This window comes from Scyliorhinus torazame, chromosome 1, assembly GCF_047496885.1.
Source record: "Scyliorhinus torazame isolate Kashiwa2021f chromosome 1, sScyTor2.1, whole genome shotgun sequence".
NCBI lineage: Eukaryota > Metazoa > Chordata > Chondrichthyes > Carcharhiniformes > Scyliorhinidae > Scyliorhinus > Scyliorhinus torazame.
Genome location: NC_092707.1, coordinates 409,568,571 through 409,712,749, shown reverse-complemented (window position 1 = coordinate 409,712,749; position 144,179 = coordinate 409,568,571). Strand labels below are relative to the sequence as shown.

At 48.6% G+C, this 144,179-nt stretch overlaps 1 protein-coding gene and 1 long non-coding RNA gene across 2 annotated transcripts; both read right to left on the bottom strand.

Moving 5' to 3' along the window:
• Window positions 1-16,409: 16,409 nt before the first annotated feature.
• On the bottom strand, window positions 16,410-18,978 carry LOC140411036 (uncharacterized). Its single transcript, XR_011940795.1, has 2 exons — window positions 18,685-18,978; window positions 16,410-16,541 (listed from the first exon to the last, which is right to left on the bottom strand). It is a non-coding gene; the product is annotated as an uncharacterized lncRNA (long non-coding RNA).
• Window positions 18,979-74,825: 55,847 nt separating this feature from the next.
• Window positions 74,826-140,544, bottom strand: LOC140428340 (immunoglobulin gamma-1 heavy chain-like). Its single transcript, XM_072514704.1, has 6 exons — window positions 140,202-140,544; window positions 131,800-132,147; window positions 124,203-124,344; window positions 121,684-121,736; window positions 118,113-118,156; window positions 74,826-76,337 (listed from the first exon to the last, which is right to left on the bottom strand). The coding sequence occupies exons 1-6, from the start codon at window positions 140,464-140,466 to the stop codon at window positions 76,221-76,223; spliced, it is 969 nt and encodes a 322-aa protein (XP_072370805.1). The 5' UTR covers window positions 140,467-140,544; the 3' UTR covers window positions 74,826-76,220.
• Window positions 140,545-144,179: the final 3,635 nt, after the last annotated feature.

The window sequence follows — 144,179 nt, the reverse complement described above, 5'->3', positions numbered from 1 at the left end:
GGGAAGGGCAGGATTGGCAGCTAAACGTTCCAGGATTTAGATGTTTCAGGCGGGATAGAGGGGGATGTAAAAGGGGAGGCGGAGTTGCGCTACTTGTTCTGGTATTGGGGAATGAGCCCGGCCAGGTGGTAGATGTTTCAGTAGGGGAGCATTTCGGTAACAGTGACCACAATTCAGTAAGTTTTAAAGTACTGGTGGACAAGGATAAGAGTGGTCCGAGGATGAATGTGCTAAATTGGGGGAAGGCTAATTATAACAATATTAGGCGGGAACTGAAGAACATAGATTGGGGGCGGATGTTTGAGGGCAAATCAACATCTGACATGTGGGAGGCTTTCAAGTGTCAGTTGAAAGGAATACAGGACAGGCATGTTCCTGTGAGGAAGAAAGATAAATACGGCAATTTTCGGGAACCTTGGATGACGAGTGATATTGTAGGCCTCGTCAAAAAGAAAAAGGAGGCATTTGTCAGGGCAAAAAGGCTGGGAACAGACAAAGCCTGTGTGGCATATAAGGAAAGTAGGAAGGAACTTAAGCAAGGAGTCAGGAGGGCTAGAAGGGGTCATGAAAAGTCATTGGCAAATAGGGTTAAGGAAAATCCCAAGGCTTTTTACACTTACATAAAAAGCAAGAGGGTAGCCAGGGAAAGGGTTGGCCCACTGAAGGATAGGCAAGGGAATCTATGTGTGGAGCCAGAGGAAATGGGCAAGGTACTAAATGAATACTTTGCATCAGTATTCACCAAAGAGAAGGAATTGGTAGATGTTGAGTCTGGAGAAGGGGGTGTAGATAGCCTGGGTCACATTGTGATCCAAAAAGACGAGGTGTTGGGTGTCTTAAAAAATATTAAGGTAGATAAGTCCCCAGGGCCGGATGGGATCTACCCCAGAATACTGAAGGAGGCTGGAGAGGAAATTGCTGAGGCCTTGACAGAAATCTTTGGATCCTCGCTGTCTTCAGGGGATGTCCCGGAGGACTGGAGAATAGCCAATGTTGTTCCTCTGTTTAAGAAGGGTGGCAGGGATAATCCCGGGAACTACAGGCCGGTGAGCCTTACTTCAGTGGTAGGGAAATTACTGGAGAGAATTCTTCGAGACAGGATCTACTCCCATTTGGAAGCAAATGGACGTATTAGTGAGAGGCAGCACGGTTTTGTGAAGGGGAGGTCGTGTCTCACTAACTTGATAGAGTTTTTCGAGGAGGTCACGAAGATGATTGATGCAGGTAGGGCAGTAGATGTTGTCTATATGGACTTCAGTAAGGCCTTTGACAAGGTCCCTCATGGTAGACTAGTACAAAAGGTGAAGTCACACGGGATCAGGGGTGAACTGGCAAGGTGGATACAGAACTGGCTAGGCCATAGAAGGCAGAGGGTAGCAATGGAGGGATGCTTTTCTAATTGGAGGGCTGTGACCAGTGGTGTTCCACAGGGATCAGTGCTGGGACCTTTGCTCTTTGTAGTATATATAAATGATTTGGAGGAAAATGTAACTGGTCTGATTAGTAAGTTTGCAGACGACACAAAGGTTGGTGGAATTGCGGATAGCGATGAGGACTGTCTGAGGATACAGCAGGATTTAGATTGTCTGGAGTCTTGGGCGGAGAGATGGCAGATGGAGTTTAACCTGGACAAATGTGAGGTAATGCATTTTGGAAGGGCTAATGCAGGTAGGGAATATACAGTGAATGGTAGAACCCTCAAGAGTATTGAAAGTCAAAGAGATCTAGGAGTACAGGTCCACAGATCACTGAAAGGGGCTACACAGGTGGAGAAGGTAGTCAAGAAGGCATACGGCATGCTTGCCTTCATTGGCCGGGGCATTGAGTATAAGAATTGGCAAGTCATGTTGCAGCTGTATAGAACCTTAGTTAGGCCACACTTGGAGTATAGTGTTCAATTCTGGTCGCCACACTACCAGAAGGATGTGGAGGCTTTAGAGAGGGTGCAGAAGAGATTTACCAGAATGTTGCCTGGTATGGAGGGCATAAGCTATGAGGAGCGATTGAAAAAACTCGGTTTGTTCTCACTGGAACGAAGGAGGTTGAGGGGCGACCTGATAGAGGTATACAAAATTATGAGGGGCATAGACAGAGTGGATAGTCAGAGGCTTTTCCCCAGGGTAGAGGGGTAAATTACTAGGGGGCATAGGTTTAAGGTGAGAGGGGCAAAGTTTAGAGTAGATGTACGAGGCACGTTTTTTACGCAGAGGGTAGTGGGTGCCTGGAACTCACTACCGGAGGAGGTAGTGGAGGCAGGGACGATAGGGACATTTAAGGGGCATCTTGACAAATATATGAATAGGATGGGAATAGAAGGATACGGACCCAGGAAGTGTAGAAGATTGTAGTTTAGTCGGGCAGTATGGTCGGCACGGGCTTGGAGGGCCGAAGGGCCTGTTCCTGTGCTGTACATTTCTTTGTTCTTTGTTCTTTGTTCACTCATACCAGACTCCTAAACGACTCTCTTATGGACTGATCTGACCGCTTCACACATCTTCACTACTGAGTAGTACTGCCCTCCTGTATGCTTCACCCGATGCCTGAGTCTATGTATTTACATTGCGTATTTATACATAGAACAAGAAAATTACAGTAGAGGAGCAGGCCCTTCAGCCCTCCAAGCCTGCACCGACCATGCTGCCCATCTGAACTAAATCCCCCCACTACTCCGGGGACCAAATCCCTCTCTTCCAATCCAATTCATGTATTTGTCAAGACGCCTCTTAAAAGTCGCTATCGTATCTGCTTCCACTACCTCCCCAAACAGCGAGTTCCAGGCTCCCACCACCCTCTGTGTAAAAAAACCTGCCTCATACATCTCCTTTAAACCTTGCCCCTCGCACCTTAAACCTATGCCCCCTAGTAATTGACTCTTCCACCCTGGGAAAAAGCTTCTGACTATCCACTCTGTCCATGCCCCTCATAATCTTGTAGTCTTCTATCAGGTCACCCCTCAATCTATGTCGTTCCAATGAGATAAAACAAAGTTTCTCCAACCTCTCCTCATAACTAATGCCCTCCATACCAGGCAACATCCTGGTAAACCACTTCTGTACCAGCTCCAAACCTCCACATCCTTATGGTAGTGTGGCGACCAGAATTGAACACCAGATTCTCAGTTCAGCCTACCTAAGGTTCTGTAAAGCTGCAACACGGCTTGCCAATTTTTAAACTCAATTCCACGGCCAATGAAGGCAAGCATGCCGTATGCCTTCTTGACTACCTTCTGCACCTGCGTTGCCCCTTTCAGTGACCTATCTACCTGAACACCCAGATCTCTCAGCCTGTCAACACTCTTAAGGATTCTGCCATTTACTGTATATTTCCCATCTGTATTCGTTCTTCCAAACTGCATTACCTCACATTTGTCTGGATTAAACACCATCTGCCATCTCTCCGCCCAAGTCTCCAACCAATCTATATCCTGCTGTATCCTCTGACGGTCCGGTCCTCATCGCTGTCCGCAATTCCACCAACATTGTGTCATCTGCAAACTTACTAATCAGACCAGTTACATTTTCCTCCAAATCATTTATATACATTCCAAATACATGTATGGCCTTTGTATTTTTCATTTACGGAATGATATGTCTGGACTGTAAGCAGAACAATACGTTTCACTGTACCTCGGCACACGTGACAATAAACAAATCCAATCCAGTCCAAGATTGGGTCCAGTTTTGCAAAGGAATATAATAGTGGGGTGATCCATAATGGAGTCAACAGGAAATGAATGGCCTCATGTTGTTCAGTGTTTTTATTTCTCTGCTTATCAAAGGTCATTTTTTTCAAAATCACCATTGCACGGTTACACTGCACCATGCAGAACGCCGCAGTGACACACACCGATGTTCACTGGAACCGGGAGCTGCCAGGGAAAGATATGGAGAGGGTTTTAACACATGATATAAAGAACAACACACAACGGAGTCCAGGTTTCACTGAGCGTTTCCATCCTTCCCGAGACACGTCCAATAAAACCTTCATCCTGACAATCAGCAACGTGCAGCCCAGTGACACTGCCGTCTATTACTGCTCCGTGTGGGGAGATATCAGTGGGAATGGATCACAGCTGAATGTAACCAGTAAGTGCAGTTTTCATGATTCTAATTGATCCCCATTGGTGTGAGAGGTGGACAGGTTGGGATTCAGGAAACAGGTTTGTGTGTTTATATTTTGTATTGATGACTTAATCAACAGGCCCCTGACTCTGAACACCAGCCCCCCACCCCCACTGGCCCTGGCAGAGGTTAATAAACCCTCGACTCTGTCAGCCCTGCTACCCACACAGTCAACCCCTCACCGTTCGTAAACCACCTTTCTTAACGTGCACTTGATTTACCTTTATTCTGCGAAAGACAGGTTCTGCAAAATGAAACTCATTAATCTCTAAATATATTACAGCAGTACCATACAATATTCCCCTACCAGCCTCCCCGAACAGGCGCCGGAATGTGGTGACTAGGAGCTTTTCACAGTAACGTCATTTGAAGCCTACTTGTGACAATAAGCGATTTTCATTTCATTTTCATTTCATTTTCATATCCGTGTGGATTTGTTTTTTTGTGTGTGTTCAAACCTCGGCCAATTTCTGTTTCCTGGTATCACGTTAATGATTGTGGTTCAATCAGATCATCAGACTTTTCAGGAACAGCTGTTGTGGTCAACAAGCTTCCCATTGGGAGAGAGTCACTAAGACTGGAAACGTTCGCTCCCTTCTCTCTCCACAGATGCTGCCAGACCTGCTGAGATTGTCCAGTATTTCCTGTTTTTGTCTCAGATTCCAGCATCCGCAGTAATTTGCTTTCATTTTCACTTTCCCATTGGATCCATTCACTTCCCGAGTAACCACTTGTCTCTGCTTAAATACATCTCCTGTTCCACAGAATCTATTCCATGGGCGGAATTCTCCGGAATTTCCCGACGCTGAAATCGAGAATGGCGATTGGGCGGAGAATGACTCCCGTCGGCAGAATCGGGGCAGGCGCCGGTTTGACTCCGGCTCGCTATGCTCCTCCCCCTCCGAATCGGCTTCATCGGGACGCATGCCGCGCGCAGTCAGAACGCCGTTGCCATGTCATCAGCCGGCCCACCCGCGATGCTCCGCCTCCGATGGGCCGAGTTCCTGACGGAGCGGGCCGCGTGTGGTCCCAGCGATCAGGAAGCTGGCGTGCTGGCTGCGGACAGCCTCTCACCATTGTCCTTGTCAAGCCCATTCAGAATAAGATTCACTGAGATCACCTTTCATTCTTCCAACTTCCAACAAGTAGCGTCCCAACAATCAGATTAACCTTTGCTGCAAAGACAATCCCTCCAACCCGTGTCAACCTTCCCTGAACCGCCTCCAATGGAATAATATCTTATCTTAAATAAGGGAGCAAAACTGTTCACAGCTCTCCAGATGTGGTCTCACCAGTACCTTTGGAATGACCTCCAATTGGCAAAAACGAGGTAAACAAAGAACCTTGCGGAGACCAGCTGCCGCACTCGGAGGGTAAGCTTGCTCTTTCAAAAAAGCCTCTTTTTGGGAAGTTGGATGCATTTGACCCGACTATTGAGGACTGGTCCCAGGATGTGGAGAGAATGTGTTACTTTTTCCAGGCCAATGAGATAACGGAGGATGGAAGGAAACAGGTTCTACTGCTGTCGGCGTGCGGACCCTCAGCCTTCGCCATTATACGTCGTCTAACTTATCCCGATACGCCGGACACGATACCTTTCCAAGAATTAACAAAATTGGTGGAAGAGCACTATGACCCAAAACCACCCCTCATTTTGGGTAGGTACAGATTCTACACAACGAAGCGGGAAGACAGAGAGTCAGTCACAAATTTCTTGACCCGCCTGAGAAGGCTGGCGGAAAAATGTGAGTTTAGCTCGACGCTAAATGAAATGCTTCGGGACCGGTTAGTGTGTGGCATAAATTACCTCCAAATACAGAATCGCCTGTTGGCAGAAACGCAGCTAGACTGCAGGCGGGCGTTACAGCTCGCACTGTCCCTAGAAAAGGCAGCAAGTGGGGCACAGGAACTACAGGGCATGCCAATGGAGGTAGATACCTGGGAGAGGGACTACCACAATGGGTCCAGCTACCAGATAGCCGCCCTCAGGAAAAGCCTGAGGAACAGAGGGCCAAAGGAAAACCCCAGAACTGCCCCCAAGTCTGCTAGGACTAACTGTAGACAGAGGGCACAACCGGCTGAGGCTCCCCCAACAGAGAAGGACCGTTTCTGGCACCAGACAGAGTGGGGTAACAGCGACAGAAACCCTAGAAGGAGGTGGCAAAAGAGGAATAGCAGGTGGGGACGCAGGGAAGTACACAACCTAGATGCCCCATCCTCCTCCGAAGGGGAACAGTTCTGTAATATTGCGACAAAGAAAGCAGAACCTATTAAGATTACCCCCCGGGTGGACGGTCGGACGACAATAATGGAAATAGACACGGGTGCGGCCGTATCAGTAATGGGAGTGGCAGCATTTTAAAAAATCAAAGATGGACTCCAGCCACTAACCCGAACAAAAACATCGACAAAACTTAAAACCTGCATGGGGGATCCCCTGGAAGTTCTAGTCACGACTCATGGACCCGTGGAATATGACAAACAATTGCCCAGATTACCATTGACGATAGTAGAGGGCTCCGGACTGAACTTAATAGGACAGAACTGGCTGAAAGACCTAAACTTAGATTGGATGAAAATTTTCCAGAGTGGAAGCGGGCAGTTGAGTGGAGTACTCCAAAAATACCCAGAGGTCTTCCAAGAAGGTTTGGGGGAAATTATAGGCGCCAAAGCAACTTTGCACATGGACCCAGAAGCCCTTCCGAAATTTTGTGAGGCCAGGCCGGTACCTTTTGCATTAAGGAAGAAAGTAGATGTGGAAATAGAAAGGTTACGGCGCGACGGCATTATCAGACCAGTACAGTTCTCGGAATGGGCAGCGCCGGTGGTACCAATTTTGAAGCCAGACGGCTCGATACGTCTCTGTGGAGATTTCAAACAGACAGTAAACAAATACGCACTGCTGGACAAATACCCGATCCCGAAAATAGACGACCTATATGCCAAATTGGCAGGTGGGCTTTTGTTCACGAAACTGGACATGAGCCACGCCTCCCTGTAGTTAAAACTGGACAAGGACTCCCAGAAGTTCGCTACGATCAACACCCTGAAGGGACTTTTTCGTTATACTAGGCTACCCTTCGGAGTGTCATCAGCCTGCGCTATATTCCAGCGTACGATGGAAAATATTCTGCAGGGACTACCGCAGGTGGCGATTTATTTGGACGATGTCTTAATCACGGGTAGGACAAACAGGGAACACTTAAGGAACCTGGAGGAAGTGCTCAGGCGTTTCGCAAAGGCAGGCGTACGGCTGAAAAGAGAAACATGTGTTTTTCTGTCCCCACAAGTGACGTACCTGGGATATAAAGTAGACGAGTCGGGCTTACACCCATTGGCAATAAAAGAAGCCCCAGCTCCCACCACAGTCCAGGAGCTACGATCATTTCTAGGATTGGTAACATATTATGGCAAATTTATTGAAAATAGGGCGTACATCCTAGAACGCCTCCACCAGCTACTAAAAAAGGGACAAGAATGGAAATGGTCCGCCCGCCAAAACCGAGCATTTAGGGACATTAAGGAACAGCTGCCATCCGAAAATGTCCTCGAGCATTATGACCCAAGGAAGGAGTTGGTGGTCACGTGTGACGCATCACCTTACGGGGTAGGAGCCGTCTTAGCCCAGCAAGGAAGGAATGGGGAAAAACGGCCAATAGCCTATGCTTCGAGGACCTTGGCGATGGCTGAGAGAAAGTACGCCCAAATCGAGAAGGAAGGACTGGCGGTGATATTTGCAGTAAAAAATTGTCACCAGTATCTGTACGGGCAGAAATTCACCAGAGTGACGGACCATAAGCCGTTATTAGGGTTATTAAAAGAAGACAAGTCAATACCCCCGATTGCATCAGCTAGAATCCAATATACTGGCACCGTATAGATACGTTCTGGAGCACAGACCGGGAACGCGAGGAGCAAATGCAGATGCTTTGAGCAGACTTCCCCTCCCCGACACCCCGCCGCTAATACCGAAAGTAGAGGAGACAGTCATTACTCTAAATTTTTTGGACACCCTACCAGTGGACGCACAACACATTCGTTTGTGGACACAAAAAAACCCAGTTTTAGCCAAAATGAAGCATTTACTGCTAACAGGGGAACTGGAGAGACCAGTGGAGCCCCAGATGCACCCATACTGGAGCAGAAGGGACCAAATAACCGTAGAAGACGGTATCCTATTATGGGGAGCCCGGGTAATAGTCCCAGCTCAGGGCCGTCGGGCAATCTTAACCGAGTTACACCATGGACACCCAGGGGTGTCTAAAATGAAGATGCTCGCTCAAAGCTACGTTTGGTGGCCAGGATTGGACACAGACATAGCAGCCTTGGTACGTCGGTGCCAGGAGTGCCAACAGGGGCAAAGAGTGCCACCAGCTGCACCATTGCACCCGTGGGAATGGCCAGGCAGACCGTGGACCCGCCTGCATATTGACTACACAGGCCCATTAATGGGCTCAATGTTTTGGGTGATAGTGGACGCCCACTCCAAATGGTTGGACGTCCACCGGGTAACGCGGCAAGCACAGCATCGACAATTGAAAAACTCAGGGCCTCGTTTGCAACACATGGACTTCCGGAGGTAGTGGTGTCGGACAACGGAACGGCATTCACAAGTGGGGAATTTGGAAAATTTCTAAAGGGAAATGGAGTCCGCCACATCAAAACGGCCCCTTACCATCCAGCGTCCAACGGCATGGCAGAGAGAGCGGTCCAGGCACTAAAAGCGGGACTCAAGAAGCAGCCAGCAGCGTCAATGGACACAAAGCTCTCCCGCTGGCTGTTTGATTACAGGACCACACCGCATTCCACAACGGGCATACTGCCAGCTGAACTCTTAATGGGGAGGTGGCTGCGAACGAGGCTGAGTCTCCTTTTCCCAAATTCAACGGGGAAAGTGGAGAAACAACAGGAGGTCCAACGCAGGGGGCATGATAATAGTCGGCAGCAGAGACATTTCCAGGTGGGGGCACCGGTTTGGGTCAAGAATTATGGGAATGGACCAACGTGGGTCAAAGGCACGGTTGAGTCCCAAACAGGGCCCATGTCATATGAAGTTTCAATAGAAGGTAAGGTGCTGAAGAAACACCGAGACCAAATAAGGGCAGCGGAACCACACCTGGAGGCCGTCGAAGCAGGACCGCCTCAAGCTGGGATAGCTCAGACGGGAAAGATACCCACACCCCAGCCCCGAGCAATTTCTCCAGACCCCGTCATCCAGGCGTCAGAGTCGGAGATGGACACGTTTGACAAGGCCGCCGCGACACCTCTCCCCGAGGAGGAGGAAGTACAACTTCCAAGGAGGTCGTCAAGGAAAAGGCGGGCACCTATAAGGTACACCCCACCCACGTCGGAGAACGCCCCGGCGGACGACATAGAGGTGACAGACCCGGACAGGAGGAGCAGGAAGAAGCTCAGAGGAATGCCAGCTGGCAGGAATTCCTCGGACCTTTGCGGGGGGGGGGGGGGGGGTGGGGTGTAATGACCTCCAATTGGCGTTATTGGTTGGCCAATTGGAGTATGAGCTCCCTCAATGATAGCTCATTGAGGGGGCCCATATAAGCACCTGTGTCGGCTTTATGACGCAGTCTTAGGTTGACTGGAATGCTAGTAGCCCTGTTTGGAGCTGCTCTTGTATATAAGTTATTGCAAATCAATACTGGTGTAGTGACGGAACCCCTGCCTCCTGTGGATTATTACAACCTTGTACAGTTGCAGCAAGACTTCCCGACACTTATACTCCAACCCCAGTGAAATCAGGGCCAACATTCCATTACCCTTCCTGATTACCTGCTGCCCCTGTGTGCTAGCTTTTTGTGTTTCCTGCACAAGTCCCCCAATGTCCCTTCGTGTTGCAGCTTTATGCAGTATTTTACATTTAAATAATACTCTTTATGCCTTCCAAAATGAGCACATTGTCCCACTTTATACTCCTGTGGTATTATAGGTATTACGGTACCTGATAGGCTAAAGCACCATTGGTGGAAATTGTCTGCTTTCTATTGGTTAGAATGTAAGATAGCTCCACCCTACTCGGCGGGGTATAAGAACCAGTGCCGCCCCAGCAGCCTTCATACTGTACCTGAGCTGCTGGGGGAAACATCTAGCTTATTAAAGCCTTCAGTTGGACTACAACCTCGCTTTAGTGGTCATTGATCGTGCATCAATTTAATTAGCTATTTTTTTTAAGTAGAAAGGATGAAAGGTGTGTATGTTTTTGTGAGTGTGTTTGTATGTCATTTGTGTGTGTGTGTATGTGTTTCTGTGAGTGTGTGTTTGTTTTTATAAGTGAGTGTGCGTGTATCTATTTCTGCGTGTCAATTTATGTGTTTCTGTGAGAGTGTGTTTGTCTGTATATGTGTGTTTCCGTGAGTGAGTGTGTTTCTGAGTGTGTGAGGATTTCTGAGTGTGTGTCTGTTTCTGTGAATGAGTGGATGCATTTCTGAGTCCATGTTCCTGTGAATGTCTGTTTTTGTGTTTCTGAGTGTGTGTGGGTTTCTGTGAGTGAGTGTGTGTGTGTGTCTGAGTGTGTCTGTGTTTCTGAATTTGTGTGTGTTTGTGGGAATGAGTGTGTGTGTTTCTGAGTGTTTATGGGTGTTTCTGTGAGTGAGTGTGTTTGTCTGTGTTTGTCTGAGTGTGTGTACATGTGCTTCTGTGTGTGTGTGTGTATGAGTGTGTGTGTGTTTGTGAATGTTTGTGTGTGTCGAATGATCACCATGAAACCATTGTTGATCATTTTGAAAATCCATCTGGTTCACTTATTCGTGAAGGAAATCTGCCACCTTTTCCCGGTCTGGCCTGCATGTGACTCCAGGCCCACAGCAATGTGGTTGACTCTGAAACACCCTCTGAAATGGCCGAGCGAGGCACTAAGTCCCAGGGTAACTATAGACGGGGAATAAATGCTGGACCCAGCCAGTGACACCTACATCCCAGGGAAGAATATGTTTAAAAACATTCTATGCAGCGTTGCTGTTTTGGGTCCATTTTGAGTGAATGTTTCACCGTTTATACAGAAAGTGACAGAAATCAGCTGCCTTTCCCGAATCCATGATATGTGGCAGTGAGTTCTCCCAGTGAGACAGAGAAGACAGCCAGAGTGAGACAGCAAAGAGTGAGTTTGGGAATTTGAATCGAGGTGGGAATTGAATTGAATTAAATTGAATCAGTAAGGCAGCTCCTTTTAAATTTCAGGAGTTTAAATTAATTTAAATTAAGCGAATATTGTGCAGTGTAGGTTAACAAGGGCTGCCCCACCCACTCACATAACTGGTTGGCAGTTAAGTGTCAGTCACTTTAATCTACTTTGATCTAAAAGCAGGTGGGGGAGGGGAGTCAATTCAGGACAGTTTAAAAAGAGCCACTTGTAAACTCACTCCCAGTGAGTTCTCCCAGTGAGACAGAGAAGACAGCCAGAGTGAGACAGCAAAGAGTGAGTTTGGGAATTTGAATCGAGGTGGGAATTCAAAGCTGGGTGGGGAGGAAGTGCTTTTTGTGACTGGTAAGTAGTGTTTCTGTTTTTCTGTTTATTTTCATTGGTATATTTATTTACTTTTTTCTTCATTGTTTATTTATTTATTTAATTTTTTTGGGGGGGGAAATTGAAATTGTTGAAGTTAACCGAAGGTTTAAGACATGGCAGGAGATCTCAGACCCGTGTCATGCTCCTCGTGTGCGATGTGGGAGCTCAGGGACACGTCCACTGTCCCTGGCTCCTTCACATGCATGAAGTATGTCCAGTTGCAGCTCCTGTTAGACCGCCTGACGGCTCTGGAGCTGTGGATGGACTCATTTTGGAGCATCCGCGATGCTGAGGACGTCGTGGATAGCACGTTTAGCGAGTTGGTCACACCGCAGGTGAAAGGTACTGAGGGAGATAGTAAATGGGTAACCAAAAGACAGAGCAAGAGTAGGAAGGCAGTGCAGGTGTCCTCTGCGGTCATCTCCCTGCAAAACAGATATACCGCTTTGGATACTGTTGAGGGAGATGGCTCACCAGGGGAAGGCAGCAGCAGCCAGGTTCATGGCACCGTGGCTGGCTCTGCTGCGTAGCTGGGCAGGAAGAAGAATGGCAGGGCTATAGTGATAGGGGACTCAATTGTAAGGGGAATAGACAGGCGGTTCTGCGGACGCAATCGAGACTCCAGGATGGTATGATGCCTCCCTGGTGCAAGGGTCAAGGATGTCTCTGAGCGGCTGCAGGACATTCTGGGGGGGGGGGGGGGGGGTGAACAGCCAGCTGTCGTGGTGCACATAGGCACCAACGATATAGGTAAAAAACGGGACGAGGTCCTACAAGCTGAATTTAGGGAGCTAGGAGTTAAACTAAAAAGTAGGACCTCAAAGGTAGTAATCTCAGGATTGCTACCAGTGCCACGAGCTAGTCAGAGTAGGAATGTCAGGATAGAGAGGATGAATACGTGGCTCGAGTGATGGTGCAAGAGGGAGGGATTCAAATTCCTGGGACGTTGGAACCGATTCTGGGGGAGGTGGGACCAGTACAAACCGGACGGTCTGCACCTGGGCAGGACTGGAACCGATGTCCTAGGGGGGTGTTTGCTAGAGCTGTTGGGGAAAGTTTAAACTAATGTGGCAGGGGGATGGGAACCAATGCAGGAAGTTGGAAGGTAGTAAAACAGGGACAGAAATAAAAGGCAGTAAGGGGGAAAGTGTAAGGCAGAGAAGCCATAGTCAAAAATCAAAAAGGGCGACAGTACAAGGTACAGTGACTGAGGGGAGCTCAGTGAATAGGACCAGGAATACTAAAAGGAATAAAACGGGAAGTGAAAACATTAATGGTAAGCGGCGCAGCAGGTTGTTACAGGAAGATATGGGTTCGATGACCAGGAAAATTAGGAGAAAGGTTAAGAGGAAATATAACTTAGGAGAGGTTACTGATCGAGGTGTTAAGATTAAGAACAGAGGTAAAAAAAGCCAACATAAGTGTAATTTACCTGAATGCTCGTAGTATTCGGAATAAGGTAAATGAGTTGATGGCGCAAATCATCGTGAATGACTATGATTTAGTGTCCATTACTGAAACATGGTTAAAGGATGGTCACGACTGGGAGTTAAATATCCGAGGGTATCAAACTTTTCGGAGGGACAGAGTGGATGGTAAGGGAGGTGGTGTAGCTCTGTTATTTAAGGATGACATCCGGGCAACAGTAAGGGATGACATCGGTGCTATGGAGGATAAGGTTGAATCCATTTGGGTGGAAATCAGGAATAGTAAGACGAAAAAGTCACTGATAGGAGTAATCTATAGGCCACCAAATAGTAACATTATGGTGGGGCAGGCAATAAACAAAGAAATAACAGATGCATGTAGAAATGGTACAGCAGTTATCATGGGGGATTTTAATCTACATGTTGATTGGTTTAACCAGGTCGGTCAAGGCAGCCTTGAGGAGGAGTTTATAGAATGTATCCGCGATAGTTTCCTCGAACAGTATGCAATGGAACCTACGAGGGAACAAGCGGTCCTAGATCTGGTCCTGTGTAATGAGACAGGATTGATTCAGGATCTCATCGTTAGGGAGCCTCTCGGGAGGAGCGATCACAATATGGTGGAATTTAAAATACAGATGGAGGGTGAGAAGGTAAAATCAAGCACTAGTGTTTTGTGCTTAAACAAAGGAGATTACAATGGGATGAGAGAAGAACTAGCTAAGGTAGACTGGGAGCAAAGACTTTATGGTGAAACAGTTGAGGAACAGTGGAGAACCTTCCAAGTGATTTTTCACAGTGCCCAGCAAAGGTTTATACCAACAAAATGGAAGGACGGTAAAAAGAGGGAAAATCGACCGTGGATATCTAAGGAAATAAGGGAGAGTATCAAATTGAAGGAAAAAACATACAAAGTAGCAAAGATCAGTGGGAGACTAGAGGACTGGGAAATCTTTAGGGGGCAACAGAAAGCTACTAAAAAAGCTATAAAGAAGAGTAAGATAGATTATGAGAGTAAACTTGCTCAGAATATAAAAACAGATAGTAAAAGTTTCTACAAATACATAAAACAAAAAAGAGTGTCTAAGGTAAATATTGGTCCTTTAGAGGATGAGAAGGGAGATTTAATAATGGGAGATGAGGAAATGGCTGAGGAACTGAACAGGTTTTTTGGGTCGGTCTTCACAGTGGAAGACATAAATAAAATGCCAGTGACTGATGGAAATGAGGCTATGACAGGTGAGGACCTTGAGAGGATTGATATCACCAAGGAGGTAGTGATGGGCAAGCTAATGGGGCTAAAGTTAGACAAGTCTCCTGGCCCTGATGCAATGCATCCCAGAGTGCTAAAAGAGATGGCTAGAGAAATTGCAAATGCACTAGTGATAATTTACCAAAATTCACTAGACTCTGGGGTGGTCCCGGCGGATTGGAAATTAGCAAACGTGACACCACTGTTTAAAAAAGGAGGTAGGCAGAAAGTGGGTAATTATAGGCCAGTGAGCTTAACTTAGGTAGTAGGGAAGATGCTGGAATCTATCATCAAGGAAGAAATAGCGAGGCATCTGGATGGAAATTGTCTCATTGGACAGACGCAGCATGGGTTCATAAAGGGGCAGGTCGTGCCTAACTAATTTAGTGGAATCTTTTGAGGACATTAACAGTGCGGTAGATAACGGGGAGCCAGTGGATGTGGTATATCTGGATTTCCAGAAAGCCTTTGACAAGGTGCCACACAAAAGGTTGTTGCATAAGTTAAAGATGCATGGCATTAAGGGGAAAGTAGTAGCATGGATAGAGGATTGGTTAATTAATAGAAAGCAAAGAGTGGGGATTAATGGGTGTTTCTCTGGTTGGCAATCAGTAGCTAGTGGTGTCCCTCAGGGATCAGTGTTGGGCCCACAACTGTTCACAATTTACATAGATGATTTGGAGTTGGGGACCAAGGGCAATGTGTCCAAGTTTGCAGACGACACTAAGATAAGTGGTAAAGCAAAAAGTGCAGAGGATACCGGAAGTCTGCAGAGGGATTTGGATAGGCTAAGTGAATGGGCTAGGGTCTGGCAGATGGAATACAATGTTGACAAATGTGAGGTTATCCATTTTGGTAGGAATGACAGCAAAAGGGATTATTCTTTATATGATAAAGTATTAAAACATGCTGCTGTGCAGAGAGACCTGGGTGTGCTAGTGCATGAGTCGCAGAAAGTTGGTTTTCAGGTGCAACAGGTGATTAAGGAGGCAAATGGAATTTTGTCCTTCATTGCTAGAGGGATGGAGTTTAAGACTAGGGAGGTTATGCTGCAATTGTATAAGGTGTTAGTGAGGTCACACCTGGAAGTATTGTGTTCAGTTTTGGTCTCCTTACTTGAGAAAGGACATACTGGCACTGGAGGGTGTGCAGAGGAGATTCACGAGGTAAATCCCAGAGCTGAAGGGGTTGGATTACGAGGAGAGGTTGAGTAGACTGGGACTGTACTCGTTGGAATTTAGAAGGATGAGGGGGGATCTTATAGAAACAGATAAGATTATGAAGGGAATAGATAGAATAGATGCGGGCAGGTTGTTTCCACTGGCGGGTGGAAGCAGAACTAGGGGGCATAGCCTCAAAATAAGGGGAAGTAGATTCAGGACTGAGTTTAGGAGGAACTTCTTCACCCAAAGTGTTGTGAATCTATGGAATTCCTTGCCCAGTGAAGCAGTAGAGGCTCCTTCATTAAATGTTTTTAAGATAAAGATAGATAGTTTTTTGAAGAATAAAGGGATTAAGGGTTATGGTGTTCGGGCCGGAAAGTGGAGCTGAGTTCACAAAAGATCAGCCATGATCTCATTGAATGGTGAAGCAGGCTCGAGGGGCCAAATGGCCTACTCCTGCTCCTAGTTCTTATGCTCTTATGAGAGTTGAGATGGGATTTTTAATTGTTTGAGTGGGAACAAAGATAGCAGTTAAGGGTTACTGTATTCACTGTATTGATTTGCATTGTTTACGTGGCGATTGTCAGCTATTTCCTGGTGTGATGTAAAATATAATTTAGTACTCTAAGTAGTCAAGTTTGTTTAATACACCATATCCCTATTTTTCCCCAAATCACTCCTGGTGTGAGGTGTCATTTCATCACAGTTTTACCAAATTAAGATCAAATATTGGGGTTCCTGTCCCGTATCTCATCCACTGTTTTCGTCTGGTCTGGGATTGTAACATCAGATCCTCAGCAATGGGGTTGACTGTTAATTGCTCGCAAGGGAAATTAGAGATTGGCAATAAATGCTGATCTTGCCAACAATGCCCACATCCCATAAACAAACAAAACAAACTATACACAATAACCGAGAGAAACTGAATTATTCTGTCAAAATTACGGGATTGTTATTTCCGAAGCACTATGAATCCGATGAGCAAACTAAGTCCTGCAAATCCCGTAAGAGTTCCCACAATAATCCAGACAAGCTTCGTCTTCTCAGCGTCAGCCGGGTCTGTGAAAGGAAATCACATGTTTACGGTTAAAGGACGGGGAATGGATTTGATTCTCGTCAGTCGGTGACATTTGAAATGGTAAAGTAGAGACATGAAAGCAGGTGGAATTCAGACTGAGCAGATATTTCTATCTGCTGGACACCTGGAATAACAATGTCAGTTTAAACTCAGATCAATTTGATTTATTGATAATGCGGCAGGCCAATCTTATATCACACACTGACCACTTGCTGGCCATTCTGGCTGACTTGGTAACAGTGCAGCAAAGTTCCACAGATGGAAAGAAAACCACCAACAGATCCCCAGTGAGTTCCGTTCTGTATCCTCCTCCGTCCACACCAACATTACACTGTAGGGGAGTGACTTTTGGATAGGTGGTGTGTATTGTGTGACCGACACCACTAATGTGACCAGGCGATCCGTATAAACAAGATGAAGTTTGTTTTTAAACATGGAGGAGTTGAGTTGAGGAAAGGCAGAGCAATGGGGACTGAGATGAAGGTAAAGTTCTCTATATTGGAAGAGGAAATGTCAATGACACATCAGTTAGCAAGATGGAGTTTGTCTAAAAGATTGTGATTGCAAAATTAACAAGGAAGAATGTAGAGAGTTTTAGATTAATGGAACACCCTCCAAAGAGAATTAACCTATTCAAAAAAGTGACTTAAATGTGTGAGTGGGATTGGGACTAAAGTTAAGAGTAATTGTGTTGATTCAGGTCATTGCCAATGTTGGCTGTGATGGGCAGCGTGCCAGGCTGAAAGGGAGCTAATGGGATGGGTTTTGTTTAGTTTATTCCCTCGAATTACTGACTGGGGTGAACTCTCCTGCTCTTCTTAAGCTACTGTCATGTGGCCTCCTGCATCTCCCAGAGAGAGCGGACAAGGGCTTGGTTTAAAGTCTCGTCTGATCATCCTCTGATAGAATTGTTCCGAATTCTCAATCATTTTGCTGAAGCAAATTGAGACAAACTATTCCGACTTGTGATATTCATTCTTCAACACGACAAAGATGATATTATCAGGCCATTATCACATTGTTATTTAGGGAGCTTGCTGTGCACAAATTGGCCGATACATTTCCTACATTTAAATAGGGCCCAAGCTTTACAAAGGGTTTAATTGGTTGTAAAGCACTTTGGGACAACTGGAGATGTCAGTAAAGGTCCGTATGGCTTGGATTTTATGGATGGTGAGAGTTCCTTGCTCATCATTCGGAGAGTCGGCGGGGACGACTCGACAACATTGCTGCCATTTCCTGCTCAAATGAACTCCGGTCCGCATTTGGAAAGAAGTCCCAGTCCCTCCATGCACAGCGCTACAGTGGCTGTAAGAGGTACTGCAGCACTGTGCCTGAGACAATGTTCCAGGAACTGCATTGATGGTAAGTAGCAGTGTTCCCAGAAAGGGGCAGTCCAGTGGCGATTTTGGAGTTTTTAAATGTAAACCTCCAAGATTTATTGAGAAGAAAAGAAAATTTAACCACACACAATTACAATTGCACAGTTAAAATTGATTTCACAATATGTTCCCCCAAAAGACTCCCTAATTGATCAGACTCATAAATAAAATTCTTCCAGGCAATACTCCCTAAAATATGTTGAAATATCAAAATCCAGTTAATATTAACCGAGGCACAACTGCTGTAACTTGACTAAAAGTATCCCACATGACCTCTCAAACCACGTTGCACTCAAATGTGAAAATCAAAGACCTTCAGAAACTGCTTTTCACAGTCCAATACATTTCCAGACTGCCTGGATGGTTGATTCAAACATCACCTACTCCCAGCCCAGAGCTGTTTCCAAGGGATCTTTCCCCAACAGCCAATCCCCAACCAGTTCAACAGCTCTCCTCACATATCCTTTTCCCTTTCATCTTCAATTCCAGTGTGTTCACTCTGTATGGACATTGTGGGCAATTCCCTTTGTCAGAGCAGAGCAGCAGGAGTAGGCCATTCAGCCCCTCGAGCCCTCTGTGTTATTCAACTGGGCTATGGCTGAGTGTTGACCTCAGCACCATTTTCCCTCACTATCCCCATAACCCTCAATATCATTGGCACCTAGAAATCCATCAATCAGTATGTCCTGCACTAGATTATGTGCTCGAGTCTGTGAAGTTGGAAAATGTAACTTGTCCTTACTTATTACAGTGAGCTGGGTTCCATTCCAATCGATATCTCCCCTCACTTCACAATAGTAGATGGCAGCGTCACTGGGCTGAATGTTGCTGATTGTCAGAATGAAGCTGTTACTGGACATGTTTCGAGAAGACTGGAAACGCTCGGAGAAGCCAGGACCCCATCGTGTGTTGTTCAGTATCTCATCTGTTAAAATCCACTCGATGTAAGCTGGTTGTTGTCGGTACCAATGAACATCAGAATGTGTCACAGCGGCGTTATACAGGACGCACTGTAACCGTGCACTCTGACCCTGTCTGATAGATTCTGGGGCAGGAGACTGGATAACCACTGGGGCATCTGCACCTTTGGAGAAACAATATTCATAATTTAAAAGAGTATTTTGAATTTACAAAGTACCTATGGTAGTTAACCATAGAATCGTTGGTGCCTCACGGCGCCGAGGTCCCAGGTGCGATCCCAGCTTTGGGTCACTGTCCGTGTGGAGTTTGTACATTCTCCCCGTGTCTGCGTGGGTTTCACCCCCACAACCCAAAGATGTGCAGGGTAGGTGGATTGGCCACGCCAAATTGGCCCTTAATTGGAAAAAATGAATTGGGTACTTGAAATTGTAAAAAAAAACACAGAATCACTGCAGTGGAGAAAGAGGCCATTCAGCCCATCCAGTCTGCACAAACCCTCTGGAAGAGCACCCTTCCTCGGACACTCCCCCACCATCCAAACAAAATCCTTAAATTGGCACCAATACCCATTTGAAGACCGCATTCCACCACCAGCATCAGGAGGGGGTCTCCCCATTTGGATAAAAACGAACCCACTTTGTGTTTCTAATGGTGACCTGGGGGAGTTCCTCATTGTCAAGTACTGGTTGCCATGACATCAGGAAGGGGGCCGGGGGCCTGTGAAGAGCTACCACCCTGTCCAGGTTGCTAACCCCTCTTCCCACAATCTTAACCTATGACCCCAAACCCTCCCACAATCACCTTTCTCCGACTCCCTCAGCCTGAGCTTGTTGTGGGCCACTGGTTTGACTGGTGTTTGCAATGTGCAGCTCCCTGTCACAGGCACCATGGCCATGTGGAAGGCCCACCGATGTCTATGTATGTGCCTGATCCTTCACAAAGGAAGCAACATGAGCCTTTCCCTGGATCTCAGGCCAGTGAGTGAGAGACCCCATCACCTGTATCAAGAAGCGGGCTTTGTGTCCAAAATATTGTGAACATTTGAGACTTCTGAGAACCACAAGACAGAATATGTGGTGAAGATTAATGAGACTCATGGAAACTGTACTTACTGGTTACATTCAGCTGCGTTCCATTCCCACTGATATCTCCCCACACTGAGCAGTAATAGACGGCAGTGTCACTGGGCTGCACGTTGCTGATTGTCAGGATGAAGCTGTTGGAGTCCATGTGTCTGGAAGGCAGGAAACGCTCAGAGAAACCTGAATCCCGGTCTACATAATTCTTTGCATCAAGTGCTAAAATCTTCTCCCTCTCTTCCCCTGGCAGCTCCCGGTACCAAGAAACTTTTGTGTATCTCACTGCGGCGTTCTGCATGGAGCAGTGGAACCGTGCAGTCTGACCCTCTGGGACACGTTCCACACTCGGAGACTGGATAAGGACTGGAGGTATCTTACCTTTAAGAGAAAAATATCAACAATTTATAAACAGGTGCTGAGGTTGCAGTCTGGGCTGATTCTCCGCTTCCCCAGCCGCGTGTTTCTCGGTGGCGCGCTGTTCCCAGGCAGCGCGATTCTGCCTTCCCGCTTGTCAATGGGATTTCCATTGAAGCCACGCCACAGGGAAAGCCCCGGGCGAGGGGGCACTGCCGGCAGCAATCGCAACGGCCAGAGAATTGCAGCCTTTCTTTCTGCTTTTAGTAGAAGTGCCACCCTCCGATCAGAGACTCGGGGGTCCTCGATCACAGGGTCAGACCCATTATTGACCTGTCAATCCCTCCATGCTCACATAATCCAATGGAGCTTCCCAAAAAGAAATGTGGCGGGATTCTCCACTCCCGCGCCGAAGTGCCCACGCCGACGTGAACACCGTCGAGGTTCACGACGGCGGGAAACTGCACCGATCAGGACCGATTCAGGGCCCGATAATGGGCTAGGAGCGGGGCCGCGTCATCTACACGCGCCAGGCCTTGTCACCGCGTAAAGGCGTCGCCGCATACATGACGCGGCCGGCGCCGCATAACTGGCGTCCCCCGCGCATGCGTGGTTGCCGTCCTCTCCGAGTCCGCCCCGCAACAGGATGGCGGACGGATCTTGCGGGGCCGCGGAAGGAGGGAGGTCCTCCTTCAGAGAGGATGGCCCGACGATCGGTGGGCACCGATCGCGGTCCATCCTACATTTGAGGTACCCCCCGGTGCAGGATCTCCCCTCCCTCACCCCACAGGCCGCACCCCCCAGGGTTCCCGTGCTGTCCCCGATGGCAGCGACCAGGTGTGGACGGGGAACCCGCCGTTTCGGCCTGGCCGCTCGCCCCATCCGGGCCTGAGAATAGCGGGGGTGCCGGAGAATCGCCATTTTGGGTGTCTCTGGCGATTCTCCGGCCTGCGGCCCGCGGATCTCGACGGGGCCAATCCCACCGCTTGGAAGAATCGGGGGAGGGCGTCGGACCGGCGTCGCGGGAAATTTTGGTGGCCCAGACAATTCTCCCAACCGTTGCGGGAGTGGAGAATCTCGCCCATGATGTGGGGGTGTGGCTGCCTCTACAGCCACCCGCTGAGTTCCCATCACCTCCACAAGATTCCACCCATTGTCCCGGCCGCACTGAAGCCGCCAGTTAATGTGTTCCTCACTCACATTCAAAGTCTGGGGCAACTATTTTGTGGCCCTTGTCCTATTAGCTGAAGGAGTTGCTCAATTCAAGAACAAACCTTTGTTTCTTTAGTCCACATTCCAGCAATTCTCATTGATGATTGGAAAGTGAGCATTGAGCTGCTCAATAGTTTAATAAATCATTGTCGATGCCACCAATCTGTGTGGCCAGGACTGCAGGGAACAAAGCTCAGGAAGAGTTCCCACCTCCGGGAGGGGAGGGCAAAGACAGCAAGCTGGAAAATCTCACACACTTGATGGCCCACACCCTGTGATTCTAAAAGAGATCGATGCAGATTTAGAGAATGCACTCGTTACAAATTTCCCAAATTCCTTCATTTTAGGAACAATCCACGGGGACATCGGCCGGGATTCTCGCTCCGGGCCGCTGAGATCGGGAAACTCGCTGGGATCGGCGCGGGCGACAGACCCGTTCCCATTCTCTACCCTCCCCCCACCCCCGTGCTGTGCTACCCCCCCCCTCACCCACCCCCTGCAACCTGAAACCTTCTTCCTCACTATTAACCACCAGCTCAATATTTGTGTCTTTCACAAACTTGCTGGGCGCGATTCTCCACTCCCACGCCGGTTGGGAGAATCGCCTGGGCCACCAAAGTTTCCGGGGACGCCGGTCCGACTCCCTCCTGCAATTCTCCCAAGCGGTGGGATCGGCCCCGTCGAGGTCCGCAGGCCGGAGAATCGCCGGAGACACCGAAAATGGCGATTCTCCGGCACCCCTGCTATTCTGAGGCCCGGATGGGCCGAGCGGCCAGGCTAAAACAGCGGGTTCCCCCCGGCGCCGTTCACACCTGGTCGCTCCCGTCGTGAGCGGTGCGTGAACACTGGGGGGGGGCGGCCTGTGGGGGGGGGGGGGGGGGCGAGGGGGGGATCCTGCACCGGGCTTTACCTGAAATGTGGTGTGGCCCGTGATCGGTGCCCACCGATCATCGAGCCGTCGTCTCGGAAGGAGGACCTCCTTCCTTCCGCGGCCCCACAAGAGCCGTCGCCCATCTTCTTGCGTGCGGACCTAGAGTGGACGGCAACCACGCATGCGTGGATGACGCCCGTTATGCGGCGCTGGCCGCGTCATCTATGCGGCGCCGCTTTTACGCGGGCGACAAGACCTGGCGCGTCTACATGACGCGGCCCCGATCCTGGCTCATTGTCAGGGCCCAAATCGGTCGGGACCGGGGTCGTTCTGCGCCGTCGTGAACCTCAACGGCGTTCACGGCGGCACGGCCACTTCGGCGTGGGAGTGGAGAATCGCGCCCAGTACTGATCCTCCCTCCACATTCTCATCTGTATCAAACTTCAGCAACATCTCTCTCTTTTCATCAAGATTCAAGTTCTGGGCGGTCAAGTCACTGTTTTTAAACTCAGTCTTTGTGCAATAACACTATTTGGAATAAAAGTAATAAAGCATCGACATTACTCACTGGTTACATTCAGCCGGGTTCCATTCCCAAAGACTATTCCCCAAATCGAACAGACGTAGACAGTGGAGTCACCGTGCTTCACATCTCTGACTGTCAGAATGTAGCTGTTACCGGGAACATCTCTGGAAGGCTGAAACCGATCAGACAGACCTCCCACCCGGGAAACTTCGCCATTTGCATCATGGCTCAATATCAATTCCTTACTTTGTGAGCGGTACCAATTTACAGTGTATTTATCCACAGTGTAATCTACATTCTTGCTCTGTAAGTCACACAGAAACGTCACTGTTTCACCCTCAGGCACTTTCACAACGTGAGGAGATTGGATAAGAACCAACCCTGTCACATGACCTGTGAACAGAAAATAACTGAAGATCAGAACAAATAAGAAAATACAGAATAGAAGCTGAAACACAAGTTATTATAACATCCCGTGTAGATCAGGAATTAATATTGTGCATTGTCATCAGTAACTTGTAGCCCAGTTGCTTTATCCACACCCTGAACTTCACTGTCTCACATCGCACTGTACTGACCAATAATGTCAGCCCAGCATTTTGTGCTCAAAGCCTCGCGTCTCAAGTGGGATTTGAACTGAGCCAAGATGGACACAGTGGGGAGGATTTGAGGGATAGAACGATGTCCTGGAGGTGGGTCAGATTGACCAAATGTGTGCTGGAGTTATGAATGGCTGCTTGCAGGCCTTAGAGCCAGGAACAGAATGTATTCAGCCAGGAGCAGTGCAGTTTCCTCTGTTAAGCGTGGTCCAAGTTTAAATTATTGATATAAATGGTAAACAAGAGTCATCCCAGCACAGAACATTGTCGAGCTCCAATTCCCGTCTTCTCTCATTCATTTGTTTATTACCTTATCAAAGGAAATCTAAATATATTACATCTACAAGTTTACCTATGTCTACTCTCTTAGCTCTTCAAAGAATTCTGTTCAGTGGCATGGTAACACAGAGGTTAGCACTACTGCCTCACAGCACCAGGGACCCAGGTTCAATTTTGGCCTCGGGTGACTGTCTGTATGGAGTTTGCATCATCTCCCCGTGTCTGTGTGGGTTTCCTCCGGGTGCTCCGGTTTCCTCCCACAGTATAATGATATACAGGTTAAATAGATTGGCCATGGAAAATTGTCCCTTAGTGTTCGGTTACGGGGATAGGGTGGGGGCCTGACCCTGTGTCATGTGCTCTTTCAGAGGGTCGGTGCAGGCTGGATGGGCTGAATGGCCTCCTTCTGCACTGTGGGGATTCTCTGAGTCTATGAATTGATTTGGTCAAGAATGACACGTCCATTTCAAGTCCATGTTGACTATTCATTCTTCTGTTTGTTTTTTAGAGTCTAGATTTTTTTAGTGGTAATTTCATTATGTTTCATACAACTTATGTGATACCAAATTGTCTATAATTCCCAGGACATGTTATATTTCCTTTCTTAAGTGCAACATTTCTCTTAATTTTATTTTAATTGAGATTTCTAATCACATTGTTGGATGTCATTTCCTGTCTGACTTCACTCTCTTTCCTGGCTTCTTGTGGTTTCACATCAAGGATCCTATCAGAAGCTGAGAAAGATAAAATCCAAAAGTCTATGAAAATTGATAAAATAATCATCTCCCATTGGGCACGATGGGTAAACTGATCTCCTGACCCAACGATCGTCCAACAATCAAACTGGATCTCGAGAATTTCTGACCCCTTTGAGTTCCCAACGCCCCCTGCAGCCTGCGGCAATGTGACTGGAGTTAGGAGCCTCAACGCAAGAGGCAGGGTTCTGACCCTCTGGTGGGCAGAACATTCCAAGGTGGCTTTCTGAGATTGTCAACTCTGCTGAGGCACCGAGTGGGACCTCTTCACATCCCCCTCAACATCACCACAGGATTCCCATTGGGAAGCTCGGATCACTCACACTAATTAGATCAGGAAACATGCTCACAAAATTCCTGACTGAAGCATTGAGGCAGAAAAATGCCTGGAGTTGTGTCAGAGTCACTTCAGCCTTCAGCATCTGTACATTAAACATCCTCCTCAGTGTGCTGACCCCCTCAGCTATCCCTACACCTCCCATTCCCAGTCACACAGCCAGCAGTAAATAGGGGCACACAAGTTTGGGGGAAAGGCTTCAATAGGGTGACAGTTCCTATGAGACGGATCAGGCTCCTCACGGACATGAAAGTGGTCTGGAGGATTCTGGGATGATAATTCAGGAGCAGTTTATGAATGGTGGATTTGAGGAAGAAATCCGCTGGCAAATTAATTCCCTCCATTTAACATTCCAGGACGGAAAATAATCCAATGAAAATCATCCCGCAAATCAGGAGAAATGGGAATTAAAGAATTAACGAGGTTTTGTTAATTTTTAAATCAAATTTAGAGTACCCAAGGAGCAATTTGGAATGGACAATCCACCTACCCTGCACATCTTTGAGTTGTGGGGGTGAAACCCACGCAGACACGGGGAGAATGAGCAAACTCCACACAGACAGTGACCCGGGGCCGGGTTTTAACCCAGGTCCTCGGCTCCCTAGGCAGCAGTGCTACGCACTGTGCCACCGTGCCGCCCAACGATGTTTTAAACATGAAGAGTGAGACAATTGTGTCTGTGGATTGCCGGCCGCTCGAGTTTCAGAGTGGGATCACTGAGCTGGGGGCTCAGTGTTGTCTCTGACGCTGTATTTTCCCATTGAACCATGAGAACCCCAAACTATCCCAACTCTTAAACAGGAAAATCTGACGAAAACACACAACACCCCCAATAACCAGAAAATCAACTCAAAAACATAACGATGTGCAAGCAGCCCCAGGTTACTTACCCACCGCCATACAGAGGGTGAGAGTCAGAGCAGAGAGAGCTGGGCAAAACATTCCAAACAATGTCCTTTTGCAAACACACAATTCTTGTTTCTTTCACACACTCTTCTATTCGATGTTGCTGTGAAAGATTCCGGGATGTCTCAATATTACTTCCTATGTTTACTTCTAGAGGTGTGACAGCACGGTGACATTGAGGTTATGACTGCTGCCACACAGCGCCAGTCACCCGGGTGAGCAATGCTGCCTCACAGTGCCAGGGACCCGGGTCAGCTGCTATCTCACAGTGCCATGGGCCCGGGTCAGCACGGCTGTCTCAGTGCCATGGACCCGGGTCTGCACAGCTGTCTCATAGTGCCAGGGACCCGGGTCAGCACAGCTGTCCCACAGCGCCAGGGACACAAGTTCAATTCCAGTCTTGGGTGACTGTGTGGAATTTGTACATTCTCCCCGTGTCTGCATGGGTTTCCTCCGGGTGCTCCGGTTTCATTCCACAGAGAAAAGATGCACAGGTTAGGTGGATTGGTCATGCTGAATTGTCCCTCAGTGTCCAAGGCTATGCAGGTTAGGTGTATTGGCCATGCTAAATTGTCCCTCAGTGTCTAAAGATGTGCAGGGTAGGTGGATTGGTCATGCTAAATTGCCCGTACTATTCAAAAGCTTACATGGTGACATGGGGATAGAAGTTGGGCGGCACGGTAGCATAGTGGGTAGCACTGTTGCTTCATAGCTCCAGGGTCCCAGGTTTGGGTCACTGTCTGTGCGGAGTCTGCACGTTTTCCCCCGTGTCTGCGTGGGTTTCCTCCGGGTGCTCCGGTTTCCTCCCACAAGCCGCGAAAGACGTGTTGTTGGTGAATTGGTCATTCTGAATTCTCCCTCTGTGTACCTGGACAGGCTCCGGAATGTGGTGACTAGTGTTAACGTAAGCCTACCTGGGACAATAAAGATTATTAAAAAACAAAATTAAGTGTGGAGGAGTGGGCCTTGGCGGGGGGCCCGTTCACAGGGTCAGTATAGACTCAATGGGCCCAATGGCCTCCTCCTGCACTGTCGGGAATGTTTCTGTGATTCTCTGATTCATTCCCATGGAACAGATTGGGTTAGTGAGGGACATTAAAGTAGTTTTGGGGATGATAATTTAGGGGCCCCTGCAGCAGACTTCAGCAAGGTTCACCCTGCGTCTCCACAGATACTCGGAGAGCTCGTCAGTACTGAGCAGTGGAAATGGTTCCATTTTATTCTATAGAAAATGGTCTCGATCCCCTCACTCTGATGGTGTTTTTAAAAAATAAATTTTGAGAACCCAATTCATTTTTTCCAATAAAGGGGCAATTTTGTGTGGCCAATCCACCTACCCTGCACATCATTGGGTTGTGGGGGCGAAACCCACGCAAACACAGGGAGAATGTGCAAACTCCACACGGACAGTGACCCAGAGCCGGGATTGAACCTGGGACCTCGGCAACGTGCTAACTACTGCGCCACCGTGCTGCCCTCCTGATTCCAGGGATGGCAGGACTGACCTATGAGGAGAGATTGATTAGGTTAGGATTGTTTTCGCTGGAGTTCAGACGAATGAGGGAGGATTTCATAGAGACTCATAAAATTCTATTTATCTAATTCTAGTCGCCGTAAATGCCACCTTATTGATCGAGATCGTAACTCCTCTGAACCTTGAATGAAAATTTGAATGGAACCTCTGCCCCTCCCACCCTTTCCTCAGTCTCGTCTGATCCCTAATTGGCAAATATGTCTCCTGCAAGAAGACTACTTCTGCGCGGAGATTCCGCAAATGAGTAAACACCCGAGACCTTTTAACCCGACCATTACCCCCTCACCTTCCCTTTCTGTGGTCCACCTTGAACTTGAACACAAGGAAGTGCGTGACAATGAGCTACCTGTGAACCACTGACCCGAGAATACAGGAAGAATGAATAGAATTGTACATTTGCAAAAGGACTTTGTTTGGAATGTTTTGCCCAGCTCTCTCTGCTCTGACTCTCACCCTCTGTATGGCGGTGGGTAAGTAACCTGGGGCTGCTTGCACATCGTTATGTTTTTGAGTTGATTTTCTGGATATTGGGGGTGATGTGTATTTTTAGTCAGATTTTCCTGTTTAAGAGTTGGGATAGTTTGGGGTTCTCATGGTTCAATGGGAAAATACAGCGTCAGAGACAACACTGAGCCTCCAGCTCAGTGATCCCACTCTGAAACTCCAGCGGGCGGCAATCTACAGACACAATTGTCTCTGTCTTCATGTTCAAAACATCACATTGTCCCGGTTCAGTGACGAGGAACAGTTATTGAAAAGAGTTATTGGAAGACTAATGCCACCTGTGGGATTACTCCCCACAGTGAGGTCAACACCATCAGGGTGAGGGACAGCACGGTATCACAGTGGGTTAGCACTGTTGCCTGACGGCGCCAAGGACCCGGGTTCGATCCCGACTCTGGGTCACTGTCCGTGTGGAGTTTGTACATTCTCCCTGTGTTTGTGTGGGTTTTAAAAGTTTATTTGAAAAAAACTCCCTGGAATCAGTCTGGTAAACCTTTACTGCTCACCCTCGAGAGCAAGAACATCCTTCCTCAGAAAAGGAGGCCAAAACTACACAACATTTAATAAATGTTTCATTAAAGTTTTCCAATGAACGTTTTACATAACAAAAATAGGAATACAGATAGTAATAAACAATAACAAGAAACATATCCCAAAGTTTACAGTGAAACTACTCACACAACAGAATTTTTTTTAAAAAACAGAACAAGGTGGGTTTTGTCTCCATGCCCAACTCACATTGTATCAACAGTACCCCCACCTGAACCCCCCGCCCCTCCCCCCCAGGATGCTGCTGCTGCTGACACTTACGGCTCCCCTCGAAAGTCAAGGAAAGGTTGCCACCGCCGGGAGAACCCCATCAAGGACCCTCTCAAGGTGAACTTTATTCGCTCCACGCTGAGGAACCCCGCCATATCGCTAACCCAGGTCTCCACACCCGGGGGATTCGAGTCCCTCCACATGAGCAAGATCCGTCACCGGGCTACCAGGGAGGCAAAGGCCAGTACCTCGGCCTCTTTCGCTTCCTGCACTCCCGGATCCTCCGACACCCCAAATATCGCTACTGTTGGACTCGCCTTCACCCGAGTGTTCAAAATCCTGGGCATCACCCTCGCAAACCCCTGCCAGAGTTCTTTAAGTGCCGGGCATGCCCAAAACATATGGGCACGGTTCACCGGACTCCCTGCACATCTCGAGCAACTGTCCTCCATTCCAAAAAACTTACTCATTCTTCCCGCCTTTATATGCGCCCGATGCACCACCTTAAACTGGATTAATCCGAGCCTGGTACATGATGAGGAGGAGTTCACCCTGCTCAGCGCGCCGGCCCATAGACCCTCCTCCAGCTCCTCACACAGCTCCTCCTCCCACTTGCCCTTCAAATCCTCCTCTGAGGCTTCATCCACCTCCTGCAGCTCCTGATATATGTCCGACACCTTCCCCTCCCCTACCCAGATGCCAGACACCGCCCTGTCCTGGATCCTACGAGCGGGTAGCAGCGGAAATGTCCCCACCTGTTTTCTAAGAAAGTCTTGAACCTGTAGGTACCTGAACGCATTCCCCGGGGGCAGGCCGAACTTCTCCTCCAGCACCTGCATGCTAGGGAAAGTCCCATCTATAAACAGGTCCCCCATCCTCCTAATACCTGCCCTATACCAGCCTTGGTATCCCCCATCCAACCCACCCAGAGCAAATCTGTGGTTATTCCATATCGGGGTCCACACCGAGGCCCCCTCCTCTCCCCTGTGTCTCCTCCACTGCTCCCAGATCCTTATTGCTGCTGTCACCGCCGGACTAGTGGTGTATCGCGCCGGCGAGAACGGCAGCGGAGCCGTAACAAGTGCCCCTAGACTGGTGCCTCTACACGACACCACCTCCAACCGCCCCCACGCCGCCCCCTCCTCCATCATCCATTTCCTGATCATGGCCACATTGGCCGCCCAGTAATAACTGCAGAAGTTCGGCAGAGCCAGTCCACCCAACCCCCCCCCCCCCCCCCCCACTCCGCCCCGGCTACGCTCCAAGAATACCCTTGTGACTCGCGGGGTTTTATTCACCCACACAAATCCCGTCACAATCCTATTCATCCGCTTAAAGAAGGACTTGGGGATGAAAATGGGGAAGCACTGAAATACGAAGAGGAACCTGGGGAGAACCGTCATCTTCACAGTCTGCAGCCATCTCGCCAAGGAAAGTGGGAGCATATCCCACCTTTTAAACTCTCCCTCCATCTGCTCCACTAGCCGGGTTAAGTTGAGACTGTGCAGGGCATCCCAGATCCTGGCCACTTGTATCCCCAAGGACCGAAAGCTCCTCTCCACTAACCTGAGCGGGAGCTCCCTCAGTCTCTCCTCCTGGCCCCTACCATGGACCACGAACAGCTCACTCTTCCCCACGTTCACCGTATACCCCGAGAACCTCCTGAAGTCCCCCAGGATCCGCATGACATCCCCCATCCCCTCTAACGGGTCCGAAATATACAACAGCAGGTCATCCACGTAGAGGGAGACCCGGTGCTCCTCCCCTCCACGCACCAGCACCCTCTAAACCCCCGAAGTCGTGAGCGCGATGGCCAATGGCTCAATTGCCGGGGCAAACAGCAATGGGGACAGGGGACACCCCTGTCTCGTCCCCCGGTGCAGACTGAAATATTCCGACCTGAGCCGGTTTGTGGACACACTCGCTGCAAGGGCCTGATACAGCAGCTTGACACACCCTATAAATCCCTCCCCAAATCCAAACCTGCCTAGCGCCTCCCACAGATACTCCCACTCCACCCTGTCAAAGGCCTTCACCGCGTCCATCGCAGCCACCACCTCCACCCCCCCCACCCCCCCAAGCCATCATGATAATATTCAGGAACCTCCTCACATTCGCGTTCAGCTGCCTGCCCTTAACAAACCCTGTCTGGTCCTCCCCAATCACTCCCGGGACACAGTCCTCTATTCTGGTGGCCAGAATTTTTGCCAACAGCTTGGCATCCACGTTCAGGAGCGATCTCGGCCTGTAGGACCCACACTGAAGCGGATCCTTCTGCTTCTTCAGGATAAGCGAGATCAATGCCTGTGACATTGTCGGAGGGAGGATCCCTTTCTCTTTTGCCTCATTGAAGGTTCTCACCAAGAGCGGGCTCAACAGCTCCGAGAACTTCTTATAAAATTCTACGGGGAAGCTGTCCGGGCCCGGGGCCTTGCCCGTCTGCCTGCCTGCCGGCCCCCTGACTACCTCCTCCTACCCAATCTGGGCCCCCAGTCCCTGCACTCGCTCTGCTTCCACCCTTGGGAACCTCAACCGGTCCATGAACCGCCTCATCCCTTCCCCCTCCCCCGGGGGGGGGGGGGGGGGGGGGGGGCGTTCCGACTTGTATAACCTTCCATAGAACTCCCTGAAGACTTCATTGACCCTCTCTGGGCTCAGCACCATGTTGCCTTCCCTATCCTGCACTCCTCCAATCTCTCTGGCCGCCTCCCTCCTGCGCAGCTGGTGCGCCAGTATCCTACTCGCCTTCTCCCCATACTCATAAACTGCCCCCTTCGCTTTCCTCAGCTCCGCCTCCGCCTTCCCCGTGGACAGCAAGTCAAACTCCGCCTGTAATTTCCAGCGCTCATTCAACAGCCCCCCTCTGGGGCCTCCGCGTACCTCCTATCTACCCTGAGTATCTCTCCCACCAGTCTCTCCCTCTCCGCCCTCTCCTTCTTCTCTCTGTGGGACCTAATGGAGATTAACTCTCCCCTACTGACCGCCTTCGGAGCCTCCCAAACCACTGCCACCGTCACCTCTCCAGTGTCATTCGTTCCCACATAATTCTCAATACTCCTCCTTATCCACCCGCACACCTCTTCGTCCAGCAGCAGCCCCACATCCAGTCGCCAGAGAGGGCGCTGACCCCGTTCCACCCCAGTCGCAGGTCCACCCAGTGCGGGGCATGGTCCGAGACCGCAATGGCCGATCTTTCTACCCCCTCCACCCTCGGGATTAACGCCCTACTCAACACAAAGAAGTCTATTCGTGAATAGACTTTATGGACATGGGAGAAAAAGGAAAACTACTTCATCCTTGGCCGTGTAAACCTCCAGGGGTCCACTCCCCCCATCTGGTCCATGAACTCCCACAAGGCCCTGGCCGCCGCCGGCCTCTTTCCCGTTCTGGGTTTGGAACGATCCAAGCCCAGATCCAAGACCGTATTAAAGTCCCCTCCCATAATCAGTTGACTTATCTCCAAGTCCGGGATCCTACCCAGTACACGCGTCATAAAGTGCGCATTGACCCAGTTCGGGGCATACATATTCACTAACACCACCCGAGCCCCCTGCAGCTTGCCACTCACCAATATATACCTGCCCCCCTTGTCCGCCACGATACTCCCCGTCTCAACCGCCACTCATTTACTGATCAAAATAGCCACTCCACTGGTCTTTGAGTCTAACCCCGAGTGAAACACCTGTCCAACCCATCCTTTCCTTAGCCTCGTCTGGTCAGCGAGCTTTAAGTGCGTCTCTTGCAACATGGCCACGTCTACCTTCAACCCCTTCAAATACGAGAACACGCGGGACCGCATGACCGGACCATTCAGGCCCCTCACATTCCATGTGATCAGCCTGCTTGGGGGGGGTGGGGGGGTAACCATCCCCCCATCCCGCCGACTAGCCATCTCCCTTTTTCGGCCAACCGCGTGCCCCGGCCTCCCTCCTCCAACTCTCCCCCCGGCCGACTCTCCATCCATACCCCTCACCTGGCTCCCCTTCAGTCTGCAAAGCAGCACCCCTCCCCTCCTCCCCCCCAGGTCCTGGGAAATTCGGATCTCGCCACTCTCCCACTTCCTGCTCCGCTCTTTCTTCGCCCACCGCAGGACTCGCTCCCGGTCTGCCAAGCGCTGAAACCGTATCACCATCGCCCTCGGTGGCTCGTTTACCCTCGGCTTTCCAGCGAGAACCCCGTGCGCCCCATCCAGCTCCAAGGGCCGTGGGAAGGCCCCCGCGCCCATCAGCGTCCCCAATATTGTGGCCACGTACGTGCTCGCGTCCTCCCCCTCCGCTCCTTCAGGAAGGCCCAGGATCCGCAGATTGTGGCACCGAGATCTGCACTCAAGGCCATCCAGCCTCTCCTGCCATCTCTTATGGAGCGCCTCGTGCGCCTCCACTTTCACCGCCAGGCCCAGGATCTCGTCCTCGTTCTCCGCCACCTTCCTCCTCACCTCCTTGATCTCCTTTTCCTGCGCCTTCTGGGTCACCACAATTCTCTCCATGGAGGCCAGCATCTCCCTTTTCAGCTCCATGAAGCAGTTTTTCAGGAGCTCCTGCTGTTGTCTGGCCCACTGGGCCCACACCTCCCGATATTCTCCGGCCGCCATTTTGTCCTGCCGGACCTTCTCGACCTTCTTCCCCGGGTTCGCGGATCTGCTGGCTCCGCACCTGGTCCTCTCCATGCACCAGCGGGGGGGGGGGGGGGGGGGGGGGGCTCTCCCACGTCTGTTCCCATGCCGGTCCCTCCTGTTAATTGCTGCCGCCGCTCCTTTTAGCGGCCCGAAACACCGATCCTGGCGGGAGCTGCCGTTCACGTGACCTAGCAGGTCATGGCCGCTACTGGAAGTCTACACACAATATTTAGGTGTGGCCGCACCAAGGCCCTGTATAATTGCAAAAACACATTCCTGCTCCTGTACTCGACCTCTCGCAATGTAGGTCAACATGCCATTCACCTCCTTTACCACCTGCTGTACCTGCATGCTTACCTTCAGCGAATGGTGCACAAGGACACCCAGGTCGCGCTGCACACTCCCCTCTCCCAATTTACAACCATTCAGGTAGTAATCTGCCTTCCTGTTTTTGCTTCCTCACACTTATCCAAATTATACTGCATCTGCCATTGATTTGCCCACTCGCCCAACCTGTCCGGATCATGCTGTAGGATCGCTGCATCCTCATCACAGTTCACCCTCCCACCCAACTTGGTGTCACCTACAAACATTGAGATGTTACATTTTGTTCCCTCATCCAAATCATCAATATCTCTTGTGAATAGCTGGGGTCCCAGTATCGATCCGTGTGGTACCCCACTAGTTACTGCCTGCCAATTTGAAAAGGACCCAATAATCCGTGCTCTTTGTTTCTGCTCTCCCAACCAGTTTTCTATCCACCTCAATACACTTCCCCAATTCCATGCACTTTAATATTGCACGATAATTTCTGATGCGGGACTTTGTCAAATGTCTTCTGAAAGTCCAAATATATCACATCGACAGGACCCTTGTCAACTCTACTACATACATTTTCAAAGAATTCCATTTGATTTGTCAAGCATGATTTCCCCTTCATAAATCCCTGCTGACTCTGACTGATCCTGCCACTGCTTTCTAAATGTCCCGCTACAAAGTCCTTGATAATGGATTTGAGAATTTTCCCCACTGCCAATGTTAGACTTACTGGTCTATAATTACCTGCTTTATCTCTGTCTCCCTTTTTGAATATTGGAGTGACATTAGCCACCCTCCAATCAGCAGGGACTGCTCCAGAGTTTATAGAATCCTGGAAGATGACCACCAATGCATCCACTATTTCCAGAGCCACTTCCTTCAGTATTCTAGGATGTAGATTATCAGACCCTGGGGATTTATCCGCCTTCAGTCCTATCAATTTCCCCAACACCATTTCTCTCCTAATATTGATCTCCCTCAGTTCTTCCCTCTCACTCAGCCTTTCAATCTCCAACATTTCTGGTATCTAATTTGTCCTCTTTTGTGAAGATAGAACCAAAGTATGTATTCCATTGCTCAGCCATTTCTTTGTCACCAATTATACAATCCCCCATTTCTGTCTGTAGGGGGCCGACATTTGTCTTTACCAATCTCTTTCTCTTTATGTATTATAGAAACTGTTATAGTCTGTCTTTATGTTCCCTGCAAGCTTACTTTCGGACTGTATTTTCCCCTTGTTAATCAATCACTTGATCCTTTTTTGTTGAATTCTTTACTGCTCCCAATCCTCAGACTTATTATTTTTCTTGGCCAATCTGTGTGCTTCTTCCTTGGATCGGATACTATCCCTCATTTCCTTTGTAAGACAGAGATTGGTCCTCTTACCCAAGCGAGACAAGCGAGGCCAGCAGCGCGGGTTCAATTTCTGTACCAGTGACAAATCCCAAATTTCTTTACCCGTCGTTCTGGCCTCAATAAAAGTCGAGATGGATTTGCAGGTACAGCATTAGTTATTTTATTTAGCTTGCAAGCTTGTTTCATTTCACAGAAGCATAGGACACATCTAGTCTCCTACATCCCGGAAAGCGAATGAACAAAGAGACAAAGGGATCTCTGCAAATCAATTCAAATGGTATCAAGTTTCACATACACGATTCCCATAGGTCAGCCTATACCCCTCCTGGCCTAGTCAGACATTCTGATTGGCTCACTTCCAATCCCTTCCTCTGGCCCCTATTACCCAGCATCCTTTTCTCCTCCATTGGTGGACACACCTCTTCCTGCTTTGCCATGCGGTCTGAAATCCTTTGTCTGTGAACTCACCAGAATGAGACTGGCCTATCTCTACATTACAGTAACTAATATCTCTAAAGTAACTATTTTATATCACATTCGTCATTTCCTCCTTTTATCATTCCATGATAACCAAACTATCCAATCCATAGCTACTGTCCCTCATCTAAAAAGATCTGTCACTGCATTTCCAATTCCTGGCGTAGCCCCCCTTCATCTGCTGCACCCTCATAGATTTTGACAGCTAAGATTTTAGGGGCGTTGATCTGTTCCAGTGTACCCCGCATTCTACCCATCACACATTTAAGGATGGCTGGGCCCACAAACATGCAGCCGATAGCCACCACTAAATACATGACCATATTTATCAACCAGCCCTTTCAACCTCCAAATCCCCAGTTACCCCAAGTGCCAGGATCCTGCATTCCGTCCAGGTGATCCCGTATGTGATCCATTAATTTAGTGATGTTAGCGGTCAAGTCCTGAACTCCCATGATACACTTGCCCTGCACTATGGCGCATACCCCACCCTCACGGGCCAGAAGATAGTCAAGAGCATACCGGTTCTGCATTGCAAACAACCGTAGCTGAGACAATTCCTTGGTTATTGCCCGAGGGCTCCCAAGGTTTCATTTCCCAAGATGGTAAGGCCACAAATAAAATAATTCCTATTGCTGACAGCCAAGGAACCCCCCACACCTCCCAGTGTCAAGACGCTCAGAGTCCCCCACCCGGCTGAGTGGCCCCGGTTGGGTGCGAGAACCTGAGGTTTTTTCCAGTTCTCGCAAAATTCAGCCGAGACTGCCCGGCGTGCTAACTGATTATGCAGCTTCCACGCCGTAGGGCAGGGGACTGTGGTAGGGACTAGAGTCCCTATAGCAATTTGGCGGGGAAATGGGGGTGACAAAACATTGGTCGCTGTGCCATTAAATAAAAAGTAGTATCCTTGTTCCGTGTGCAGGCTAGCATCACAATCAGTATATCGGTTGTGTAAGGATCCCCCAGTAGCCCAGTTTATCCAGCTTCGAAACGCCCATTCGGGCCGCCAAGCAATGCGGAAAGCCCTAGTCCCAACAGTGATATGAGAGACATTCGCCCAGCCACAAAGGAGCTGGAGGCCGGCGTTCAGTGGAACGCAAGTGGTGTTGTAACAAGCGCATTGGCCAGATGCCTGGGTGATATGGCACCTCCTGTCCGTACAGGTGGGGAACAGACATGTTATATTTGTGTCCACCTCTACCAGCAAACAGCCGTATCCTTCACTGCTGAAACAATTCTCGTACGACCGGGAATCCCTATTGGGAGTGAAGTGGCTAGGTATATACGCCCTCCACCGTTGCAACCTATCATACTGTGAATGGGAATTATCCCGAGGAAGGGGAAGGCAAATAGCCGGTGGTGCTGAACCCGGATCGTAAGGAAGACTTGCTCGGGCAGTGGCTCGGAATGCTGACAATGAACCACTGTTTGGGGAGTGCCCCAAAGCGGTGAAACAGAAAATAACCTAGACACTGCTGCGGGGTTCGGATAGCAGACAACCCGTCCCTGGCCATTCAAGCGATGGTAAATCTGGTAGAAGAGATTCATACTACCCAGGTTTTCCTCAGTTTGGCCTTTAACTAACTTAAGTGTATCTCCCGGTAACCTACGTTCTAGCTGTACTTCCCTTCTCACACGCCCCGTCCTCTCTCTAGTCCCTCTCTCTTTCTCATAGCCTCTTCCTACGCTCTCCTGACGGCCTGATGTTACCTTTATTGCACCAATCTTAACACATCCAAAATCAAATTTACATGTACTCCAAAAACAAGGCAATGTTTCCATAAAATATTCCCTTCCCATCGCCGGGACCGGTGCAATTGCTTCATGAGTCCTGCATTCTCCTTAACTTTGACGACCTTCCATGAGTCGATACCATGTCCTCGTATATGGGGGCAGCGAAGAACGTCACCTTTGCATAGGTGATGTATCCTTGTAGGTTGGTTGGGGTTACAAATATAGATAATATTCCCCTTTTCCATGTCCATCGCCAATAACACTCCAAGCGAAGTGAGGCCAAATATCACACAGACGGTGCGTAGCCACCCCATCATGCTCCACACCTGGAAAATAGCACGGGGAATGATTTTCCGCATCAAGACTTTAACCACAGTAGCAGCTTTATTATCGATAGTCGGATACGTCTTGACCCATCTGCTGAACACATCCACAATGACCAAAACATATTTATAACATTGACACCTTTCCAACTCAATGTAATCCATTTGGAGCGTCTCAAAGGGACCACTGGGCAACGGGGTTTGCCCCATCCCACAAGGGATACCTTTTCCGGTGTTATATTGCTGACAAATCAAACACCGATTACTGATACTCTGGGCCAACCCCTGCATTTTAGCACATTCAATGACCCATTAAGCCAGTACATCAGACATACAAGTCTGATGTGCTGGCGTGGTCCATAAAGAGGAAACAGAATCATATGTACAACCTAACCGTTTCCACATTTGTTTATCACTCTCAGGAGCGTCCTCCTGTAACCTTATGACGTCTTGGATGGTTGGCATTGACTTGTCAGAAGCAGACATATTTATAGTAGATCATTTAGTCTGACTTAACATTTTAGGCACCATCACTTGCTGAATTTGCACGGCTGTCCGCGCTGCACAATCTGCTTGTTCATTACCAACGTCAACTGGGGTCTTACCATTTGTGTGGGCAGCGCATTTAATAACGGAAATCTGTGCGGGCATAAGAAGGGCCTGCAGTAAGTCATTAACTAAACCCCGGTGGGATATTTGACCACACATAATCATGTCAGGTTGTTCTGACGAAATGTCACTCAAATCGCCCCTTATTGTGGTAGTTTCCTGAATCAAGGCTAAACAGTCGTGGCCAGGTGTGTCTTCATGGACAGGGGGACCACTAAGAAAACAGGCTGGATTGATAGTGGTACAGTATTTAAATGTCAGACGTGGATTGTTCAAAAGGTATACCTCATACCTATTCTGACGAGCTGCGGTAAGATGCTGAGTCTGCAGTTGCCTCAGTAGTGTGATGATTGAGTGGGAGCTATACACCGTAATATCCTGTTGGAGGGCGAGAGCATGTAACGGCTATGCGGTGGCATTGATTGAACGTAAATCCTGTACTAATCGGTACTGGTCTGGTTTGGCTGGTTTAGGCACAGCAAGTATGGGGGTGTTACATTCTGATTGGCAAGGGACCAAAATACCCTGTTGCAACAGCTCTAGAATTAATTTGTCTATAGACGGAGCAGCTTGGGATTTCAGGGGGTATTGCCGAATGGAAGGTAGCTTTACATGATCCTTAATCGTTACCTTTATAGGTGTAACATTTGTCTTTCCCACTTGTGATGGGTATTTCGCCCAGACCTGTGGATTGACATATTCCAAAACATCATGTCCCCAGTGATGCTGCAGTCGAGTGTTAATTGTTTCAGGGACCTCAAAATATGTTATGGCAGTGCCGTCTGGCATGACTTCAAGTGCGTACTCTGTTGGATCTGAATGATCCACTGCCCTTCTTGCCATTTGCCCCAGATCCCTGGCATGGTACTGGTCGTGGACCTGACGTGTAATATGAGGGCTTACCGAAGCTGACTGTGGCCATAAATGTGGTGGTATTGTAACAAAATCGGCTGTACCTTCTTTTCCCGTGACTGTGGCTGTAACCTTGACTGGCCATTCGGTCCCAATTAATGGCCGGTATTTGTCCTCCAACTCCCTGTTTTGTCCAGTTCTGTCATAGGCCAGGGTAACGTGATGCAGTGAATGTTCAATGTCTAACGTCCACCACTGGGGGGTGATAGAAATACAGCACTGTTGTCTCATCCTCCATGATTTAACCGTTACCCCCTCGTTTCCGCACTCTAGCTGTAGCTGGAAGATACACAGTAAATCTCGGGCCAACAAGTTACAGTCCAATCCAGTAGTCACTACAAACTGATGATCTGCAGACTTATTCTCGTAAGTGACTGTCACAGGTTCAGAAATAGGATACTCACACACCTGTCCTTGGAACCCCGACAATTGCTGCGTGTGGTCGGATAGTGGTAGTCGAAGTTCTGATTGCACAGAAGACATGGCTGCTCCAGTGTCGATTACAAATGAGTGATGTTGATCTCCTATCTGCAGAGAGATAATAGGTTCCCTGTCCGATTGGAGAGTCCTTATGACTAAATTAACTAGTCCATCCTATGTTGGGAAAGGGTTTTCCTGGGAGAAGTCAGTGTATCTCGTCTGTCTTCCCCTTGGTGGGTATCCCCTCCTTTGGGTCGGATAATCTCCTTCTACTGCCTGTCTTTTAAAGGGGCATTCCTGTTGCCAGTGATCTGCATGGCCGCAATTAAAACATGCATTGCTCCCTCTATATCTGCCCCGTCCTCTTCTCCCAGTAGACCAATGGCCCCTCAGAGGGGGCGGCGGTTGTAAAGCTGTTGATGCATACGGTGGGCCATAAAAAGGAGCTGAGGGTCCCTTTGGGTGGGTTTGGTTTCCTCCCTAATCGGCAACTGTCTCCAAATCTCACCAGGGGGCACTCTAGCTATTTCCTCTGGTTCTTCCAAGACTTCGACGTCCCTCGCCTGTCACTAGAGGGAGTTCTTTCTCTTCAAAATCATCTGTTGCAGCTCCCTTTGTTCTCGAACCTTCCGGTTTCCCGTTGGTTTGGAGGGATTTAGGCTGTATGCTTAATTGTTTTTGGTTAGGATCAAGCCCTTCTCTCGCTGTCCAAGATCTGGTCCTAGAGCTAACTGGGCTTGCGGAACAGAGCTCCTCTTTCTCTACTGATCGTGAAGATGGTAAATCAGGACCCACACTATCACCCAAAAGGGCTTGAGTTACTGGCATAATTGGAATCTGGGGAGCAGTGACTGGATATCAATTATTATACTCTGGTGGTTCTGGAATTAGTGCAGACAATGCTACAGGTGCAGTCGGAACTTTTAGTGACTTTTCTAAATTATTGAATTTATCATTTTCTGTCAATTCAAGGCCAGCCATTGAACTACGTAGCTCATCTTTTGTTTGACCCGCGCCTTTCCTGTCTCTACTTGCGCGGTTTTTTTTTGTTTTTTCTTGGCAAAACGATTGAAAAGGTTCTAACAGTGTTTTTTTTTTTAAACATAAAAATGTTTGAAAATTCAAATTGAATTACTGCAACTTGCAAGCTTAGCTCTGATCTCAACTCAGAACTAAATCTACGATTTGCTTAACACAAACTTGTATAACATTTACAACTTAATTAATTCTTTATCTTAACAATTTTTCTTTTTACAAGTTTTTCTTACATTCACAAAAATGTTGGCAAAGTCAACTATCATCTCCAGATTTACACTTTTAAAAATGGTGTCAGTGATCTTCTTTAACTTTCTATTAATTCACAAATAAAATGAGATAAACATTATTTCAAGTAAGTAAAACTTAAGATTCTGGCAATTTCAATCAATTGCTTTCGAAAATAATAACTTTTATCAAAGAGGTGGAGAAACCCACTGGTTTCCTTTAATTAATTCAAAACGTAACTTTGCTGGAGTTCACTGACTCAAAGGAAAGGTATCCGATTACACGACAGGCTGCTGCTGTTATCTCAAGGCCTGAGTGAGAAGCACAGTCTGTCGTCTATAACTTTGGCTGCTGCTGTTAACCCTTTGAGAGACTTCTGCTTCAACCAATATGCAGCATTCCCCACAATCTCAACTAGTCCTCAGAACTGCGCCCTTCGCCACCACAGTCCAAGGGTACAATTTTAGCTTAATCAACTATATATTTAAAACACTCACACATGGAATTGAATCATCTTCAGATTTAAAAACAGTTATACTGGACTGAACCTTCACGACTGAAGTCCCATCAACCGTTAAACACATATACTCGACTGAACCTCCACTACTGAAGTCTCATCAGCCCTTAAACACATATACTGGACAGAACCTCCACTACTGAAGTCCCATCAGCCATAAAAACACTTATACTTGGAATTGAATCATCATTTTAGATGTCCCATTAACCCAAAAACATAACCCAAGCCGAATCAACAATATGAAATCCCATCAATTAAATTTCTAATCCCTAGACTGACCTTTGATTTCGTCGAGATGATCTTTCCGTACCAACCGCGAGTGACCAGACTAATCAGACGATAAGAAGAGGGGAAAAAGCAATGCGCGGTGATTTTCCAGCTATACATTGTGGGCCCCTTCTTCCCACTCTTCCTGTTCATAATCAGTCTAATTCTGATTTCGCAGTTGGTCAGAACCGTCTTGAGAAATCCCGGGTTTTCGGCACCAATTGACAAATCCTAAATTTCTTTACCCGTCAGTCTGGCCTCAATAAAAGTCGAGATGGATTTGAAGGTACAGCATTAGTTATTTTATTTAGCTTGCAAGATTGTTCCATTTCACAGAAGCATAGGACACATCTAGTCTCCTACATCCCGGAAAGCGAATGAACAAAGAGACAAAGGGATCTCTGCAAATCAATTCAAATGGTATCAAGTTTCACATACACGATTCCCATAGGTCAGCCTATACCCCTCCGGGCCTAGTCAGACATTCTTATTGGCTCACTTCCAATCCCTTCCTCTGGCCCCTATTACCCAGCATCCTTTTCTCCTCCTATGGTGGACACACCTTTTCCTGCTTTGCCATGCGGTCTGAAATCCTTTGTCTGTGAACTCACCAGAATGAGACTGGCATATCTCTACATTACAGTAACTAATATCTCTAAAGTAACTATTTTATATCACATTCGTCACCAGCTGAGGTTATACATTCAGGCCACGCCTTCTCAACCTTGCCCCTCGCCTGAGGTGTGGTGATCCTCAGGTTAAATGGGCTGACAATTGGCAAATAACATTTGCGCTACACAAGTGCCAGGCAATGACCGTCTCCTACAAGAGAGGATCTAACCATCGGTCCTGGACATTCAATGGCATTACTATCGCTGAATCCCCCACAGTCAACATCCTGGGGGTTACCATTCATCAGAATCTGAACTGGACTAGCCATATTGATATTGTGGCTACCAGGACAGGTCAATGGCTAGGAATCCTATGGTGAGTAACTCACCTCCTGACCCCCAAAGCCTGACCACAACCTACAAGGCATAAGTTAGGAGTGTAATGGAATACTCTCCACTTGCCTGGATGAGTGCAGCTCCAACAGCACTCAGGACAAAGCAGCCCGCTTGATTGCTCCTCCTTCCACAGATATTCAAACCCTCCACCACTGACAAACAGTGGCAGCCGTGTGTACCATCAACAAAATGCACTGCAGTACCTCACCAAGGTTCCTTAGACAACACTTTCCAAACCCACAAGCACTACCATCTAGAAGGACAAGAGCAGCATATACCTGGGAACACCACCAGCTGGAGGTTCCCCTCCAAGTCACTCACCACCCCGACTGGGAAATATATCGCCGTTCCTTCACTGTCACTGTGGCAACATCCTGGAATTCCCTCCCTAGCAGCACAGTGGGTGCACCTACACGCCAGGGACTGCAGCGATTCAAGATGGCAACTCACCCCCACCTTCTGAAGGGTAACTAGGGATGGGCAATAAATGCCGGCCTAACCAGCGATGCCCCGTAAATGAATATAAAAACATCTAAATCCCCAACCCCAAAGTTGTGAGTGAAGTGCAGCTCGCCAGGTGAGGCCCTCCCTCTGGTGTCCAGTGTTGAATGGGACCGGTTGAATTATCTGTTGGTGGAGCACCGTGAACATGATTTCAGAGAGCTGGGTGTTTGATCAGCATATCTGAGACGCAAAGGGGTAAACGTGGTGCCAAACATTCACCCGGCACCGACCCCGGCACCCGGCATCCACCCCGGCACCTGGCATCGACCCCGGCACCTGGCATCGACCCCGGCACCCGGCACCGACCCCGGCAGCCGGCACCGACCCCGGCAGCCGGCACCGACCCCGGCAGCCGGCACCGACCCCGGCAGCCGGCACCGACCCCGGCAGCCGGCACCGACCCCGGCAGCCGGCATCGACCCCGGCACCCGGCATCGACCCCGGCACCCGGCACCGACCCCGGCACCCGGCATCGACCCCGGCACCCGGCACCGACCCCGGCATCGACCCCGGCACCCGGCATCGACCCCGGCACCACAAAATCCCCTTCCTAACATTCAGGAGCCAAAATTGGGAGAGGGAATTGACAGACTAGTCAAACAGCAGCCTGACACGGTGATACTGACAGACCCCAGACACTGTCACCATCCTTCAATATGACCTGTCTCACCGACAGGTCACACCCAGCAGAGGTGGTGGTGCCGTGGTATACAGTCGGGATTTAGGTGTCCGGGAATCCTCAGTGTTTGTCCCAGAGGAACTGTATGAACATTCTCTGGATTTCTGTGACAGAGTCAGGGGGAGGGCCCAATGTGACCAGCCGGTACCACAACATGGAGGCATCAGCTGGTTTATGACCAGAACTCGGCCCCTGTAAGACAGCACTCGGAGCAGTCCTGTCCACTCTCTCAGGCGAGCGGTGGCCTTGGCCTCCAGCTCCTGCCCGTTAGCCGGCCAGGATTCCTCAGCCGGACAAAGATGGACGCCCAAGTAGAGGAGGCTGGTCCTGCTCCAGGTGAAAGGCCTGATCTCCTCTGGGAGGGATGTCCATCCGCCACGGACTGACCCGGAGTCGCGAGCACTCGGCCCAGTGGATCCAGGGAGGAGACGCAGCTTCCGCTGCAGGTCAGCAGGGTTCATGAACATGAGGACATGTCATCAGCGGAGGCCAGAAGGACCACTCCAATGCCCAGCTGGCACAGAACCAATCCCGACCACCTCCTCCGCAGGAGGCGCTGAACATGGGTTCAACAACAGGAAGACTCCTTCAATCACCACCAGAGACAATGATTGGGTTCAACAATCATTGACAAATTACTTGCTGCTTATTTTCTCCTGACTCCGAGTTTCCGGAAGTGCTGTGTGCTTTGAGACAGAAAGTCTCGTAGCAGGTAGCCTTATCCATGCTGGTTGTTCAGGGAGCATTTTCCATATCTCCTGTAGTATCCAGAGTTATGCGTGTGCTGTCTGTGGTTCCTGGAGGAGGCCCTCACAGAGATGTACTCCTCTGGAATCAGATCCACATTCCAGTTCTATTAAAAGGTCATTTAGATCCGAAATGTGTTTCCCTCTCCAAATACACTGCCAGACTTGCTGAAGTTATCCAGCATCCTTCACATCCTTTATAAAGTGTGGTGCCCAGAGCTAGACGCAAACCTCCATTGAGACTGGACCCGTCATTTATAAAGGTTCACTAGACCATCCTTGCTTTTAGTCGACATCACAATATACATGAACGATCTGGAAGAAGGAACTGAAGGCACTGTTGCCAAGTCTGCAGATGATACAAAGATATGTCGAGGGACAGGTCGTATTGAGGAAGCAGGGGGGCTGCTGATGGACTTGGACAGGCTGGGAGAGTGGGCAAAGAAGTGGCAGCTGGAAAACAATCTGGAAAAGAGGTTATGCATTTTGGTAGGAAGAATGGAGGCATAGACTATTTTGAAATAGGGAGATGCTTCGGAAATCAGAGGCACAAAGGGACTTGGGAGTCCTTGTTCACGATTCTCTTAAGGTCAATGTGCATCTTCAGTTGGCAGTTAAGAAGGCAAATGAAATGTTAGCATTCATGTCAAGAGTGCTAGAATACAAGCCCAGGGGTGTTCTTCTGAGGCTATCTCAGGCTCTGGTCAGACCCCATTTGGAGTATTGTGAGCAGTTTTGGGCCCCGTATCTAAGGAAGGATGTGCTGGCCTTGGAAAGGGACCAGCGGAGGTTCACAAGAATGTTCCCGGGAATGAAGAGCTTGTCATATGAAGAATGGTTGAGGACTCTCGGTCTACACTCAGAGTTTAGAAGGATGAGGGAGGATCTCATTGAAACGTACAAGATACTGCGGGGCCTGGATAGAGTGGACTTGGAGAGGAAGGTTCCACTCGAGGAGTTTCCACGTGGAGAGGAGTTTCAAAATAGCGACAGCGATTGCTTATTCAGTCAAAGAGAGATAATGGCTTCCCAGCCAGGGATTTTCCTGCCCGGCTTGGGCATGCTCCAAAGCATACTTCCCAATCTCATTTCATTTTCATTTCATTTCATTTTCATTTCAAGCATACTTCCCCATGGTGAGAAGTAGAATATCGGGACTGAGTTTCGGATGAGTTCAGGTTGATGAAGGGTGGAAGATGTGAGGCTGGCCTGGAGGGCATTAGGGGCGTTCTATTTGAAAGTGAGCAATGACGAGGGTTTCAGATGGATGGGGGTTGTTGGGGGATTCGGGGGAGGCAGCCAAAGTATGTCCTCAGTTTACAACATCACATTTTCCTTTGCACCACAATTGGGACAATCTGTAAATAAAAAGAGGATCTCTATCAAGCCTATTTGTCCTTGTATTTCTCTTCAGGAGGCAGTTGTGTAGTGGTATTGTCACTGGACTAGTAAACCAGACACCCAGAGTAATACTGTGGAGACACAGGTTCAAATCCCACCAGATGGAGAAATTTGAATTGAAGGAAATAAATCTGGAATTAAAAATCGAAAGATGTCCATGAAACCATTGTCTTCCTTAAATGTTTCAACGCAGACTTCAGTGGAGAAGTGACAAGGCCAGCAGCATTGTGCACCCTGCTATTGGACAGTCAAATGTGCAGAGGCCACAACTCCACAAATAAAAGCGCGCATTGAGACATGTTCAATCCGAGGAGGTCACAAGGATGATTGATGCAGGTAGGGCAGTGGATGTTGTCTATATGGACTTCAGTAAGGCCTTTGACAAGGTCCCTCATGGCAGACTAGTACAAAAGGTGAAGTCACACGAGTCAGAGGTGAGCTGGTAAGATGGGTACAGAACTGGTTGGGTCATGGAAGGCAGAGAGTAGCAATGGAAGGCTGCTTTTCTGATTGGAGGGCTGTGACGAGTGGTGTTTCGCAGGGATCAGTGCTGGGAACTTTGCTGTTCATAGCATATATAAATGATTTAGAGGAAAATGTAACTGGTCTGAGTAGTAAGTTTGCAGACGACACAAAGTTTGGTGGAATTGCGGATAGCGATGAGGACTTTCAGAGGATACAGCAGGATTTAAATTGTTTGGAGACTTGGGCGGAGAGATGACAGGTGGAGTTTAATCAGGGCAAATGTGAGGCCTGTTCCTGTGCTGTACTTTTCTTTGTTCTTTGTTCTTTGTTCAAAAATAAACTCCTGTGGTATTGTTTCAAGTTCAACTTCCCCTTTTACAGCTTCCTCAGTGACATTTCCATCAAGAAGGGGTTTGTGTCCTTTCCATATACGGCCAGCACTGAAAACTGAGTCAGCAACAAACTCGGATGTATTTCTTATCAAAGTTGCTATTCTGGAAGGAAGGTACCTGAATAAAGAGCCAAAAAAAGAACAGTTACATTTCTGTAGCACCTTTCACATCAGCTGGACTTGTCCCAGTACATCACAGCCGCTGTCTGCCGAGTAAAGTAGGAAATTCAGCAGCTCATTTTCACCCAACGGTATCACAATGGCAGGTTTTAAATTGACATAGAATTGCTACAGTGCACAAGGAGACCATTCGGCCCATCGAGTCTGTACCTAGCCTCTGACTGATCACCCTACCTAGGCCCACTCCCTGCCCTATCCCATTTTGGGTGAATTGGTTCCACAGCCTGAAGTTTACACAGTGCCTGTGGACCTGGACTTGAGTGGGAGTCACTGGATTCAATAAAAGAGACATTGAAGGGTGATTGGTGCCAATCTGTTTGCCCTCTTGTTCCTGATTTGTGAATTGTATACCAGAGCGCAGTCCCTCTTTCTCTTGTTATTCCTTCCTCTTTCTGTGACTGGTATTCGAGTTACGTGAACCGTAGTGAGAGTCAGTTACATCTGAAACTTCAGCAGTATCAGATTATACTCGGTGTGAAAGATCAGGAATTTCACCTTTGAAAAACCAGCTTGTTTGAAATGTTTGACTGGATTCTCTCAGCGCTGACTCTGGCCCTCGGTCTCACAATCAGGAAGTAAACACCCAGGGTTGACTTTGTTTGGTGTGGTTATGTTTTGGAATTCGATTTGCTGGTTATTGCTGGGTGACGTGTATTTTGGGTCAGATATTCCTGTTTTGGAAGGTAATAGTTTGGGATTCCTCGCGGTTCGATGGAAAAGTCGGAGATAAGACTGAGTCCCCAGCCCAGTTATCGGTGTGTGTCAGACTGCTGGACTTTGTCACGATATGCAGACATGCACAGAATGAGATACAGACAGGCAGCTAATGAACACAGAAAACAGGACATAACCAATCAGCAGGCAGAATTCTTGGGGATGGTTTCCCACTATAAAAGGCACGAGGCACTCACACTCCACCTCTTTCAACTGGGGACACCTGCAGAGTGAGTCAGGTGTATATATCCCATAACACCTGCAGCATGTGGCTAAGAGCTAGTCTGGTTCAGTCAGACAGGGTAATCACACATAGGTTAGCAGAGAGTCGAACTCACAGAGAACTGAACTGTTAGAGAGACTCAATAAATCAAATTGAACTAACTTCAAGGTCTGGAGTATATTTCAGTGCATCCAGTTGCAGCCCGTGTTATCTCAGTATGCTTCACACGACAGACTTGGAGGCCAATCAGCTGCTCTTCGAGCTCGAGAAGCCACCCAAACATTTTCCTGCAGCCTCCCAGAGAACAATCATTTCCACACCAGGGCTGACATCACCTGTCAGCTCAAGCTGATATTAAACTAAAAGGCAGAGACAATAAAAAATGTGAAAAGGAAAGAGATACAGAGAGAGTGAGAGAGAATAGTGAGGAAAGGAATGCAGGAAAAGACTGTGAAGAATGAGCGATGAGAAGGAAATGGCAGGTTTGTTCACTGAGAATGTTGCAGTCCTTCAGGAAAACAAATTGGATTTGATACGGGTAAAGGCAGTGACAGTGGAGTAAATGTTGGGATTTAAGATCGATAAATCTCAAGGACCTGATGGTTTCCATGTCAAGTTATCAAAAGAACAGGTGAGAAAATTGCAAACGTGTTCATCAGAAGTTTCCAAAGCTCGGGAGACCCAGGGGTAGTATTTGCACTGGAGAGTAACAAATGTCACTCGGGGTGGCACAGTGGTTAGCACTGCTGCCTCACAGCACCAGTGACACGGGTTTGATTCCGACCTCGTGTGACTGTGTGGAGTTCTCCCCGTGTGTGCGTGGGTTTCCTCCGGGTGCTCCAGTTTCCTCCCACAGTCCAAAGATGTGCAGGTTAGGTGGATTGGCCATGATCACTGCACGGGCTTGCGGGGGAGTGGGCCAAAGGAAACAATTGGAAGTTGTTCAAACTCTCCTCATTTCCTCTGTTCAGGAGGTTCTTCTTTCACAATCCGTATTCCCCGGATCTGCTCCAAAGCTCAGCTTCTCAGCGATTGCCGGGAAATGTAACTGTGAAGCAATTCTTTAGCAAGAGGAAGTTGTGAAACTGAAGCAAGGAGGACATTGTGAATTCCGGCATAACCACAATATACAACCTGGCCAGCACTCAATTTCCTCTCCCGAGCTCAGGTAGCAGTTGGTCGGGTCGATACCAGAGGGTGTTGGGTGTGGGGCTGGGGGTGCCAGAGAGCAGAGTTGACCATTTCACACTACGATATGTGTTAGTTACTAACCCTGCCCTCCCCACCTCTCCCAGGGGTTAAATACACTTTACATTGGTACCGCTCACAAAGTAAGGAATGGATATTGAGTCATGATATACATGGCCAAGTTACCCGGGCGACAGGTCTGTCTGATCGGTTTCAGCCTTCCAGAGATGTTCCCGGTAACAGCTACATTCTGACAGTCAGAGATGTGAAGCTCGGTGACTCCGCTGTCTATATCTGTGGGATTTGGGGGAAAATCTTTGGAAATGGAATCTGCCTGATTGTAACCAATAAGTACTGTCTATCTTATATTGCTTTTATTCCATATTGACCATATATTAGAGGAATATGATGGAACCTTGGCAGCCTCGGAGGTTGTGACCCAGAGGGAGGAACAATCTGGGAAGAAGCCTGAAGTCTGTGAAGTAAAAATGTACAATTTAAACACACACACAGACGTAAAGCGACAGCGTGAGTGTAAAGGTGTGACATCAAAGTTTCACCCCTAAAATCTCTCAGAGCTCCAGGGGGTGTTGTCCGGGATTTTCCCGTTCAGATTCCCAGTGGGGATTCGGGGTGGATTTTGACAGAACTGAAAGTGTGAATTTCTGTCCTCTCTCTCTCTCTCTCTGCCTTTCCCCAGCTGATTGGAATTAAACTTTACAGTGCGGGCAGGGTGTGCACTCTGCTGGTCTATGTGCAAGGAAACTGCTGATGTGGCACCGATAGGTGGGCTACAGAACCTCTGGTCAAACAGGGAAGCTCTTCCATAATGTCCTCCCTGGATGGTTACATCCTGGCCAGCCTCTCTGCCGCTGCCATTGCAAACCCTCTTGTTGACCAGCGTCACCCCCCCCCCCCGCCTCCTGCTCCTGAGGTTACGGGAATATTGGGTGTCTGAGATCCAGAGGTGTTCCAGTGGCCAAACTGTGTCTAGAGGGAAGGCCGTGATTGTCACTGTCTACAGAGGCTGCTGGGTCTCCTGAGCATTCATTCCCAGCATTTTCTGAAATCCTCATTGTCAAAATCTGCAGCACTTTGCTTGCGGTTTATTGTAACAAGTTAGTGCGGATAATACACAATATCCAGGCATCAATACACAGGAACTGGACACAATATTCCAAGTGTGGTCTAACCAAGGTTTTATAAAGTTGCAGCAAAACCTCGCGGCTCTTAAACTCAATCCCCCTGTTAATGAAAGCCAACACACCAGACGCCTTCTTCACAACCCTATTAACCTGGGTGGCAACTTTGAGGGAGCTCTGTACGTGGACCCCAAGATCCCTCTCTTCCTCCACGCTTCCAAGATTCCTGCCTTTAACCCTGTATTCAGCATTCAAATTTGACCTTCCAAAATGAATCACTCCACATGTATCTAGGTTGAACTCCATCTCAGCCCAGCTCTGCATCCTGTCAATGCCCTGTTGTAACCTGCAACCACCCTCAACACTATCTACAACTCCCCCAACCTTCGTGTCGTCGGCAAACTTACTAACCCACCCTTCCACTTCCTCATCCAAGTCATTTATAGAAACCACAAAGAGGTGAGGTCCCAGTACATATCCCAACACTTAGCCTCAGGATCAGAGATTCCCGCCCCCTATCTCTCAGAATCCTGAAGCAAAAATACTGAAGCAAAATATTTATTCAGGGCCTCCGCTATTTCCTCTGACTCCAGGCACAAGTAATAATAATAATAATCGCTTATTGTCACAAGTAGGCTTCAGTGAAGTTACTGTGAAAAGCCACTAGTCGCCATATTCCGGTGCCTGTTCAGGGAGGCCGGTATGGGAATTGAACCCGCGTTGCTGACATTGTTCTGCATTACAAGCCAGCAGTTTAGCCACGCTGCTAAACAGCCTCTGTTTCCTCCACTAACCCTGTTCGGCCCTAATCTCACTTTGATCATCCTCTTATTTCTCCGAGTCATGTCCTTGCTTGCTCAACCTCACGTAAGTTTCCTTCTTCCTCTTGACTAGAAGCTCCACTTCTCTTGTCATCCAAGGCTCCTTCACCTTTCCATTCCTTCCTCGTCTCAGTGGGACAAAACTATTCAGCACTCGCAGCAAGTGCTCCTTAAACAACTCCCACATTACTATTGTGCATTTCCCAAGAACAACTGTTCCCACTTTATGCTCCTCAGTTCCTGCCTAATAGCAGTATAATTTCCCCTCCCCCAATTAAATACTTTCCCATACTGTCTGTCCCTACCCCTCTCCATGTCTGGGGTAAAGGTCAAGGAGTTGTGGTCACTGTCACCGAAATGCTCTCCCACCGAGACATCTGACACCTGGCCTGGTTGTCAAATGTTGGGGTTTGCTCCGGGATCCTAACAAATGTTGGGGTCTAGTCCGGGATCCTAACAAATGTTGGGGTCTGCTCCGGGATCCTAACAAATGTTGGGGTCTAGTCCGGGATCCTAACAAATGTTGGGGTCGGGTCCGGGATCCTAACAAATGTTGGGGTCTGCTCCGGGATCCTAACAAATGTTGGGGTTTGCTCCGGGATCCTGATGCCGGATGGATTTGAACAGGTGGATTTGAGATGGTTTATGGATTGAGATTAGATGAAGAGTCAGCAGTCGGGGGGCAGATATGTCTGGATGGTTTCTATGAAGAGAGGATTGATGACAATGGTTTTGAATATTTGAGGAAAGCCCCCAGTGTGTGACCCGAGATTAAACAATGACAAAGTTTCACGGGAGGTAAGAAATAGAAATTAACGGGGGAGGGGGGCATTTAGGAAATATGGAGAGAGGGATTGGGAGGGAGAATGGGACGATTCTGCAGTGATAGGGATCAGGGAGGAGGAATAGGGAAGTTGGGAATGGTGGGGGGAGTGGCAGAGACAGCTGAACATGTGACCTTAAACAAATAAATCTTTAGCTTTTTCAGATCAGAGCGTTTGATAATTTCTTCACTTTGTCCCCAAGGTAACATCAGCGGATACATTTCTCCTTGAAACATTTGCAGATATTTGCAACCTTCAGACTGGTTATAACTTGTTGATATTTTTGTCTTAAAGAGGTGAATGCTCCAGTCCTTATCCAGTCTCCGAGTCTGGAACGTGTCACAGAGGGTCAGACTGCACGGTTACAGTGCACCATGCGGAACGCCGCAGTGACACACACCGATGTTCACTGGAACCGGGAGCTGCCAGGGAAAGATATGGAGAGGTTTCTAACACATGGGGCGAAATTGTCCCCCAACGGCGGGATGTCCGCCGACTGGCGCCAAAGATGGCGCCAATCAGACGGGCATCGCGCCGGCCCAAAGGTGCGGAATGCTCCGCATCATTGGGGGCCGAGCCCCAACATTGAGGGGCTAGGCCGGCGCCGGAGGGATTTCCGCCCCGCCAGCTGGCGGAAATGGCGTTTGTTGCCCCGCCAGCTGGCGCGGAACTGCGGCGCATGCGCGGGAGTGTCAGCGGCCGCGGTCAGTTTCTTGGCGCATGCGCAATGGGGAGAGTCTCTTCCACCTCCGCCATGGTGGAGGCCGTGGCGGAGGCAGAAGGGAAAGAGTGCCCCCACGGCACAGGCCCGCCCGCGGTGGGCCCCGATCGCGGGCCAGCCCACCGTGGGGGCACCCCCCCGGGGTCAGATCGCCCCGCGCCCACCCTAGGACCCCGGAGCCCGCCCACGCCGCCTGGTCCCGCCGGTAATTACCAGTTTTGATTTACGCTAGCTGGACACGCAATTTCTGGGCGGGACTTCGGCCCATCCGGACCGGAGAATTGAACGGGTGGTCCCGCCAACCGGCGCGACCTGATTCCCGCCACCGCCCAATCTCCGGTACCGGAGACTTCGGTGGGGGCGGGATTCACGGCGGCCAACGGCCATTCTCCGACCCGGCGGGGAGTCGGAGAATGTCGCCCATGATATAAAGAACACACAACGGAGTCCAGGTTTCACTGAACGTTTCCATCCTTCCCGAGACACGTCCAATAAAACCTTCATCCTGACAATCAGCAACGTGCAGCCCAGTGACACTGCCGTCTATTATTGCTCCGTGTGGGGAGATATCAGTGGGAATGGATCACAGCTGAGTGTACCCAGTAAGTGCATTCACAATGACATCACTACATAGAGGGGAATCCTGTAACCAAACATTCCCAGTGAAGAGGAGAATGGGCTGGGGAATTGCCATTGTGATGTTATAACCCAATATTCCATGGGACTGTGACTCCTCCCTGGGAGCATGGCATTGTCAAATCTTTCTCCTGCACACTTATCAGCTCTGAATAGAGGTGGTAACCCCAAAACGTTATTTCTGTTACTCAGCAAAGTTGTGAAGACTGGTTTTATGAAGTGAAATGATTGGAAATAAACACCCACATAGCAGCCAATTAAATGTGGAGTTAGAAACACAGGATTGGGAAATGGGACTGCTGTTTGCCTGCCTGAAATATCCATTATTCCCAGAACTCCAGAGGTACGCCCACTCCTCTGCTTCTGTCCTCTGAAGCGGCCCAATTTTAATAACTCCACCACTGGGGACTTTGCCTCAATGGATGAGGCTGAAGTCTACAATTCCCTCCCTACACCCCTCTACATCTTGACCTATCTCTCCGTTTTAAGATGCTGTGTATTACCTACGCTTGTTGACCAAGGTTATGGTCACCGGGAGAATATCTCCTTGTGTGGTGCAGTGTCAGACATTTTTTGATCAAGCTCTCACTGAAGCTCTTTGTGTTGTTTACCATGTCAAAGGCGCTACGTAAATGAAAGTCATTGTTTTAATTGTTAGGCTGTTCGATATCACAGAGGCCTTCTGTCGTGCTTCTCCAAAGTACATCTCCCTCCCTCCTCTCAACCCATTTAACTGCAAACATTCCAATTCTACACAGAATCACAATAAAATCATTGTGAAAATAACTGGGAAAAGTGGGGCCAGAGAGATGTCTCTTTGTGGATACAGAAATGGCAGAAAATGGATTTTATGCTGCAAGATTGAATTTTCTGTGCCTGCGTGACCTCACAATATTGTTCGTGGACCATTTTGCAGGTTAAGAGTGTCTTGGGTCCTGAACCCACCCATACACATCCATTGATGATGGGGTCACCAAAACAAGGCCCATCGGAAAAAAACATTTCCTGTCTCCCAGTGTTTTTGAAATCGGTTTGGTCGGTGTTTGATAAATTCTAAAACCCAGGAAGTAAGACCGCTTGAGAACCTGGAGGGAAACCTGACGAGGTGCCAGGGACATTCTGACAGGTAAGTATCAAATGGTTTGATGGCTTCAAGTGTTCTTGCTCGGTGCTGAATTACAGGGTAGATGTGTTTTTACTGAAGTGATTGAAAATGGGAGTCTGATTTGCAAAGGGAAGCTTACAACATTGAACAACATTTTATAAGTATTGAGATGCTTTAGAGTACTTTGACCATTTGGAAAAATGCTAGACTGCAATCAAAACTGAAGAAAATGCTGTTTTTGATCCCAGGCGCCATGATATGAAGTTATTTAAATGTCCAGAGCCCTTTTGAATTGAAAAGAAAAACCTTCAGGTTTCCTTTGGATTGTCCTGATTTTTGTTAATGTCCATTTTAAAGACGTGGTTCCTGAGGAAGCCCCTTATGGATACTGGAGTGTGTGGCTACATATGAGAATATAGGTAGAGATATAGGGATATAAATTATATAAATGACATGGAGGGGGCAGGTAGGGTGTGGAAGGTGACCAGGGGGTTGATGGGGTCAGGATGAGATGGTATAAAATCATTCTTGGAGAGCTGGCCTGATATCCCAGAGAACTGACACTGGCTTTCTAACCAGCCGGCATCACCAGCTGCCCTGGGCCTCAGGAAACCTGGGCCTTACCACCAGCATCTCCACAAGGTGAAATTCTGTATCTCTGGGCAGAGGTGAGGGGCTCAGGTTTCCAAAGGCAGGAATTGGCCTGGATCACGTTGTCCATCCCAACATGAAAACCCAGTCGGTGGTGTCAGGAAACTCAAACCCACCCTCAGATCCTTCACATGAGAGAAAGTAACATCCTCAAAAACCAACTGAACTCAGCCGAGTGAGTCCAACTTTCACATAATCTGCAGCCGTGTTCTGACCATCAGCTGCTCCCGGGGCTGCTGGGAAATGAATTATAAAATCGCACCAACATCAGCCACAATATTCATCACATTTATCAGCTGACAACAACATTTCTGTCCTCACCAATTACTTTCCTTTTATAATGGGGTGGGGGACGCACTGACACAGCGATGAGTCATTGCTGAGGCCCAGGCTCATTCTCTAGTGATAAGGTTTCAAATTCCACCATGGCTTCCGGTGAGATTTAAATTCAAGTTTTTAATTAATACAGACTCTGGAATATAAAGCTATTCTCCTCAATGGCGACCTTGAAACCATCTGTGACTGTTGTAAAATCCATTTGATTCTCTGATGTCCTTTAGGGAAGGAAGTCTGCCGTCCTTACCTGGTCTGGCCGACATGTGACTGCAGTGTGGTGAATTTAGGAATTTCAGACATGTTGTACTGTGGGTATTTGGTGCAATAAGGGTTAAAATCCGGAGTTAGTGTGTGTGACTGCTGCAGTCATGTTTTTATAAATCCTGGTTTTGGAGCCATGAGTGCAATTAAAGCATCGTAAAAAGCTTGGGCTAATGGAGTTTTGTTTGGATTAAGGGGATTCCCTGTGGAGTTCATTAGATTTTAGCTTGGTAAAATAATGTCATTTCTGGGAGGAGCCAAGATATCAGGCATTTTGCGGAGCAGCCGAGTTCAGTTGAGTTTCAGATGGAGATGTGAGCAGGCAGCAAGCATCTCAGTTCAGTTCAAAGATTTGTGTCTGTGACGAGATGAGCACTTTCTTTCGAAGCAGTTCAGAAGGGTGTAATCAGAAGGTGAGCTAAAACAAGCTGAAGTTACTTCTGAAGAAATACAGCCAGACTTTCTGCACGGTTCTGACAGGGTTCTGATCTTGTCTTCAAAGGATCTCACTTCTTCAAAGAACATCTCTGTGAAGCAGGTATTCCTGAGGGCTAACTGTATTTAATAGTGGATTGCCAGTGCCAGTGCCAGTGAGACAGAGGAGACAGCCAGAGTGAGACAGCAAAGAGTGAGTTTGGGAATTTGAATCGAGGTGGGAATTGAATTGAATTAAATTGAATCAGTAAGGCAGCTCCTTTTAAATTTCAGGAGTTTAAATTAATTTAAATTAAGCGAATATTGTGCAGTGTAGGTTAACAAGGGCTGCCCCACCCACTCACATAACTGGTTGGCAGTTAAGTGTCAGTCACTTTAATCTACTTTGATCTAAAAGCAGGTGGGGGAGGGGAGTCAATTCAGGACAGTTTAAAAAGAGCCACTTGTAAACTCACTCCCAGTGAGTTCTCCCAGTGAGACAGAGAAGACAGCCAGGAGTGAGACAGCCAAGAGTGAGTTTGGGAATTTGAATCGAGGTGGGAATTCAAAGCTGGGTGGGGAGGAAGTGCTTTTTGTGACTGGTAAGTAGTGTTTCTGTTTTTCTGTTTCTTTTCATTGGTATATTTATTTATTTTTTTCTTCACTTCCTCCCCACCCAGCTTTGAATTCCCACCTCGATTCAAATTCCCAAACTCACTCTTGGCTGTCTCACTCCTGGTTGTCTTCTCAGTCGATTTCGGCGGCGTGAGATCAGCTGGTGAGTCAGTTTCAGCGGGAGCATTGCGGAAGGAGGTTGCTGGGAGGTAAGTCAACCTTTAAAAGCACTTGTCTTTGCAGGGGCAGGCCAGTCGATTTCGGCGGCGTGAGAACAGCTGGCTGGTTAGTCAATTTCAGCAGGAGCAGAGAATTTTTCTTTTTTTTTTATTTTAAATTAGTTTTTTAGGCGGGAACAGGAAGTCGACCCGCGGACGGCTGGGAAGACCCTCCCCAATAAATTCTGGTGGAGAGGAAACCCGAGACACTACACGTGTAGTGTCTCCCACCCGCCCTCCTCCTCTAACCTAATAATAAAACCCATTGGTCTGAGGTAAGTATCATATTTTATTATATTGTTATTATTTTTTAGCCAGATCTTGGTAGAAAGTTGGAGGAATGGCAGGGAAGGGAGTGCAATGTTCCTCCTGCAGGATGTTTGAGGTGAGGGATGCAGTTAGTGTCCCTGCTGATTTTACCTGCAGGAAGTGCTGCCATCTCCAGCTCCTCCAAGACCGAGTTAGGGAACTGGAGCTGGAGTTGGAAGAACTTCGGATCATTCGGGAGGCAGAAGGGGTCATAGATAGCAGCTTCAGGGAATTAGTTACACCAAAGATTGGAGATAGGTGGGTAACTGTAAGAGGGACTGGGAAAAAACAGTCAGTGCAGGGATCCCCTGCGGTCGTACCCCTGAGAAACAAGTATACCGCTTTGGATACTTGTGGGGGGGACGACTTACCAGGGGTAAGCCATGGGGTACGGGCCTCTGGCACGGAGTCTGTCCCTGTTGCTCAGAAGGGAAGGGGGGAGAGGAGCAGAGCATTAGTAATTGGGGACTCTATAGTCAGAGGCACAGATAGGAGATTTTGTGGGAGCGTGAGAGACTCACGTTTGGTATGCAAGGGTGCAAGGGTACGTGATGTCTCGGATCGTGTTTTCCGGGTCCTTAGGGGGGAGGGGGAGCAGCCCCAAGTCGTGGTCCACATTGGCACCAACGACATAGGTAGGAAAGGGGACAAGGATGTCAGGCAGGCTTTCAGGGAGCGAGGATGGAAGCTCAGAACTAGAACAAACAGAGTTGTTATCTCTGGGTTGTTGCCCGTGCCACGTGATAGTGAGATGAGGAATAAGGAGAGCATTTAAACACGTGGCTACAGGGATGGTGCAGGCGGGAGGGATTCAGATTTCTGGATAACTAGGGCTCTTTCTGGGGAAGGTGGGACCTCTACAGACAGGATGGTCTACATCTGAACCTGAGGGGCACAAATATCCTGGGGGGGAGATTTGTTAGTGCTCTTTGGGGGGGTTTAAACTAATGCAGCAGGGGCATGGGAACCTGGATTGTAGTTTTAGGGTAAGGGAGAATGAGAATATAGAGGTCAGGAGCACAGATTTGACATCGCAGGAGGGGGCCAGTGTTCTGGTAGGTGGTTTGAAGTGTGTCTACTTCAATGCCAGGAGTATACGAAACAAGGTAGGGGAACTGGCAGCATGGGTTGGTACCTGGGACTTCGATGTTGTGGCCATATCGGAGACATGGATAGAGCAGGGACAGGAATGGATGTTGCAGGTTCCGGGGTTTAGGTGTTTTAGTAAGCTCAGAGAAGGAGGCAAAAGAGGGGAGGTGTGGCGCTGCTAGTCAAGAGCAGTATTACGGTGGCGGAGAGGATGCTAGATGGGGACTCTTCTTCCGAGGTAGTATGGGCTGAAGTTAGAAACAGGAAAGGAGAGGTCACCCTGTTGGGAGTTTTTTTATAGGCCTCCTAATAGTTCTAGGGATGTAGAGGAAAGGATGGCGAAGATGATTCTGGATATGAGCGATTAAGTACCAGGGTAGTTATTATGGGAGACTTTAACTTTCCAAATATTGACTGGAAAAGATATAGTTCGAGTACAATAGATGGGTCGTTTTTTGTACAGTGTGTGCAGGAGGGTTTCCTGAAACAATATGTTGACAGGCCAACAAGAGGCGAGGCCACGTTGGATTTGGTTTTGGGTAATGAACCAGGCCAGGTGTTGGATTTGGAGGTAGGAGAGCACTTTGGGGACAGTGACCACAATTCGGTGACGTTTACGTTAATGATGGAAAGGGATAAGTATACACCGCAGGGCAAGAGTTATAGCTGGGGGAAGGGCAATTATGATGCCATTAGACGTGACTTGGGGGGGATAAGGTGGAGAAGTAGGCTGCAAGTGTTGCGCACACTGGATAAGTGGGGCTTGTTCAAGGATCAGCTACTGCGTGTTCTTGATAAGTATGTACCGGTCAGACAGGGAGGAAGGCGTCGAGCAAGGGAACCGTGGTTTACCAAGGAAGTGGAATCTCTTGTTAAGAGGAAGAAGGAGGCCTATGTGAAGATGAAGTGTGAAGTTTCGGTTGGGGCGATGGATAGTTACAAGGTAGCGAGGAAGGATCTAAAGAGAGAGCTAAGACGAGCAAGGAGGGGACATGAGAAGTATTTGGCAGGAAGGATCAAGGAAAACCCAAAAGCTTTCTATAGGTATGTCAGGAATAAGCGAATGACTAGGGAAAGAGTAGGACCAGTCAAGGACAGGGATGGGAAATTGTGTGTGGAGTCTGAAGAGATTGGCGAGATACTAAATGAATATTTTTCGTCAGTATTCACTCAGGAAAAAGATAATGTTGTGGAGGAGAATGCTGAGCCCCAGGCTAATAGAATAGATGGCATTGAGGTACGTAGGGAAGAGGTGTTGGCAATTCTGGACAGGCTGAAAATAGATAAGTCCCCGGGACCTGATGGGATTTATCCTAGGATTCTATGGGAGGCCAGGGATGAGATTGCTGGACCTTTGGCTTTGATTTTTATGTCATCATTGGCTACAGGAATAGTGCCAGAGGACTGGAGGACAGCAAATGTGGTCCCTTTGTTCAAAAAGGGGAGCAGAGACAACCCCAGCAACTATAGGCCGGTGAGCCTCACGTCTGTAGTGGGTAAAGTCTTGGAGGGGATTATAAGAGACAAGATTTATAATCATCTAGATAGGAATAATATGATCAGGGATAGTCAGCATGGCTTTGTGAAGGGTAGGTCATGCCTCACAAACCTTATTGAGTTCTTTGAGAAGGTGACTGAACAGGTAGATGAGGGTAGAGCAGTTGATGTGGTGTATATGGATTTCAGCAAAGCGTTTGATAAGGTTCCCCACGGTAGGCTATTGAAAAAAATACGGAGGCTGGGGATTGAGGGTGATTTAGAGATGTGGATCAGAAATTGGCTAGCTGAAAGAAGACAGAGGGTGGTGGTTGATGGGAAATGTTCAGAATGGAGTACAGTCACAAGTGGAGTACCACAAGGATCTGTTCTGGGGCCGTTGCTGTTTGTCATTTTTATCAATGACCTAGAGGAAGGCGCAGAAGGGTGGGTGAGTAAATTTGCAGACGATACTAAAGTCGGTGGTGTTGTCGATAGTGTGGAAGGATGTAGCAGGTTACAGAGGGATATAGATAAGCTGCAGAGCTGGGCCGAGAGGTGGCAAATGGAGTTTAATGTAGAGAAGTGTGAGGTGATTCACTTTGGAAGGAATAACAGGAATGCGGAATATTTGGCTAATGGTAAAGTTCTTGAAAGTGTGGATGAGCAGAGGGATCTAGGTGTCCATGTACATAGATCCCTGAAAGTTGCCACCCAGGTTGATAGGGTTGTGAAGAAGGTCTATGGAGTGTTGGCCTTTATTGGTAGAGGGATTGAGTTCCGGAGTCGGGAGGTCATGTTGCAGCTGTACAGAACTCTGGTACGGCCGCATTTGGAGTATTGCGTACAGTTCTGGTCACCGCATTATAGGAAGGACGTGGAGGCTTTGGAGCGGGTGCAGAGGAGATTTACCAGGATGTTGCCTGGTATGGAGGGAAAATCTTATGAGGAAAGGCTGATGGACTTGAGGTTGTTTTCGTTGGAGAGAAGAAAGTTAAGAGGAGACTTAATAGAGGCATACAAAATGATCAGGGGGTTGGATAGGGTGGACAGTGAGAGCCTTCTCCAGCGGATGGATATGGCTGGCACGAGGGGACATAACTTTAAACTGAGGGGTAATAGATATAGGACAGAGGTCAGAGGTAGGTTCTTTACGCAAAGAGTAGTGAGGCCGTGGAATGCCCCACCTGCTACAGTAGTGAACTCGCCAACATTGAGGGCATTTAAAAGTTTATTGGATAAACATATGGATGATAATGGCATAGTGTAGGTTAGATGGCTTTTGTTTCGGTGCAACATCGTGGGCCGAAGGGCCTGTACTGCGCTGTATTGTTCTATGTTCTATGTTCTATGTTCTATTGTTTATTTATTTATTTAAATTTTTTTGGGGGGAAATTGAAATTGTTGAAGTTAACCAAAGGTTTAAGACATGGCAGGAGATCTCAGACTCGTGTCATGCTCCTCGTGTGCGATGTGGGAGCTTAGGGACACGTCCACTGTCCCTGGCTCCTTCACATGCATGAAGTGTGTCCAGTTGCAGCTCCTGTTAGACCGTTTGACGGCTCTGGAGCTGCGGATGGACTCACTTTGGAGCATCCGCGATGCTGAGGACGTCGTGGATAGCATGTTTAGCGAGTTGGTCACACCGCAGGTGAAAGGTACTGAGGGAGATAGTAAATGGGTGACCAAAAGACAGAGCAAGAGTAGGAAGGCAGTGCAGGTGTCCTCTGCGGTCATCTCCCTGCAAAACAGATATATCGCTTTGGATACTGTTGAGGGAGATGGCTCACCAGGGGAAGGCAGCAGCAGCCAGGTTCATGGCACCGTGGCTGGCTCTGCTGCGCAGCTGGGCAGGAAGAAGAATGGCAGGGCTATAGTGATAGGGGACTCAATTGTAAGGGGAATAGACAGGCGGTTCTGCGGACGCAATCGAGACTCCAGGATGGTATGTTGCCTCCCTGGTGCAAGGGTGTCTCGGAGCGGCTGCAGGACATTCTGGGGGGGGGGGGGGGTGAACAGCCAGCTGTCGTGGTGCACATAGGCACCAACGATATAGGTAAAAAACGGGACGAGGTCCTACAAGCTGAATTTAGGGAACTAGGAGTTAAACTAAAAAGTAGGACCTCAAAGGTAGTAATCTCAGGATTGCTACCAGTGCCACGAGCTAGTCAGAGTAGGAATGTCAGGATAGAGAGGATGAATACGTGGCTCGAGAGATGGTGCAAGAGGGAGGGATTCAAATTCCTGGGACATTGGAACCGATTCTGGGGGAGGTGGGACCAGTACAAACCGGACGGTCTGCACCTGGGCAGGACTGGAACCGATGTCCTGGGGGGGGGGGGGGGGGGGGGTGTTTGCTAGAGCTGTTGGGGAGAGTTTAAACTAATGTGGCAGGGGGATGGGAACCAATGCAGGAAGTTGGAAGGTAGTAAAACAGGGACAGAAATAAAAGGCAGTAAGGGGGAAAGTGGAAGGCAGAGAAGCCATAGTCAAAAATCAAAAAGGGCGACAGTACAAGGTACAGTGACTGAGGGGAGCTCAGTGAATAGGACCTGGAATACAAAAAGGAATAAAACGGGAAGTGAAAACATTAATGGTAAGCGACGCGGCAGGTTGTTACAGGAAGATATGGGTTCAACGACAAGGAAAATTAGGAGAAAGGTTAAGAGCAAATATAACTTGGGAGAGGTTACTGATCGAGGTGTTAAGATTAAGAACAGAGGTAAAAAAGTCAACATAAGTGTACTTTACCTGAATGCTCGTAGTATTCGGAATAAGGTAAATGAGTTGATGGCGCAAATCATCGTGAATGACTATGATTTAGTGGCCATTACTTAAACATGGTTAAAGGATGGTCACGACTGGGAGTTAAATATCCGAGGGTATCAAACTTTTCAGAGGGACAGAGTGGATGGTAAGGGAGGTGGTGTAGCTCTGTTATTTAAGGATGACATCCGGGCAACAGTAAGGGATGACATCGGTGCTATGGAGGATAAGGTTGAATCCATTTGGGTGGAAATCAGGAATAGTAAGGCGAAAAAGTCACTGATAGGAGTAATCTATAGGCCACCAAATAGTAACATTATGGTGGGGCAGGCAATAAACAAAGAAATAACAGATGCATGTAGAAATGGTACAGCAGTTATCATGGGGGATTTTAATCTACATGTTGATTGGTTTAACCAGGTCGGTCAAGGCAGCCTTGAGGAGGAGTTTATAGAATGTATCCGCGATAGTTTCTTCGAACAGTATGTAATGGAACCTACGAGGGAACAAGCGGTCCTAGATCTGGTCCTCTGTAATGAGACAGGATTGATTCAGGATCTCATCGTTACGGATCCTCTCGGAAGGAGCGATCACAATATGGTGGAATTTAAAATACAGATGGAGGGTGAGAAGGTAAAATCAAGCACTAGTGTTTTGTGCTTAAACAAAGGAGATTACAATGGGATGAGAGAAGAACTAGCTAAGGTAGACTGGGAGCAAAGACTTTATGGTGAAACAGTTGAGGAACAGTGGAGAACCTTCCAAGTGATTTTTCACAGTGCCCAGCAAAGGTTTATACCAACAAAAAGGAAGGACGGTAAAAAGAGGGAAAATTGACCGTGGATATCTAAGGAAATAAGGGAGAGTATCAAATTGAAGGTAAAAACATACAAAGTAGCAAAGATCAGTGGGAGACTAGAGGACTGGGAAATCTTTAGGGGGCAACAGAAAGCTACTAAAAAAGCTATAAAGAAGAGTAAGATAGATTATGAGAGTAAACTTGCTCAGAATATAAAAACAGATAGTAAAGGTTTCTACAAATACATAAAACAAAAAAGAGTGGCTAAGGTAAATATTGGTCCTTTAGAGGATGAGAAGGGAGATTTAATAATGGGAGATGAGGAAATGGCTGAGGAACTGAACAGGTTTTTTGGGTCGGTCTTCACAGTGGAAGACACAAATAACATGCCAGTGACTGGTGGAAATGAGGCTATGACAGGTGAGGACCTGGAGAGGATTGATATCACTAAGGAGGTAGTGATGGGCAAGCTAATGGGGCTAAAGGTAGACAAGTCTCCTGGCCCTGATGCAATGCATCCCAGAGTGCTAAAAGAGATGGCTAGGGAAATTGCAAATGCACTAGTGATAATTTACCAAAATTCACTAGACTCTGGGGTGGTCCCGGCGGATTGGAAATTAGCAAACGTGACACCACTGTTTAAAAAAGGAGGTCGGCAGAAAGTGGGTAATTATAGGCCAGTGAGCTTAACTTAGGTAGTAGGGAAGATGCTGGAATCTATCATCAAGGAAGAAATAGCGAGGCATCTGGATGGAAATTGTCTCATTGGACAGACGCAGCAGGCCCCTTTCAGACCCTGATATTACTGGACACTCCGACCCTGATATTATTGGACACTCAGACCCTGATATTAGTGGTCACTCAGGCCCTGATATTACTGGACACTCACGCCCTGATATTACTGGACACTCAGACCCTGATATTACTGGTCACTCAGACCCTGATATTGCTGGATACTCAGACCCTGATAGTACTGGACACTCAGATCCTGATGAATGAAATGACAATCGCTTATTGTCACAAGTAGGCTTCAAATGAAGTTCCTGTGAAAAGCCCCTAGTCGCCACATTCCGGCGACTGTTCGGGGAGGCTGTTACGGGAATCGAACCGTGCTGCTGGCCTGCCTTGGTCTGCTTTCAAAGCCAGCGATTTAGCCCTATGCTAAACAGCCCCTGATATTACTGGGCACTCAGACCCTGATATTACTGGACACTCAGATCCTGATATTACTGGACACTCAGATCCTGATATTACTGGACACTCAGACCCTGATATTACTGGACACTCACACCCTGATATTACTGGACACTCACACCCTGATATTACTGGACACTCACACCCTGATATTACTGGACACTCACACCCTGATATTACTGGACACTCACACCCTGATATTACTGGACACTCACACCCTGATATTACTGGACACTCACACCCTGATATTACTGGACACTCACACCCTGATATTACTGGACACTCACACCCTGATATTACTGGACACTCACACCCTGATATTACTGGACACTCACACCCTGATATTACTGGACACTCACACCCTGATATTACTGGACACTCACACCCTGATATTACTGGACACTCACACCCTGATATTACTGGACACTCACACCCTGATATTACTGGACACTCACACCCTGATATTACTGGACACTCACACCCTGATATTACTGGACACTCACACCCTGATATTACTGGAGAGACTGAAATTGCCCAAATGCGACACTGTGTTGAGAACATTGTTCATGAAATGAAGTCTGTGATTTGCCTAAGAAGATATTATTTGCTTTGTGAATATTGCTACAACCATTTCTGTCATAAAAACACATTGCATTTATCATGTCCTTTCATTGAGGGAAGTATTTGTAACGGTTGGTTTTGCCTTGTAGTATTAAGGACTAATAATTGTGAAATATTGGCCAGTGACTAATCCTTTCTACTGGGTGTCAGTGTGGATTGTGGAGAGATTGTTGAGGTATGGATTAGTCTGGGCTCAATTCTAGAGGCCCCGGTGATGGAGAGAAACCTGTGCTCTGCCTCCTCCTGGATCCCTGGGAAGGGGTTTGAATGGGACACGGTGCTGTGGCGAGTGGCCAGAGATCACTGGAGATTTCGGAGCCGGACTGGGGTTGGTGACCAATTTGAAATCAGCTGATGATAGCGCCAAGGAGCGTTTGCAGAACGGAATTCAAATGTGGTCAAAGGGCCAATGACCACAACCCCAGGACATCAGAGTTGTCTCCTAGGCTCAGCCATCTTCCGCTACTTCAATAATCTCCTGGATCTGTGTCAAATAGGAGGGTATTTGCTAATGATTTCACACTCTCCCTCCACCCCTGCTCATGATGAAGCTGATGCTGGTCTACAATTAGACCTGGTTAACAGCCATTCATCTGGGACAACTGGTTCACCTTCTAACCCCTCACAGCTTCCTCACAATCTAAAAGGCATGTTAGATGTTCACTTGAACACTTGCTCCTTGCCTGGATGGGTCAGCCTGCAGCAACATTTGAGAATCTGGGCACCGGTGGGGACAGAGCAGTTCACTGGGGGTTGGTGGTGTTTCCCATTTCCACCAGCAGCGCACTCTGGTGGCTGATCTACGCGATGCACCGCAGCAGCTCGCTGAAGGTTATTTGGGCCACACTGCCCTCCCCTGGTTTCTCTACCACCAAGAAACACAGCAGCAGCATCATTGTGGCAACATCTTCAATTCCAAGTTAGCTCCCAGTCACACACCATCCAGATTGTTTATATCAGCCATTCCTTCATCATCCATTCATTGGAATGTGTCACCTATCGGAACATTGGGAATACTGTCAGTACACAGCCTGCAGTGGGCCCAGTGTCACAGATTCACTAGGATTAGGAAAGAAATAAATTCCAGGAATAAAAATACTTGGGATAAATTTATCCACATTATTGGAGAAATATTTTTTGAGAGTTTGATATTAAAATGTTGATTGTATACACAGGAAATATTATATACTGATAAATAAAATGGTGGAGAAACTGTTTTGTGTGATTGGCTGGGTTTATTTTTAATTGTTTATTCTTGGCTGGTCTGCAGTGTGAGATGTTTCTGGAAGTTTTTGCCGGTAATTTCCAATTGTTTCTATCACTTTTGTTTGAAGTGTTTCTCCATCTCCAACCAGCCAATCAGCAGGATGCGACCATGCAAATAAGGGCCTGGCTTTCACACTGGGGCATTTTTAGTTGAGGGGTGAATGTGAAACAGCACAAATGGACTTCCCGTTGGGTTCCCGCGCACCCTGACCTCGCGGCCATTTTACACTGGGACCGGGGAGCCTCGGACAGGCTGCTCACCCTTTCCCCAAGTCAGGCCCTTCAGTAGCCAATTATTGACCACAAGGGCCATTTAACGCCCAGCTTCAATTGGAGGGTTTCGCACCAATGGGAGAAGCCCAAATATGTTTGGGTCTCGGTAGAAAATGGGGGGGTTGGGGGGAGGGTCCCGCGGTGAGGAGGGGCCTCTATCAGAAGCCAACTGTAACTTTGTGTGCCCTCCCCTTAAGGACCGGTTGCTGCTGAATATTCCTGTACCTCCCCCATCCCCACGTCTCACTCAACACCCCAATCCCCCACTCTCCACTCTACAAAATTATGAGAGGTATGGCCAGGGTGGATAGCAACAAGCGTTTTCCAAGAGTGGGGGTGTCAATTACAAGGGGTCACGATTTCAAGGTGAGAGGGGGAAAGTTTAAGGGAGATGTGCGTGGAAAGTTTTTACGCAGAGGGTGGTGGGTGCCTGGAACGCTTTGCCAGAGGAGGTGGTAGAGGCGGGCTCGATAGCATCATTTAAGATGCATCTAGACAGATATATGAATGGGCGGGGAACAGAGGGAAGAAGATCCTTGGAAAATAGAAGACAGGTTTAGATAAAGGATCTGGATCGGCGCAGGCTGGGAGGGCCGAAGGGCCTGTTCCTGTGCTGTAATTTTCTTTGTTCTTTGTTCTCCCCTCCACCTTCCCTACTCTCCCCACCTTAATTCTCTGAAAATGTCCCTTTACCTGTTTTCCCAGGACCTCGTCCCCAGGTACTGCATGCAATTCCACTTCTGTCCACATCAGCCTCTGGCGCTGCAGGCATCTGGGCCCAGCCAGCAGATTAGCCAGCAGCTGTCTAAGGCGGGACTTCTTCCCGGGTGAGGGGCGGAGGTCCCACCTCCAGCCAATCAGTGCTCAATGGAGTGTGAAATGGGTGTGGTGTTGGTGGGGATGTGATACCCACCTACACTTTGGATGGCAGAATGGGAAATGTCGCTATTTGAAAATCCCCGTCTAGATCAGAAACTAGAACAATAGAAGTTAGTGTGACATCAGGAAACGTGTGTTACTCACACATTAGTAACAGAACAGTTAATGAGCTCATCACAAAACAATATAGGGTATGAGCTGTACCTTACTGTCTGTGTGAGCTCCTTATCACTGGCACTATCTCTGTCGCTTCCCTGTTATTTGATGTGGAGATGCCGGCGTTGGACTGGGATGAGCACTGGAATGAACCTCTTCATTCACCTGAGGAAGGAGCAGCGCTCCGAAAGCTAGTGACATCGAAACAAACCTGTTGGACTTTAACCTGGTGTTGTAAAACTTCTTACTGTTGTTATTTGATGTTTATATTCTAGATGTTTTCTGTTTTCTCTTCCTTCACTTTCTGTGTTTCCATGGATGGGTTAATGGGAGAATCCATTAAATATTCTTTCTTCCTCTCTCTCATTCATACCCCTCCATTCTTGGATTTCCAGTCCTCACCTTCACCCTCTCCCTTTCCCGTATTCTGGACACTCCCAGCAAAGAAGGACCAAGGGATTGATTATGAAGGGGAAAATAGAGTACATGGGGGAACATACAAACTGACTGTGAAAGTTTCTTTAGGTGCATGAAGAGAAAAATATTGGTGAAGGCAAATGTAGGTCCCTTACAGTCAGAAACAGGGGAATTTATAACAGGGGCAAAGAAATGGCTGAGCAACTAAACACATACTTTTGTTCTGTCTTCACAAATGAGGACACAAATCAGATACCAGGAATGTTGGGGAATGCAGAGTTTAGTAATAGGGAGGAACTGAAGGACATCAATATGAGTAGAGAAATAGTGTTGGAGAAATTGATGGGATTGAAGGCTGATAAATCCCCAGGGCCTGAGAATCTACATCCCAGAGAACTTAAGGAAGCGGCTCTAGAAATAGTGGATGCATTGGTGGTCATCTTCCGGGATTCTATCGACTCCCCAATAGTTCCTGCAGGTTGGAGGGTAGCTCATGTAACTCCCCTATTTAAAAAAGGAGATAGGGAGAAAACAGGGAATTATAGACCAGGAAGCCTGATGTCAGTAGTGGGGAAATTTCAAGGATCCATAATCAAAGATTTTATAGCAGAGCACTTAGAAAACTGTGGCAGGGTCGGACAGAGTCAGCATGGATTTACGAAAGAGAAATCGTGCTTGACAAATCTACCAGAATTATTCGAGGATGTAGGTAGTAGAGATGACAAGGGGGAGCCTGTGGATGTGGTTTATTCGGACTTACAGAAGGCTGTTGGCGAAGTCCCGCATAAGAGCTTAGTGTAAAATTAAGTGCATGGGATTCGGGATAGAGTATCGAGATGGATACAAAACTGGTTGGCAGACGGGAAACAAAGGCTAGGAACGAACGGGTCTTTATCAAATTGGCAAGTAGTGACTCATGGGGTGTCGCAGGGATCAGTGCTGGGACCCCAGCTATTCACAATATATATTAATGATTTAGATGAAGGAACAAAATGTCAGATCTACAGATTTGCAGCTGACACCAAGTTGGGTGGGAGGGTGAGCTGTGAGGAGGATGCAGAGATACGTCAGTGTGATTTGGACAGGTTGAGTGAGTGGGCAAATGAATGGCAGATGCTGTATAATTTGGAGAAATGCGAGGTTATCCACTTCGGTAGCAAAAACAAGAAGGCAGACTATTATCTGAATGGCCATAAATGAGGAGAGGGGAATGTGCAATGAGACTTGGATGTCCTCATACACCAGTCATTGAAGGTAAGCATGCAGGTATAATAATCTTTATTATTGTCACCAGTAAGCTTACATTAACACTGCATTGAAGTTACTTTGAAAATCCCCTCGTCGCCACATTCCGGTGCCTGTTCGGGTACACCGAGGGAGAATTCAGAATGTCCAATTCACCTAACAGCAAGTCTTTCGGGACTTGTGGGAGAAAACTGGAGCACCCGGAGGAACCCCATGCAGACATGGAGAGAGCGTGCAGACTCCCCCAGACAGTGACTCACACCAGGAATCAAACCTGGGACCCTGGCACTGTGAAGCAACAGTGCTAACCACTCTGCTGTACCGACTACACAAACGGAACAAACAACAGAAAACGTCTCTGACACTGAAAGGGCATTAAGGAGATTGAAAAGAATAAGGAAACCACACAATAGATTTAATTTGGAGAAACACTAACGACGGCAACTCTGAAAGTGAAATAATGATATGCAAAATGAGTTGAAAGCATTAACTGTATGAAAGCATTCTCAAATATGTCTGTAAAAATTAATGTTATGAAGGATTTCACCCATTTATTTTCTCAAAGAAAGGGGGATGTGACATTATGGAAATGTTTATAATACAAAGGGTTATTGCCATATCACAATTAACCATTTGGTGGAGCTAGATGCAGAACTATATAAAGCACTGACTCTCAGATTTCTGGAGAGGGCTGGGAGAGAGCTGGAGGATAGCGAGAGAGAGCAGTGATGGGGAGGACGGTACAGTTATAGATAGAGTGGAGAGACTAGTGTTAGTTGAGTGCAGATTGTAGATTAATAGACTATTGTTTACGACAGGAGTAAATGGTCAAGCTTAATTAAGTAGTGTAAATAAATGTTAGCTTTGTTAATGAACTTAGCTTCTGTGATCTTTGTGAACATTACAACATCCATCCTCAGAACAAGAATCACAGAGAACACCGCATTCCTCTGGGCCCTTTCCAAGGCCACCACATCCTTCCTTAGATATGGGGCCCACAACTGCTCACAATACTCCAAATGGGGTCTGACCAGAGCCTTATACAGCCTCAGAAGTACATCTCTGCTCTTGTATTCTTGCCCTCTTGACATGAATGTGAACATTACATTTGCCTTCTCAACTGCTGACTGAAGCTGCCCATTAAACTTAGCTCATTTTACACTTGGCTCCTGAGTCCCTTTGTGCTTCTGATTTCCCATTTATAAAATAGTCTCTACCTCCCTCCTTCCTATCAAAGTGCATAAACTCACACTTTCCCACATTATATTCCATCTGCCCCTGCTTCCACAATGCTACCTGTCCCTCTGCATATCATTGTATCATCTGTGGGCAGCACGGTGGCGCAGTGGTTAGCACTGCTGCCTCACGGCGCTGAGGTCCCAGGTTCAATCCCAGCTCTGGGTCACTGTCCGTGTGGAGTTTTCACTTTCTCCCCGTGTTTGCGTGGGTTTCACCCCCACAACCCAAAGATGTGCAGGGTAGGTGGATTGGCCACGCTAAATTGCCCCTTAATTGGAAAAAATGAATTGGATACTCTAAATTATAAAAACAAATCTTTGTATCAACTGCAAACTTAGCAACAGTTCCTTCAGTTCCTTCTTCCAGGTCATTAATGTAAATTGTGAAAAGTTGTGGTCCCAGCACAGACCCCTGAGGCACACCACTAGTCACCGGCTGCCATCCTGAAAAAGACCCCTTTATCCCCATTCTCTGCCTTCTGCCAGTCAGCCAATCCTCTGTCCCTGGCAGTATCTTACCCTGAACACCATGGGCTCTTAAAGATTATTTTAAAAAATAATAAGTTATTATCACAAGTAGGCTTCCATTGCAATGACGTTACTGTGAAAAGCCCTAATCGCCACATTTCGACGCCTGTTTGGGTACACAGAGGGAGAATTGAGAATGTCCAAATTACCGAACAGCACGTCTTTCGGGGCAAGTGGGAGGAAACCGGAGAACCCGGAAGAAACCCATGCAGACATGGGGAGAGCGTGCAGACTCCGCACAGCCCGTGACCCAAGGAATCAAACCTGGAACCCTGGCGCTGTGAATCAACAGTGCTAACCACTGTGCTACCGTGCTGCCCTCAACAGCACCCTATATGGCAACTTGTCAAAGATCTTCTGGAAATGAAAATAGATCACGTCCAATGGTTCTCCTTTGTCTAACTTCCCTGTTATATCCTCAAAGAACTCTAACAGATTTGTCAGACACGACCTCCCCTTGACGAAGCCGTGCTGACTCAGTCCTATTTTATCATGCACTTCCCAATACTCCGCGATCTCATCTTTAATAATGGATCCTGTCACTGGGGTTGAAACTGGGCTGGGGGATGATTCTGTTCGGGTGGGCAGTGGGACACAGGAGCCACATTTTACTGGAGGGCAGCCACTTAATGTGGTCGTTGCCAGGATGGTGATTCTATTAAAGTTAGCAGCCTGCTCGAAAGAGCGACTGACCAATCAGAGGGTGGCAGCTCAGCAGTGGCTATTTTTTGGGCCTGTGCCTGGAGGATGAGGGCACATCGAAGGGCGCCTGCCTTCGACCTCTGAGGACGCGTGCGCTGGGAAGGCAAGCGCCAACGAGAAGGGGGCTGGTTACCAACAGGAGGCAACACCGTTGTTGTGGGGCGGCCGATTCCCCAGACGACGCTCCGCAGGATGCTGGAATTCCCAAAAGGGAAGGCACTGCACATATCCCGCTGGGCGAGCACCAGGGCTGATCTGCCCGTCTCCCCAGGCGATGGTGTGCCCTCCGCACACAGGCAGGAAGTGGCCCTTCATTGGCCACTGAAGTGGTTCAACTGGGCTCAAGGAGTAGTCTCCACCAGCTCCCTTTCCTCCCATTGGGAACGGGGCGCGACAACAGGAAGACATCAGACCCACCAGCGGAACCCAGCGGCAGGCTTTTGCCGGCCTTTCCACCTTGAAGTCAAAGGGCCTGGAAAATTCCAGCCTGGGAGAGTAAACTGCTGGGATCTGCTTTTCCCACTGCGCTCTTGCAGAAGGCCTTGAATCTTTGAGCTGCTAACTCGAGGCCTGAAGCTGGGGCATGGAGCACTCTGCACTTTGCTCCTTGACACTCACATCTAATCTGTTCACAGCATTCACTTCACAAAAGTATTTTCAGAATTGCACTAACATTTATAAAAACAGGAATTTAAATGGTGGGGAAGAGGCTGAAACACACAAATGTTGGAAGAATTGGAGGTGGTGAGCACGGACTGTTTAATAGCTCACCACAAGAGGAAGTGTTTTATTGCAGAAATGTATCGCTGCAGTTCTCTCTCCGTGTTTATTTTATTCTCTCACAGGATGTGGGCATTGCTGGCGAGGGCAGCATTTATTGCCCATCACTAATTGTCCCTGAGAAGGGGGTGGAGAGCTGCCCACTTGAATCACTGCGGTCCCTGTTGTGTCGGTACACCCAGCACCGAATCACCTGGCTGCCTTTGATCTGTCCCAAATACCTCACACGGTCTTGGATATTGATCCATGTCAAAAGGGAGATGCCAAATTATCACCAGTCTATTGGGAGAGGGAACTGCAGGAAGCCAATCCCAAAGGAAGAGTATTAAGTTCAGGAATTAAAAAAGGAATCTGGAACAGATCCTGTTCAGTGAAGTTAAGAGTGAGGAGCCGAGGAAAGCTCCAGGTTTAAAGTGAGAAGCAGATTTAAAGCAAATGAGTCTGTGAGAAGCCCGGGGGCCAAGGAGACAACTGAAGGTCTGTAACTCCTGACTATTGCCTGTGGAGCAGTGGTGTTCTGTTGGTACAGCTGAGTACCTGAGAGTGTGTGTGGAAGGCAAAGCCTGAATGCACATGGTGATCCAGGGGAGAGGAACATCAGTTATAATTAGCCTTCCCCCAATTTAGCACATTCATCCTAGGACCACTCTTATCCTTGTCCACCAGCACTTTAAAACTTGCTGGATTGTGGTCACTGTTCCCGAAATGCTCCCCTACTGAAACGTCTACCACCTGGCCGGGCTCACTCCCCAATACCAGGTACAGTACCGCCCCTTCCCTAGTTGGACTGTCTACATATTGTTTTAAGAAGCCCTCCTGGATGCTCCTTACAAACTCCGCCCCGTCTAAGCCCCTGGCACTAAGTGAGTCCCAGTCAATATTGGGGAAGTTGAAGTCTCCCATCACCACAACCCTGTTGTTTTTATCTTTTCCAAAATCTGTCTACCTCTCTGCTCCTCTATCTCCCGCGGGCTGTTGGGAGGCCTGTAGTAAACCCCCAACATTGTGACTGCACCCTTCTTTATTCCTGATCTCTACCCATATAGCCTCACTGCCCTCTGAGGTGTCCTCCCGCAGGACAGCTGTGATATTCTTCCTAACCAGTAGCGCAACTCTGCCACCCCTTTTACATCCCCCTCTATCCTGCCTGAAACATCTAAATCCTGGAACGTTTAGCTGCCAATCCTGCCCTTCCCTCAACCAGGTCTCTGTAATGGCACATTTCAGGTGGAGTATTGTCTAAATCTGGGCATCACACTTGAGGACGACCACCAGGCTCTTGGAGAGGGTGCACAGATGGTTCACCCAAAAGATGCCCGGGATGAGGGACGTCAGTGATGGGCGGAGAGACTGGATGAGTTTGGATTCTTCTCCTTTGGGCAGAGCAGGTATTGAGAATCATGATGTGTTTTCCATGCAGAGGGAGGAACTGTTTCCAATGGCAGGAGGATCAATAACCAGAGAGACACTGATTTAAAATGATTGTCAATTTGGGTTGTGATCTGGAACAGGCAGCCTGGATGGGGCATGGAGCCAGATTCAATAGTGAGTTTCAAAAAGGTGTTTGGAAAACTTCCCCAGGGGGGGAAATTACAGAGCTACGGAAAGAGATCAGGAGCTGGTGTTAATTATTGATCAATTATCCTTCATTGTAGGTGAGTGGAGAGCATCAATTGGGTTTCATTTGGGCACATACAAACTGGAACTGTGCTGGGATTGAGTTAGGAGATGTGTCCTTGTAATGCTTTACTCTGTAAATAAATGCAAGATTGAAAAGAAGTTCGCTTCCGTTTCAGCCCTCGCCAACTCACTTTCAGAGTTAGAGCAGTGGGACTCCATGGATAGCTCTTTCCCAGAGCTCACAGCAGCATCATTGACTGAATGGCCTCTTTGTGCTTTACATTGTCCATCGGTTTATCATGTTCTTTAGTTTATCTGACAGTTTCCGCCAACATTGTCACCGCTCTTTATTTTGCTTCAGTGTATTCAGAACTTTCATACCAAAGTTTGAAATTTGGAACACACACAGGCTATTTATGTGGCCACTGAAAATCATGTGACTTTTGGCATTCTGCGCCAAGCAGTCCTGAATATCAAGCAAATACCTACTTAAATGTGGACATTCACAGGCGTCCGGGAAACACACACATCCCTTTGTTTAAGGATGGACCGTCAACAAAAAGAACTACACCATTTCAGCCGATTCACCTTTCTGGTTCACCATAGACAAAAGCCACATCAAAACTCACTGTGGGTCAGATAATGTGAATGGGTCCCCGTCAACCTATCATTTTTGTTCCTCATCCATACCGAAGCTGGATACATTTCAAAGTGTCAAATGAAGATCAGTTGCTCGGATACCGCACAGAACTCCAAACGCTTCTGTTTAAAGTTGTAAAATTGTGAGCAAAGAGTATTTCACCCCAGGAGTGGTTCCACTGACAAATAGGGACATATTTAGTTAAAATAAACTTTATTATTAAACAACATTAACATCACAGAAAATAAATTACAGTTAACAGCAAATCAATTCTTAATAAAATAGGGAAACATTTTAACTTCTAACTGATACCTTCTTCATCGCCAATTAAGCAAAGCCCATTACAGGTCAAAAGCCACTTGTAAATAAAGTAAGCAAACAATGGGGACACTTGCTGTCCTCTATGCAGAGATTTGCTTCCAGCAAAGGAGAGACGCTTTCAGTTGAAAGCTGCAAGTCCTTCTGTCTTTTGAGAACCAAAGCTAAATTGCCTGCTGCAGACCTGGCTCCTCCCCTTAATTACATCATCTCTCTCCCACTGACTGTGTTACGACCATCTCACCAAAGCTAATCACCACCACTCAATTATCTAAACCCGAGGGAAACTTATTTCTATGTACTAAAATCCACTAGCCCCATATAGGTAAATAATTAAACAGTTATAATCAACGAATATACCACTTTTACAACATCTTAATTGCACCATTTGCAGAGACAGAGTCTGCATATAAGTTAAACCAGTATTTGTTAAAAATATTATTGCAACAGAATAATATATACCTTAACCCAGGCTTTTAATAGCATTACGCTGACATATATAAAATACGGTCAATATTAAAAATTGTTGCAGTTGTCACACAATTCAGTTTTAAACTTTAAAAAAGTATTAACTTTCTCCCAAGTGCTTCAAACAAATCCCTGATTTAAATCCTCTCTCCAAATTGATTTTTTTCTTCGACCTGGTCACTGACCATTAGAAACATTGAATTGACCGAGGGGCAGTATTCAGGTCATTGTTTCTCTGGTATGTACAGGACCTGAGTCAGCAGGACCCAGCAAATCTATAGCAGCCTAACTGAATCTATCAGTGTAATTAAACACACTAAGGGCCCAGGCTCATGGCCTGGATTTCTAATCAATGATCACATTCTTGTGTTCCAGGACAGATTTATCACATTCACTTTTATTAATTCACCGGCAATAATAGCGGATCTCCGGTGATATTTACGTGGGAAATCAAGTCAAAGAAAGTTGGGATGACCCAGTGCTGTGCACTCGCCTAACTAGCCCGGGGACAGGGTCCCAGTGCTGTGCTAGCCTCACTATGCCGGGGACAGGGTCCCAGTGCTGTGCACGGGCCTCACTATCCCGGGGACGGGGGCCCAGTGCTGTGCACTGGCCTCAATGTCCTTGGTCTACAGTCCAAGAGGAATCGGCCCCATTGGGGGAATTCAATAATAACTGATGTAAAATGATGCAGACACTGTTGTGAAGATTTGCAGACCGTCACTTGCTGTTGGAGGTGTTAACGACGGCAAACATTGCCTGGCAGCAAAGCAGTTTGAGTTGTTATAGAATTGATTTCAAGTTACTAGGCCCGTTTGACAGCAGCGTACACAGTCGCCTCCTCGACGATCGGTGACATTGGGCGGCTGTTATTCTGACGGAAGAACTGAATATCGGCGTAAAATAATTCTGCCTCTTCCGGCTGCAACAAAATCAGATGCACAGGATATAATGTCACGAGAAAAGACACTTGGCCCCCAACCTAAACACAGAACAAACTAACCCCCAAACTAAACACAGAGCAAACCCACCCCCAAACTCAACACAGAACAAATTAAACACAGAACAAACACCCCCCCCAAACTCAACACAGAACAAACCCACCCCAAACTAAACACAGAACAAACCCAACCCATACTAAACACAGAACAAACCCACCCCAAACTAAACACAGAACAAACCCACCCCCAAACTAAACACAGAACTAACCCACCCCCAAACTAAACACAGAACTAACCCACCCCCAAACTAAACACAGAACAAACCCACCCCCAAACTAAACACAGAACAAACCCACCCCCAAACTAAACACAGAACAAACCCACCCCCAAACTAAACTCAGAACAAACCCACCCCCAAACTAAACTCAGAACAAACCCACCCCCAAACTAAACACAGAAAATACCCACCCCCAAACTAAACACTGAACAAACCCACCCCCAAATTAATCACAGAACTAACCCACCCACAAACTAAACACAGAACAAACCCACCCCCAAACTAAACACAGAACAAACCCACCCCCAAACTAAACACAGAACAAAACCCCCAAACTAAACACAGAACAAACCCACCCCAAACGAAACGCAGATCAAACCCACCCCAAACTAAAACCAGGACAAACCCACCCCCAAACAAAACCCAGAACAAACCCACCCCAAACTAAACACAGAACAAACCCAGCCCCAAACTAAACACAGAACAAACCCCCCCAAACTAAACACCGAACAAACCCAACCCAAACTAAACAGAACAAACCCACCTCATATATAAACACAGAACAAACCCACCCCCAAACTAAACACAGAACAAACCCACCCCCAAACTAAACACAGAACTAACCCACCCCCAAACTAAACACAGAACAAACCCACCCCCAAACTAAACACAGAACAAACCCACCCCCAAACTAAACACAGAACAAACCCACCCCCAAACTAAACTCAGAACAAACCCACCCCCAAACTAAACACAGAACAAACCCACCCCCAAACTAAACACTGAACAAATCCACCCCCAAATTAATCACAGAACAAACCCACCCACAAACTAAACACAGAACAAACACACCCCCAAACAAAGCACAGAACAAAACCCCCAAACTAAACACAGAACAAACCCACCCCAAACGAAACGCAGATCAAACCCACTCCAAACTAAAACCAGAACAAACCCACCCCCAAACAAAACCCAGAACAAACCCACCCCAAACTAAACACAGAACAAACCCATCCCCAAACTAAACACAGAACAAACCCACCCCCAAACTAAACACAGAACTAACCCACCCCCAAACTAAACACAGAACAAACACCCCCCCAAACTAAACACAGAACAAACACCGCCCCAAACTAAACACAGAACAAACCCACCCTCAAACTAAACACAGAACAAACACTCCCCCAAACTAAACACAGAACAAACCCACCACCAAACTAAACACAGAACAAACCCACCACCAAACTAAACACAGATCAAAACCACCCCAAACTAAAACCAGAACAAACCCACCCCCAAATAAAACCCAGAACAAACCCACCCCAAACTAAACCCAGAACAAACCCACCCCAAACTAAACACAGAACAAACCCACCCCCAAACTAAACACAGAACAAACCCAACCCAAACTAAACACAGAACAAACCCACCTCAAATATAAACACAGAACAAACCCACCCCAAATATTAACACTGAACAAACCCACCCCCAAACTAAACACAGAACAAACACCCCCCCAAACTAAACACAGAACAAACCCACCCTCAAACTAAACACAGAACAAACCCTCCCCCAAACTAAACACAGAACAAACCCACCCCCAAACTAAACACAGAACAAACCCACCCCAAACTAAACACAGAACAAACCCTCCCCCAAACTAAACACAGAACAAACCCACCCCCAAACTAAACACAGAACAAACCCCCCAAACTAAACACAGAACTAACCCACCCCCAAACTAAACACAGAACAAACCCACCCACAAACTAAACACAGAACAAACCCACCCCCAAACTAAACACAGAACAAACCCAACCCAAACTAAACACAGAACAAACCCCCCCCCAAAAAACTAACCACAGAACATACACCCCCAAACTAAACACAGAACAAACACCCCCCAAACTAAACATGGAACAAACCCACATAAAACTAAACACAGAACAAACCCAACACCAAACTAAACACAGAACAAACCCACCCCTAAACTATACACAGAACAAACACCCCCCAATCTAAACACAGAACAAACCCACCCCCAAACTAAACACAGAATAAACCCCATCAAACTAAGCACAGAACAAACCCACCCCCAAACTAAACACAGAACTAACCCACCCCCAAACTAAACACAGAACTAACCCACCCCCAAACTAAACACAGAACAAACCCACCCCCCAAACTAAACACAGAACAAACCCACCCCTAAACTAAACACAGAACAACCCACCCCCGAACTAAACACAGAACAAACCCACCCCCAAACTAAACACAGAACTAACCCACCCCCAAACTAAACACAGAACAAACCCACCCCCAAACTAAACACAGAACAAACTCACCCCCAAACTAAACACTGAACAAACCCACCGCCAAACAAAACACAGAACAAACCCACCCCCAAACTAAACACAGAACAAACCCACCCCCAAACTAAAGACAGAACGAACCCACCCCCAAACTAAACACAGAACAAACCCACCCCCAAACTAAACACAGAACAAACCCACCCCCAAACTAAACACAGAACAAAACCCCCAAACTAAACGCAGAACAAACCCACCCCAAACTAAACGCAGAACAAACCCACCCCAAACTAAACCCAGAACAAACCCACCCCCAAACTAAACCCAGAACAAACCCACCCCAAACTAAACACAGAAGAAACCCCTCCAAACTAAACACAGAACAAACCCACCCAAAACTAAACACAGAACAAACCCACCCCCAAACTAAACACTGAACAAACCCACCCCCAAACTAAACACAGAACCAACCCACCCCCAAACTAAACACAGAACAAACCCGCCCAAACTAAACACAGAACAAACCCACCCCCAAACAAAACACACAACAAACCCACCCCAATCTAAAGACAGAACAAACCCACCCCCAAACTAAACACAGAACAAACCCAACACCAAACTAAACACAGAACAAACCCACCCCTAAACTATACACAGAACAAACACCCCCCAATCTAAACACAGAACAAACCCACCCCCAAACTAAACACAGAATAAACCCCATCAAACTAAACACAGAACAAACCCACCCCCAAACTAAACACAGAACTAACCCACCCCCAAACTAAACACAGAACTAACCCACCCCCAAACTAAACACAGAACAAACCCACCCCCCAAACTAAACACAGAACAAACCCACCCCTAAACTAAACACAGAACAACCCACCCCCGAACTAAACACAGAACAAACCCACCCCCAAACTAAACACAGAACTAACCCACCCCCAAACTAAACACAGAACAAACCCACCCCCAAACTAAACACAGAACAAACCCACCCCCAAACTAAACACTGAACAAACCCACCGCCAAACAAAACACAGAACAAACCCACCCCCAAACTAAACACAGAACAAACCCACCCCCAAACTAAAGACAGAACGAACCCACCCCCAAACTAAACACAGAACAAACCCACCCCCAAACTAAACACAGAACAAAACCCCCAAACTAAACGCAGAACAAACCCACCCCAAACTAAACGCAGAACAAACCCACCCCAAACTAAACCCAGAACAAACCCACCCCCAAACTAAACCCAGAACAAACCCACCCCAAACTAAACACAGAAGAAACCCCTCCAAACTAAACACAGAACAAACCCACCCAAAACTAAACACAGAACAAACCCACCCCTAAACTAAACACAGAACAACCCACCCCCGAACTAAACACAGAACAAACCCACCCCCAAACTAAACACAGAACTAACCCACCCCCAAACTAAACACAGAACAAACCCACCCCCAAACTAAACACAGAACAAACTCACCCCCAAACTAAACACTGAACAAACCCACCGCCAAACAAAACACAGAACAAACCCACCCCCAAACTAAACACAGAACAAACCCACCCCCAAACTAAAGACAGAACGAACCCACCCCCAAACTAAACACAGAACAAACCCACCCCCAAACTAAACACAGAACAAACCCACCCCCAAACTAAACACAGAACAAAACCCCCAAACTAAACGCAGAACAAACCCACCCCAAACTAAACGCAGAACAAACCCACCCCAAACTAAACCCAGAACAAACCCACCCCCAAACTAAACCCAGAACAAACCCACCCCAAACTAAACACAGAAGAAACCCCTCCAAACTAAACACAGAACAAACCCACCCAAAACTAAACACAGAACAAACCCACCCCCAAACTAAACACTGAACAAACCCACCCCCAAACTAAACACAGAACCAACCCACCCCCAAACTAAACACAGAACAAACCCGCCCAAACTAAACACAGAACAAACCCACCCCCAAACAAAACACAGAACAAACCCACCCCAATCTAAAGACAGAACAAACCCACCCCCAAACTAAACACAGAACAAACCCAACACCAAACTAAACACAGAACAAACCCACCCCTAAACTATACACAGAACAAACACCCCCCAATCTAAACACAGAACAAACCCACCCCCAAACTAAACACAGAATAAACCCCATCAAACTAAACACAGAACAAACCCACCCCCAAACTAAACACAGAACTAACCCACCCCCAAACTAAACACAGAACTAACCCACCCCCAAACTAAACACAGAACAAACCCACCCCCCAAACTAAACACAGAACAAACCCACCCCTAAACTAAACACAGAACAACCCACCCCCGAACTAAACACAGAACAAACCCACCCCCAAACTAAACACAGAACTAACCCACCCCCAAACTAAACACAGAACAAACCCACCCCCAAACTAAACACAGAACAAACCCACCCCCAAACTAAACACTGAACAAACCCACCGCCAAACAAAACACAGAACAAACCCACCCCCAAACTAAACACAGAACAAACCCACCCCCAAACTAAAGACAGAACGAACCCACCCCCAAACTAAACACAGAACAAACCCACCCCCAAACTAAACACAGAACAAAACCCCCAAACTAAACGCAGAACAAACCCACCCCAAACTAAACGCAGAACAAACCCACCCCAAACTAAACCCAGAACAAACCCACCCCCAAACTAAACCCAGAACAAACCCACCCCAAACTAAACACAGAAGAAACCCCTCCAAACTAAACACAGAACAAACCCACCCAAAACTAAACACAGAACAAACCCACCCCCAAACTAAACACTGAACAAACCCACCCCCAAACTAAACACAGAACCAACCCACCCCCAAACTAAACACAGAACAAACCCGCCCAAACTAAACACAGAACAAACCCACCCCCAAACAAAACACAGAACAAACCCACCCCAATCTAAAGACAGAACAAACCCACCCCCAAACTAAACACAGAACAAACCCACCCCCAAACTAAACACTGAACAAACCCACCCCAAAACTAAACACAGAACAAACCCACACACAAACTAAACGCAGAACTAACGCACCCCCAATATAAACACAGAACAAACCCAACCCAAATAAAACACAGAACAAACCCACCCCCAAACTAAACACAGAACAAACCCACCCCCAAACTAAACACAGAACAAACCAACCCCCAAACTAAACACTGAACATACCCACCCCCAAACTAAACACAGAACCAACCCACCCCCAAACTAAACACGGAACAAACCAGCCCAAACTAAACACAGAACAAACCCACCCCCAAACAAAACAGAACAAACCCACCCCGAACTAAAGACAGAACAAACCCACGCCCAAACTAAACACAGAACAAACCCACCCCCAAACTAAATACAGAACAAACCCACCCCTGAACTATACACAGAACAAACACCCCCCCAATCTAAACACAGAACAAACCCACCCCCAAACTAAACAAAGAACAAACCCCATCAAACTAAACACAGAACAAACCCACCCCCAAACTAAACACAGAACAAACCCACCCCCAATCTAAACACAGAACAAACCCTCCCCAAACAAAACACAGAACAAACCCACCCCTAAACTAAACACAGAACAAACCCACCCCCGAACTAAACACAGAACAAACCCACCCCCAAACTAAACACAAAACTAACCCACCCCCAAACTAAACACAGAACAAACCCACCCCCAAACTAAACACAGAAGAAACCCACCCCCAAACTAAACACTGAACAATCCCACCCCCAAACAAAACACAGAACAAACCCACCCCCAAACTAAACACAGAACAAACCCACCCCCAAACTAAACACAGAACAAACCCACCCCCAAACTGAACACAGAACAAACCCACCCCCAAACTAAACACAGACAAACCCACCCCCAAACTAAACACAGAACAAAACCCCCAAACTAAACGCAGAACAAACCCACCCCAAACTAAACGCAGAACAAACCCACCCCAAACTAAACCCAGAACAAACCCACCCCCAAACAAAACCCAGAACAAACCCACCCCAAACTAAACCCAGAACAAACCCACCCCAAACTAAACACAGAACAAACCCCTCCAAACTAAACACAGAACAAACCCCTCCAAACTAAACACAGAACAAACCCACCCAAAACTAAACAAAGAACAAACCCACCCCCAAACTAAACACAGAACAAACCCACCCCCAAACTAAACACAGAACAAACCCACCCCCAAACTAAACACAGAACAAACCCACACCCAAACTAAACACTGAACTTACCCACCCCCAAACTAAACACAGAACCAACCCACCCGCAAACTAAACACAGAACAAACCCGCCCAAACTAAACACAGAACAAACCCACCCCCAAACAAAACACAGAACAAACCCACCCCAATCTAAAGACAGAACAAACAGACCCCCAAACTAAACACAGAACAAACCCACCCCAAACTAAACAAAGAACAAACCCATCCCCAAACTAAACACTGAACAAAGCCACCCCCAATATAAACACTGAACTAATCCACCGCCAAACTAAACACAAAACAAACCCACCCCCAAACTAAACACAGAACAAACCCACCCCCAAACTAAACACAGAACTAACCCACCCCCAAACTAAACACAGAACAAACCCACCCCCAAACTAAACACAGAACAAACCCACACCCAAACTAAACACAGAACAAACCCACCCCTAAACTAAACACAGAACAAACCCACCCCCAAACTAAACACAGAACAAACCCACCCCCAAACTATACACAGAACAAACACCCCCCCCAATCTAAACACAGAACAAACCCACCCCCAAACTAAACACAGAACAAACCCCCCCAAACTAAACACAGAACAAACATCCCCCAAACTAAACACAGAACAAACACCCCCCCAAACTAAACACAGAACAAACCCACCCTCAAACTAAACACAGAACAAACACTCCCCGAAACTAAACACAGAACAAACCCACCCCCAAACGAAACACATAACAAACCCACTCCAAACTAAACACAGAACAAACCCTCCACCAAACTAAACACAGAACAAACCCACACCCAAACTAAACACAGAACAAACCCACCCCAATCTAAAGACAGAACAAACCCACCCCCAAACTAAACACTGAACAAACCCACCCCCAAACTAAACACTGAACAAACCCACCCCCAAACTCAACACAGAACAAACACACCCCCAAACTAAACACAGAACAAACCCACCCCAAACTAAACAAAGAACAAACCCATCCCCAAACTAAACACTGAACAAAGCCACCCCCAATATAAACACTGAACTAATCCACCGACAAACTAAACACAAAACAAACCCACCCCCACACTAAACACAGAATAAACCCACCCCCATACTAAACACAGAACAAACCCACCCCCAAACTAAACACAGAACAAACCCACCCCCAAACTAAACACAGAACTAACCCACCCCCAAACTAAACACAGAACAAACCCACCCCAAACTAAACACAGAACAAACCCACACCCAAACTAAACACAGAACAAACCCACCCCTAAACTAAACACAGAACAAACCCTCCCCCAAACTAAACACAGAACAAACCCACCCCCAAACTATACACAGAACAAACACCCCCCCCAATCTAAACACAGAACAAACCCACCCCCAAACTAAACACAGAACAAACCCCCCAAAACTAACCACAGAACAAACATCCCCCCAAACTAAGCACAGAACAAACACCCCCCAAACTAAACACAGAACAAACCCACCCTCAAACTAAACACAGAACAAACACTCCCCCAAACTAAACACAGAACAAACCCACCCCAAACTAAACACATAACAAACCCACTCCAAACTAAACACAGAACAAACCCTCCCCCAAACTAAACACAGAACAAACCCACACCCAAACCAAACACAGAACAAACCCACCCCCAAACTAAACACAGAACAAACCCCCCAAACTAAACACAGAACTAACCCACCCCCAAACTAAACACAGAACAAACCCACCCACAAACTAAACACAGAACAAACCCAACCCAAACTAAACACAGAACCCCCCCCCCAAAAACTAAACACAGAACATACACCCCCAAACTAAACACAGATCAAACACCCCCCAAACTAAACATGGAACAAACCCACATAAAACTAAACACAGAACAAACCCAACACCAAACTAAACACAGACCAAACCCACCCCCAAACTAAACACAGAACAAACCCACCCAAACTAAACACAGAACAAACCCACCCTCAGACTAAACACAGAACAAACCCACCCCAAATATAAACACTGAACAAACCCACCCCCAATCTGAACACAGAACAAACCCTCCCCCAAATTAAACACAGAACAAACACCCCCCCAAACTAAACACTGAACAAACACACCCCCAAACGAAACACAGAACAAACCCACCCCAAACTAAACAATGAACAAACCCATCGCCAAACTAAACACTGAACAAAGCCACCCCCAATATAAACACTGAACTAATCCACCGCCAAACTAAACACAAAACAAACCCACCCCCAAACTAAACACAGAATAAACCCACCCCCAAACTAAACACAGAACAAACCCACCCCCAAACTAAACACAGAACTAACCCACCCCCAAACTAAACACAGAACAAACCCACCCCCAAACTAAACACAGAACAAACCCACACCCAAACTAAACACAGAACAAACCCACCCCTAAACTAAACACAGAACAAACCCTCCCCCAAACTAAACACAGAACAAACCCACCCCCAAACTAAACACAGAACAAACACCCCCCCCAAACTGAACACAGAACAAACCCACCCTCAAACTAAACACAGAACAAACACTCCCCCAAACTAAACACAGAACAAACCCACCCCCAAACTAAACACATAACAAACCCACTCCAAACTAAACACAGAACAAACCCACACCCAAACTAAACACAGAACAAACCCACCCCCAAACTAAACACAGAACAAACCCCCCAAACTAAACACAGAACTAACCCACCCCCAAACAAAATACAGAACAAACCCACCCCCAAACTAAACACAGAACAAACCCGACCCAAACTAAACACAGAACAACCCCCCCCCCAAAACTAAACACAGAACATACACCCCCAAACTAAACACAGAACAAACACCCCCCAAACTAAACATGGAACAAACCCACATAAAACTAAACACAGAACAAACCCACCCCCAAGCTAAACACAGAACAAACCCACCCCCAAACTAAACACAGAACAAACCCACCCCCAAACTAAACACAGAACAAAACCTCCAAACTAAACACAGAACAAACATCCCCCCAAACTAAACACAGTACAAACCCACCCCCAATCTAAACACAGAACAAATCCACCCCAAACTAAACACAGAACAAACCCACCCCTAAACTAAACACAGAACAAACCCACCCCCAAACTAAACACAGAACAAACCCACCCCAAACTAAACACTGAACAAACCCTCCCCCAAACTAAACACAGAACAAACCCACCCCCAAACTATACACAGAACAAACACCCCCCCCAATCTAAACACAGAACAAACCCACCCCCAAACTAAACACAGAACAAACCCCCCCAAACTAAACACAGAACAAACATCCCCCCAAACTAATCACAGAACAAACCCACCCCCAATCTAAACACAGAACAAACCCACCCCAAACTAAACACAGAACAAACCCATCCCGAAACTAAACACAGAACAAACCCACCCCCAAACTAAACACAGAACAAACCCACCCCCAAACTAAACACAGAACTAACCCACCCCCAAACTAAACACAGAACAAACCCACCCCCAAACTAAACACAGAACAAACCCACACCCAAACTAAACACAGAACAAACCCACCCCTAAACTAAACACAGAACAAACCTCCCCCAAACTAAACACAGAACAAACTCACCCCCAAACTAAACACAGAACAAACACCCCCCCAAACTAAACACAGAACAAACCCACCCTCAAACTAAACACAGAACAAACACTCCCCCAAACTAAACACAGAACAAACCCACCCCCAAACTAAACACATAACAAACCCACCCCAAACTAAACACAGAACAAACCCACCCCCAAACAAAACACAGAACAAACCCACCCCAATCTAAAGACAGAACAAACACACCCCCAAACTAAACACAGAACAAACCCACCCCAAACTAAACAAAGAACAAACCCATCCCCAAACTAAACACTGAACAAAGCCACCCCCAATATAAACACTGAACTAATCCACCGCCAAACTAAACACAAAACAAACCCACCCCCAAACTAAACACAGAACAAACCCACCCCCAAACTAAACACAGAACTAACCCACCCCCAAACTAAACACAGAACAAACCCACCCCCAAACTAAACACAGAACAAACCCACACCCAAACTAAACACAGAACAAACCCACCCCTAAACTAAACACAGAACAAACCCACCCCCAAACTAAACACAGAACAAACCCACCCCCAAACTATACACAGAACAAACACCCCCCCAATCTAAACACAGAACAAACCCACCCCCAAACTAAACACAGAACAAACCCCCCCAAACTAAACACAGAACAAACATCCCCCCAAACTAAACACAGAACAAACACCCCCCCAAACTAAACACAGAACAAACCCACCCTCAAACTAAACACAGAACAAACACTCCCCGAAACTAAACACAGAACAAACCCACCCCCAAACGAAACACATAACAAACCCACTCCAAACTAAACACAGAACAAACCCTCCACCAAACTAAACACAGAACAAACCCACACCCAAACTAAACACAGAACAAACCCACCCCAATCTAAAGACAGAACAAACCCACCCCCAAACTAAACACTGAACAAACCCACCCCCAAACTAAACACTGAACAAACCCACCCCCAAACTAAACACAGAACAAACACACCCCCAAACTAAACACAGAACAAACCCACCCCAAACTAAACAAAGAAAAAACCCACCCCCAAACTAAACACAGAACAAACCCACCCCCAAACTAAACACAGAACAAACCCACCCCCAAACTAAACACAGAACAAACCCACACCCAAACTAAACACTGAACTTACCCACCCCCAAACTAAACACAGAACCAACCCACCCGCAAACTAAACACAGAACAAACCCGCCCAAACTAAACACAGAACAAACCCACCCCCAAACAAAACACAGAACAAACCCACCCCAATCTAAAGACAGAACAAACACACCCCCAAACTAAACACAGAACAAACCCACCCCAAACTAAACAAAGAACAAACCCATCCCCAAACTAAACACTGAACAAAGCCACCCCCAATATAAACACTGAACTAATCCACCGCCAAACTAAACACAAAACAAACCCACCCCCAAACTAAACACAGAACAAACCCACCCCCAAACTAAACACAGAACTAACCCACCCCCAAACTAAACTCAGAACAAACCCACCCCCAAACTAAACACAGAACAAACCCACACCCAAACTAAACACAGAACAAACCCACCCCTAAACTAAACACAGAACAAACCCACCCCCAAACTAAACACAGAACAAACCCACCCCCAAACTATACACAGAACAATCACCCCCCCAATCTAAACACAGAACAAACCCACCCCCAAACTAAACACAGAACAAACCCCCCCAAACTAAACACAGAACAAACATCCCCCCAAACTAAACACAGAACAAACACCCCCCCAAACTAAACACAGAACAAACCCACCCTCAAACTAAACACAGAACAAACACTCCCCGAAACTAAACACAGAACAAACCCACCCCCAAACGAAACACATAACAAACCCACTCCAAACTAAACACAGAACAAACCCTCCACCAAACTAAACACAGAACAAACCCACACCCAAACTAAACACAGAACAAACTCACCCCAATCTAAAGACAGAACAAACCCACCCCCAAACTAAACACTGAACAAACCCACCCCCAATCTAAACACTGAACAAACCCACCCCCAAACTAAACACAGAACAAACACACCCCCAAACTAAACACAGAACAAACCCACCCCAAACTAAACAAAGAACAAACCCATCCCCAAACTAAACACTGAACAAAGCCACCCCCAATATAAACACTGAACTAATCCACCGACAAACTAAACACAAAACAAACCCACCCCCACACTAAACACAGAATAAACCCACCCCCATACTAAACACAGAACAAACCCACCCCCAAACTAAACACAGAACAAACCCACCCCCAAACTAAACACAGAACTAACCCACCCCCAAACTAAACACAGAACAAACCCACCCCAAACTAAACACAGAACAAACCCACACCCAAACTAAACACAGAACAAACCCGCCCCTAAACTAAACACAGAACAAACCCTCCCCCAAACTAAACACAGAACAAACCCACCCCCAAACTATACACAGAACAAACACCCCCCCCAATCTAAACACAGAACAAACCCACCCCCAAACTAAACACAGAACAAACCCCCCAAAACTAACCACAGAACAAACATCCCCCCAAACTAAGCACAGAACAAACACCCCCCCAAACTAAACACAGAACAAACCCACCCTCAAACTAAACACAGAACAAACACTCCCCCAAACTAAACACAGAACAAACCCACCCCAAACTAAACACATAACAAACCCACTCCAAACTAAACACAGAACAAACCCTCCCCCAAACTAAACACAGAACAAACCCACACCCAAACTAAACACAGAACAAACCCACCCCCAAACTAAACACAGAACAAACCCCCCAAACTAAACACAGAACTAACCCACCCCCAAACTAAACACAGAACAAACCCACCCACAAACTAAACACAGAACAAACCCAACCCAAACTAAACACAGAACCCCCCCCCAAAAAACTAAACACAGAACATACACCCCCAAACTAAACACAGATCAAACACCCCCCAAACTAAACATGGAACAAACCCACATAAAACTAAACACAGAACAAACCCAACACCAAACTAAACACAGACCAAACCCACCCCCAAACTAAACACAGAACAAACCCACCCAAACTAAACACAGAACAAACCCACCCTCAGACTAAACACAGAACAAACCCACCCCAAATATAAACACTGAACAAACCCACCCCCAATCTGAACACAGAACAAACCCTCCCCCAAATTAAACACAGAACAAACACCCCCCCAAACTAAACACTGAACAAACACACCCCCAAACGAAACACAGAACAAACCCACCCCAAACTAAACAATGAACAAACCCATCCCCAAACTAAACACTGAACAAAGCCACCCCCAATATAAACACTGAACTAATCCACCGCCAAACTAAACACAAAACAAACCCACCCCCAAACTAAACACAGAATAAACCCACCCCCAAACTAAACACAGAACAAACCCACCCACAAACTAAACACAGAACAAACCCACCCCCAAACTAAACACAGAACTAACCCACCCCCAAACTAAACACAGAACAAACCCACCCCCAAACTAAACACAGAACAAACCCACACCCAAACTAAACACAGAACAAACCCACCCCTAAACTAAACACAGAACAAACCCTCCCCCAAACTAAACACAGAACAAACCCACCCCCAAACTAAACACAGAACAAACCCCCCCCCCAAACTGAACACAGAACAAACCCACCCTCAAACTAAACACAGAACAAACACTCCCCCAAACTAAACACAGAACAAACCCACCCCCAAACTAAACACATAACAAACCCACTCCAAACTAAACACAGAACAAACCCACACCCAAACTAAACACAGAACAAACCCACCCCCAAACTAAACACAGAACAAAACCCCCAAACTAAACACAGAACTAACCCACCCCCAAACTAAATACAGAACAAACCCACCCCCAAACTAAACACAGAACAAACCCGACCCAAACTAAACACAGAACAACCCCCCCCCCAAAACTAAACACAGAACATACACCCCCAAACTAAACACAGAACAAACACCCCCCAAACTAAACATGGAACAAACCCACATAAAACTAAACACAGAACAAACCCACCCCCAAGCTAAACACAGAACAAACCCACCCCCAAACTAAACACAGAACAAACCCACCCCCAAACTAAACACAGAACAAACCCCCCAAACTAAACACAGAACAAACATCCCCCCAAACTAAACACAGTACAAACCCACCCCCAATCTAAACACAGAACAAATCCACCCCAAACTAAACACAGAACAAACCCACCCCTAAACTAAACACAGAACAAACCCACCCCCAAACTAAACACAGAACAAACCCACCCCAAACTAAACACTGAACAAACCCTCCCCCAAACTAAACACAGAACAAACCCACTCCCAAACTATACACAGAACAAACACCCCCCCAATCTAAACACAGAACAAACCCACCCCCAAACTAAACACAGAACAAACCCCCCCAAACTAAACACAGAACAAACATCCCCCCAAACTAAACACAGAACAAACCCACCCCCAATCTAAACACAGAACAAACCCACCCCAAACTAAACACAGAACAAACCCATCCCTAAACTAAACACAGAACAAACCCACCCCCAAACTAAACACAGAACAAACCCACCCCCAAACTAAACACAGAACAAACCCACCCCCAAACTAAACACAGAACAAACCCACCCCCAAACTAAACACAGAACTAACCCACCCCCAAACTAAACACAGAACAAACCCACCCCCAAACTAAACACAGAACAAACCCACACCCAAACTAAACAAAGAACAAACCCACCCCCATACTAAACACAGAACAAACCCACCCCCAAACTAAACACAGAACAAACCCACCCCCAAACTAAACACAGAACTAACCCACCCCCAAACTAAACACAGAACAAACCCACCCCAAACTAAACACAGAACAAACCCACACCCAAACTAAACACAGAACAAACCCACCCCTAAACTAAACACAGAACAAACCCTCCCCCAAACTAAACACAGAACAAACCCACCCCCAAACTATACACAGAACAAACACCCCCCCCAATCTAAACACAGAACAAACCCACCCCCAAACTAAACACAGAACAAACCCCCCAAAACTAACCACAGAACAAACATCCCCCCAAACTAAGCACAGAACAAACACCCCCCCAAACTAAACACAGAACAAACCCACCCTCAAACTAAACACAGAACAAACACTCCCCCAAACTAAACACAGAACAAACCCACCCCCAAACTAAACACATAACAAACCCACTCCAAACTAAACACAGAACAAACCCTCCCCCAAACTAAACACAGAACAAAACCACACCCAAACTAAACACAGAACAAACCCACCCCCAAACTAAACACAGAACAAACCCCCCAAACTAAACACAGAACTAACCCACCCCCAAACTAAACACAGAACAAACCCACCCACAAACTAAACACAGAACAAACCCAACCCAAACTAAACACAGAACCCCCCCCCAAAAAAACTAAACACAGAACATACACCCCCAAACTAAACATAGAACAAACACCCCCCAAACTAAACATGGAACAAACCCACATAAAACTAAACACAGAACAAACCCAACACCAAACTAAACACAGACCAAACCCACCCCCAAACTAAACACAGAACAAACCCACCCAAACTAAACACAGAACAAACCCACCCTCAGACTAAACACAGAACAAACCCACCCCAAATATAAACACTGAACAAACCCACCCCCAATCTGAACACAGAACAAACCCTCCCCCAAATTAAACACAGAACAAACACACCCCCAAACTAAACACTGAACAAACACACCCCCAAACGAAACACAGAACAAACCCACCCCAAACTAAACAATGAACAAACCCATCCCCAAACTAAACACTGAACAAAGCCACCCCCAATATAAACACTGAACTAATCCACCGCCAAACTAAACACAAAACAAACCCACCCCCAAACTAAACACAGAATAAACCCACCCCCAAACTAAACACAGAACAAACCCACCCCCAAACTAAACACAGAACAAACCCACCCCCAAACTAAACACAGAACTAACCCACCCCCAAACTAAACACAGAACAAACCCACCCCCAAACTAAACACAGAACAAACCCACACCCAAACTAAACACAGAACAAACCCACCCCTAAACTAAACACAGAACAAACCCTCCCCCAAACTAAACACAGAACAAACCCACCCCCAAACTAAACACAGATCAAACACCCCCCCCAAACTGAACACAGAACAAACCCACCCTCAAACTAAACACAGAACAAACACTCCCCCAAACTAAACACAGAACAAACCCACCCCCAAACTAAACACATAACAAACCCACTCCAAACTAAACACAGAACAAACCCACACCCAAACTAAACACAGAACAAACCCACCCCCAAACTAAACACAGAACAAACCCGACCCAAACTAAACACAGAACAACCCCCCCCCCAAAACTAAACACAGAACATACACCCCCAAACTAAACACAGAACAAACACCCCCCAAACTAAACATGGAACAAACCCACATAAAACTAAACACAGAACAAACCCACCCCCAAGCTAAACACAGAACAAACCCACCCCCAAACTAAACACAGAACAAACCCACCCCCAAACTAAACACAGAACAAACCCCCCAAACTAAACACAGAACAAACATCCCCCCAAACTAAACACAGTACAAACCCACCCCCAATCTAAACACAGAACAAACCCACCCCAAACTAAACACAGAACAAACCCACCCCTAAACTAAACACAGAACAAACCCACCCCCAAACTAAACACAGAACAAACCCACCCCAAACTAAACACTGAACAAACCCTCCCCCAAACTAAACACAGAACAAACCCACCCCCAAACTATACACAGAACAAACACCCCCCCAATCTAAACACAGAACAAACCCACCCCCAAACTAAACACAGAACAAACCCCCCCAAACTAAACACAGAACAAACATCCCCCCAAACTAAACACAGATCAAACCCACCCCCAATCTAAACACAGAACAAACCCACCCCAAACTAAACACAGAACAAACCCATCCCTAAACTAAACACAGAACAAACCCACCCCCAAACTAAACACAGAACAAACCCACCCCCAAACTAAACAAAGAACAAACCCACCCCCAAACTAAACACAGAACAAACCCACCCCCAAACTAAACACAGAACTAACCCACCCCCAAACTAAACACAGAACAAACCCACCCCCAAACTAAACACAGAACAAACCCACACCCAAACTAAACACAGAACAAACCCACCCCTAAACTAAACACAGAACAAACCCTCCCCCAAACTAAACACAGAACAAACTCACCCCCAAACTAAACACAGAACAAACACCCCCCCCAAACTAAACACAGAACAAACCCACCCTCAAACTAAACACAGAACAAACACTCCCCCAAACTAAACACAGAACAAACCCACCCCCAAACTAAACACATAACAAACCCACTCCAAACTAAACACAGAACAAATCCTCCCCCAAACTAAACACAGAACAAACCAACACCCAAACTAAACACAGAACAAACCCACACCCAAACTAAACACAGAACAAACCCACCCCCAAACTAAACACAGAACAAATCCCCCAAACTAAACACAGAACTAACCCACCCCCAAACTAAACACAGAACAAACCCACCCCCAAACTAAACACAGAACAAACCCAACCCAAACTAAACACAGAACAACCCCCCCCCAAAACTAAACACAGAACATACACCCCCAAACTAAACACAGAACAAACACCCCCCAAACTAAACATGGAACAAACCCACATAAAACTAAACACAGAACAAACCCACCCCCAAGCTAAACACAGAACAAACCCACCCCCAAACTAAACACAGAACAAACCCACCCCAAACTAAACACAGAACAAACCCACCCCCAAACTAAACACAGAACAAACCCTCCCCCAAACTAAACACAGAACAAACCCACCCCCAAACTATACACAGAACAAACCCACCCCCCAATCTAAACACAGAATAAACCCACCCCCAAACTAAACACAGAACAAACCCCCCCAAACTAAACACAGAACAAACATCCCCCCAAACTAAACACAGTACAAACCCACCCCCAATCTAAACACAGAACAAACCCACCCCAAACTAAACACAGAACAAACCCACCCCTAAACTAAACACAGAACAAACCCACCCCAAACTAAACTCAGAACAAACCCACCCCAAACTAAACACTGAACAAACCCTCCCCCAAACTAAACACAGAACAAACCCACCCCCAAACTATACACAGAACAAACACCCCCCCAATCTAAACACAGAACAAACCCACCCCCAAACTAAACACAGAACAAACCCCCCCAAACTAAACACAGAACAAACATCCCCCCAAACTAAACACAGAACAAACCCACCCCCAATCTAAACACAGAACAAACCCACCCCAAACTAAACACAGAACAAACCCATCCCTAAACTAAACACAGAACAAACCCACCCCCAAACTAAACACACAACAAACCCACCCCCAAACTAAACACACAACAAACCCACCCCCAAACTAAACACGGAACATACCCACCCCCAAACTAAACACTGAACATACCCACCCCCAATCTAAACACAGAACAAACCCACCCCCAAACTAAACACAGAACAAACCCCCCCAAACTAAACACAGAACAAACATCCCCCCAAACTAAACACAGAACAAACCCACCCCCAATCTAAACACAGAACAAACCCACCCCAAACTAAACACAGAACAAACCCATCCCTAAACTAAACACAGAACAAACCCATCCCTAAACTAAACACAGAACAAACCCACCCCCAAACTAAACACACAACAAACCCACCCCCAAACTAAACACTGAACATACCCACCCCCAAACTAAACACTGAACATACCCACCCCCAAACTAAACACAGAACCAACCCACCCCCAAACTAAACACAGAACAAACCCCCCCAAACTAAACACAGAACAAACCCACCCCCAAACTAAACACAGAACAAACCCACCCCCAAACTAAACACAGAACAAACCCACCCCCAAACTAAACACAGAACAAACCCACCCCCAAACTAAACACAGAACAAACCCACCCCCAAACTAGACACAGAACAAACCCCCCCAAACTAAACACAGAACAAACCCACCCCCAAACTAAACACAGAACAAACCCACACCCAAACTAAACACAGAACAAACCCACCCCTAAACTAAACACAGAACAAACCCTCCCCCAAATTAAACACAGAACAAACCCACCCCCAAACTATACACAGAACAAACACCCCCCCCCCAATCTAAACACAGAACAAACCCACCCCCAAACTAAACACAGAACAAACCCCCCAAAACTAACCACAGAACAAACATCCCCCCAAACTAAGCACAGAACAAACACCCCCCCAAACTAAACACAGAACAAACCCACCCTCAAACTAAACACAGAACAAACACTCCCCCAAACTAAACACAGAACAAACCCACCCCCAAACTAAACACATAACAAACCCACTCCAAACTAAACACAGAACAAACCCTCCCCCAAACTAAACACAGAACAAACCCACACCCAAACTAAACACAGAACAAACCCACCCCCAAACTAAACACAGAACAAACCCCCCAAACTAAACACAGAACCAACCCACCCCCAAACTAAACACAGAACAAACCCACCCACAAACTAAACACAGAACAAACCCACCCACAAACTAAACACAGAACAAACCCAACCCAAACTAAACACAGAACCCCCCCCTCCAAAAACTAAACACAGAACATACACCCCCAAACTAAACACAGAACAAACACCCCCCAAACTAAACATGGAACAAACCCACATAAAACTAAACACAGAACAAACCCAACACCAAACTAAACACAGACCAAACCCACCCCCAAACTAAACACAGAACAAACCCACCCAAACTAAACACAGAACAAACCCACCCTCAGACTAAACACAGAACAAACCCACCCCAAATATAAACACTGAACAAACCCACCCCCAATCTGAACACAGAACAAACCCTCCCCCAAATTAAACACAGAACAAACACACCCCCAAACTAAACACTGAACAAACCCACCCCAAACTAAACAATGAACAAACCCATCCCCAAACTAAACACTGAACAAAGCCACCCCCAATATAAACACTGAACTAATCCACCGCCAAACTAAACACAAAACAAACCCACCCCCAAACTAAACACAGAATAAACCCACCCCCAAACTAAACACAGTACAAACCCACCCCCAAACTAAACACAGAACAAACCCACCCCCAAACTAAACACAGAACTAACCCACCCCCAAACTAAACACAGAACAAACCCACCCCCAAACTAAACACAGAACAAACCCACACCCAAACTAAACACAGAACAAACCCACCCCTAAACTAAACACAGAACAAACCCTCCCCCAAACTAAACACAGAACAAACCCACCCCCAAACTAAACACAGATCAAACACCCCCCCCAAACTGAACACAGAACAAACCCACCCTCAAACTAAACACAGAACAAACCCACCCCTAAACTAAACACAGAACAAACCCACACCCAAACTAAACACAGAACAAACCCACCCCTAAACTAAACACAGAACAAACCCTCCCCCAAACTAAACACAGAACAAACTCACCCCCAAACTAAACACAGAACAAACACCCCCCCCAAACTAAACACAGAACAAACCCACCCTCAAACTAAACACAGAACAAACACTCCCCCAAACTAAACACAGAACAAACCCACCCCCAAACTAAACACATAACAAACCCACTCCAAACTAAACACAGAACAAACCCTCCCCCAAACTAAACACAGAACAAACCCACACCCAAACTAAACACAGAACAAACCCACACCCAAACTAAACACAGAACAAACCCACCCCCAAACTAAACACAGAACAAATCCCCCAAACTAAACACAGAACTAACCCACCCCCAAACTAAACACAGAACAAACCCACCCCCAAACTAAACACAGAACAAACCCAACCCAAACTAAACACAGAACAACCCCCCCCCAAAACTAAACACAGAACATACACCCCCAAACTAAACACAGAACAAACACCCCCCAAACTAAACATGGAACAAACCCACATAAAACTAAACACAGAACAAACCCACCCCCAAGCTAAACACAGAACAAACCCAACCCCAAACTAAACACAGAACAAACCCACCCCAAACTAAACACAGAACAAACCCACCCCCAAACTAAACACAGAACAAACCCTCCCCCAAACTAAACACAGAACAAACCCACCCCCAAACTATACACAGAACAAACCCACCCCCCAATCTAAACACAGAACAAACCCACCCCCCAATCTAAACACAGAATAAACCCACCCCCAAACTAAACACAGAACAAACCCCCCCAAACTAAACACAGAACAAACATCCCCCCAAACTAAACACAGTACAAACCCACCCCCAATCTAAACACAGAACAAACCCACCCCAAACTAAACACAGAACAAACCCACCCCTAAACTAAACACAGAACAAACCCACCCCCAAACTAAACACAGAACAAACCCACCCCAAACTAAACACTGAACAAACCCTCCCCCAAACTAAACACAGAACAAACCCACCCCCAAACTATACACAGAACAAACACCCCCCAATCTAAACACAGAACAAACCCCCCCCAAACTAAACACAGAACAAACCCCCCCAAACTAAACACAGAACAAACATCCCCCCAAACTAAACACAGAACAAACCCACCCCCAATCTAAACACAGAACAAACCCACCCCAAACTAAACACAGAACAAACCCATCCCTAAACTAAACACAGAACAAACCCACCCCCAAACTAAACACACAACAAACCCACCCCCAAACTAAACACACAACAAACCCACCCCCAAACTAAACACTGAACATACCCACCCCCAAACTAAACACTGAACATACCCACCCCCAATCTAAACACAGAACAAACCCACCCCCAAACTAAACACAGAACAAACCCCCCCAAACTAAACACAGAACAAACATCCCCCCAAACTAAACACAGAACAAACCCACCCCCAATCTAAACACAGAACAAACCCACCCCAAACTAAACACAGAACAAACCCATCCCTAAACTAAACACAGAACAAACCCATCCCTAAACTAAACACAGAACAAACCCACCCCCAAACTAAACACACAACAAACCCACCCCCAAACTAAACACTGAACATACCCACCCCCAAACTAAACACTGAACATACCCACCCCCAAACTAAACACAGAACCAACCCACCCCCAAACTAAACACAGAACAAACCCCCCCAAACTAAACACAGAACAAACCCACCCCCAAACTAAACACAGAACAAACCCACCCCCAAACTAAACACAGAACAAACCCACCCCCAAACTAAACACAGAACAAACCCACCCCCAAACTAAACACAGAACAAACCCACCCCCAAACTAAACACAGAACAAACCCCCCCAAACTAAACACAGAACAAACCCACCCCCAAACTAAACACAGAACAAACCCACCCCCAATCTAAACACAGAACAAACCCTCCGCAAACTAAACACAGAACAAACCCACGCACAAATTAAACACAGAACAACCCCCCCCCCAAGTTAAACACAGAACAAACCCACCCCCAATCTAAGCACAGAACAAACCCACCCCCAAACTAAACACAGAACAAACATCCCCCCAAACTAAACACAGAACAAACACCCCCCCAAACTAAACACAGAACAAACATCCCCCCAAACTAAACACAGAACACCCCCCCAAACTAAACATATAACAAACCCACCCCAAACTAAACACAGAACAAACACCCCCCCCCCAAACTAAACACAGAACAAACACACCCCCAAACTAAACACAGAACAAACCCACCCCAAACTAATCGTTCGGAGGAGGAGGAGCAGTCTCTGTCAGGGATAGAACCTGAGAACATCTGAGACACTCAGAAGGTAAGAAGGTAAGTAAGTGATTTTTACTCATTTTTACTTTTATACCTTTTTCAAATTGTGTGTGTCGGGGGGAAACTGAAGTGACATCACAGAAAAGCTGTGACCTGAGTGGCTGGTTGGGAATCTACACAACATTTTAAAAATTAAGCATTGGTAACTAATTAAACATAATTACTTAATTATAATTTAGAGGGGTATCTAAGCCAGAGATCGGAGAGTACTATATTTAGCTTTCGCATTCATATTAGAAATCTAGTGCTAGGAAACAGATCGTTAACAGTAACTTTAAAAAATATATATATATTAAAAAAAAATTTAAATTTAAATTTTAATTAATTGACGCAACACCAGTTAGAGGTGTGCAGTTCTCTGACTGTGAGATGTGGCAGGTCCGGGAGGCTTCCAGCGTCCCGGATGGCTTCATCTGCATAAAGTGCACCCAACTGGAGCTCCTCACAGACCGCATGGTTTGGTTGGAGCAGCAATTGGATGAACTTAGGAGCATGCAGGTGGAGGAAAGCGTCATAGTTATAAAAATGTGGTCACACCCAAGGTGCAGTCAGAGAAATGGGTGACCACCAGAAAGGGCAGGCAGTCAGTGCAGGAATCCCCTATGGTTGTCCCCCTCTCGAACAGGTATACCCCTTTGGATACTGTCGGGGGGGATAGCCTATCAGGGGAAAACAACAGCAGCAGCCAGAGCAGTGGCACCACGGCTGGCTCTGATGTTCAGAAGGGAGGGTCAAAGCGCAGAAGAGTAATAGTAATAGGGGACTCTATAGTCAGGGGCACAGATAGGTGCTTCTGTGGACGTGAAAGAGACTCCAGGATGGTATGTTGCCTCCCTGGTGCCAGGGTCCAGGATGTCTCCGAACGGGTAGAGGGCATCCTGAAGGGGAGGGCAAACAGGCAGAGGTTGTTGTACATATTGGTACTAACGACATAGGAAGGAAGGGGCATGAGGTCCTGCAGCAGGAGTTCAGGGAGCTAGGCAGAAAGTTAAAAGACAGGACCTCTAGGGTTGTAATCTCGGGATTACTCCCTGTGCCACATGCCATTGAGGCTAGAAATAGGAAGATAGAGCAGCTAAACACGTGGCTAAACAGCTGTTGTCGGAGGGAGGGTTTCCATTATCTGGACCACTGGGAGCTCTTCCGGGGCAGGTGTGACCTATATAAGAAGGACGGGTTGCATCTAAACTGGAGAGGCATAAATATCCTGGCCGTGAGGTTTGCTCGTGTCACACGGGAGGGTTTAAACTAATATGGCAGGGGGGTGGGCATGGGAGCAATAGGTCAGAAGGTGAGAGCATTGAGGGAGAACTAGGGAATAGGGACAGTGGGGCTCTGAGGCAGAGCAGACCGGGAGAAGTTGCTGAACATAGCGGGTCTGGTGGCCTGAAGTGCATATGTTTTAATGAAAGAAGTATTATGGGTAAGGCAGATGAACCTAGAGCTTGGATTAGTACTTGGAACTATGATGTTGTTGCCATTACAGAGACCTGGTTGAGGGAAGGGCAGGATTGGCAGCTAAACTTTCCAGGATTTAGATGTTTTAGGCAGGATAGAGGGGGATGTAAAAGGGGTGGCGGAGTTGCGCTACTGGTCAGGGAGAATATCACAGCTGTACTGCGGGAGGACACCTCAGAGGGCAGTGAGGCTATATGGGTAGAGATCAGGAATAAGAAGGTGCAGTCACAATGTTGGGGGTTTACTACAGGCCTCCCAACAGCCAGCGGGAGATAGAGGAGCAGAGAGGTAGACAGATTTTGGAAAAGAGTAAAAACAACAGGGTTGTGGCGATGGGAGACTTCAACTTCCCCAATATTGACTAGGACTCACTTAGTGCCAGGGGCTTAGACGGGGCGGAGTTTGTAAAGAGCATCTTAAGGAGGACTTCTTAAAACAACACGTAGACAGTCCAACTAGGGAAGGGGCGGTACTGGACCTGGTATTGGGGAATGAGCCCGTCCAGGTGGTAGATGTTTCAGTAGGGGAGCATTTCGGGAACAGTGACCACAATTCAGTAAGTTTTAAAGTGCTGGTGGACAAGGATAAGAGTGGTCTGAGGATGAATGTGCTAAATTGGGGGAAGGCTAATTATAACAATATTAGGGGGGAACTGAAGAACATAGATTGGGGGTGGATGTTTGAGGGCAAATCAACATCTGACATGTGGGAGGCTTTCAAGTGTCAGTTGAAAGGAATTTAGGACCGGCATGTTCCTGTGAGGAAGAAAGATAAATACGGCAATTTTCGGGAACCTTGGATAATGAGAGATATTGTAGGCCTCGTCAAAAAGAAAAAGGAGACATTTGTCAGGGCTAAAAGGCTGGGAACAGACGAAACCTATGTGGAATATAAGGAAAGTAGGAAGGAACTTAAGCAAGGAGTCAGGAGGGCTAGAAGGGGTCACGAAAAGTCATTAGCAAATAGGGTTAAGGAAAATCCCAAGGCGTTTTACACGTACATAAAAAGCAAGAGAGTAGCCAGGGAAAGGGTTGGCCCACTGAAGGACAGGCAAGGGAATCTATGTGTGGAGCCAGAGGAAATGGACGAGGTACTAAATGAATACTTTGCATCAGTATTCACCAAAGAGAAGAAATTGGTGGATGTTGAGTCTGGAGAAGTGTGTGTAGATAGCCTGGGTCACATTGAGATCCAAAGAGACGAGGTGTTGGGTGTCTTAAAAAATATTAAGGTAGATAAGTCCCCAGGGCCTGATGGGATCTGCCCCAGAATACTGAAGGAGGCTGGAGAGGAAATTGCTGAGGACTTGACAGAAATCTTTGGATCCTCACTGTCTTCAGGTGCTGTCCCGGAGGACTGGAGAATAGCCAATGTTGTTCCTCTGTTTAAGAAGGGTAGCAAGGATAATCCAGGGAACTACAGGCCGGTGACCCTTACTTCAGTGGTAGGGAAATTACTGGAGAGAATTCTTCAAGACAGGATCTACCCCCATTTGGAAGCAAATGGACGTATTAGTGAGAGGCAGCATGGTTTTGTGAAGGGGAGGTCGTGTCTCACTAACTTGATAGAGTTTTTCGAGGAGGTCACTAAGATGATTGATGCAGGTAGGGCAGTGGATGTTGTCGAAATGGACTTTAGTAAGGCCTTTGACAAGGTCCCGCGTGGTAGACTAGTACAAAAGGTGAAGTCACACGGGATCAGGGGTGAGCTGGCAAGGTGGATACAGAACTGGCTAGGTCATGGAAGGCAGAGAGTAGCAATGGAAGGATGCTTTTCTAATTGGAGGGTTGTGACTAGTGGTGTTCCACAGGGATCAGTGCTGGGACCTTTGCTCTTTGTAGTATATATAAATGATTTAGAGGAAAATGTAACTGGTCTGATTAGTAAGTTTGCAGACGACACAAAGGTTGGTGGAATTGCGGATAGCGATGAGGACTGTCAGAGGATACAGCAGGATTTAGATTGTTTGGAGACTTGGGCCGAGAGATGGCTGATGGAGTTTAATCCGGAAAAATGTGAGGTAATGCATTTTGGAAGGTCTAATGCAGGTAGAGAATATACAGTGAATGGTAGAACCCTCAAGAGTATTGAAAGTCAAAGAGATCTAGGAGTACAGGTCCACAGGTCACTGAAGGGGGCAACACAGGTGGAGAAGGTAGTCAAGAAGGCATACGGCATGCTTGCCTTCATTGGCCGGGGCATTGAGTATAAGAATTGGCAAGTCATGTTGCAGCTGTACAGAACCTTAGTTAGGCCACACTTGGAGTATAGTGTTCAATTCTGGTCGCCACACTACCAGAAGGATGCGGAGGCTTTAGAGAGGGTGCAGAAGAGATTTACCAGAATGTTGCCTGGTATGGAGGGCATTAGCTATGAGAAGCGGTTGAAAAAACTCGGTTAGTTCTCACTGGAACGAAGGAGGTTGAGGGGCGACCTGATAGAGGTCTACAAAATTATGAGGGGCATGGACAGAGTGGATAGTCAGAGGCTTTTCCCCGGGTTAGAGGGGTCAATTACTGGGGGGCATAGGTTTACGGTGAGAGGGGCAAGGTGTAGAGTAGATGTATGAGGCAAGTTCTTTACGCAGAGGGTAGTGGGTGCCTGGAACTCGCTACCGGAGGAGGGGGTGGAAGCAGGGACGATAGTGACATTTAAGGGGCATCTTGACAAATACATGAATAGGATGGGAATAGAGGGATACGGACCCAGGAAGTGTAGAAGATTGTAGTTTAGTCGGGCAGCATGGTCGGCACGGGCTTGGAGGGCCGAAGGGCCTGTTCCTGTGCTGTACATTTCTTTGTTCTTTGTAAACACAGAAGAAACCCACCCCCAAACTAAACAAGAACAAACCCACCCCCAAACTAAACACAGAACAAACACCCCCCAAACTAAACACTGAAAAAACCCACCCCCAAACTAAACATAGAACAAACACCCCCCCAAACTAAACACAGAACAAACACCCCCCAAACAAAACACAGAACAAACACCCTCCAAACTAAACACAGAACAAACCCACCCCCAAGCTAAACACAGAACAGACACCCCCAAACAAAACACAGAACAAATCAACCCCCAACTAAACACAGAACAAACCCACACCCAAACGAAACACAGAACAAACCCACCCTCAAACTAAACACAGAACACCCCCCCCAAACTAAACACAGAACAAACACCCTCCAAAGAGAACACAGAACAAACACCCTCCAAACTAAACACAGATCAAACCCACCCCCAAGCTAAACACAGAACAAACACCTAAAACTTAACACAGAACAAACCCACCCCCAAGCTAAGCACAGAACAAACCCAATCCCAAACTAAAGACAGAGCAAACCCTCCCCCAAACTAAACACAGAACAAACCCACCCCCAAACTAAACACAGAACAAACCCCCACCCAAACTAAACACAGAAAAAACCCACACCCAAACTAAACACAGAACAAACCCCCCAAACTAAACACAGAACAAACCCACCCTCAAACTAAACACAGAACAAACCCACCCCCAAACTAAACACAGAACAAACCCACCCCCAAACTAAACACAGAACAAACCCACCCCCAAACTAAACACAGGACAAACCCACCCCCAAACTAAACACAGGACAAACCCACCCCAAACTAAACACAGGAAAAACCCACCCCCAAACTAAACACAGTACAAACCCACCCCCAAACTAAACACAGGACAAACCCACCCCCAAACTAAACACAGGACAAACTCACCCCAAACTCAACACAGGACAAACCCACCCCCAAACTGAACACAGAACAAACCCACCCACAAACTAAACACAGAACAAACCCACCCCCAAACTAAACACAGAACAAACCCCACAAACTAAACACAGAACAAACCCACCCCCAAACTAAACACAGAACAAACCCACCCCCAAACTAAACACAGAACAAACCCACCCCCAAACTAAACACAGAACAAACCCACCCCCAAACTAAACACAGAACACCCGAAACTAAACACAGAACAGACCAGCCCCCCAAACTAAACACAGAACAAACACCCTCCAAAGTGAACACAGAACAAACACCCTCCAAACTAAACACAGAACAAACACCCTCCAAAGTGAACACAGAACAAACACCCTCCAAACTAAACACAGAACAAACCCACCCCCAAGCTAAGCGCAGAACAAACTCAGCCCCAAAGTGAACACAGAACAAACCCACCCCCAAACTAAACACAGAACAAACACCCTCCAAAGTGAACACAGAACAAACACCCTCCAAACTAAACACAGAACAAACCCACCACCAAGCTAAGCGCAGAACAAACTCACCCCCAAACTAAACACAGAACAAACCCACCCCCAAACTAAACACAGAACAAACCCGCCCCCCCAAACTAAACACAGAACAAACCTACCCCCAAACTAAACACAGAACAAACACCCTCCAAAGTAAAAACAAAACAAACCCCCTCCAAACTAAACACAGATCAAACCCACCCCCAAGCTAAACACAGAACAACACCCCAAACTTAACACAGAACAAACCCACCCCAAAGCTAAACACAGAACAAACCCACCCTCAAACTAAACACAGAACAAACCCTCCACCAAACTAAACACAGAACAAACCCACCCCCAAACTAAACACAGAACAAACCCACCCCCAAACTAAACACAGGACAAACCCACCCCCAAACTAAACACAGGACAAACCCACCACAAACTAAAAACAGGACAAACCCACCCCCAAACTAGACAGGACAAACCCACCCCCAAACGAAACACAAGACAAACCCACCCCCAACTAAACACAGGACAAACTCACCCCCAAACTCAACACAGGACAAACCCACCCCCAAACTAAACACAGAACAAACCCACCCCCAAACTAAACACAGAACAAACCCACCCCCAAACTAAACACAGAACAAACCCGCTCCCCAAACTAAACACAGAACAAACCTACCCCCAAACACAGAACAAACACACTCCAAAGTAAACACAGAACAAACCCCCTCCAAACTAAACACAGATCAAACCCACCCCCAAGCTAAACACAGAACAAACACCCCAAACTTAACACAGAACAAACCCACCCCCAAGCTAAACACAGAACAAACCCACCCTCAAACTAAACACAGAACAAACCCACCTGCAAACTAAACACAGCACAAACCCACCCCCAAACTAAACACAGGACAAAACCACCCCCAAACTAAACACAGGACAAACCCACCACAAACTAAACACAGGACAAACCCACCCCCAAACTAAACACAGGACAAACACCCCCCCAAACTAAACACAGGACAAACACCCCCCCAAACTAAACACAGGACAAACCCACCCCCAAACTAAACACAGGACAAACCCACCCCCAAACTAAACACAGTACAAACCCACCCCCAAACTAAACACAGAACAAATCCACCCCCAAACTCAACACAGGACAAACCCACCCCCAAACTCAACACAGGACAAACCCACCCCCAAACTAAACACAGAACAAACCCACCCCCAAACTAAACACAGAACAAACCCACCCCCAAACTAAACACAGGACAAACACCCCCCCAAACTAAACACAGAACAAACCTACCCCCAAAGTAAACACAGAACAAACACCCTCCAAAGTAAACACAGAACAAACCCCCTCCAAACTAAACACAGATCAAACCCACCCCCAAGCTAAACACAGAACAAACACCCCAAACTTAACACAGAACAAATCCACCCCAAGCTAAACACAGAACAAACCCACCCCCAAACTAAACACAGAACAAACCCACCCCCAAACTAAACACAGAACAAACCCACCCTCAAACTAAACACAGAACAAACCCACCCCCAAACTAAACACAGAACAAACCCACCCCCAAACTAAACACAGAACAAACCCACCCCCAAACTAAACCCAGGACAAACCCTCCACAAACTAAACACAGGACAAACCCACCCCCAAACTAAACACAGGACAAACCCACCCCCAAACTAAACACAGAACAAACCTACCCCCAAACTAAACACAGAACAAACACCCTCCAAAGTAAACACAGAACAAACCCCCTCCAAAGTAAACACAGATCAAACCCACCCCCAAGCTAAACACAGAACAAACACCCCAAACTTAACACAGAACAAACCCACCCCCAAGCTAAACACAGAACAAACCCACCCCCAAACTAAACACAGAACAAACCCACCCCCAAACTAAACACAGAACAAACCCACCCCCAAACTAAACACAGAACAAACCCCCCAAACAAAACACAGAACAAACCCCCCAAACAAAACACAGAACAAACCCACCCTCAAACTAAACACAGAACAAACCCACCCCCAAACTAAACACAGAACAAACCCACCCCCAAACTAAACACAGAACAAACCCACCCCCAAACTAAACACAGAACAAACCCACCCCCAAACTAAACACAGGACAAACCCACCACAAACTAAACACAGGACAAACCCACTCCCAAACTAAACACAGGACAAACCCACCCCCAAACTAAACACAGGACAAACCCACCCCCAAACTAAACACAGGACAAACTCACCCCCAAACTCAACACAGGACAAACCCATCCCCAAACTAAACACAGAACAAACCCACCCCCAAACTAAACACAGAACAAACCCACCCCCAAACTAAACACAGAACAAACCCCCCAAACTAAACACAGGACAGACCCACCCCAAACTAAACACAGGACAAACCCACCCCCAAACTAAACACAGAACAAACCCACCCCCAAACTAAACACAGGACAAACCCACCCCCAAACTAAACACAGGAGAAACCCACCACAAACTAAACACAGGACAAACCCACCCCCAAACTAAACACAGGACAAACCCACCCCCAAACTAAACACAGGACAAACCCACCCCCAAACTAAACACAGAACAAACCAATCCCCAAACTCAACACAGGTCAAACCCTCCCCCAAACTCAACACAGGACAAAACCACCCCAAAATAAACACAGAACAAACAAACCCCCAAACTAAACACAGGACAAACCCACCCCCAAACTAAACACAGAACAAACCTACCCCCAAACTAAACACAGAACAAACACCCTCCAAAGTAAACACAGAACAAACCCCCTCCAAAGTAAACACAGATCAAACCCACCCCCAAGCTAAACACAGAACAAACACCCCAAACTTAACACAGAACAAACCCACCCCCAAGCTAAACACAGAACAAACCCACCCCCAAACTAAACACAGAACAAACCCACCCCCAAACTAAACACAGAACAAACCCCCCAATCAAAACACAGAACAAACCCACCCTCAAACTAAACACAGAACAAACCCACCCCCAAACTAAACACAGAACAAACCCACCCCCAAACTAAACACAGAACAAACCCACCCCCAAACTAAACACAGAACAAACCCACCCCCAAACTAAACACAGGACAAACCCACCACAAACGAAACACAGGACAAACCCACTCCCAAACTAAACACAGGACAAACCCACCCCCAAACTAAACACAGGACAAACCCACCCCCAAACTAAACACAGGACAAACTCACCCCCAAACTCAACACAGGACAAACCCACCCCCAAACTAAACACAGAACAAACCCACCCCCAAACTAAACACAGAACAAACCCACCCCCAAACTAAACACAGAACAAACCCACCCCCAAACTAAACACAGAACAAACCCCCCAAACTAAACACAGGACAGACCCACCCCAAACTAAACACAGGACAAACCCACCCCCAAACTAAACACAGGACAAACTCACCCCCAAACTCAACACAGGACAAACCCAACCCCAAACTAAAACAGAACAAACCCGCTCCCCAAACTAAACCCAGAACAACCCCCCCCCCCCCCTCCCCCCAAACTCACAGTGTTCAGTTGGGTGGTTGTTTCTGACCGGTGTGGGTGTGATGGGCCGAAGGGCCTTCTCTGTGCTTTGGGCGTCTGTGACTCTAACTGATCTGGGACTTCATACATCCGAGTGAGTGAAGTGCGGGAGGGACAGAGGGCCACCCGGTTAATGGGGAACTGGAGAGGGATTGAGCTCCGCATTTTCCATCCTCACAATTAGCTTTTGTTCAGCAAGAGAATGTTCCAGAACCACCTTGTGTACACAGAGTGGAGACACATATCGACACGGTCTCCGATTGGGACAATTGAAAGGACTGTGCGGCCTGCTGCAGTTCCGATGTTACACCCCCTCCCCCACCTGCCAAATTTAGGGTGCGACCTATTGACCTCGCCGTGCCCGACCCGGGACCTGACAAATCTGGTGAGGAGCCTCTTGTGAGATTTACCGGCCTCGTCACGCCTCACGAGGTCTCACGGGGCATTGCGACCGGGATCCCCCGCATTGAGGTCGGGATTCAGATTTGGATATCCAAGTGAGCAGTTAGTCTCACTGGAATCTGTCCCCGCTGGATCTACCCAGTGCCCGGCATCGAACAACATCGCCTCGGAGACCCGGAGCGGGGCCGTTTAGCACTGGTTTCCACAAACGTGGACCAGGCGTATCGGCACTTGGAGAAGGGGGGGTCTCCCAGGCGATCCGGGGACCCTCGGTGGCTGGTCTCTGGGCAGGGTGTTACCCTGGCACCCCCAATTGTACCCAGCACCAAGGCACTGCCAGCCTGTCACCTTGGCAATTCCACCCGGTTGCCACTCTGGCATGTCACCTGGGAGTCACGCTGGCAGTGACACCTGGGAGTCACTCTGGCAATGCCACCTGGGAGCCACTCTGGCAGTGACACCAGGGAGTCACTCTGGCAGTGACACCAGGGAGTCACTCTGGCAGTGCCACCTGGGAGTCACGCTGGCAGTGACACCTAGGAGTCACTCTGGCGGTGCCACCTGTGAGTCACTCTGGCAATGCCACCTGGGAGTCACTCTGGCAGTGACACCTGGGAGTCACTCTGGCAATGCCACCTGGGAGTCACTCTGGCAGTGACACCTGGGAGTCACTCTGGCAGTGACACCTGGGAGTCACTCTGGCAATGCCACCTGGGAGTCACTCTGGCAGTGACTCCTGGGAGTCACTCTGGCAGTGACACCTGGGAGTCACTCTGGCAATGCCACCTGGGAGTCACTCTGGCAATGCCACCTGGGAGTCACTCTGGCAATGCCACCTGGGAGTCACTCTGGCAGTGACACCTGGGAGTCACTCTGGCAATGCCACCTGGGAGTCACTCTGGCAGTGACACCTGGGAGTCATACTGGCAATGACACCTGGGAGTCACTCTGGCAGTGACACCTGGGAGTCACTCTGGCAGTGACACCTGGGAGTCACTCTGGCAGTGACACCTGGGGGTCACTCTGGCAGTGACACCTGGGAGTCACTCTGGCGCTGACACCTGAGAGTCACTCCGGCAGTGACACCAGGGAGTCACTCTGGCGGTGCCACCTGGGAGTCACTCTGGCAGTGACACCAGGGAGTCACTCTGGCGGTGCCACCTGGGAGTCACTCTGGCAGTGCCACCTGGGGGTCTCTCTGGCAGTGACACCTGGGAGTCACTCTGGCAGTGACACCTGGGAGTCACTCTGGCAGTGACACCTGGGAGTCACTCTGGCAGTGACACCTGGGAGTCACTCTGGCAGTGACACCTGGGAGTCACACTGGCAGTGACACCTGGGAGCCACTCTGGCAGTGCCACCTGGGAGCCACTCTGGCAGTGACACCTGGGAGCCACTCTGGCAGTGCCACCTGGGAGTGACTCTGGCAGTGACACCTGGGAGTCACTCTGGCAATGCCACCTGGGAGTCACTCTGGCAGCGACACCTGGGAGTCACTCTGGCAGTGACACCAGGGAGTCACTCTGGCACTGACACCTGGGAGTCACTCTGGCAGTGACTCCTGGGAGTCACTCTGGCAGTGACACCTGGGAGTCACTCTGGCAGTGCCACCTGGGAGTGACTCTGGCAGTGACACCTGGGGGTCACTCTGGCAGTGCCACCTGGGAGTGACTCTGGCAGTGACACCTGGGGGTCACTCTGGCAGTGCCACCTGGGAGTGACTCTGGCAGTGACACCTGGGAGTCACTCTGGCAGTGCCAGCTGGGGGTCACTCTGGCAGCGACACCTGGGAGTCACTCTGGCAATGCCACCTGGGGGTCACTCTGGCAGTGACACCTGGGGGTCTCACTGGCAGTAACACCTGGGAGTCACTCTGGCAGTGACTCCTGGGAGTCACTCTGGCAGTGACACCAGTGAGTCACTCTGGCAATGCCAGCTGGGGGTCACTCTGGCAGCGACACCTGGGAGTCACTCTGGCAATGCCACCTGGGGGTCACTCTGGCAGTGACACCTGGGGGTCTCACTGGCAGTAACACCTGGGAGTCACTCTGGCAGTGCCACCTGGGAGTCACTCTGCCAATGCCACCTGGGAGTCACTCTGGCAGTGACACCTGGGAGTCACTCTGGCAGTGCCACCTGGGAGTCACTCTGCCAATGCCACCTGGGAGGCACTCTGGCAGTGACACCTGGGAGTCACTCTGGCAGTGACACCTGGGAGTCACTCTGGCAGTGACACCTGGGAGTCACTCTGGCAGTGACACCTGGGAGTCACTCTGGCAGTGACACCTGGGAGTCACTCTAGCAATGCCACCTGGGAGTCACTCTGGCTATGCCACCTGGGAGTCACTCTGGCAATGCCACCTGGGAGTCACTCTGGCAGTGCCACCTGGGAGTCACTCTGGCAGTGACACCTTGGAGTCACTCTGGCAATGCCACCTGGGGGTCACTCTGGCAGTGACACCAGGGAGTAACTCTGGCACTGACACCTGGGAGTCACTCTGGCAATGACACCTGGGGGTCACACTGGCAGTAATACCTGGGAGTCACTCTGGCAGTGACACCTGGGAGTCACTCTGGCAGTGACACCTGGGAGTCACTCTGGCAGTAACACCTGGGAGTCACTCTGGCAATGCCACCTGGGGGTCACTCTGGCAGTGACACCTGGGGGTCACACTGGCAGTAATACCTGGGAGTCACTCTGGCAGTGACACCTGGGAGTCACTCTAGCAATGCCACCTGGGAGTCACTCTGGCTATGCCACCTGGGAGTCACTCTGGCAATGCCACCTGGGAGTCACTCTGGCAGTGACACCTGGGAGTCACTCTGGCAGTGACACCTGGGAGTCACTCTGGCAATGCCACCTGGGAGCCACTCTGGCAGTGACACCAGGGAGTCACTCTGGCAGTGACACCAGGGAGTCACTCTGGCAGTGCCACCTGGGAGTCACGCTGGCAGTGACACCTAGGAGTCACTCTGGCGGTGCCACCTGTGAGTCACTCTGGCAATGCCACCTGGGAGTCACTCTGGCAGTGACACCTGGGAGTCACTCTGGCAATGCCACCTGGGAGTCACTCTGGCAGTGACACCTGGGAGTCACTCTGGCAGTGACACCTGGGAGTCACTCTGGCAATGCCACCTGGGAGTCACTCTGGCAGTGACTCCTGGGAGTCACTCTGGCAGTGACACCTGGGAGTCACTCTGGCAATGCCACCTGGGAGTCACTCTGGCAATGCCACCTGGGAGTCACTCTGGCAATGCCACCTGGGAGTCACTCTGGCAGTGACACCTGGGAGTCACTCTGGCAATGCCACCTGGGAGTCACTCTGGCAGTGACACCTGGGAGTCATACTGGCAATGACACCTGGGAGTCACTCTGGCAGTGACACCTGGGAGTCACTCTGGCAGTGACACCTGGGAGTCACTCTGGCAGTGACACCTGGGGGTCACTCTGGCAGTGACACCTGGGAGTCACTCTGGCGCTGACACCTGAGAGTCACTCCGGCAGTGACACCAGGGAGTCACTCTGGCGGTGCCACCTGGGAGTCACTCTGGCAGTGACACCAGGGAGTCACTCTGGCGGTGCCACCTGGGAGTCACTCTGGCAGTGCCACCTGGGGGTCTCTCTGGCAGTGACACCTGGGAGTCACTCTGGCAGTGACACCTGGGAGTCACTCTGGCAGTGACACCTGGGAGTCACTCTGGCAGTGACACCTGGGAGTCACTCTGGCAGTGACACCTGGGAGTCACACTGGCAGTGACACCTGGGAGCCACTCTGGCAGTGCCACCTGGGAGCCACTCTGGCAGTGACACCTGGGAGCCACTCTGGCAGTGACACCTGGGAGTCACTCTGGCACTGCCACCTGGGAGTCACTCTGATAATGCCACCTGGGAGTCACTCTGGCAGTGCCACCTGGGGGTCACTCTGGCAGTGCCACCTGGGAGTGACTCTGGCAGTGACACCTGGGAGTCACTCTGGCAATGCCACCTGGGAGTCACTCTGGCAGCGACACCTGGGAGTCACTCTGGCAGTGACACCAGGGAGTCACTCTGGCACTGACACCTGGGAGTCACTCTGGCAGTGACTCCTGGGAGTCACTCTGGCAGTGACACCTGGGAGTCACTCTGGCAGTGCCACCTGGGAGTGACTCTGGCAGTGACACCTGGGGGTCACTCTGGCAGTGCCACCTGGGAGTGACTCTGGCAGTGACACCTGGGGGTCACTCTGGCAGTGCCACCTGGGAGTGACTCTGGCAGTGACACCTGGGAGTCACTCTGGCAGTGCCAGCTGGGGGTCACTCTGGCAGCGACACCTGGGAGTCACTCTGGCAATGCCACCTGGGGGTCACTCTGGCAGTGACACCTGGGGGTCTCACTGGCAGTAACACCTGGGAGTCACTCTGGCAGTGACTCCTGGGAGTCACTCTGGCAGTGACACCAGTGAGTCACTCTGGCAATGCCAGCTGGGGGTCACTCTGGCAGCGACACCTGGGAGTCACTCTGGCAATGCCACCTGGGGGTCACTCTGGCAGTGACACCTGGGGGTCTCACTGGCAGTAACACCTGGGAGTCACTCTGGCAGTGCCACCTGGGAGTCACTCTGCCAATGCCACCTGGGAGTCACTCTGGCAGTGACACCTGGGAGTCACTCTGGCAGTGCCACCTGGGAGTCACTCTGCCAATGCCACCTGGGAGGCACTCTGGCAGTGACACCTGGGAGTCACTCTGGCAGTGACACCTGGGAGTCACTCTGGCAGTGACACCTGGGAGTCACTCTGGCAGTGACACCTGGGAGTCACTCTGGCAGTGACACCTGGGAGTCACTCTAGCAATGCCACCTGGGAGTCACTCTGGCTATGCCACCTGGGAGTCACTCTGGCAATGCCACCTGGGAGTCACTCTGGCAGTGCCACCTGGGAGTCACTCTGGCAGTGACACCTTGGAGTCACTCTGGCAATGCCACCTGGGGGTCACTCTGGCAGTGACACCAGGGAGTAACTCTGGCACTGACACCTGGGAGTCACTCTGGCAATGACACCTGGGGGTCACACTGGCAGTAATACCTGGGAGTCACTCTGGCAGTGACACCTGGGAGTCACTCTGGCAGTGACACCTGGGAGTCACTCTGGCAGTAACACCTGGGAGTCACTCTGGCAATGCCACCTGGGGGTCACTCTGGCAGTGACACCTGGGGGTCACACTGGCAGTAATACCTGGGAGTCACTCTGGCAGTGACACCTGGGAGTCACTCTAGCAATGCCACCTGGGAGTCACTCTGGCTATGCCACCTGGGAGTCACTCTGGCAATGCCACCTGGGAGTCACTCTGGCAGTGACACCTGGGAGTCACTCTGGCAGTGACACCTGGGTGTCACTCTGGCAGTGACACCTTGGAGTCACTCTGGCAATGCCACCTGGGGGTCACTCTGGCAGTGCCACCTGGGAGTCACTCTGGCAGTGACACCTTGGAGTCACTCTGGCAATGCCACCTGGGGGTCACTCTGGCAGTGACACCAGGGAGTAACTCTGGCACTGACACCTGGGAGTCACTCTGGCAATGACACCTGGGGGTCACACTGGCAGTAACACCTGGGAGTCACTCTGGCAGTGACACCAGGGAGTCACTCTGGCAGTGACACCTGGGAGTCACTCTGGCAGTGCCACCTGGGGGTCACTCTGGCAGTGCCACCTGGGTGTCACTCTGGCACTGACACCTGGGTGTCACTCTGGCAATGACACCTGGGGGTCACACTGGCAGTAATACCTGGGAGTCACTCTGGCAGTGACACCTGGGAGTCACGCTGGCAGTGCCACCTGGGAGTCACTCTGTTAGTGACACCTGGGAGTCACTCTGGCAGTGACCCCTGGGAGTCATTCTGGCAGTGACACCTGGGAGTCACTCTGGCACTGCCACCTGGGAGTCACTCTGGCAGTGCCACCTGGGAGTCACTCTGGCTATGCCACCTGGGAGTCACTCTGGCAGTGCCACCTGGGAGTCACTCTGATAATGCCACCTGGGAGTCACTCTGGCAGTGCCACCTGGGGGTCACTCTGGCAGTGCCACCTGGGAGTGACTCTGGCAGTGACACCTGGGAGTCACTCTGGCAATGCCACCTGGGAGTCACTCTGGCAGCGACACCTGGGAGTCACTCTGGCAGTGACACCAGTGAGTCACTCTGGCAGTGACACCAGGGAGTCACTCTGGCAGTGACACCAGTGAGTCACTCTGGCACTGACACCTGGGAGTCACTCTGGCAGTGACACCAGTGAGTCACTCTGGCAGTGACACCAGGGAGTCACTCTGGCACTGACACCTGGGAGTCACGCTGGCAATGCCAGCTGGGGGTCACTCTGGCAGCGACACCTGGGAGTCACTCTGGCACTGACACCTGGGAGTCACTCTGGCAGTGACACCAGTGAGTCACTCTGGCAATGTCACCTGGGGGTCACTCTGGCAGCGACACCTGGGAGTCACTCTGGCAATGCCACCTGGGGGTCACTCTGGCAGTGACACCTGGGGGTCTCACTGGCAGTAACACCTGGGAGTCACTCTGCCAATGCCACCTGGGAGGCACTCTGGCAGTGACACCTGGGAGTCACTCTGGCAGTGACACCTGGGAGTCACTCTGGCAGTGACACCTGGGAGTCACTCTGGCAATGCCACCTGGGAGTCACTCTGGCAATGCCACCTGGGAGGCACTCTGGCAGTGACACCTGGGAGTCACTCTGGCAATGCCACCTGGGAGTCACTCTGGCAGTGACACCTGGGAGTCACTCTGGCAATGCCACCTGGGAGTCACTCTGGCTATGCCACCTGGGAGTCACTCTGGCAATGCCACCTGGGAGTCACTCTGGCAGTGACACCTGGGAGTCACTCTGGCAGTGACACCTGGGTGCCACTCTGGCAGTGACACCTTGGAGTCACTCTGGCAATGCCACCTGGGGGTCACTCTGGCAGTGCCACCTGGGAGTCACTCTGGCAGTGACACCTTGGAGTCACTCTGGCAATGCCACCTGGGGGTCACTCTGGCAGTGCCACCTGGGGGTCACTCTGGCAATGCCACCTGGGGGTCACTCTGGCAGTGACACCAGGGAGTAACTCTGGCACTGACACCTGGGAGTCACTCTGGCAATGACACCTGGGGGTCACACTGGCAGTAACACCTGGGAGTCACTCTGGCAATGCCACCTGGGGGTCACTCTGTCAGTGACACCTGGGAGTCACTCTGGCAGTGACACCAGGGAGTCACTCTGGCACTGACACCTGGGTGTCACTCTGGCAATGACACCTGGGGGTCACACTGGCAGTAATACCTGGGAGTCACTCTGGCAGTGACACCTGGGAGTCACGCTGGCAGTGCCACCTGGGAGTCACTCTGTTAGTGACACCTGGGAGTCACTCTGGCAGTGACACCTGGGAGTCATTCTGGCAGTGACACCTGGGAGTCACTCTGGCACTGCCACCTGGGAGTCACTCTGGCAGTGCCACCTGGGAGTCACTCTGCCTATGCCACCTGGGAGTCACTCTGGCAGTGCCTCAGAGGCATGGCCAGGCTGGCAGGGGCGCTGCCAGGGAGCCAGACCTGCAGTGCCAAGGTCCCAGGTGGCATCTTACCCATGCTGGGTATCAGGCCCGGGGGTCACGTCCCAGGGTCCCGTTTAATAGCAGGGTCACGTCCCATGGTCCCGTTTAATAGTGGGGTCACGCCCCAGGGTCCCGTTTAATAGCGGGGTCATGTCCCAGGGTCCCGTTTAATAGCGGGGTCACGTCCCAGGGTCCCGTTTAATAGCGGGGTCACGTCCCAGGGTCCCGTTTAATAGCGGGGTCACGTCCCAGGGTCCCGTTTAATAGCGGGGTCACGCCCCAGGGTCCCGTTTAATAGCGGGGTCATGTCCCAGGGTCCCGTTTAATAGCGGGGTCATGTCCCAGGGTCCCGTTTAATAGCGGGGTCATGTCCCAGGGTTTAATAACTGGCAGAGCAGAGAAATCCCCGGCTGAATGAGCCCGACACGGGGCTCTGTTTCATTTCCATTAAATCCCATCTTAATGATTCTCTCCGCCCGACACACCTTAAACTGTAACAAGAACAGGAAATGCTGGAAAACCTCAGCAGGTCTGGCAGCAGCTGTGGAGAGAGACGGAATTAACGTTCGATTTCTTCAGAATCATTGTGAATTTGAAACGTTAATTCCGTTTCTCTGTCCACAGATGCTGCCAGACCTGCTGAGTTTCTGCAGCATTTAACGTTCTTATTTCAGATTTGCAGCGTCTGTCCTGTTTTGTTTTTAGTTCCAGGGGGAAGAGTGGTGGGATGTGGCTGCAGGAAGCTGTGCTGATATTTGGGATCTGTTCCCCAGTCAGAGTCAGCTCCTTCAGAATGGGGACGGCAGATATGGAACTGATCAAACTCTGGTGTGTGGAGTTAAAGAGAAGGAAAGATCTCCAATCAGCAGCATGAGATCTGTGGAAAAGTCCTTACCTCAGCAGAGGTTGAAGCTTCCTCTTTGTTATTCGGCATTTTACCTGGAATAAAACAAGAATTTTGAGGTGATTCTCGCTGCTGATGTGATTGATAATCAGGGAGAAAGTGGAGTGTGTGGGAAGCGTGGAGATGTGTGGCCTCCTATAGCAGCTGGCAAAATGGCTACTGTACAGGGAGCACACATATTTATACTCCGCCTACTGGGTGGAGCCAGCAGGCAGGGACTATCCTCGTACCTGTAGTGCAGGGCCTTACCACACATCAACTAACATATACATCAGTGGTGACTACCACAAGAACTCTAACAGATTTGTCAGACATGACCTCCCCTTGACGAAGCCGTCCTCACTCAGCCCTATTCTATCATGTGCATCCAAGTACTCCATGATCTCATCTTTAATAATGGACTCTATAAGCTTACCAATGACCGAAGTCAGGCAAACCGGCCAATAATTTCCCGCTTTTGCCTCCCTACCTTCTTAGTTATGGAGTGCCGCACTGTCAGAGGGTCAGCCCTGAGGGAGTGCGCACTGTCAGAGGTTCAGTACTGAGGGAGTGTGCACTGTCTGAGGGTCAGTACTGAGGGAGCGCTGCACTGTCAGAGGGCCAGTACAGAGGGAGCGCTGCACTGTCAAAGGGTCAGTACAGAGGGAGCGCTGCCCTGTCAGAGGTTCAGAACTGAGGGAGCGCTGCACTGTCAGAGGGTCAATACTGAGGGAGTGCTGCGCTGTCAGAGGGTCAGTACTGAGGGAGTGCTGCACTGTCAGAGGGTCAGTACTGAGGGAGTGCTGCGCTGTCAGAGGGTCAGTGCTGAGGGAGTGCTGCATAGTCAGAGGGTCAGTACTGAGGGAGTGCTGCATTGTCAGAGGGTCAGTACTGAGGGAGTGCCGCACTGTCAGAGGGTCAGTGCTGAGGGAGTGCTGCGCTGTCAGAGGGTCAGTGCTGAGGGAGTGCTGCATAGTCAGAGGGTCAGTACTGAGGGAGCGCTGCATTGTCAGAGGGTCAGTACTGAGGGAGTGCTGCGCTGTCAGAGGGTCAGGACTGAGGGAGCGCTGCACTGTCAGAGGGTCAGTACTGAGGGAGTGCTGCGCTGTCAGAGGGTCAGTACTGAGGGAGTGCTGCATTGTCAGAGGGTCAGTACTGAGGGAGTGCTGCATTGTCAGAGGGTCAGTACTGAGGGAGTGCTGCACTATCAGAGGGTCAGTACTGAGGGAGTGCTGCGCTGTCAGAGGGTCAGTGCTGAGGGAGTGCTGCATTGTCAGAGGGTCAGTACTGAGGGAGTGCGGCGCTGTGAGTTGGAGCATTACTCTGTGGCTCAACGTCCCTGCAGGAGAGAGGGAGCATTACTCTGCAGGAGAGGGGGAGCATTACTCTGCAGGAGAGAGGGAGCATTACTCTGCAGGAGAGAGGGAGCATTACTCTGCAGGAGAGGGGGAGCATTACTCTGCAGGAGAGGGGGAGCATTACTCTGCAGGAGAGAGGGAGCATTACTCTGCAGGAGAGAGGGAGCATTACTCAGCAGGAGAGAGGGAGTATTACTCTGCAGGAGAGAGGGAGTATTACTCTGCAGGAGAGGGTGAGCATTACTCTGCAGGAGAGTGGGAGCATTACTCTGCAGAAGAGAGGGAGCATTACTCTGCAGGAGAGAGGGAGTATTACTCTGCAGGAGAGAGGGAGCATTACACTGCAGGAGAGAGGGAGCATTATTCTGCAGGAGAGAGGGAGCATTACTCTGCAGGAGTGAGGGAGCATTACTCTGCAGGAGAGAGGGAGCATTACTCTGCAGGAGAGAGGGAGCATTACTCTGCAGGAGAGAGGGAGCATTACTCTGCAGGAGAGAGGGAGCATTACTCTGCAGGAGAGAGGGAGTATTACTCTGCAGGAGAGGGGGAGCATTACTCTGCAGGAGAGAGGGAACATTACTCTGCAGGAGAGAGGGAGTATTACTCTGCAGGAGAGAGGGAATATTACTCTGCAGGAGAGAGGGAGCATTACTCTGCAGGAGAGAGGGAGTATTACTCTGCAGGAGAGAGGGAGCATTACTCTGCAGGAGAGAGGGAATATTACGCTGCAGGAGAAAGGGAGTATTACTCTGCAGGAGTGAGGGAGCATTACTCTGCAGGAGAGAGGGAGCATTACTCTGCAGGAGAGTGGGAGCATTGCTCTGCAGGAGAGAGGGAGCATTACTCTGCAGGAGAGAGGGAGTATTACTCTGCAGGAGAGAGGGAGCATTACTCTGCAGGAGAGAGGGAATATTACGCTGCAGGAGAGAGGGAGTATTACTCTGCAGGAGTGAGGGAGCATTACTCTGCAGGAGAGAGGAAGCATTACTCTGCAGGAGAGAGGGAGCATTACTCTGCAGGAGAGAGGGAATATTACGCTGCAGGAGAGAGGGAGTATTACTCTGCAGGAGTGAGGGAGCATTACTCTGCAGGAGAGAGGGAGCATTACTCTGCAGGAGAGTGGGAGTATTACTCTGCAGGAGAGAGGGAGCATTACTCTGCAGGTGAGAGGGAGTATTACTCTGCAGGAGAGAGGGAGCATCACTCTGCAGGAGAGTGCGAGCATTACTCTGCAGGAGAGAGCGAGAATTACTCTGCAGGAGAGAGGGAGCATTACTCTGCAGGAGAGTGGGAGCATTACTCTGCAGGAGAGAGGGAGCATTGCTCTGCAGGAGAGAGGGAGTATTACTCTGCAGGAGAGAGGGAGTATTACTCTGCAGGAGAGTGGGAGCATTACTCTGCAGGAGAGTGGGAGCATTACTCTGCAGGAGAGAGGGAGCATTGCTCTGCAGGAGAGAGGGAGCATTACTCTGCAGGAGAGAGGGAGTATTACTCTGCAGGAGAGAGGGAGCATTACTCTGCAGGAGAGAGGGAGCATTACTCTGCAGGAGAGTGGGAGCATTACTCTGCAGGAGAGAGGGAGCATTACTCTGCAGGAGAGTGGGAGCATTACTCTGCAGGAGAGAGGGAGCATTACTCTGCAGGAGAGAGGGAGTATTACTCTGCAGGAGAGAGGGAGCATTACTCTGCAGGAGAGAGGGAGCATTACTCTGCAGGAGAGTGGGAGTATTACTCTGCAGGAGAGAGGGAGCATTACTCTGCAGGAGAGTGGGAGCATTACTCTGCAGGAGAGAGGGAGCATTACTCTGCAGGAGAGAGGGAGTATTACTCTGCAGGAGAGAGGGAGCATCACTCTGCAGGAGAGTGGGAGCATTACTCTGCAGGAGAGAGGGAGCATTACTCTTCAGGAGAGAGGGAGCATTACTCTGCAGGAGAGAGGGAGCATTACTCTGCAGGAGAGAAGGAGCATTACTCTGCAGGAGAGAGGGTGCATTACTCTGCAGGAGAGAGGGAGTATTACTCTGCAGGAGAGAGGGAGTATTACTCTGCAGCTCACTGTCCAATACCGTGATGTCGGTGTTAAGTGATTGAAACAGGAAAGTCTCCATTTTTCTGGGATAACAATGGTGAGGACAACATTCATCCAACTGATGTTTAGAAACAATCCTGAACAATAAATATGATTTAGAATGGTGAGTTTGTGACATACTTCAATGGTTACTTACCACAGACACTTGCGTATACTGTGTTCAGTTCACCTTCAGGGGTTCTCGGCAAACTGTACAGAAAAAAGTCAGTGATTTATTACAGCAGAAATATCAGTGACCATCTCAATAAAACAATTAACACCGGGTCTGCATTAAGGAAAGAACATCGACTCCTGTTCCTTGTTCGTGTGTTTGTAACTGCAAAGAATATCTCTTACTCGTCACAATAAAACTCTACACGTTATCATTGGTCGGTTGGTTTGATATCAGCTCTTTGAGGTGACTTTGACAGGTTTGGATAAGACAAGGAACAGCTTTCCCCATTGGCGGACGGCACCAGGACTGGGAGACAGATTTAAGATATTAGGGAAGAGACGTACGGATGGTGGGGGGAGGGGGATATGGCCGGGGTGGGGGGGACCTGGGGTTGGGGGGGGTGAGTGGGGGAGATGGGGGTCAATGAGCTGGAACTTGCTGCCCACGAGGGTGGTGGAAGCAGAGACGATGATTGATTTCAAAAGGAAATTGAATGAGCACTTGAGGAAATTAAATTTCCGACCTCAGTGAATAAGTAAGTAGAATTCGACGAACTGAATTCCTCTGCAGAGTGCTAGCATAGTCACAACGGGCAGAATGGCCTCCATCTGTGTTGTAATTTGCTGATGGCACCACTGTTGTGGGTCGGATTTCAAACAATGACGAGACAGAGTATAAGAATGAGATAGAGAATCTGGTGAACTGGTGCAACGACAATAATCTCTCCCTCAATGTCAACAAAATGAAGGAGATTGTCATCAACTTCAGGAAGCGTCTTGGAGAACATGCCCCTGTCTACATCAATGGGAACGAAGTAGAAAGGGTCGAGAGCTTCAAGTTTTAAGGTGTACAGATCACCAAAGCCTGTCCTGATCCCCCCATGCCGACACTCTCGTTAAGAAAGCCCACCAATGACTCTACTTTCTCAGAAGACTAAGGAAATTTGGCATGTTAACTACGACCCACAACAACTTCTACAGATGCACCATAGAAAGCATTCTTTCTGGTTGTATCACAGCTTGGTATGGAGCCTGCTCTGCCCAAGACCGCAGGAAACTACAAAAGGTTGTGAATGTAGCCCAGTCCATCACGCAAACCAGCCTCCCATCCATTGACTCTGTCTATAATTCCCGCTGCCTCAGAAAGGCAGCCAGCATAATTAAGGACCCCACGCACCCTGGGCATACTCTCTTCCACCTTCTTCCGTCAGGAAACAGATACCAAAGTTTGAGGTCACGTACCAACCGACTCAAGAACAGCTTCTTCCCTACTGCCATCAGACTTTTGAATGGACCTATCTCGTATTAAGTTGATCTTTTCTCGACACCTTGCTATAACTAACATTATATTCTGTAGTCTCTCCTTCCTTCCCCATGTACGGTCTGCATTGTTTGTACAGCATGCCAGAAACAATACTTTTCACTGGAGATTAATATGAGGGATTCAACCAATTGTGACCAAGTTTCCTGAAAGATGAAGCAGAGTTCGATATTCACAGATAAGAGAGCAGCAATCTATGGCAGCTGAGTTAGTGCAGGAGTCAGTGATGTTCAGAGTTTATTTTTGGGATGGGGGCCAGGATTGTAAATTAATTGCTGCATCTTGTGCCGTCTCTGTTGCTGACAGTTACAATGAGCTGAGGGAACAGGACTCCAAGGCTGGTGTGTGTCTCTCAGGAGCCACCATCCTCGGCTGGCTTCACCGTCATGAGTGTCGGCTTGGTGAACTGGCTGGAAATGTAGCAATGTGGACATTCAGCTGCGTGGTTTGCTGGTCACTGACCCCCGCACCGAGGATTTGGGAACCCCTGGCAGGCCAGGAGAAAGTGCGGAGGGTCCAAGATGGGCCCGTGGCTGCCAAAAGTAATGCCTGAACTTTGACCAACTCTGTGATGGGGAAACTGGCAGAATTAATAAATCACAATAAGGTCACAGTATGATGACGAAGAGCGACATGTTAGGAACACAGGAATGATAGCGCGACCGGCACCATTGAACCATTTCTACCCGGTGAAGATAAACCTTTCCTGACAACTAATTTTCCTCCCACATTGTCCTATTTTTCTTCCTCGTGCATTTTCTATCTTCCCTGAATTATCAATTCCCTTTTGCAATGTCTTCATCAGCACTCGTGTCGCAGTGTTCTGCTGTGATAGCTGTCTCCCCAATCTCAGGCTGGGGTTTACGTTGTGATCAGGGCCGCGTGTCTTTGGTGTCCCTGCCAGTGGAAACTGTCTGTCTGCGTCCATCTGATTTCTCAGTGCGTCCCTTCCACCAACTCTTACAAAAGGGCTGTGGGGGGGGAGGGAGCACCCCGCCCCCTCCCTCCCCCCCTCCGTAAACTCCAGCCCACTCTTTATGCTTCTCTCTGTACCTGTGCAGGAAGGGAGAATCATTTCAATTAAAGCTTCCTCACCCTGACCCATTGGCTGATTGCATCCCTCCACATAACCTCAATGTGACATGATCATCACAACAGACAGGAAATTCAATTCCATTTACCTTTCTGGCTTTAACCTGCTTTGAAAACATGCCCATTTTTTCACACACAGTATTGTGATGCTCAATATGCCGAGCAAGAGGGCGAATGCCAGGGTGCCGGTTATAATACCCGTGAGAGGCGGCAACTGGTTTTCAGGAAGTTCTGCAAAATATCAAGAATTTTTGTGAAGTTTAACATGAGTAAAATGAAGAAGAAGAATTGACTTCCTGTCCTTCATAAACGAGGTTAGCTGCACGATTGAGAGCGACAGAGAGGGGGGGGGGGGCAGTCCACCCGGGGATCAACCAATCCCCATTTAAGGGTCTTTTCCCGTCACTGCTGGGAACAATGTCAGGAATTGTAGTCGGGTCGGCTGCGGGAGCCACTGGGCTTTTCCTGGATATTTGTAACCAGCCCATCCCTGGCATCACCATCACTCACTCCCCCCACTATCACCATTCTGGGGGTTACCATTGACCACAATCTGAACTGGGCCAGCCATATCAGTGAGCTTTCTGCTTGAGCTGTAGAGAACCCCTCCTGAGTCAGACACAGCCCGAGTGAATGGGGTTCTGGGGAATTCAGTGCAGAGTGGAAACTCGGTGCACAGGGCCAAGACGTCCCCTTTTGCTTTCAAACTTTTTCACTCTTCAGAGAGTGGACTTACCCCGCTGCAGCAGTAAAGGCTACAAGGGAGAGAGCTGATTGGTAAGTAGAGGGGAGGGCCGGGTAAGTATTGACTACTTTTATCACCTATAGCTTGTCCAGTACTATTTTGTGGTCTATAGTTTGTAAGGGCTCCATTCCATAGTAACGAGGACCAGCAAAGAAGGGCTCCAGAATAATTGATATTATCTGATATTAAGCATCTTCCAAAGGTTTAATTTAAAGGCACGAGAGCTCAAAGCCGTGCTTTGCTCCTCTTGCTCCATGTGGGAAGCTGGGAACAGTTCCAGTGCCCGAGGTCAGCACGTGTGCGGGACGTGTCTCCAGCTGGAGCTCCTGGAAGCCCGGGTTTCTGAGCTGGAGCGGCGGCTGGGGACACTGTGGAGCATCCGCGAGTCGAAGAGCATCGTAGATAGCACGTATAGAGAGGTGGTCACACCGCAGGCTCAGAGCCCGCAGGTAGGAAGGGAATGGGCGACCACCTGGCAGAGTAAGAGAGTGAGGCAGGCAGTGCAGGAATCTCCTGTGGCCATGCCCCTGCAAAACAGATATACCGTTTTGGATACTGTTGAGGGGAATGGCCTCTCAGGGGAAAGCAGCAGCAGCCAAACTCGTGGCACCGCGGTTAGTTCTGCTGCAGAGGGGAGGAGTAACAAGTGTGCCAGTGCAATAGTTATCGGGGATTCACTTGTCAGGGGAATAGACAGGTGTTTCTGTGGCCGCAAACGAGACTGCAGGATGGTATGTTGCCTCCCTGGTGCTTGGGTCAAAGTCTCGGAGCGGGTACAGGACATTCTGGAGGGGGAGGGTGAACAGCCGGTGGTCGTGGTCACATCGGTACCACAGACATCGGTAAAAAAAGGGGATGAAGTCCTGAGAGCAGAATCCAGGGAGTTAGGAAGGAAGATGAGAACTCGGACCTCAAATGTAGTGATCTCAGAACGACTCCCAGCGCCACCTGCTGGTCAGAGTAGAAATAGCAGGATGTATCGGATAAATACGGAGCGGAAGGGTTGGGGTGAGAGGGAGGGTTTCAGATTCCTGGGGCATTGGGACAGGTCCCAAGGGGAGGTGGGACCTGTACAAACTGGACGGGTTACACCTGGGCAGGACCGGGACTGATTTCCTCGGGACAGATGTTGGGGAGGGTTTAAACTAAAATGGCAGCGGGATTGGAACCTATGCAAGGAGTCAGAGGAGGAGGAATCAAGAATGAGAACAACAGACAGAAAGAGGAATAAGAAAAGTTATAGGCAGAGAAATCAGTGGTCAGAATCATACAGGGCCACAGGGGCATGAGAACCTAAGGAGGGTGATAAGGGAAAGAGAAATGAGGGTGTAACAAAATAAAGAACAGTAAAATGGAAAACAGGAGTCAGGGTAATCAAGGGCCAGGGGAAATAGGGCCACAGAACAAAGAAAAGTTAGGGTGATCAAAAATGTCAAAGAGGCAAGTCTAAAGGCTTTGTATCTTAATGAGCGAAGCATTGGGAATAAGGTAGACAAACTGACGGAGCAAATCGAGGTAAATGGATATGATCTCATAGTCATTCCGGAGACATGGTCACAAGGAGATCAACACTGGGAACTTTATTTACAGGAATGTTTGACCTTTCGGTGATACAATAGTATTAGACAAACTCATGGGGCTAAAGACAGATAAATCCCCTCACCCGAATGGCTTTCATCCTAGGATCCGAAAAGAAGTAGCCACAGAGATAGTGGAGACATTGGTTGTAACTTTCCAAAAATGTTTACATTCTGGGGAAGTATCAGAGGATTGGGAATCTGCCAATGTGACACCTCGATTCAAAAAGGGAGGAAAGCACAAATCAGGAACTATCGGCCAATTAGCCTGACGTTGATTGTTGGAGAAATGTTGGAATCAATTATTAAGGAAGTAATAGCAGCACATTTGTAAAATCATAATCTAATGGAGCAGAGCCAGCATGGCTTCAGGAAAGGGAATCGGCTCTGACTCATTCCTTAGAGCTTTTTGAGGAAGTCTCAATCAGAGTGGAGAGAATGGAATCAGTGGATGTTTTATATTCGAAATTCCAGAATGTACTTGACAAGATACCTCAGAAAAGGTTAAGTTATAAGACAAGAGTCCATGGTGTTGGAGGTGGTAGATTGACATGGAGAGAGAATTGGCTAATGGGCAGGAAACAGCGAGTCGGGATAAGGGGATCTTTTTCAGGTTGGTGACCTGTAACCAGTGGGGTCCCACAGGGATCAGTGCTGGGACCAACACTGTTTACAATATATATTAATGACTTAGAGGAAGGAAGTGAATGTACATTCGTCCAACTTGCAGACGACACAAAAATAGGTGGAAAGGCAAGTTGTGGGAGAGACACAAACAGTTTGCAAAGAGATATTGATCAGTTAATTCAGTGGGAAAAAGGTTGGCAAATGGAGTATAATGTGGGAAAATGTGGAGTTGTTGATTTTGGAAGGGATAAAGAGTATTATTTAAATGTAAAATACTGCATAAAGCTGCAACACGAAGGGACATTGGGGGACTTGTGCACGAAACACAAAAAGCTAGCACACAGGGGCAGCAGGTAATCAGGAAGGGTAATGGAATGTTGGCCCTGATTTCACTGGGGTGCAGTATAAGAGTCGGGAAGTCTTGCTGCAACTGTACAAGGTGCTGGTGAGACCACATCTGGAGAGCTGTGAATAGTTTTGTCCCTTATTTAAGATAAGATATTATTCCATTGGAGGCGGTTCAGGGAAGGTTGACACGGGTTGGAGGGATTGTCTTTGCAGCAAAGGTTAATCTGGTTGTTGGGACGCTACTTGTTGGAAGTTGGAAGAATGAAAGGTGATCTCAGTGAATCTTATTCTGAATGGGCTTGACAAGGACAATGGTGAGAGGCTGTCCGCAGCCAGCACGCCAGCTTCCTGATCGCTGGGACCACACGCGGCCCGCTCCGTCAGGAACTCGGCCCATCGGAGGCGGAGCATCGCGGGTGGGCCGGCTGATGACATGGCAACGGCGTTCTGACTGCGCGCGGCATGCGTCCCGATGAAGCCGATTCGGAGGGGGAGGAGCATAGTGAGCCGGAGTCAAACCGGCGCCTGCCCCGATTCTGCCGACGGGAGTCATTCTCCGCCCAATCGCCATTCTCGATTTCAGCGTCGGAAAATTCCGGAGAATTCCGCCCATGGAATAGATTCTGTGGAACAGGAGATGTATTTCAGCAGAGACAAGTGGTTACTCGGGAAGTGAATGGATCCAATGGGAAAGTGAAAATGAAAGCAAATTACTGCGGATGCTGGAATCTGAGACAAAAACAGGAAATACTGGACAATCTCAGCAGGTCTGGCAGCATCTGTGGAGAGAGAAGGGAGCGAACGTTTCCAGTCTGAGTGACTCTCTCCCAATGGGAAGCTTGTTGACCACAACAGCTGTTCCTGAAAAGTCTGATGATCTGATTGAACCACAATCATTAACGTGATACCAGGAAACAGAAATTGGCCGAGGTTTGAACACACACAAAAAAAATATCCACACGGATATTGTATGGTACTGCTGGAATATATTTAGAGAATAATGAGCTTCATTTTGCAGAACCTGTCTTTCGCAGAATAAAGGTAAATCAAGTGCACGTTAAGAAAGGTGGTTTAGGAACGGTGAGGGGTTGACTGTGTGGGTAGCAGGGCTGACAGGGTCGAGGGTTTATTAACCTCTCTGTCAGGGCCAGTGGGTTGGGGAGGGGCTGTTCAGAGTCAGGGGCCTGTTGTACAACGGCCCCCACACTGTGTCAGTGAAATATTCTTCATTGTCAGTGATCGGGGGACTCTGTCAATTGAGAACAAGACACTGTTGCAAACCTATCATCCACCTTCACAGTCTGAGCCACGATCAATTTGACTGGAGACGAAGTTGAATCCAAACTGAGGCTTTATTAGTATCAGATGTGTGGCCTCCCACAGTAGCTGACGAAATGGCTGCGAGCTGGAGGCCACGCATATTTATAACCCACCTCCTGGGCGGAGCTAGCATGCAGGGGCCCAGGTGAACCTGTAGTGCAGGTTCTACCGTACAACCTCTAATATCAGAACAGTGGTTTACCACACAGTCACAGCCAATCCTCCATTGGAGGGTTTTGTTGTGGTCAGACTGAGAGGCGATGGGCAGGGGTTAGGTGCGGGGGTACAATTCTCCATTATAAATAAAGCTGGCCAGTTTAGGAACCAGCAGGAAGGAGTAAGCAGCAAGCAAGGTTGCTGCTGTTGTGTACATAAGAACATAAGAACTAGGAACAGGAGTAGGCCATCTGGCCCCTCGAGCCTGCTCCACCATTCAATGAGATCATGGCTGATCTTTGTGGACTCAGCTCCACCCTCCGGCCTGTACACCATATCCCCGAATCCTTTTATTCTTTAGAAAAGTATCTATCTTTTTCTTAAAAACGATTAAAGTAGGAGCCTCAACTGCTTCACTGGGCAAGGAATTCCAGAGATTCACAACCCTTTGTGTGAAGAAGTTCCTCCTACACTCCGTCCTAAATCTAACTCCCCTTATTTTGAGGCAAATTATTTTCCTCCCCTAGTTCTGCTTTCCCCGACCAGTGGAAACAACCTGCCCGCATCTATCCGATCTATTCCCTTCATAATTTTATATGTCTCAATAAGATCCCCCCGCATCCTTCTAAACTCCAATGAGTACAGTCCCAGTCTACTCAACCTCTCATCATAATCTAATCCCCTCAACTCTGGGATCAAGCTAGTGAATCTCCTCTGCACTCCCTCCAGTGCCAATATGTCCTTTCTCAGGTAAGGAGACCAAAACTGAACACAATACTCCAGATGCGGCCTCACCAACACCCTATACAATTGCAGCATAACCTCCCTAGTCTTGAAATCCATCCCTCTAGAAATGAAAGACAAAACTCGATTAGCCTTCTTAATCAGCTGCACACCAACTTTTTGCGACTCGTGCACCAGCACACCCAGGTCCCTCTGCACAGCAGCATGTTTTAACATCTTATCGTTTAAATAATAATCCATTCTGCTGTTATTCCTCCAAAAATGGATAGCCTCACACTTGGCAACATTGAATTCCATCTGCCAGACCCTAGCCCATTCACCTAACCTATCCAAATCCTTCTGCAGACTTCCGGTATCCTCTGCACTTTTTGCTTTACCGCTCATCTTAGTGTCGTCTGCAAACTTTGACACATTGCACTTGGTCCCCAACTCCAAATCGTCTATGTGAATTGTGAACAACTGCGGGCCCAACACTGATCCTTGAGGGACCACACTAGTTACAGGTTGCCAACCAGAGAAACACCCATTTATCCCCACTCTCTGCTTTCTGTTAGTTAACCAATCCTCCACCATGCTACTACTTTACCCTCAATGCCATGCATCTTTAGTTTATGCAGCAACCTTTTGTGTGGCACCTTGTCAAAAGCTTTCTGGAAATCCAGATATACCACATCCATTGGCTCCCCATTATCTACTCCTCAACGTCCTCAAACAATTCTACCAAATTAGTCAGACACGACCTACCCTTTGTGAACCCATGCTGCATCTGCCCAATGGGACAATTTCCCTCCAGGTGCCCCGCTATTTCCTCCTTAATGATAGATTCCAGAATTTTCCCTACAACCGAAGTTAAGCTTACCGGCCTATAATTACCCGCTTTCTGCCAACCTACTTTTTTAAACAGTGGTGTCACATTTGCTACTTTCCAATCCTCTGGGACCACCCCAGAGTCTAGTGAATTTTGATAAATTATCACTAGTGCGTTTACAATTTCCCTAGCCATTTCTTTTTACACTCTGGGATGCATCCCATCAGGGCCAGGAGGCTTGTCTACCTTTAGCCCGATTAGCTTGCCCAATGCTGCCTCCTTAGTGATTACAATCATCTCAAGGTCCTTATCTATCATATCTTTATTTCCATCAGTCCATATATATATATATATAGATACATGTTATTGTATATAAATGTTATTTCTTTGTCTCCTTGAAACTCGTGCTGGATTCTTAGTGGCCCTCACAAAACTACTGAAAACATTTACAATTCTGAATTCACCAAATGATCAAGAGATAGCCTTTTCATGGCAGAGAGAGCAACAGTACACCTGCTTTGTCTGGCTTCAGCTCCAACACTGAAAACAAAACTAAAACACACCCTGCAGCAAACAGCCTAAAATGAAAGTAAAACGCTGACAGACAGCCCAGCTCCACCCACACTCTGACATCATTGATAAACACCCATTTCTTAAAGGTACATTTCTTAAACACCCATTTCTTATAGGTACTCTCACATGACAGTCTCCTTACCTGAGAAAGGACGTACTGGTGCTGGAGGGTGTGCAGAGGAGATTCACTAGGTTAATCCCAGAGCTGAAGGGGTTGGATTACGAGGAGAGGTTGAGTAGACTGGGACTGAACTCGTTGGAATTTAGAAGGATGAGGGGGAATCTGACAGAAACATGTAAAATTATGAAGGGAATAGATAGGATAGATGCGGGCAGGTTGTTTCCACTGGCGGGTGGAAGCAGAACTAGGGGGCAGAGCCTCAAAATAAGGGGAAGTAGATTCAGGACTGAGTTTAGGAGGAACTTCTTCACCCAAAGTGTTGTGAATCTATGGAATTCCTTGCCCAGTGAAGCAGTAGAGGCTCCTTCATTAAATGTTTCTAAGATAAAGATAGATCGTTTTTTGAAGAATAAAGGGATTAAGGGTAATGGTGTTCGGGCTGGAAAGTGGAGCTGAGTCCAGAATAGATCATCCATGATCTCATTGAATGGCGGAGTAGGCTCGAGGGGCCAGATGGCCGACTCCTGCTCCTAGTTCTTATGTTCTTATGTTCTTATGGTCTTAGGTTCTTATGTTCTTATGTCTACTCTGCTGTGGGAGGTAAAACAGGTTCCCAATCTGGTTATTGTTACTGTCACTCTGTCAGTGTGAGTCAGTATTGACTTACCTGTGACATAGAGCTGGCTCCCTGCTCCATGGATGTAGCTCCACACACTGCAGCTATAGACAGCTGTATCATTGAGGGTCACATTCACAATGGTCAGAATGTAGCTGTTACTGCTGAAATCCTGGGAATGCTGAAAACGGTCCTGGAAATCCCGGGACTTGCTGATGGTGCCATTTACAAACCAGCTCATCGTCCACTGCCTGTCGTACCCGGGTCTCTGGTGATACCAGTGGACATCAGTGTCATTCACACTGGCATTGTACATGGCACATTGTAACTCCACAGTCTCACCCTCTGGCACCTTGCTGATGTTTGGATACTGAATAAGGACTGGGTCAGCCAATCGACCTGTGCATAGCAAACAGGTGGAGTTCAATGCAAAGAAATAGATTTTCCATCACTCAAAGTTTAACGATTCATTAAATAAAGTTATATGATGACTTGTTGTTTAATATATGAGTTTCCGAACTGATTGCAATGGACATGATGAAGAGTGTCAGATGTGACTTAGGGGAAGTGATCACACCTCCGAGTTTGGAGGCCATGGATTCGGTTCCAGTGCAGAGAGTTCCACAGATATCGAGACAATCTGTACAGTATTGAAGCTGCTCTTTAGGAGGAGCCATCACTGAACTGAGGGGTTCAGCCAAGTCCATCCTTGCAGCTCGAGATGAAATACCCCACACCATTATTTAGAGATCCCGAAACCAGATGATATGCCCATTTCTATTATTGCCGTTTGTGTGGGATTTGTGTGTGCCCTACAGCAGTGATTCCGATAGCAGGAGAAAGCAGGGAAAGACAGATAAACTATTCCCACCGTTTGGAGATTCTAAAATTAGGGAGCATGGTCTAGACATTCGGGCCAGACCGTTCAGGAGAGATGGCAGGAAGCATTTCTTCACTCAAAGTGTGGTCGAGATTTGGAACTCTCTCCCACACACAGCAGCTGAAGCTAGCTCAGTTGTGAAATTTAAATCCGAGATAGATTTCTGTTCAGCAAAGTTATTAAGGGAAATGGGCCAAAGGCAGGTATATGGAGTTAGCACGGATCAGCCATGATCTCATTGAATGGCGGGATAGGCTCAAGGGGCTGAATGGCCTACTACTGTTCATATTGTAAGGGCCACTCTTGTTGATTCCCTTATTTTCCATTTCTTTTATTTTGCCACCATCATTTTCGATCCATGGATGTTTAATGGACATGTACCTTTAAGTCGCGCAGATGAAGTGCTTGCAATCTAGTGCGTTGTGTTAACCTTTGAACAGCAGGCATTTTGGCACCCAAGGGAGATTGGAGGGATTCAGCTCGATTGGTTGCTTGGTGGCCAATGAATTGGCAAAAGGCTGTATTCTGCCCGACGACAGGTGGTGATTGGATCCTATCCGAGAGGGATGGTTCCCAGAGAACCAAGGAAAGGACAGTCAGGCTGTGAACAATCAGAGAAGAAACTGTGTAAGTCTCTCTCTCTCTCAATCCCTCTTTCTCCAGAAATTCTGCACAGCTGCTGTATTTCTGAATCTACAGAGAACCTGGATGAATCTGCAGTGCGACCCCTTAGAGACTGAAAGCAGAAACCTCAAACTGAAAGCCTGGACTGAAGGAAGTTGGGCTAGAAGACAACCATCTGCAACAAGGACTCTTATCCTTTAACTGTCACCATTATTTATACACCCCTCTTCTCCCTCTGTGTTTGTTTGTCTTGTGTATGTGTGTGTAGCGGGTGGGGTGAATTAAAGTGGGGGGATGAGGAATTATATATTTGTTAGCCTGTTGTACTTGCTGCATATTTAATTATAGTTATTGTCATTAATAAAAATTCATGTGTTGAAATTTACAAACCTGGGACGGGATTCTCCCCTCCCCGGCGGGGCGGGGGTCCCGGCGGGATGGAGTGGCGTGAACCGCTCAGGCGTCGGACCGCCCCAAAGGTGTGGATTTCTCCGCACCTTTAGGGGCCAAGCCCTCACTCCGCGCCGGAGTGGTTGCCGTCCCGCCGGCTGGCGTGGAAGGCCTTTGGCGCCACACCAGCCGGGGCCGAAGGGACTCCGCGCATGCGTGGGAGTGTCAGCGGCTGCTGACGTCATCCCCGCGCATGCGCAGGGGCGGGGGTCACCTACGCATCGGACATCACGGAGACCTACACTGCCGACGCGGAGGGGAAAGAGTGCCCCCACGTCACAGGCCCGCCCACGGATCGGTGGGCACCGATTGTGGGCTAGGCCACCGTTGGGGCACCCCCTGGGGCCAGATCGCCCCGCGCCACCCCCCGGACCCCGGAGCCTGCTCGCGCCGCCAGGTCCCGCCGGTAAGGGACCTGGTTCAATTCACGCCAGCGAGACTGGCATAGCAGCAGCGGGACTTCTGCCCATCGCGGGCCGGAGAATCGCCGGGGGGGGGGGGGGGGCGCCAACCGGTGCAGCGCGATTCCCACCCCTGCCGAATACCCGGTGCCGGAGAATTTGGCGGCCGGCGGGGGCGGGATTCACGCCGCTCCCCGTCGATTCTCCGACCCGGCAGGGGGTCGGAGAATCCCACCCCTGGTGATTGTAATTATTGGGCAGTCAAAGATTCTGGGAGTTTTTCGAAGAACTATTGGTTAATTTCAATTATGTTGTGACTCCGGGTCCAGTGGGGCTGGAATTGACCGCACGCTAGCTCGGGGGGTGGTAAAACTACATTCCTATTTTCCTGTGTAAATATATTTAATTGTCTGCGAATCCTGAGTGTTCTATGTTCTATAGTGTAGGTTAGATGGCTTTTGTTTCGGTGCAACATCGTGGGCCGAAGGGCCTGTACTGCGCTGTATTGTTCTATGTTCTATGTTCCTGTTTGGACACCCTGAAGTTGTGATAGGTGATTTATAAACAATTGTTTCATTCCTTTTCTGCTCAATGTAATTGTCCTAAAATAACAAGGCAAGGCTGGGACAAGGCAACCCGAATCTGAGAGTAATGTCCAGCTCCCGCATGCACCCTGACTAAAGTGATGGCAGCAGTGTGTGCAGAGGGCTGTGCCCAGCACCATGTCCTCAGAGAGACAGGCAGACAATGGGGGAGGCTCGGTGTGATGACACAATCAGATTTTGTCGCACTGGTTAATTTTCAGCAAGATTTTTAAATATTTAAAATGGGCTTGAGTAGAGGAGGCAGAATTTCCCAGTGAACAGCTCCCTCCAAGTTCAGGAATGTCGGGAAGAGTGAGATGAACAGTGTCAGGTTCCGGGGAATATTGACAGAACGGTGAAATAGGTAGAGTCAGGACAGATGAAATTTATCACAAAGAAGTGGAAAGTGACTCAGTTTGGTAAAGATGAGGAGAGGCAATGTGAATGAGTTGGTACAATTTTAAACAGGGTGCAGGGGCTGAGAGAGCTCGGTCGGTACGGGCACATTCCTTCAAACCTGTAGGACAAGTTAAGAAGGCTGTTTCATAACGTACACAGACCTGATGTTGTTGGGGGTGAACTGGTGATGTATTCAGGGAGGTTATGGTACCTGCATCAGCGATGGTCACTCATGTATTAATGTTTTGCAATGTCCAATTTGTAACTTTTTTGGAATTCTCAAAGCCTACCTCAATAACAGAAATAACTTTTTGGGGTTACCACCTCTGTTCAGAGCTGATATGTGTGCAGGAGAAAGATTTGACAATGCCGTGCTCCCAGGGAGGAGTCACATTCCCATGGAATATTGGGTTATAACATCACAATGTGTGGTAGTATGCATTAGGGGTCATGTGGGACTGTGAAGCCGTGATGTCATTGGCTGACAGATCCCGGGTCCTGGTTGGCTGTTGACCTCTAGCTCCGCCCTGAAGGCGGAGTATAAGAACCAGGAGTTCTCCCCCGCAGGCTAGTCTGTTACTGAACTGCGGGGAACAAGTCACGCTTAATAAAGCCTCATCGACTTCATCTCTATTCGTCTCTCGTGAGTCTTTGTGCGCTCCAATTTATTAAGCGTGCTTAAAGGACTATGGAGCTCAGGATCATCCCGGAATGCCTGAGGATCAGCCCCCACGCAGTGAACTCAGCAGCAGTTTTCAAACACTGGCAGACTTGTTTCGAAGGCTACCTCAGAACGGCCCCCGGCCGGGTCACAGAAGACCAGAAACTACAGGTCCTGCACTCGAGGGTAAGCCCGGAAATTTTGCCTCTCATCGAAGACGCAGAGGATTTCCAGACGGCGTTCGCAGCACTAAAGAGCATCTATGTTCGCCCAGTGAACCAGATCTACGCACGCTACCAACTCGCAACGAGACGGCAAAGTCCCGGAGAATGGATAGATGAATTCTACGCCGCGCTGCTAATTTTGGGACGGGCCTGCAGCTGCCCACCGGTAAACGCGATTGAACACACGGACATGTTAATGCGCGATGCTTTTGTGGCTGGTATGAACTCTTCCCAAATCCGCCAAAGACTTTTAGAAAAAGAGTCGCTAGGACTCTCAGAGGCACGGGTCCTAGCAGCCTCCCTGGATGTGGCCGCGCAAAACGCCCGCGCCTACGGCCCCGACCGCGCGGCAGCCCCTTGGGCTCCGTGGACCCCCGTCGCGACAACCCCCCCACCCCCACCCCACAGGCTTGCGCGGTTCAGACGCCAAGTCGTCCCGGGGGAGCCCGCTGCTATTTCTGCGGCCAGGCGAAACACCCCCGGCAGCGCTGCCCGGCCCGCGCAGCGATTTGTAAGAGCTGCGGGAAAAAGGGCCATTTTGCGCCTGTGTGCTGGTCCCGGGAGGTCGCCGCTGTCTCCGGAGAACAAGGAGTCCTGCGCGTTTCTAACGCTCCCCAACCCCCCCCAGCGCCCCATGTGCGACCCGCAGGCGCCGCCATTTTGGGTCCCGGCCACCACGAGGGGAGGAGGGGCGCCGCCATCTTGGGACCCCCCAGACCTGTGCGACGCATGGGGGTGGCCATTTTGTCCACCCCCGCCGCCATCTTGTGACCCCCCAGCCATGTGCGATGCATGGGGGCGGCCATTTTGTTTACCCCCGCCGCCAACTTGGATGGCAACAACGGACCCCAGTGTCGACGGCTCCACAGGGTTCGAGGAAGACGCTCAAGCACTACGATCACGTCTGGCCTCAATGACGCTGGACCAAGCACGGCCCCGGACGCTCCAGACGACGACAACAACGGTGCTGATAAACGGGCACGAGACACCATGCCTGATCGACTCCGGGAGCACAGAAAGCTTCATCCACCCCGACACGGTAAGACGCTGTTTTTTGACCATCCGTCCCAGTGCGCAAAAGATTTCCCTAGCTGCAGGATCCCACTCCGTACAGATTAAAGGCTTCTGCATAGTGACCCTAACGGTGCAAGGGAGGGAGTTTAAAAACTACAGGCTCTACGTCCTTCCCCAACTCTGCGCGCCCACATTACTGGGATTAGACTTCCAGTGCAATCTGCAGAGCCTAACCTTCCAATTCGGCGGACCAATACCCCCACTCACTATCTGCGGCCTCGCAACCCTCAAGGTTGAACCCCCATCCTTGTTTGCAAACCTCACCCCGGATTGCAAACCCGTCGCCACTAGGAGCAGACGGTACAGCGCCCAGGACCGGACATTCATTCGGTCCGAAGTCCAGCGGCTACTGAAGGAAGGCATAATCCAGGCCAGCAATAGTCCCTGGAGAGCACAGGTGGTAGTAGTAAAGACAGGGGAGAAGCAAAGGATGGTCATAGACTATAGCCAGACCATCAACAGGTACACACAACTAGATGCGTACCCTCTCCCCCGCATATCCGACATGGTCAATCGGATTGCCCAATATAAGGTCTTCTCCACCGTGGACCTCAAGTCCGCCTATCATCAGCTCCCCATCCGCCCAAGTGACCGCAAGTACACAGCCTTCGAGGCAGACGGGCGATTATACCACTTCCTAAGGGTCCCATTTGGCGTCACAAACGGGGTCTCGGTCTTCCAACAAGAGATGGACCGAATGGTTGATCAACACGGGTTGCAGGCCACGTTCCCGTATCTCGACAACGTAACCATCTGCGGCCACGATCAGCAGGACCACGACGCCAACCTCCAAAAAATTCCTCCAGACCGCTAAAGCCTTGAACCTCACATACAACGAGGACAAGTGCGTTTTTAGCACAAACCGGCTAGCCATCTTGGGATATGTAGTGCGCAATGGGATAATAGGCCCCGGCCCCGAACGCATGCGCCCCCTCATGGAATTTCCCCTCCCTCACTGCTCAAAAGCCCTAAAACGCTGCCTGGGGTTCTTTTCATATTACGCCCAGTGGGTCCCCCAGTACGCAGACAAGGCCCACCCCCTAATACAGACCACGACCTTCCCTCTGTCGACAGAGGCTTGCCAGGCCTTCAGCCGCATCAAAGCGGATATCGCAAAGGCCACGATGCGCGCCATCGACGAGTCCTTCCCCTTCCAGGTCGAGAGCGACGCCTCCGATGTAGCTCTAGCGGCCACCCTTAACCAAGCGGGCAGACCCGTGGCCTTTTTCTCCCGAACCCTCCACGCTTCAGAAATCCGCCACTCCTCAGTGGAAAAGGAAGCCCAAGCCATAGTGGAAGCTGTGCGACATTGGAGGCATTACCTGGTCGGCAGGAGATTCACTCTCCTCACGGACCAACGGTCGGTAGCCTTCATGTTCGATAATGCACAGCGGGGCAAAATTAAAAACGACAAGATCTTAAGGTGGAGGATCGAGCTCTCACCTTCAACTACGAGATCCTGAACCGTCCCGGAAAGCTGAACGAGCCGTCCGATGCCCTATCCCGCGGCACATGTGCTAACGCACAAATTAACCGCCTCCAAACCCTCCACGAGGACCTCTGCCACACGGGGGTCACTCGGTTCTACCACTTTATAAAGTCCCGCAACCTCCCCTACTCTGTGGAGGAGGTCCGTCCAGTCACAAGGAACTGCCACATCTGCGCAGAGTGCAAACCGCACTTTTTCAGGCCGGATAGAGCGCACCTGATCAAGGCTTCCCGTCCCTTTGAACGCCTTAGTCTGGATTTCAAAGGGCCCCTCCCCTCCACCGACCGCAACACATACTTCCTGAATGTGGTGGACGAGTACTCCCGTTTCCCCTTTGCCCTCCCCTGCCCTGACATGACAGCGGCCACAGTCATTAAAGCCCTTAACACCATATTCACACTGTTCGGTTGCCCCGCATACGTCCACAGCGACAGGGGGTCATCCTTCATGAGTGACGAGCTGCGCCAGTTCCTGCTCAGCAACGGTATAGCCTCGAGCAGGACGACCAGCTACAACCCCCGGGGGAACGGGCAAGTAGAGAGGGAGAACGGCACGGTCTGGAAGACCGACCTACTGGCCCTACGGTCCAGGGTCCTCCCAGTTTCACGGTGGCAGGAGGTCCTCCCGGACGCTCTCCACTCCATCCGGTCGCTACTGTGTACTAGCACTAACCAAACGCCTCATGAGCGCCTCCTTGTCTTCCCCAGGAAGTCCTCCTCTGGAACGTCGCTGCCGACCTGGCTGGCGGTCCCAGGACCCATCTTGCTCCGAAAACATGTGCGAGCGCACAAGTCGGACCCATTGGTCGAGAGGGTTCACCTCCTCCACGCGAACCCGCAGTACGCATACGTGGAGTACCCCGACGGCCGACAGGACACGGTCTCCCTGCGAGACCTGGCGCCCGCCGGCAACACGCACACCCCCCCGACACCAATCACCCCCTCCCTGCCACCGGCGCACCCCGCGACCGCCCCCTTCCCGGGAGGATCGGTCCTCCTCCCAGGTCCGACCAGAAGTGAAGCTGAAGCAGAAACCGTAAGGCTCCCGGAGACGACAACACTGGAACAAGCACCACCACCGGGGCCGAGGCGATCGACAAGGACGACCAGACCGCCCGACCGACTCGTAGCGTCGATGTAACACTACAATGTTGTGGACTTTAACGAGAACTTTTTTTTCTTTTCCCCCTTACGACTACCGGAAAAAGTGCAAAACAAAAAAAAACCCTGTACATACTGTGATGACATGCAAAGGTTTTCCTACCAGGACCAGCCTTGTAAACCCCTACCACCATGCGAAGCACCACCCCGCCGGGTTCATTTTTAACAAGGGGTAAATGTGGTAGTATGCATTAGGGGTCATGTGGGACTGTGAAGCCGTGATGTCATTGGCTGACAGATCCCGGGTCCTGGTTGGCTGTTGCCCTCTAGCTCCACAATGAAGGCGGAGTATAAGAAACAGGAGCTCTCCCCCGCAGGCCAGTCTGTTACTGAACTGCGGGGAACAAGTCACGCTTAATAAAGCCTCATCGACTTCATCTCTATTCGTCTCTCGTGAGTCTTTGTGCGCTACACAATGGCAATTCCCCAGCCCATCCTCCTCTTCACTGGGAGTGTTTGGTTACAGGATTCCCCTCTATGTAGTGATGTCATTGTGAATGCACTTACTGGTTACACTCAGCTGTGATCCATTCCCACTGATATCTCCCCACACGGAGCAATAATAGACGGCAGTGTCACTGGGCTGCACGTTGCTGATTGTCAGGATGAAGGTTTTATTGGACGTGTCTCGGGAAGGATGGAAACGCTCAGTGAAACCTGGACTCCATCGTGTGTTGTTCTTTATATCATGTGTTAAAACCCTCTCCATATCTTTCCCTGGCAGCTCCCGGTTCCAGTGAACATCGGTGTGTGTCACTGCGGCGTTCCGCATGGTGCATTGTAACCGTGCAGTCTGACCCTCTGTGACACGTTCCAGACTCGGAGACTGGATAAGGACTGGAGCATTCGCACCTTTGAGAGAAAAATATCCACAAGTTAAACACCAGTCTGAAGGTTGTGAATATCTGCAAATGTTTCAATGAAAAATGTATCCGCTGATGTTACGTTGGGGACAAAGTAAAGAAATTATCAAACGCTCTGATCTGAAAAAGCTAAAGATTTATTTGTTTAAGGTCACTTGTTCAGCTGTCTCTGCCACTCCCCCCACCATTCCCAACTTCCCTATTCCTCCTCCGTGATCCCTATCACTGCAGAGTCTTCCCATTCTCCCTCCCAATCCCTCTCTCCGTATTTCCTAATTGCCCTTCTCCCCCCTTAATTTCTATTTCTTACCTCCCCTGACACTTTGTCATTGTTTACTCTCGGGTCACACACTGGGGGCTTTCCTCAAATATTCAAAACCATTGTCATCAATCCTCTCTTCATAGAAACCATCCAGACATATCTGCCCCCCGACTGCTGACTCTTCATCTAATCTCAATCCATAAACCATCTCAAATCCACCTGTTCTAATCCATCCGGCATCAGGATCCCGGAGCAAACCCCAACATTTGTTAGGATCCCGGAGCAAACCCCAACATTTGTTAGGATCCCGGAGCAAACCCCAACATTTGTTAGGATTCCGGACCAGACCCCAACATTTGCTAGGATCCCAGAGCAAACCCCAACATTTGTTAGGATCCCGGAGCAAACCCCAACAAATGCTAGGATCCCAGAGCAAACCCCAACATTTGTTAGGATCCCGGACCAGACCCCAACATTTGCTAGGATCCCAGAGCAAACCCCAACATTTGTTAAGATTCCGGAGCAAACCCCAACATTAGTTAGGATCCCGGAGCAGACCCCAACATTTGTTAGGATCCCGGAGCAGACCCCAACATTTGTTAGGATCCCGGACCAGACCCCAACATTTGTTAGGATCCCGGAGCAAATCCCAACATTTGTTAGGATTCCGGAGCAGACCCCAACATTTGCTAGGATCCCAGAGCAAACCCCAACATTTGTTAGGATTCCGGAGCACACCCCAACATTTGTTAGGATCCCGGAGCAAATCCCAACATTTGTTAGGATTCCGGGCCCGACCCCAACTTTTGTTAGGATCCCGGAGCAAACCCCAACATTTGCTAGGATCCCAGAGCAAACCCCAACATTTGTTAGGATCCTGGAGCAGACCCCAACATTTGCTAGGATCCCAGAGCAAACCCCAACATTTGTTAGGATTCCGGAGCAAACCCCAACATTTGTTAGGATCCCGGAGCAAACCCCAACATTTGTTAGGATCCCGGAGCAAACCCCAACATTTGTTAGGATCCCGGAGCAAACCCCAACATTTGTTAGGATCCCGGAGCAAACCCCAACATTTGTTAGGATTCCGGACCCGACCCCAACATTTGTTAGGATCCCGGACCCGACCCCAACATTTGTTAGGATCCCGGAGCAAACCCCAACATTTGTTAGGATTCCGGACCCGACCCCAACATTTGTTAGGATTCCGGACCCGACCCCAACATTTGTTAGGATCCCGGAGCAAACCCCAACATTTGTTAGGATCCCGGAGCAAACCCCAACATTTGTTAGGATTCCGGAGCAAACCCCAACATTTGTTAGGATCCCGGAGCAAACCCCAACATTTGTTAGGATCCCGGAGCAAACCCCAACATTTGTTAGGATCCGGACCCGACCCCAACATTTGTTAGGATCCCGGAGCAGACCCCAACATTTGTTAGGATCCCGGACCCGACCCCAACATTGGTTAGGATTCCGGACCCGACCCCAACTTTTGTTAGGATCCCGGAGCAGACCTCAACATTTGTTAGGATCCCGGAGCAAACCCCAACATTTGTTAGGATCCCGGAGCAAACCCCAACATTTGTTAGGATCCCGGAGCAAACCCCAACATTTGTTAGGATCCCGGAGCAAACCCCAACATTTGTTAGGATCCCGGAGCAAACCCCAACATTTGTTAGGATCCCGGAGCAAACCCCAACATTTATTAGGACCCCGGAGCAGACCCCAACATTTGTTAGGATCCCGGACCCAACCCCAACATTTGTTAGGATCCCGGAGCAAACCCCAACATTTGTTAGGATCCCGGACCCGACCCCAACATTTGTTAGGATCCCGGAGCAAACTCCAACATTTGTTAGGATCCCGGAGCAAACCCCAACATTGGTTGGATTCCGGAGCAAACCCCAACATTTGTTAGGATCTGGACCCGACCCCAACATTTGTTAGGATCCCGGAGCAGACCCCAACATTTGTTAGGATCCTGGAGCAGACCCCAACATTTGCTAGGATCCCGGAGCAAACCCCAACATTTGTTAGGATCCCGGAGCAGACCCCAACATTTGTTAGGATTCCGGACCCGACCCCAACATTTGTTAGGATCCCGGAGCAAACCCCAACATTTGTTAGGATCCCGGAGCAAACCCCAACATTTGTTAGGATCCCGGAGCAAACCCCAACATTTGTTAGGATCCCGGAGCAAACCCCAACAATTATTAGGATACCGGAGCAGACCCCAACATTTGTTAGTATTCCGGAGCAAACCCCAACATTTGTTAGGATACAGACCAGACCCCAGCATTTGTTAGGATCCCGGAGCAAACTCCAACATTTGTTAGGATCCTGGAGCAAACCCCAACATTTGTTAGGATCCCGGAGCAAACCCCAACATTTGTTAGGATCCGGACCCGACCCCAACATTTGTTAGGATCCCGGAGCAGACCCCAACATTTGTTAGGATCCCGGAGCAGACCCCAACATTTGTTAGGATCCGGACCCGACCCCAACATTTGTTAGGATCCGGACCCGACCCCAACATTTATTAGGATTCCGGAGGAAACCCCAACATTTGTTAGGATTCCGGAGCAAACCCCAACATTTGTTAGGATCCCGGAGCAAACCCCAACATTTGTTAGGATTCTGGAGCAAACCCCAACATTTGTTAGGATTCCAGACCCGACCCCAACATTTGCTCGGATCCCAGAGCAAACCCCAACATTTGTTAGGATTCCAGACCCGACCCCAACATTTGCTCGGATCCCAGAGCAAACCCCAACATTTGTTAGGATCCCGGAGCAAACACCAACATTTGTTAGGATCCCAGAGCAAACCCCAACATTTGTTAGGATCCCGGAGCAAACCCCAACATTTGTTAGGATCCCGGACCAGACCCCAACATTTGTTAGGATCCCGGAGCAAACCGCAACATTTGTTAGGATCCCAGAGCAAACCCCAACATTTGTTAGGATCCCGGAGCAAACCCCAACATTTGTTAGGATTCCGGAGTAAACCCCAACATTTGTTAGGATCCCGGAGCAAACCCCAACATTTGTTAGGATCCCAGAGCAGACCACAACATTTGTTAGGATCCCGGAGCAAACCCCAACATTTATTAGGATCCCCGAGCAAACCCCAACATTTGTTAGGATCCCGGAGCAAACCCCAACATTTGTTAGGATCCCGGAGCAAACCCCAACATTTGTCAGGATCCCGGAGCCAACCCCAACATTTGTTAGGATCCCGGAGCAAACCCCAACATTTTTTAGGATCCCAGAGCGAACCCCAACATTTGTTAGGATCCCGGACCAGACCACAACATTTGTTAGGATCCCAGAGCAAACCCCAACATTTGTTAGGATC

What these genes read in the sequence shown, in the direction of transcription:
- LOC140428340 (XM_072514704.1), bottom strand. Translation starts at nt 140,466, where the DNA reads ATGCGGAACGCCGCAGTGACACACACCGATGTTCACTGGAACCGGGAG. An exon ending in ATCACAGCTGAGTGTAACCA is followed by an intron (nt 132,148 to 140,201) that starts GTAAGTGCATTC and finishes TGCTATGCACAG; the next exon opens with GTCGATTGGCTGACCCAGTC. An exon ending in AGTATACGCAAGTGTCTGTG is followed by an intron (nt 118,157 to 121,683) that starts GTAAGTAACCAT and finishes GTTTTATTCCAG; the next exon opens with GTAAAATGCCGAATAACAAA.